Below are 119,276 nucleotides of genomic sequence, written 5' to 3'. Positions count from 1 at the left end.
CTAAGAGGAATACATATTAATAGATTATTTTAGGGTAAGATATACAATTTTTTGCCTTGTCCAAATCATAAATCTTTGTTCGTAATGTGTTCTTTCTAAAGTTTTGAATTTTCTTTTTGCTACATTGCTAATTAGAGATATTCTGGCCAATATTTTGCATAAAGAGCACATAAGCCTCTACTCTGATAATTGTTTACGTTTTCAAAACCCAGAGGGAAAACCCAAAAATCAGGGTGTTTCTGACTTTTGTTAATTTCCCTAATGGGTACAAGGAACGTGTTGCAAACTAAGCTTAATGAACTTGATTCCAAAGCGCTGCTGGTGTTCATGAATGACCTACATTTCATGTTTACTCTAAAAGTCAGGTTTGGTTTACATGGTCCTTTGATAAATTTTGTGATGATTTTTATTTGGTAAAAAAGAATATAATCTCTTAAACTTCTTACAGAAGTTTGTTTTTGATGATTTGCTAACATAGTTTTATGAGTTAGTCACATACTTGAATCTGAAAGTGGAGCAGAGAGGCACTTGGGTGGCTTGGTTGCTTGAGCATCTGACTTTTGATTTCAGGTCAGGCCATGATCCTGTGGGATTCAGCTTCCCCGCCTCTGGCTCTGCCCGGCTGGCAGGCATGGAGCCGGCTTAAGACTCCTTTTCTCTCTGCCCCTCCCCTATTTGTTTTCTCTCTCTCTCTCTCTCAAAAATAAACAAACAAAAGTGGAGGAAGTAATATAAGTGTATTAGAATGGTGACCTATTAAACATAATTCTTTAAATAGTTATTTAACATTTACTTGGAAGGAGACCAAGCAGTGCAAAAAGGAGGGCCAGAGTAAGACACTGGGGTCAGTACTCTCTCAATATGTTGCCCTTAGAAACTCCTCCTTTGCCCTAAACTTGCATATGCCACTCAACCACAATAAAAGCTTGCCCTTTCCTGGACACGTTATTTTGAAGGCTTTTCAGCATGCCTTAGATGGCTAAGCGAAGCATTTGTCCTTTTTGTCTTCATTGAGCGGCAGAATTTAAGCAACAGGGTAATTTTATTTTATTTTTTTTTAATTCTTTTCAACGTTTATTTATTTTTGAGACAGAGAGACACAGAGCATGAACAGGGGAGGGTCAGAGAGAGGGAGACACAGAATCTGAAACAGGCTCCAGGCTCCGAGCTGTCAGCACAGAGCCTGACGTGGGGCTCGAACTCACTGACCGCGAGGTCATGACCTGAGCTGAAGTTGGCCGCTTAACCGACTGAGCCACCCAGGTGCCCCAGCAACAGGGTAATTTTAAAAAGCTTGTAACACTGCCTGGCACACAGGAAGTGGACCTGAGATGTGTGCTGATAAATTCAGTTGTCTGCATTTTCAGTGATACTTGGAATCCTAGAGAAATGGTACTATTTGTAGATCGGCGTTCCAGGAGCCTGCCCAGGTGATCTCTTGTCTAGTCCTCCTCTGCTTGGATGTTATCACAAAGAAGCAAAAGATAATATGTGTTATAGATGCAAGGGGCACTAGTGTATATTGATAAATTGGAAGTCATGATGAAAATCTTTTAAGTAATGTTACCTAATTTTAGAAGAGGTAAGCATTTTTTTGTCCTTATTTTAAACTGATAAATGTTGAACAAATTGTCCAAATTTCTACATAGCTGTTGGTTAGTATAGAAATTGGATTAGGATCCAAATATGTCTGAAACCACAGCCCACACTCTTAAATCAGTAGAATATAGTGATCCCAACTGGCTGTAAGAAATAGCAGATATTGTCACCTAAATCTTGCCAGGAAAGAAAGTCCTCAGATAAATTATTCTGGACAATTGCCATTTCTCAAAATAGAGAACTGGTTTAGAGCTCAAAACCATATACAGCAACCTATCATATTCAGTTAACTAAATATGTACTCCCCCCCCCCCACTCAACTTATGCTTAGAAGTTTGCCAACATTACCTTGTTTAATGTTGGATGTTGTATGAGTGTGTTCTTTTTTACGTGGCTATAGTGAATATTTGCTGAAACCTCATTTGAAATTATTTAGACATAAAGCATTTCCACTCTAATCTATTACCTAGACTTACCCATTCAAATATGAGAGAATATAGGCCCTAAATTATTTACTGAGGAAAATCTTGAATCTAACTATAAGTGTTCTTACATGATTATGATTTGCTATTTATTGGAATATTTATTAAGTGCCTATGTGTCTGGGACCGTGCTAGATCCTGAGTATATGTTGGCAAAAGAAATAATGTTACTCTCTGCAGAAAGCTTATAAAGGGGAGGAGGAGGAAATAATACATAAGTAATGCTTAAATATAAAGTATGATTTTGATAAGCAATATAAAGAAAATAATGACATATCCATAACTTAGAATAACCAAGAAGTGCAACCAACTTATAAAGGAGCTCAGGTAACAGAGCCCTGAGAAAGATACATTTAGGCCATGGAAAGATGAGAGAAAGCCACCTATATCAACAACTTCCTATAGGAAGAGTATTCCAGGTAGAAATAACTGGCTTTGGAATACTTGGGAGTTGGGAAAGCTTTTCTAGCAAATGAAAGAAGCTTGTTGTGACTGGGGTAGAGTGGACAAAGGAAAAAGAGACCTACAGCAAGGTTAGCTAGTGTCCAGAACTGTGGGGGCTTATGCTTACATAAAGGATATACTTACTCTCCTGATAGCTTTAGAACATCCACTGAGAGCCAGATGTTCTTAGAAGTGAGGTCTAATAGGCATGAGCCAACTCACGTGAGCTTGAGCTAATGGAAAGATAAATACCAATTAAGTAATCATATAGTCAGTATAGAATGGTAATGTTAGAATTTGTCTAAAAGATTGATGATTGATGCTGTGAGAGTTAATGGAAAGATCTGACCTGGTGAGAGAGACCAAGAAGCCTTCTTAGTTAGAAGAATTGGAGCTTGAGTTGAGAGCTTGGTGATGAGCAACCAGAAGAAAAGAGGGATGGTGTGAATCACAGGTGTACATTCACATGGCATGGGGAATAATCTGTGGGGGAAACTAGTCCCTTTAATGTATGTGGACAGTCAGGACAGGAGGGGCAAGAAGAGAAGTAAGTGATACATTATAGAACTCTTGCTATAGTCGAGGTAAAAAACAAACAAACAAACAAAAAACAGCAGTGTCTATAACCAGGATGCTGGCAATGAAGTATAGAGAACTGGGCAATTTTGACATGTGTTGAGGACGTAAAAAGTCTGACTGACTGATTCATGTAGGATGCAAACAAGAGACGGAAAGCATGGATACTCTTGGGTTCCTGATTAAACGACACAGCGAAGGATGCTGCCATTTACTGGACTTGAGTAGGATTTGAAGAGATAGCTGAGAAGAACAATCAGGAGTTAGTTTGTGGACAGGTTAACTTTGATGTTGACTTTTCAAGATGAGACTTCAAAGAAGGAATGCCAAGCATACTGTTGGTTATGTAAATAAAAAGTGCACTGACACCTTATCTTGTAGTCATTAGCATTTAGATGTTAGGGATGCGGAGGTCCTGTGGTCTTGTATTGAGACACACGTGCTCGATGGGCTTTGACACTTGCATAAAATACTGCCATCGGAATTATCAGGACTCTATAGTAGTCTTTACTGGCAGCATCAAATATCCATATTGCCAGTATTTAAGGTGTGTAATCCCGAACAATGTGTTATTCAACAATTTCCAGAATATTGGTTGTGAAAAATGTTTGTGAAAATAAAAAATCGAAAAATCTTCCAACTTTTGAAAGCTTGCAAAACGAATCTGTTTCTTGCATCTAACCAAGATTTCATAGCTGCCAAGCGAATTTATGTATGTGTCATGCTTGTAGAAACCTTTATTTTGGTATGAAGGTGTTTTTATTGCGAGAGATACCTTTCTACTTTATCAGATGCATATATTATGTTAATGATGTGAGACAACCAGGAAGCACAGCTGGATTTTGCAGACTTGATGTGTTTGGTTTCCTTGTGTTTTGTTTTACAACATTGGCCAATGTAGTAAGTGGTATTGAAATAAATTTCTGGCCCCGAGATGGAGCTGTTCCTGCCTGGGATGCCCTGTCAGAAAACTGAAACTCAGATAACCTCCATGTCCCTGCACTGCTCCAGCTGACCGGAAACACAGGATAAGTGGTCAGCCTTTCCCCAAACACCAAGCCAGCTCTGGGCCTCCTGACTCCAAACAAAGTGACTGTGGGACCCCAGCCTATCAGTTATTTTTCTCTTTGTCTCTTCCTTGTTCTTTATTCTTTGTCCTATAAAAACTTGCCTTCCATCCCATTAAAATTTTTAATATTTATTTAATTTTGAGAGAGAGACAGAGTGAGAATGAGGTAGGGGCAGAGAGAGAGGGAGACACAGAATCTGAAGCAGGCTCCGGGCTCCCAGCTGTCAGCACAGAGCCTGACGACGGGGGTCTCGAACCCATAAACCGCGAGATCATGACCTGAGCCAAAGTTGACCATTTAACCGACTGAGCCACCCAGGCACCCCTACCCCATTTTGCAGTTCTCTGACAAAGAAGAACAAAAATCTCTAAGCTTCATGAAGTGTTAAAGTTTGATTGTATCATTTAAATTGTCTTCTTTAATCATTTTTTAACAGTTTTTGGCAACAAGGGATGAGATTTGAAGCTGAATGTTAATGGCCTGTAGGGCAAGATGCTCAGACAAGGCACCTGCTGAACCCTTCGAGTTCACTGCTCTTCTTGTCCCCAAGAGCTGTGGGTAAGTCACTTTTGGATTTGAGTTTTTGTCATGTGTGCAGCCCTTCAATCCAAACCAATTTTATGTAAATAGATAGGTATGGTCCCCGGAAAGGTTTTGGGACCCTGGAAAGGTTCTGGAGTTTATTAAATTCCCGGAAACTTTTCAGGAACTGGGAGTCTGCAGTGGGTGGCGGCCATTAGGGCATTTGGAAACAGGGATTCCAGTGTCTAGAACCATTGATGGTTGTAAGGAGAGTCACAGTACCTCAAGGTAAATCCACAGCATAAATCACTTGAGGGACTTGGAGAAATAAATTAACACAGGAAATTGAGATTGTCTTGACCATCAAAATCAAAATCTAAGTGGGCCCAAGACAGACTATGAAAAGCTGTCAAGGTGTCGGCCACTATAAAGAAATCTTGTGAAAGGAATAACAAATCTTTTGCTAATGGGAATTTTAGAAGCCAGAGCCATCATACTGGTGGGTGAAGCTCATAAAAGCTGTTAGAGCCATCACCACCTAGGTCTGAGACCCCTGTGCTAGCATCAGTTGGTCACGGGATGTTGGATTGACACCAGGTCACCTGGCAACCTCAGGCAAGTTGTTGTGAGACAGGGTGCACTGTCAAACCCCATAAAATCCTTAGCCCAGCAGCGCATGCTTCTTAGGTATTAATTCAACTCTGAGAAGTCCAAGTCTCGGCTAGTGAAATGAGATCCTCAAGTTTCAAAGAACTGAGCGTGCCATGCCACTTTCCAGCATAATGGCTTACTTGAGATCTAAAAACCATGGTTCTGGAAACTGCCAATATTTACAAAAACAGCAAAATATTACCAAGGTGACCTAGAATTACAGTGGCCATTATGCAAAACATTCCAACTAGACAAGGTCTTTATTTGAAAAATACCCTTGAAAGCAGGGGATCCCAAATCAACAAAAAGAATGGGTTATTTTAACAGGCATGCAGAAACTTTCCAAGAGCTTCAAAATTCCAAAATAATTTCATTGAAGGATTTGTTTGAAAAGGCTAAGGAAAAGTGAAAGACACAAGAGGTACCTAAGACAAAAGACTGTAAGACTGATGGGACTCCCTGTTGCCCCCCTCTCCACCTTTACCTGAGTACTCAGAGTCTACTAATCCTCTGTCTCCATTGCCTTTCCACTCTAAGTAGACTACAGTACAGTAAACAAAAGCCCAAAGTTAGTCGTCTTATAGATGCCACTATCTATAAGCCCTTTAAGGGCCCCTCCGAGACTTGATGAGATGGTTGATGGGAATCCTAGAGATTCTCCGATAAATGGTGACCAGTCATTTAAAAGGCCAAGGGGAAACTAAAAATAAAATTAATGGAGACCTAGCAAATTCTGGTAGATACCCAAGCTATATTCTGTCTTAAACTCCACTTGCTCAAAGCAGATGGGATTCTGGGAGAACTGGTAGAAACCAGTGGAGAATGAGAATTCTTGCCAGAGGGAGCTGTCCAGTGCCTGGTCGAGAGAGGATAATAAAGTTTCACATTGTCCCTTCATTTCCAAGTTTAGACCCATTATTTGTTGATCCCATCACCTCCTTGCCTGTCTCGAGAACTTGGCTTGGCAACTGTCAGGTTGGGGGCCTCCAAAATATGGGGAGGAAGGAAAAAAGACAGAAAATGCTCAATGGTCAGCATTGGCAGGTCAATGTGACCAGACAGAAGTAATGATTCTGCTCCATTTGTATGCAGCTCAGGTCCTACCTACAGATGCCTGCTCTCAGGGGAATTATTTTGTCTTTGTCTCTTTTAACATTGGGAGTGGCTCTGGATCTTGGGATGGTAGGGTCTTTTGCACCTTCTTTGGGGATGCCTCTTAGTCCAGAGTTGTTCAGTACTGCCATGAATAGTTACTGTTTTCCATGGCTGAAACCTGACACGATATTTTGAAGGATTTGTTTGTTTGTTTGTTTGTTTGTTTTTTAGTAGCTCTATAGTTAGAAGTTGACCAAATTGGAAGGTAGGGTTCAGAGCCTGTTCAGATGTTCAGAACTTTTATTTTCTAAGCCTTCTTTCCTGAACTAAATAAAACTGTATACCCAGAGGGAAGGAAAAATATTCCAAAGACAAACTGCTGTAAATCTAGAAAATAGGGATCTTTTGATTTCTTAGTTGAAGATCTTCTCCCTGATACAAAGAAGCAAATTGAAGATAATAGAGTTACATTGCTGAGTAAACACCTTGATATCTTTCAGGTTGCAACCCAATTCTTTGAGGAATGAAAAGCAACTGTCCTAAAATTAAGAACAACTCTTTAGAAGGAAAAAAAGAAAAACCTGGGGGACAGGCTATTTGGAAACTAGGCAAAATTGTTTGTCTCTCATGAATTGTTTTCTTTTAATCATTCTTTGCCAGTGCTGAATGTAAATCCGGGCAGAAAGTAGTTAACAGACATCTCAAATGGCAAAACTGGGAGTGAAATGAATGAAATGTTTTAATGACCAATTGAAGTCAGAAATCCACACACTTGCCCAGAGTGGCCTAGAGTGGCCCTAGAGTGGCTCAACTTCCATCACTCACTGTCTCTTCCTATTTCCGGGCACTATCTTTGCCTTCTGGAACCCACTTTCCAGACAAGTCTCTGAAAACTGAAATCTTGGAAGAGCCTTGTCTGCACTCTGAAGGAGTATGGACCGCTTAATTTTCCCTCCACTTTTTGATTACTTGGCTAGACCCCTGGTTGGCAGCAATAAATAGTTACCTAGTCAGACCTTGGAGTTAGCCTCACTTTTTTCTGTTTGTTCCATAATAACTTGTGGATTTACAAATTAATCCTATAGCATAGTTAGCGCAGGTATTTAAATAAAAGCTTGGACAGATATATGGACTGAATGATCCCTGGTATATGTATTCCTCCATATACCCTCAGGATCATTCTTGAGTTGAGCTAATTCATCTGATAGGGTACAGTCTCAGCCACACTAATAGAGCCTTCAACTCTCATTACCAATTAACTTTGCTTTGCTGTGATTGGACATCAATGAAGAACATAGTACGTCTATGGAATTTCTTACTCTAAAATACATTCATTCTTAGTAGAGAGTGAGGGTTTTATCACTTTCCAGTTCCACTCTCAAGAACAAATTTTGGAGGCTTCGGTTTCTTCCCATCACTGACTTGCGGGTGTTAAAAAGACACCACCGCCACCACCCCCAACAAAGTACAAGAAAACACCACACTGTATTCCCAGTTCAACCCCCTCTCTTCAACTCCGAGAATGCATCCCCAAGGAATGCAAAGGTGAGCTGTGAGGGCTCTTAGTAGAGGCTCATCACCCATTAATAACAAATATAGCTGAAATAGCTCTTTTGCATAGTGAAATTCTTATAAAAAAGTTCTCCTTATCTACAGAGGATGCCAGAAAGTGCAGAAACCAACCCTGTATATACACTTTTTGCTGTATGTACACACCTATGACAAAGCTTAATTTGTAAATTAGGCACAGTAGAAGACTAACAATAAGAATTAATAATATGATGAAATAATCTTAACAATATACAGTAATAAAAGTCCGAATGTGGTCTCTCTCTCAAAATATCTCACTGTACTCGGCCTTCTTGTGATGCTGTGAAATGATAAAATGCCATTGTGTTTAGATGAAACGAGGTGGATGATGTAGGCATTGTGACGTAGTGTTAGGACACTGTCAACCTTTTGATCATTTCTCAGAAGGAAGATCATCTATCCACTCCTGGTCTGAAGCTGACAGTGGGTAACTGAAATTGTGGAAATTGAACCTGCAGATGGGGGTGTTGTGTGGAGACTACTATAGTCTTTGGTATTGACTTTTCCTCAGGCATTAATATTATGCTGACCCCAGTGGTACTTGATAGCCTCCAGTGAGGTCTCCTTTGCATCCCAAGCGGCTCTAACAGGCTTCTCTTTCCCTCCCTGCCAAGCCCACTACTCTTCCACCTCCTGCAATTTCAAGGGTGATCTCCACCTACTCCCTTCCCTCTGTAGCCTCAGTGGTTATGGGACAAAGGATCACTTCCTCCTATCCTTTTTTGCCTCTGTAGTTGGGCAGTATTTTATTATAATCTACTGTGTAGGGCTTTTGTTTTGGTTTTACAAAGTCAGCTTGGAAGGCCTATAAACAAAAAGGAACACCAGTTTTTCTTGTCCCTATGCTTCCTCCAAAACTAACCTACTTCTCCTCAGTGCAATGAGATGTATCCAATTGGGTAGGAAAAATCTAGATACTAATGAGTCATAGAGATGGATAAAATAGGTGGAGAGGATTAAGAGTATGCCTCTCTTGATGAGAACTGAGTAAATATATGGAACTGTTGAATCACTGTATCGTACCCCTGAAACGAATCTAACGCTGTTCTGATAACTACAATGGAATTAAAAAAACAAAACAAAACAAAAACAGCAAAAGTGGCCATTTAGTGTTGCTGTATTGCTCCACAAATGTTATTGACTACCAATTAAACTAGGTTTCATTATGCAGATTCACGGGTCAAGTACTTATTGGACCTAAGACCCAGTATTAGACACGTCATGCTACTTTTGAGATTTTATTCCACTGAATCAACACCATTTGGCTGCTAAAACCTCAGGGCAAAATGTATGACCTGTCAGTAATAGTAAAGGTAGAGATGACATTCAGAATAGGAATGTTTAATGTAGACTATGAAATGAGAACCTTGAAGGGGTGCCTGGATCTCTTAATCCGGGGCTGTCTTTAGAATGTGGAGTTACTTTATGTTACTTGGTTGTAGCTGTTAGTCTCCATCCTCAGAGAAAGTAAAAAAAAATCTCCATCTATATTTGAATATAGTATCTAAATATCTGTTATGTTGATAACTGGTGAATGATGATTTATTCTGCAAATATACCAAGAATTAACAACTCTTCTGCTTTTGGACCATCATCTTATTTTCTACATTTCATTGTATCCTATGTACATGACCCTTTGCTTCATAAATTCCTTGTTCAAAAGGTTATCAACAGTTTGTAGTTCTTGAATTTTATTATTTAAATAATTTCTAAAACGTTTGACATCCATTTGTGGTTTTACTGATCAGCAAGAAGTTGGCTTTTATTTTTTTTTGATATGACACTGTTAAAGGTTATCATTATTTTTAATTCTTATGTAGTAGGTGTAAAAGATACATTCTTTTAAAGTATTGCATTTTCTTTTTAATTAGGCAAGTCAAACATTCCGCATATCTAACCACATCCTACATGTAACCTTTAAAAAAATCAAGACCAAATAAAATATAAACTTTTATATCTACATAGATTTGGCTCTGGACAAAGGCAAAAGAACAGTTTTACATGTTTAATTTTAGATACAAAGATTTTCTGTCTTCCCCTAATGTAAAAAGCAGCTAAATATATTATTGTCAAGGTTTTCATGTAGAAATTTTTAAATGAATCCTAAATCCCTTAGGATATTTTAAGACTGTTTACCATGGAATAAGAATGGCTCTTTTTCTTAATTTTTTCTAAAGAGGTTTGGTCCTATTGAGATCTGTTGAAAAATTTAGAAAAGTAACTGATCCCATTGAATAAATAAAAGTTAGTGACAGTGATTAGCAGGAGATTAGGTTAGAATTTAGTGAATAGATCCCCGTATTTCTATGGTATTTCATTTAGAAAAGGTAAGAGAACAAACCCTTGAGAAACAGAGATATATTTGACGATGTTGCAGTGGGAGTCTTTTACTGAGAATAGAGCCAATGGCAAAGATGATGCCTTCAGAAAACAAGGAGAAAGAGATACTTTTGTTCTATCTTTGGGTAGGCCAATTAGCCATCTTGAATGCCTTACCTTTTTTGTCCTGTGGCCTCAGTCACTGTGTGGGTTCAAGTCTTAGTTTCTCTCTTTCTTATAATGGCCTTATTTCATTTGGATCATATCCCAGGTGATGTATGCAGGAATCATTGGTTAATGATCATGACAAAGAACGTCCTTAGGATTGTCTGAGTAGAGTCATCCAAAGACTTCTGTGTGTACATAAAAGCTTGATGGTATATGAGAGGCAAAAAGCTCAGACAACGAGTAGATCAAGGTTAAGAAATCCTGCTAGAGGGAAAGAAGATTTGACACAGTGACAATGCATATGTCTCTATTTATTAAGTGTGATCTGTGTAATTTGTCCAGCTTCATCAGAAAAAGTGAAGCGACCAAATGAAAAATTGAAGGTGCAAATCCTCATAAATTTAGAAACCAGCAGTTTATGCAGGTTTCTGAAATAATTGTTGTAATCATGGCTTCCATTTCCATTCATAACATAATTTTGAATATTAAAATTACTTTTGAAAATAAGTTCCATATTTAGTGACAGTTTATTAATTCTTAATTACATAGACATCTTGTAATGTTCTGAAACAATTTTATATTCAGGGTAATCTATATTATATTATAATACAATGACATGTTCTAACATAAATTCATATTCATTTGTATTCATATAAAGGTCTTAAAGTAAGAAAATTTTAAAACTAAATCTTTGTTAAAATGGAATGAGCGATATTTTTATGTAAAGGTAGAATTAATTTGGAATTTAAATGAGGGCTTAGTACACTCAAAAGGATTTTTGGTTGCTATCATCTAATTAGAGGTTTTAATCTTTGATTCTCTCATTGAACTTCTAGAAAATAAAATTACTTTTGAATATGTTTTCCAGTATCAAAGACTTCAAGAAAATAACAGCCTGATAAAGATCTACCAGTGGATCAAAAGAACCTGATCATGACTAAAATATCTTTTTAAGTTACCTGTGGGAGAGACTAAACCACATTTATGATTATAGTATAGAACCATTCAAAGATAATGAAAATGAAAAAAAAATCTTAAAAAAAGATGATTATACTAATTTACTAAGAAGAACTGGAATGATTTCATATGGCTGAAATAATTAAATGTTCTTATTACATAACATTTTATAAACCATAGAAGTAAATGATCAACAGAAGAGTATGAGAATATAATTGCACTAAACATAATAAGCTGAAGTAATAAATTAAAAAGTTAGAGTAATTTCCTTATGTGTACAGTATTAATAGTTAACACTTATTGTCTGTGATATCTTGATTATTCCATAATTTATTCTATTTTGACTGGGATATGTTGTGGAATCTCAAGGGAACAAAAACCAGTGTCTGAGATAGTTTCAGAGTTCTGAAGAGAAAGCTCTTCTATTTGGCTTCAAAGTTGAACCTAAGAATCTAACAGAGGCCTAGAGAGAAGCAAAGGAGTCAGAGCCCTGAGGAGTCAGGAAGCAATATGAAACACAAGTAGACTGGTTTGGGTGAACTGATTCTGCACCTGTAATTTACCCAAAAAATGTAACGATAATATGAAATAATTTGTCCCTGAGTACTGGTTGTCTTTTATTTTTTTTAATTGTTTTTGCTTATTACTTATTTTTACACTATTTATATTAAGTTTATTAAATGTCTTTTATTTTAATCCCAATATAATTAATATCCAAATTTATATTAGTTTCAGGTGTACAATATAGCGATTCAACAATTCTATAAACATTGCTGAGTGCTTATCACGATAAGGGTACTCTTAATCCTTTTCACTTATTTCACACATTGGCCCACCCACCTCCCTTCTGGTGAACATCAGTTCTCTACAGTTAAGGGTCTTTTTTTTTCTTTTTTTGTCTCTTTTTTCTTTGCTTTGTTTGTTAAATTCCACATTGAGTGAAATCATACAGTGTTTGTCTTTCTCTGTGTTATTTCACTTAGGATTATACCCTCTAGATCCATCCATGTTGTAGTAAATGGCAAGATTTCATTTTTTATGGCTGAATAATATTCCTGCGTGATGTATGTGTGTGTGTGTGTGTGTGTGTGTGTGTGTGTGTGTGTGTATGTGTAATTTCTTCCTTATCCATTCATCTATCGATGGCTCTTAGGTTGCTCCCATATTTGGCTATTGTACATAATGCTGCAATAATCATAGAGGTGCGTATATCTGCTCAAATTAGAGTCTTTGTATTATTTGGGTAAAAACCCAGTAGTAGAATTACTGGATCATATTGTATTTCTAGTTTTAATTTTTTGAGGAACCCCGTACTGTTTTCCAGAGTGGCTGCACCAATTTACATTCACACCAACAGTGTGGAAGGGTTCCATTTTCTTCACATCCTCACCAACACTTGTTTCTTGTGTTTTTAATTTTAGCCATTTGGAAAGGTGTGAGGTGATTATCTCCTTGTGGTTTTGGTTTGCGTTTCCCTGAAGATGAGTGATGTTGAGCATCTTTTCATGTGTCTGTTACTAATCTGTTTTCTTCTTTGGAGAAACGTCTATCCATGTCTTCTGACCAATTTTAATGGATTATTAGCGGTGTTGAAATTTATGTATTCGGAAACTAACCATTTATCCATTCTGTAATATGCAAATATCTTCTCCCATGTGCTAGGTTGTCTTTTAATTTTGTTGATTGTTTCCATCACTGTGAAGTTTTTAATTTTGATGTAGTCCCAATAGTATATTTTTTGATTTTGTTTCCCTTGCCTCAGGATACCAACCTAGAAAAATGTTGCTATGGCTGATGTTAGAGAGATTATTGCCTGTGCTCCCTCATGATTTCATGTCTCACATTTAGGACCTTATGATTCATATCTCACATTTAGGACTTTAATCCGTTTTGAGTTTATTTTTCTGTGTGGTGTGAAAATTTTATCCAGTTTCATTTTTTTCATTCTAGCTCTCTAGTTTTCCCAATACCATTTTTTGGAGAGACTGTCTTTTCACCAATGGATATTCTTTCCTGATTTGTCAAAGGTTAATTGACCATAAAGTTGTGGGTTCATTGATCTATATGTCTATTTTTGTGCCGTACTGTTTGCAGCACTATACTTTGTAACATAACTTGAAGTCCACAATTGTTACGCCTCCAGCTTTGCTTTGCTTTGCTTTGCTTTGCTTTGCTTTGCTTTTTCAAGATTGCTTTGGCTATTTAGGGTCTTTTGTGGTTCCATACAAAATTTAAGATTATTTGTTCTAGTTCTGTGAAAAACACTCTTGTTATTTTGATAGGGAGTGCATTATATCCGTAGAGGGCTTTGGGTAGGATGGGCATTTTAACAATATTTGTTCTTCTAGCCCATAAGCATGAAATATCTTTCCATTTGTTTATATATCCCTTCGATGTCTTTCATCATTGTTTTATAGTTTCAGAATAAGGTCTTTCACCTTCTTGGTTAGGTTTATTCCTAGGTACTTGATTATTTTTGGTTCAATTGTAAATGGGATTGTTTTTTTTTTAATTTTTCTTTCTGCTACTTATTAGTGTATAGAAGTGCAATGGATTTCTGTCTATTGATTTTGTATCCTGTGACCTTACTGAATTCATTTATCAGTTCTAGAAGTTTTTGGTGATGTCGTGGGTTTTCTATATATAGTATCTTTTGCCAATAGTGAGAATTTTACTTGTTCCTTAAAACTTTGGATGCCTTTTATTTCTTTTTACTTGTCTGATCACTGTGGCTAGGACTTTCAGTAGTATGTTGAATAAAAGCCATCAGAGTGGACATCCTTGTCTTGCACCTGACCGTGGAGGGAAAACTCTCAGTTTTTCACCCTTGAGTATGTTATTAGCTTTGGGTTCTACATATATGGCCATTACTATGTTGAGGTTTGTTCCCTCTGAACTTACTTTCCTGAGGGTTTTATGAATGGATATTATACTTTTCACATACTATTTCTGCACCAATTTAAATGGTCATATGGTTTTCATTCATTCTCATATTGATGTGATATATTAAATTAATTGTTTTGTGAATATTATCCACCATTGCATCCCAGGAATGAATACCACTTAATGGTGATGAATGATTTTTTTTAATTCATTGTTGTATGCAGTTTGCTAGTATTTTGTTGAGTATTTTTGCATAAGTGTTCATCAGAGATATTGGCCTATAGTTCTCTTTTTTTGTGGTGTCTTTATCTGGTTTTGGTATCAGGGTAATGCTGTCCTCATAGAATACATTTGGAAGGTTTTCTCCCACCTCTATTTTTTGGAATAGTTTGAGAAGAATAGGTATTAACTTTTTTTAAAATGTTAGATGGAATTCACCTGTGATGTGGTCACAGATAGATTGACCTGTCATCTGGACCTGACTTTTGTTTGTTGGAAAGTTTTTATTACTAATTCAATGTTCTTACTGTCTACTCAAATTTTCTGTTTCTTTCTGATTCAGTTTTGGGAGGTTATATGTTTTTAGGAATTTATCCACTTTCTAAGTTTTCCAATTCTTTGGCATTTAATTTTTCATAATTTCTCTAATAATCTTTTGTATTTCTGTGCTTTCAGTTTTTATTTCTCCTATTTAATTTGTGATTTTGTTTCTTTGAGTTGTCTCTCTCTTTATTTGATTTCGGGTAAGTTTTATCAATTTTTTTTTTCAAAGAACCAGCTCCTGGTTTCAGTGTTCTCTTCTATTTTTTTTTTTGTTTTATTTCATTCATTTCTTCTCTAACCTTTATTTTTTCCTTCCTTCGTGTTTGGGATTTTATTAATTGTTCTTTTTCTAGCTCCTGTGGGTACAAGGTTAGGTTGTTGATTTGAGATTTCTCTTGCTTTTTGAGGTAAACGTGTATTGGTATGTACTTCCCTCTGACAACAGTTTTTACTGTATCCCAAAGATTTTGGACCATTGTATTTTCATTTTCATTTGTCTCCACGTGTGTGGTTTTTTTTCTTTTTAATTTTCCAGTTGACCCATTCATTGTTTCATAGCATGTAATTTAACCTCCATGTATTTGTGTTCTTTCAGGTTTTTTTTTTCTTGTGGTTGATTTCCAGTTTCACATAACATGGTCATTAGAAAAGAAGAATGGTATGACTTTAGGTTTTTTGTTTGTTTGTTTAATTTGTTCAGATTTGCTTTGTGTCCTAAAATATGATCTATCCTGAAGAATGTTCCATGTGTACTTGAAAATTTTGTTTTTTGCGGTTGTAGGATGGAATATTCTGGATGTATCTGTTAGAACCATCTGGGTCAATGTGCCATTCAAAGCCAGTGTTTTCATGTTGATTTCTGTTTGGATGATCTATCCATTGATGAAGGGGGCTTTTATAGTCTTCTACCATTATTGTATTGCTATCAATTACTTCCTTTATGTTTGTTATTAACCGCTTTATGTATTTGGGTGCTTTCATGTTGGGTGCATAAATATTTATAATTGTTATATTCTTGGATTTTTCTCTTTATGATTACACAGTGTTCTTATTTAACTCTTTTTAAAATGTGTTTTAAAGTTTATTGTCTGATATAAGTATTGCTACCCTGGCCTTCTTTTCACTTCCATTTGCATGACAAATAATTTTCCATCCCTTCACTTTGATTCTGCCTGTGTCCTTAGGTCTGAGATGAGTTTCTTGCAGGCAGCAGATAGATGAGTCTTGTTATTTCATCCATTCTGTGACATCACACTATGTCTTTTGATTGGAGCATTTAGTCCATTTACATTCAAAGTAATTATTGATAGCTAGGTACTTATTGCCATTTTGTTGCTAGTTGTTTTGTAGTTCTTCTCTGTTCCTTTCTTCTCTTGATCTTTTCGTTCATAGTATGCTGGCTTTCTTTAGTGATAAACATGGTTTCATCTCTATTTTTTATATATCTATTACCTGCTTTTGATTTGTGGTTACCATTAAGTTTATATAACATATTATGCATATAGCAGTCTAGTCTATAGTAACTTGATGGTCTGGTGTGTTTGGTGATCTTCCCCTCTCTCTGGGTCAAGACTCACTTTGGAGTAGTGCTGGTCCCCGTTGGGGCTGTTTGCACACTGCCACATTTCTGATGCTGCTTTGGAGGAACTCCTGCCCAGGGTGGTTTGCAAAGGAATTGAGATGTATGGTGTTAGCAAGACTTACACTGTCTTCTCTGAGAGGGGACCTGGAGCCACTTTGGAAAACTTACGCCTCAGGGCTTGAGTGGTGAGTCCACAGACGAATGTGGGGGCAGGACATATGGTGCCAGCAAGGTCCTACTTGTCCACTGAGGGAGGGGAGCTGCTACCACCTGGGAAAACTCCTGCTAGGCAGGCATAGTTGGAGGGGGTGTATCTGCAAACGTGCTCAGGGGCAGCTGGCAATGTTAGTAAGCTAGGTGGACAGTGTTCGAATTGAGCTGGTTCCTATCAGTGTTCCTGTGTCTAGTCTGGGTGGATGAGAGCAGGAAATGGTGCCCACCAGCTCTTTTATTGTTGGAGATGCCTCCCAAAGATCCTTGCCATCCAGCACATGCTCTGAGATTAGTAAACAAACCTCCCTCCTATAACTCAGTTTTTTTTTTTCATTTTCTTTTTGTTGTTGTTGTTGTTGTTATTTTTCCCCCAAATTGCTGCTTCTGTGCTGTATCTCAGTGGGACTGTTTGCTGTGCTGTCTCTTTAAGGGTGGGGACTCCATTTCCTTTTGCTCTCTGGCTCTCTCAGAGCCCAGCCACCTGATTTTTAAAACTTCAGGCATTATGCCCTGCTGATTTTAAGAACTAGCAGAATTAGGCCCTTCTGGTTTTCAAAGCCAAATATTATAGGGGTTCCCTTTCTCATTTCAGGTCCCCAGTGCTTGGAGTGGAGTCTAGTCCTCTCCCCTCACGTTGCCCCCAGTGTCCCTCCCTCCCAGGGACAGTTCTGTGGGTCACTTTGGCTCCCAACTGGGTCTCTGCTCTTCCTACCTTCTTTGATATGCCTTCTTCTCTTCATTTAGCTATGGAGAGTGTTATAAGTGTCAACACTTAACAAGTGTTAAAATACTTTAAGTCTTTTCCTTGGTTATGTACAATGATGGGGGTGTTAGCTAGTTGTTTCTGTGGACGAGGTGAGACTTAAGGGTCTACTCTTCCACCGTCTTTCCCAAGAGTTCTGTGACCTATTTCTACTAGTTGTCTTTTAAATACTACATTTCCTGTTGCTGTCAGCACAGCAAGAGAGGTGAGTTCCTAGTACACATTGCATGACATGGATGACAGGTGTTAGACTGCGAGGTTGGTGTTGAAAGAGAAAAATTCCTTGATCTATTTGATCCTCATGTTCATGGAGTCCCCATTTGGGAATTTTCTTTTTCTCTAAAATTTATTTGTATCCTCAAAAGTATTTTTGGCACTTTCATGGCATTTTGAGTAACTACAGAGCAACAAAATATTTGTCATCGAGTGTGTACCTTTCCAGCTGAGACTGAACCAGGTAAAGCTGTGTATTCCTGTCTCAACTTTCATACTGTAAACAAGTGTCCTTTTCATGGTCTATTTAGTGCTCTATTTTTCATATTTATTTCCTTTTTGTTGATGATTTCACTGTGAAATGCCCGAAGCATAGTGCTGAAGTGCTGTCCAGTGTTCCTAAGTGCAAGATGGCCGTGACATGCCTTATGGAGATAATAAAGATCTTAGATAAGCTTCATTTAGGCATGAGCTATAGTGCTGTTGGCCATGACTTTCATGTTAGAGAATCAACAATAATATTACAATGGGTGTCTTTAAACAGAAACCTACATAAAACAATGCTATATATTGATTAGCTGAGAAAACTATAATAACCAGAGACTTTCAGGAAACTTACCCCATAACTCCCCTAAAACTAATGGTCTGGTATTTTCTAGTTCAGTGTTTACAGCAACTTTATAGAGTATAATTTCGGTAGATAACAAGAATCAACTGTACCCGGGTGCACTGGTTGGCTAGAGCTACAATAATAAAATGCTACAGGCTGGGTGGCTTAAACAACAGAAATTTATTTTCTCACGATTCAGAAAGTCAAAGTTCAAATTCAAGATGTCAGCACGTTTGGTTTCTTCTTTTTTTTTCTATTTATTTTTTTAATTTTATTTTTGTTAATTTGCATCCAAATTAGTTAGAAAATAGTGCAACAATGATTTCAGGAGTAGATTCCTTAATGCCCCTTACCCATTTAGCCCTTCCCCCCTCCCACAACCCCTCCAGTAACCCTCTGTTTGTTCTCCATATTTAAGAATCTCTTATGTTTTGTCCCCCTCCCTGTTTTTATATTATTTTTTCTTCCCTTCCCTTAGGTTCATCTATTCTGTGCTCTAAAGTCCTCATATGAGTGAAGTCATAAGATACTTCACTTAGCATAATACCCTCTGTGTGTGTGTGTGTGTGTGTGTGTGTGTGTGTGTGTGTATATGTGTATATATATATGTATACATACACGTATATATATATACACACACACACATACATATATACCACATCTTCTTTATCCATTCAGCTATCGATGGACATTTGGGCTCTTTCCATACTTTGGCTATTGTCAATAGTGCTGTTATAAACATTGGGGTGCATGTGCCCCTTTGAAACAGTGTACCTGTATCCCTTGGATAAATACCTAGTAGTGCAATTGTTGGGTCATAGGGTAGTTCTATTTTTTTAATTTTTTGGGAAACCTCCATACTGTTTTCTAGAGTGGCTGCACCAGTTTGCATTCCCACCAGCACTGTAAAAGAGATTTCCTCTTTCTCTACATCCTGGCCAATATCTGTTGTTTCCTGAGTTGTTAATTTTAGCCATTCTGACAGGTGTGAGCTGGCATCTCATTGTGGTTTTGATTTGTATTTCCCTGATGATGAGTCATGTTGAGCATGTTTTCATGTGTCTGTTAGCCATCTGGATGTCTTCTTTGGAGAAGTGTCTATTCATGTCTTTTTCCCATTTCTTCACTGGATTATTTGTTTTTTGGGTGTTGAGTTTGATAAGTTCTCTATAGATTTTGGATACTAACCCTTTATCTGATAATGTCATTTGGAAATATCTTTTTTCATTCTGTCGGTTGCCTTTTAGTTTTGCTGATGGTTTCCTTCACTCTGAAGAAGGTTTTTATTTTGATGGGGTCCCAATAGTTCATTTTTCCTTTTGTTTCCCTTGCCTCTGGAAATGTGTTGAGTAAGAAGTTGCTGCGGCCAAGATCAGGGAGGTTTTTGCCTGATTTCTCCTCGAGGATTTTGATGTCTTCCTGTCTTAACATTTAGGTCTTTCATCCATTTTGAGTTTATTTTTGTGTATGGTGTAAGAAAGTTTTCCAGGTTCATTCTTCTGCATGCTGCTTTCCAGTTTTCCCAGCACCACTTGCTGAAGAGACCATCTTTATTCCATTGGATATTCTTTGCTGCTTTGTTGAAGATTAGTTGGCCATACATTTGTGGGTCCATTTCTGGGTTCTCTATTGTGTTGCATTGATCTGAGTGTCTATTTTTGTGCCAATACCATACCATCTTGATGACTGCAGCTTTGTAATGCAGCTTGAAATCCAGGATTGTGATGCCTCCAGCTTTGGTTTTCTTTTTCAAGATTGCTTTGGCTATTCTGGGTCTTTTCTGGTTCCATACAAATTTTAGGATTATTTGTTCTAGCTCTGTGAAGAATGCTGGTGTTATTTTGACCTGTCTGCTTGGTTTGCAGTTGGCCACTGGCTTCCTGTTGTGTCTTCACATGGTCTTTCCTCTGTGTGCATGCATTTCTGGCGTCCCTTTGTGTGTCCAAATTTCCTCTTCTTATAAGTATGACACCAGTCATACTAGAATAGGGTCCACTATAAGGGTCTAATATTAACCTAATTACTTCTTTAAAGGCCCTTTTTCCAAATATTGTCACATTCTGAGGCACTGGGTTCAACATATGAATATTGGAGGGCACACAATTTAGTCCATAACAGTGAGTATCCAGCAACAAATAATTATTCCCAGCAGTTTTGTTGTCATACTTTTCTTCTCCTTTTCTTTTTCTGTTTTAGAAAGTTCTTGTATTTTATTATCAGTTGATTATTACTTCAAATTAATTATTATTATTTTTAGAAATACTAATTCCTGACTGCATATATATGAGTTTATGAATTTCCACATCCCAAGAATAGAACTCCAGATAATAATTCCCATATTTATTTGTTTTTATGGAAAACATGAAATTTGAGTATTTAAGCGATATTTTATTTCTAATTAAGTCTTTTGCATAATTTATTCTTGGGTAACTTTGATATATTCAAGACCTGGGTATGAGTAATAAAGACAATGTTAAAAAATAATGATATTCTTTGATCCTTAAATTCTTGCATCAGATTTCTGGGCTCTCACCTGACCTACCCATTTTAATAAAATTTCTCACAGATTTCAAAGCAGCTTATACGTTCTGTTGCTGGCATTTTGGTTTTCCATGTATATTACAAGTTCCTACCCAACCTCCTGAGTTTAACTTCAGTTCAAAGTGGCACTCAGTTGTTGAATTTGATATCATTTCCTTTTAACTGTTACTGCCAACTGCTATTATGATTTTAAAATTAATATTTGGAATCTTGAACAGAGTGAATTCTCTTCTATTTCCCCCCAGAATCCCTAGGGTTACAATTATATTTGACTTACAGACTTTTTTTATAGTGCTTTATCTTAAGAAATTCAAGTTCATATTTCTCAAATTTTTAGAAGTGCACAAGGTGTATCATAGAATATTGAGCCCTACAGTTTATTTCTCTAAAAAGCTTATTCCCTGGATGATGCTCAGACCTTTAGAATTTTTCCTGTTAAGAACCAAGTTCATATTCCCTTAGCATATGCCCAAAGGATTTCCTTGTTTAATCTTTGCATCAAATTTCAATATACGTCAACTCAGTTCTTTATTTTATCTCCTTGGGAAATTCTTAGGATTTAACAAACAAATAGGACAAGCAACTGTTATATATTAGAAATTCATTTCAAAGGAGCTCCTGGCCCATTCTGATGTGCAGACGCTCAGTGTCCTCATGTAGGAACATTAAAACCCCCCACCAGGACATTTACTGTTATTTGTACTCACGGTGAAAAGAAACTGTGCCATCTATTCTTTTTCTTGTATTAAAGAAATCATTTCAATGTCTTTGGATAATTAAGACATTCTCTAGTAAACATTTAATATGAATTTAAAGCTTAATGCTTTATAATTATCTTTTAAAATTAATGCTTTGTGGATCATCTTATAGTGACTTAGCTCTAGATTGCATTTGTTTCCTCATGTCAGATAATTTCACTTACTCTATTAGCCTTGGTTAAGTTAGGTGTTACCAGATTTTCTGTTAAAGTTTATAATCAAGGAAATAAACTGTGTACTTAATATAATAAAGTGGTTTGGAAATGTGAAATGATCCCCAATTCCCTTCTAAACCTTTTTAAAATATATTAAATGCCAACAAATGAAAAATCCACAACTCTTTGTAAATTTTAAATCACAAACATTAGTCTTTGTAACATTGTTCCGAACCCACAATTTTATATAAAAGATCATAAAAATGTTGATTGCATAGTCAGTAGAGTAAATATTAAATGATGTTCGAAAAGGCCTCTGTAGTCATTCTTTGGCTTTATGACCAGTCTTCCATCTTCTCCATTTTTTTTTTTAGTGTTTATTTATTTTGAAAGAGAGAGTGTGCACATGTGCATGTGAGCAGGGGAGAGGGAGAAAGAATCCCAAGCAGGCTCCACACTGTCAGCACAGAGCCTGACGCGGGGCTGCATCTCACAGACCATGAGATCATGACCTGAGCTGAAATCAAGAGTCAGATGCTTAACCACCTGAGCCATCAAACCACCACTTTTCATTTTGTTTTTTAACATGTATAACTACTTAACCCTTTGAGGTTGAAAAAAATATTTTTAAACTACTTAGTAATATTATAACTACATATACTAATGTGTAGTATGCAGATGTTTGCATGTATTGTATCAGTTAATTCACTCTCCAAATCCAGTAAAATCCATTTAATCATAAAGTGGCTGAGAAAATTTAATCTTCACTGGAAGCCACATATTTGATTGTGTGACATTGGGATTTCTTGTGGGGTTTGGTAGCATAAGAAGGACCTCTGTGAAAAATCGTGATCTTTCTAGATTTTTCAGAGTGACAGGAGACACAGATATCACCAGTCTTATTTATTGCTTGGATTTTATTCCCACTTGACCCAGGATGACCAATTGAGCAGGATATGAGTCTATTTTTCTTCTGATTCATAACCTCCCAAGCAGCATTTTAGTGCTTGCATACCCAACATTTTCTCACTAATATGACCCATTGTTTCCAGAGTTGCTACTCTTATCAAATCAGCACCTAGAAAAGCACACTATTAATCTACTTTCAATTCTAGCAACTACAGACATTCTGTCAGTAGTTAGGAAGATGGTCTCTTCAGGGATCTGGGCAAAAGCATTAATGCTGCTTCCTATGGTCCTTGCAAACACCTTGGTTCTCGGTGTTAAATATAGACAGTATCGGCAGTGGTTAAAGGATTTTTTTCCTTTTGATGTTTTTGTTATCAGTTCAGTTATCTTTTTTTTACGTTTTCATCAATTTTGCTTGTCTTTCTCTTTTTAAGAATTAGTTCTATTATTTTGATGGTAAAAGTCAGTATTTCCTTCTATGTATTTCTTTTTAACCTCATCAACTATAACCGAATATGGTAACCTAACTTCAAATCTTGTACAAAAATTTATATTATGTGAATTAACTAATGAATTGGGATAGATTTCCCCTGTTCTGATAGTGATATATAAAAACACTATGATAGTCAAGGTGATTCTGTAAATTTTATAACTGTTTACCCAAATCTTGTTAAATCTTGTTAAATCTTGTTAAATCTTGTTACAGCTAGAATGTTCACTAGTTAACAGCAAACGTAGGAAAAAATGAATCAAAATAAAGAATTCACAATTATGTTAGATATGGCATTTGTCTTAATGGTAATATCAGTCTTATAAAGATATGAGTTAATGTATAAAAGATTATAAATAAACTGTCCTAAATAATCAGTGGTTAAGTGATAACCTGCTTTAAATTTATACAACTTATGTTGCAGGAATTTTATGTAATTTCCTTTACATTGTTGTAAAAATAGTTTGCCTGACATCATACTTGGCATATTTAGTATTTAATTCTGTCAAAGAATTTATTTTTAAATGACATAATAAAGTGGAGCAAATATTTTAGGATGAATATAAAAAATGGCATTAGTTCCTCTCTACCCCCTGCCAGTGATTCAGATACCCATGAATCTAATTATTTCAGCTGCCCTGAGGAAAAGGAAGCCTTTGAATAACTTAGAGTGATTTCTTTGCTTCAGAAAACACTCCTTTTATTCTTCTAAATACTTAAATCATTCTATCCCTTTAACCTTTAAAACCTTATAAAGCAGAATTATCTCAAGTTCTAAGATTCTTTGATTTTAAATGTTCACAGGAAAGATGTGCCAATGCCCAGTACTACAGAAAATTTTGGCATTGATTTAGAAGGCTAAATATCTTTTCCTCTGAGAACTTAGAGGTACAATGTTTTAACGTTTATGGTCTTTGCAAAATAAGTGCGAAGCGAAGTGACTACTAATGATTCCATGACATCCTGGGTAAAGGGAATCAGAGCACACTTCTCATTTTCGTTATAGTTGACCTTTGTTTGCTTAAATGCCATTCAAGCATTTTTGCCATTTAAACAGATGTTTTTTGCTCAAGATCCAAAGATCAACTCGGTCAACATTTTATTAATTCTACTGCAGATAAAATAAATCTAGTGTTTATGGAGAATTGGTACAGTTTCCTTCCTTTAAATGAGGATAAGAATAGTAGTTAACTCATGGTGTTGTGACACATGGATTACTAAAATGAAAACCACTTAGGACAGTACAGGCTCACAGTAAGTACCGTGCAGGGTTAACTACTACCAGTGTTGTCATTAGTAGGTCTCTCTTCCATTATGTAACTAGTCACACAGAATGAGAATAAAGAATGCTCATCTGATGCTTGTTATGGTGCCTGTCCCTGCCTCCTCCCCACCCACCCCTGCCTTCTCTTATCTGTCCCATTTGTCATTGTCTAATGGGGTTAAAAAGTAGGAAACAATGTTTTAGATGAACTATGAGGTTCCCATTTATTTGTGTTTATTATGTTTATCTTTTCTCTCTGAACTACCATTTGCATTTCAGTTATTTCTGGAAGGCATCTAATATGTCTCTATTTTAAGAGGATGATCCAATCCATCACAGTCTCTGAGATGGGCTCTCTCATGTCTGTCCTTCACCGATACATTTGGAGACTAATTTTGATGAGATCACTACTTCTTCTCTTTTGATAATCACAAATTTTAGAAAAATCTGAAGATGCATGGGAGTAAATATATACTGAATTGTCAATCATACCAACGTGTCTATCAAATTTTTAGTGGCATTTATTTTAAGACTTACCAATGAGATTTTCTTTCTTATTCTTGGTAAGCTTCCTCTTTTGATACCCTCAGTTGATGTTCTAAATTATGCTAGGTAGTCTTAATCATTCACTTGGTTGTTTATTTACTCATTCATTTATTCATGTATTCATTCATTAAATATTAGTTAAGCCCAGGCACTGAGGAGAGGCTGATACACAGGATAATGTGTGTTATTTGATCTCATGGTTTACCTTATGTGGAAAAAAAAACAAGGACAGAAATAAGCATAAAATTAGGAAATGAGTATTATTAAAAATATAACATCTTATGAGATAATACAATGGGAAAATCTAATTTGAAAGGGAGGCCAGAAAATACTTCTCAGAGGTGATACTTAAACTGGAACCATAGGGACACCTGGGTGGCTCAACTGGTTAAGCATCTGACTTCACTCAGGTCATAATCTCCCACTCCATGAGTTTGAGGCCTGCATCGGGCTCTGTGCTGACCAGTCAGAGCCTGGAGCCTGCTTCAGATTCTGTGTCTTCCTCTCTCTCTGCCCCTCCCCTATTCATGTGTGCACACTCTCTCTCTCTCTCAAAAATAAACATTATAAAATTTAACAGACAAAAGCTAGTGTGTGATATAAATGAGCAAGAAAGGGGGGATGTTGGTTGATGAACGTGGAGAAGTAGGCTGTGATCAAACCCAACGCTGATCACACGTGACCTTGTTGCTTCTTTCATGGGCCAAAAGAATCTGTGAGACATGGGATCCCTCAACTTCCTATCACACCTATACATCCACACACATCATTGTTTTACTTCTGACCTCAAAGGATAAAGGCACCTCTCTCCTCTGATTGGAACAAAGTCATTCCCTGTCTGTAGTTCTTTCAACAGTTTTGATTTCTTCAACGTTGCCTATTTAACATGCTTCTTTCTCTAAACCTTCCTGTCTTTAAATAAATGAGCAAAAAAAGTTTCTGGAAGACCACTGATCATGTTCTCTTACATATTAGTAAAATAAAGCTTATTTCCATTCTCATATTTCAGTCTCCCTATTATGAGATGTATCTAGTTGTACCCTGCTACATGTTTTATGATATAACCTCTAGTTCAGTGTTCTGTGTGATACACATTGTTATAACAACATTATATACGTATGAAGTTATATATAATGTAAAGTGACCTATACTTAAGGTTGTTGCAGAAAATGTATGGGTATAAAAAACTGAGAAATATGGCCTTGGTTTTTGCCCCCATCTACCTACCAGGCTAATATTCCCCTCCTTTCTGTGTTAAACTGCTTACAACTTCATCTGTTGTTTATGGTCTTTGCAAAATAAGTGCGAAGTAGTGATTTTATATGATCACTATATACTTACCAACTATTTACTTCTGAATGCACCATAATTAGGCTTTTTCCTGCCTGTAGAATTTGCATTAACTCTTAACTTTAAGACTGTATGTTTTATTTATTATTTATTTATTTATTTTATTTTATTTTATTTTATTTAATGTTTATTATTTTTGAGAGAGAGAGAGACAGAGACCAGGCAGGGAGGGGCAGAGGGAGAGGAAGACAGAGAATCCAAAGCAGGCTCCAGGATCTGAGCTGTCAGCACAGAACCTGATGCAGGGCTCAAACTGACAAATTGCGAGATCATGACCTGAGCCCACGTGGACGTTCAACAGACTGAGCCACCCACGTAGCCCTGTTTATTTATATTTGATAGAAACAGAACATGAGTTGGGAGGGTAGGCAGAGAGGGAGGGAGACACAGAATCCAAAGTAGGTTCCAGGCTCTGAGCTGTCAGCACAGAGCCTGATGTGGGGCTTGAGCCCACGGACTGTGAGATCATGACCTGAGCCAAAGTCGGATGCTTAACTGACTGAACCACCTGAACTTTTGTTTTCAAAATGTCACTCTGTTATCATTGGCTCCTATTCTTTCAGGTGATATATTTAAGTATTCCCACTGCTGACCCGTGGAGATGTTGAAGCTATTAATCTACCTTATTATAATGATCTATAGCTTTGGTTTCCCTTAATAATATTTTTGCCTCAGGGTCTCATGTTCTTGGCACGGCATGTCAAAACATACACATACATGCTCAATACATAAAAAAAAAAAAAAAAACACATCAATTATATTTCCAGCATGCCTCTAGTGGCCAGTGTCCACCAATCTTTTCCATTCTTCTTTAAATACACAGGAAGCTTATGCTTCCCAGCAACTCACCCCACTACATTTATATGAGATCATAAGATTGAATTCTGGCCAACTGAATATAGATAGAAGTGATGATACCTCTTCCACGGGTGACTTGTACAATGTCTCAAGCTTTATCCTCAGTACAGGGTAGAAGAGAAATTCTGTTGAGTTAATATAGTTCCCAGATGGAAACTTGCTAGGATATTTAGTTATAATGTATACATACAAGACCCCTAAGATCTCAATCTGAACAAGATGAGTTAGAAATAAAACTTTACTGAGACACTGACATTTCGGTATTCTTTATTATAGCAGATAATGTTTACCCTAATATAGAAGTTGGTCCTTTAAGAATGTACTTAACTTACTTTAGAATAGTAAAGATAACAAATCTAAGTTATATGATGTTGGCTTAGCTGTTTGGTGGTTGGCAAGAAGGTACTCATACCAAAGACTGAAAAGGTTGTAATGGGAATATCTAGGGCAGAGGTAGGAAAACAGACCTTAAAAGTTTGTTTTTTGTTTGGTTGTTATTGGCTGTATTTGACTAGAAAGAGATGAGCTCCAGGAAGAATTGGCCAGTATGAAGCAGAATGAAAGGATCCAGAAGTTCAGAGACTTGCAAGGTTGGAAAGGTGACAGGTGATAAATCCTAAAAGTTGTGATAAATCCTAGGAGTTGTGATTTAAAAGGGATTTTCATGACTAAGGTCCAGGAAAACATTTCAGTAAAAAGAAAGGAATGAAGGAAAGAAAGCAAAGAAAGAGAGAAAGGAAGGAAAAAGAAAGAAAGAAAGAAAGAAAGAAAGAAAGAAAGAAAGAAAAGAAAGAAAGGAAGGAGAAAGAAAGAAAGAAAGAAAAGGAAAGAAAGAAAGAAAGAAAGAAAGAAAGAAAGAAAGAAAGAAAGAAAGAAAAGAAAAGAAAAGAAAGAAAAAGAAATAATGAACAACTCAGGCCAAAGGTCAGGTTCAGAATAAGGTCTTTCTCCCTATTCTTCCATATAGTCTCAGAATGGTCTCCATTAACTTGAGAGAGAACTATAGAGTGAGGAAACACAATAAAGCATGTTTAAGAACAATGTAGCCACATAGAACTGACTGAAATGGAATAAATCAGATGCCTACTCCCTTTCTGAAGAAATCATATTGACAAATGAACCATAGTCCCGAACTAAAAAAAAAATTTGACTATTCAAGGCTAAAAATAATCCTTATTACCTACCCTTCTGCTTGTCCAAGCAGGGCCTGGGTTCTGAAAGCTATAAAGCCCCTACAGAGGACATACTCTCCAATATTCATGTCAGGTGTGCCCATGAAAGATAACAAAAATGAAATAAAATTACAGAAGGTAGAGAAAAAGGCTACTAAGAAAATGACCAAAGGAGTTTGCTCCTAATGTGGGCATTCAGGACAAATTCAGAGACTCCTCTTGGATACACTAGAGGAAGGAATTTTCATAGGAGACCCATGTAGAAAATTTGCCTAGGACGTTCAGACCTTGGTTGTATTAGCCACAGATGTTTGTGGTGTGTGTGTGTGTGTGTGTGTGTGTGTGTGTGCACGCATGTGTGTATATGCATATGCCCATGGTTTATAGCATAAATGATGATTATCCAGATCCCTTCTTGTGGACCCTCTTACGTCACTTGTTCCCCATCTTGTAGGAGTATTTGCTGCTGACACCTATATCTCCTTCTATGAATTAACTCCTACCCAATGAAGCTGCCTTACCTGAAGGCTAAGCACCCCCCCCACACACACACACACAGGATAGCCTTATTAAATGACTGGTCAATCAAGTGTACCAATGTCAGTTCCGTTGTCTCCATTTGGACAACTCCAAATAGTTCTCCAGCTCCAGAGCACCCATGACATTGGCTATGACTTCTGCAGCAAGTGCATCAAACCTCCTCCCTCTGCACCGTGCTGCTTTCTTTACTCCCTTACAGTGTTGTTCCTAAGGGCACCTCCCCAAAACTGCCTGAATACAAATCTTTTATATCAGAGTCTCCTTCGAGTCTCCTGACCTGAGATAATACCTCATAATTCTTCCTCTAACTAACCTTTAGTTTCTTGCTTGTTGAATATATACCTCAGATTTACTGACTGCTTGCCAAGATGGCTAACACCCCCTGAATCCAAGTTACCATCCTCTTGTTGAGTACTGCATGGACTTTTTACTTGCATTCTTTTTTTTTCTTTTCCCCCCACTCTTACCCCTTTTCAAATATTTCTTCACTCAAAAGAAAAGTGATAATTTGATGTAAGTTATATCATGTGATTTCTTCCACGTAAACCCATAAAAATTTTATATTTCACTGGAAATAAAAAAAAACTCTTTTTCATGGACTTAGAAATTTGGTGTGGGATGCCTGGGTGGCTCAGTTCGCTAAGCATCTGACCTCAGCTCAAGTCATGATCTCACAGTTTGTGGGATTCGAACCCCATGTCGGGCTCTGTGCTGACAGCTCAGATCCTGGAGCCTACTTCAGATTTTGTGTCTCCCTCTCTCTCTGCCCTTCCCCTGCTCGTGCTATCTCTCTCTCCCTCTCTCAAAAACAAATACATTTTAAAAAGAAAAAAGAAAAGAAAATAAATTTGGTGTGATATAGTCCAAGCCCGTCTCTTCAACCTTACCTTGTCTGCTCTCAGTCTCCTTCATATGCTCTAATAACCTTGGAATTTAGGTTCTCAAACATAGCTTGCCTTTCTTATCATAAGGAATTTTTATCTGCCACTTGTTCAGCTAAAGGATCTCTTCCTTCCCACCATATTTCACATATTATTTCCATTTATTTAGATCTCATTAGAGAGACCTTCTACGAGAACCCAACCTAAATGGTATGCACTTCTTGGATTTTCTTAGTTCCTTATTTAATCTTATTAAATAAGATTATTTAATCTGTTTATTTGTGTTTTACTTTATTGTTTTATTTATTCATGTTCCCTTTAATTCTTTTGTGAATGTATCTGTTTTCTCTCTTTAATACACATTTTTTTATGAGGCCAGGCTGCTATTGCATGAAAAATATTCCAGTGAAATTGTTTTGACAAAACTCATGGTTCACCCCCAGTTAACAAATCTAATGTTCACATTACAATATTCTTCATGTATAAGTTTCCTGGATATTTCTTTTATGAACCTGCTTTTTTCTTTTTACTTATTTGACATCACTATATTATGATTGTATATTTTTGATGTCTCCCTTTCATTTTACTTTGTGTACTCCTTATTCATTGCCCAAGATATTATTTTAACACCTCTGGTCTTTTACTCATCTTCCAATCACAAAAATTTGTTTATTAATATGTTTAATCCTACCTACCCCTGCGTTTCTAGACATCACCTGTGTGGTAGAGACTAATGGTTTATCACTTAGAAGGAAGTTCAAATTTTGGAGTCTGGAAAGCTTAAATGCTCAATATCCCAGTTTCTCGTTGCTGGAGAAGGGGAATTTGGCATGATTTTGGTCAATGAGGTATAGATAGAAATCCCTGGGGAAGGAATCCCTGTCTCTGTGTCTGTCTGTCTCTCTCCCTCTCCCACCTATGCACAAACACCAAGGAAAAGGTGCTTAGCCTTGTGTCCTTCATCCTACTCCCTTTTTTCCTGGAACAAATACACTTCCTGAATTTACAGCAACTGTATTATGATAGGAGTGTAAATAATATCTTCTTCATACCAGTGCAACATGTAGGTTGAAGAAGCCTGAGTCCTCAGTATCAGTATCAGTGCTGAATACCATGTCCATTTTGGATTGCCATTCTCACGACTTTGCATAACCTGATGACCTCTACTTGTTTACATCACCCAAGCGATGGCTTTTTGTTATTCATAGCTGCATGGGATCCTAACAGTCTCTCTTTTGAGGTACACACAAGTATATTCATCATGTATGGGGCATTTCACATGTACCTGAGGCCCAAGGTATTTAATACTGACCCTTCTATCTCCTAATAGTCTATTTCCCTTCTTGACCTGAGTATCTTCATTGATGGTACTGGTTCCTTGAGTATACTTATAAATGTAGCACCTTTCTAGACTTGGAAAGTTCCTTTATGCCCTATATTCAATAGATAATTGGTCCTCTTGATATATCTGTAATTACGCCTCTCTTTCTGCCCACACTGGCATTGGCCTTGTTCAATATCTCAGCATCTCTCACATTAACAATGCATGTGCCTCTTATTTACTTCATACCTTCATGTATGCTTCATTCTAATCCATGACCCATACAGAAAAAGTGGATTTTTATAAAACACAAATTTTGCTTATATTTTACACATTGTCTGTCATTATAACTTCAACCTTATCAGAATAACTTCACTTGACATTTAATGACTTTAATGATCTATGTTTAACTGTTCCTACATTCATCATCTCTCACTCTATTCCTTCCATATAGTCATACGTATTAGTCAACTCTTTTTTTTTCCTGAAATCTAACATACCTCCATTTTTTTATGTGCTTTTCCTCCCTGCATTTGGTTCTCCTGACTTTGCTTTCATATTAGGCCATTATTCATTATAAGCTTTTCCAAGAACCAGTGTAATTTGTAATTTCTCTGTAACACTTATTGAGCCCCGTATCTCGCCTTGCAGACGTAACTGTCTCCTCCTCTGCATTATCAATTTGCCTCCACTTGTCAATATTCATTTACTTGCCTCTGCGATGTTCTATATGTCAGTGTTCAACCAGAGAAACAGAACCACTGGGAGATATGTATCAAGGGACTTATCCAAAAGAATTGGCTTATATGATTATTGGAACTTGCTAGACAAACTGAAATCCCTAAACACAAGTCTGTATTCCTAGGTATAACTCAGTATAAGGAGGAAAAAAATACAGGCCATCAATCCAGACTCCATCCCAAGATGTAGGAATCAGAAGGATCTTTTCATTTTGGACAGAGTTAGGTGACCAGTAATAAAACACATCATGGTCCAGTCACCCTCCCTGATTAGATGTGCATATCCAAGGAGATAATGGCTTTTGAAATGAAAGAGATATAACATATGGAATCCATTGGGCCACGCACTCTCATAGTTTAACACAGAAAGAGATATTGTGTCTTGCTTCCCTCAGCAGTCATTCTTACTAATGTTGTTAAACAGTCCACTGTAGTAGAGATAGTCTACTGAAAAATCTTTCCAGAGTATAAGCACAGGGTGTTAGGTGACTGTGCATCCTGGAGATTTAAAATTGTCAGATATACAAACAATATTCTAAGTGACACTTTAGTTGAGGTGGGAAGGAAGGAGAGATAATTGAGAATGATTGTTTTATGCAAATGTTTCAGAGGTCCTCAGTCATGGAATTGAAAACAGATATAGAAATGACTAAGACATGGAAAAGGTTGAGTGTGAATAGATACTAAGAACAGAAGAGGATGGAAGGAGGCTTTAAGTAGATGAACAAAGACAAATCCTGCCAAATCCTGTTCAAAACATTGGATGTAATTTCTAAAGCCACTGGAAAACTTCTATATGACTTTCGGCAAAAGTATAAAATAATCAGATTGTGTTTTAAGTAGAACATTCTTGTTACGTTGTAGAAAATTGTATAAAGAAGGATACTGGAAACTACTGAAATATTCAGACAGTTCTTAAATGATGGCTAAGACTAGGCAGAAAGAAGGTGTGGGTAATATTTAAGAGGTAGTATCAGTGAGGCTGTGGGAATGGGAATAAAAAAAATCCCATGTTTTGGGCTGGACCATTTTTTAGGACAATGGTACAGTTTAATGATAATCTATTTAAGGAGTAGAAAAGATACTAGTTTTGAAAATGCTGCTGTATTTGAAGTATTGCATCCTTGGGGCACCTGGGTGGCTCAGTCGGTTAAGCGTCCAACTTTGGCTCAGGTCATGATCTCACTGTTATGGAGATTGAGCCTTGCATTGGGCTCTGTGCCGATAGCTCAGAGCCTAGATCCTGTTTGAGATTCTGTGCCTACCTCTCTCTTTCTGCCCCTCCCCTGCTTTCACTCTTTCTCTGTCTCTCTCTGAAATTAAAAAAAAAAAAAAAAAATTTGAAGTGTTTGTATGCGATTGCAGATGTCCTTAATAGCTGGAGATACTAGTCTCCAGTTTAGCAGAGAGATAGAACCTCGAAATAATGATTTGAATTGTGTCCAGATCATCATAAAGTCCATAGGAGAAAAGTGGATTGATACCCTTGTTGAAAAAATGGGGGAAAAAGGGAAGAGAGGACAAAATGAGATGGAAATGAGACCTAAGATGAAGACATGGGAACTCATCATTAAAGATGGGAAAACTACGGAAGAAAAGAAAACTACGAAAAATGAGCATGAAAATTTGGGGAAAACATGGACCATGGGATATCATGGAAGAAAATAGTATCTTAAAATAGAAAAAGCGGAGTGAACAATTGGTCAAGTGCTGGAGTGTATAAAGAGTGAAGTATCTGGATTTAGTGATAGGGAAGGCAGTGTCTTTAGTAAGAATACAATTAATAAGAAGTGGAGATAAAGGTCAAATGGGAGTGACACGTAAGAGTTACAGATAAGTAAGCCAAAGCATTCACTATGGAAAATATGTTAAATAAATGCCAGTTTGAGAAGGACATCAGGTGGAGTTGTGCATGTTTGCATCTATCTGTGTGTGAGATGGAAGGAAAAACTTTTGCAGGAATGTTGGCCCTCATTCAGTTAATTATAATTAATTTTGTATTTTGTCACTCATTATCACATCCCTTGGGAACAGAAACACTTGATCCTGTCCCTCCCAACAGGATAAACCAGAAAAATCATGCTCCCTACGTTGCTCTGAGTATGGTAGGAAGAGATCCAGTGACACTGGTGAGTTGAAATTTGGTGGTGCTGTCAGGCCTGGGACTTCAGTAAGGATACGACTAATTTCTTAGTATAAGCACATATGGAACTTTTTAATTAAGTATTTGCATTGGGGGTAGTCATATAATAATGGACCTCTTACAACTAAAAACACGGGGATTCAGAATACGAGGATTTCATTAGTAATACAATTAAATCGCACCAGTAATAAAGTCTAGATTCTCAGACACATAGTGGATGCTCAATAAAGGATTGATGAAAGATTTATTAATTGATAGGTTCCAGGGAAAATACTCTATATTTTCCATATTTTACCTAGAGAGTAAAACAATTAAACTGAGGGGAAAAAAGTGATCAGAATTAATTTTAAAAAATTTCTGGAGAAGTCAAAAATTTCAGATCCCTAAGCGTCCAACTTCAGCTCAGGTCATGATCTCACGGTTTGTGGGTTCGAGCCCCGCATCAGGCTCTGGGCTGACAGCTCAGAACCTGGATCCTGCTTCTGATTCTGTGCATCCCTCTCTCTTTCTGTCCCTCCCCCACCCATGCTCGCTCTCATGCTCTCTCTCTCTCAAAAATAAACACTAAAAACAATTTTAAAAAAATAAAATAAAAAATAAAAAAAAATTTTCAGATCCAGACAACCACAGTCTTGTTTGGAGTCATATGACAACACTGGCTCTTCATTGTCAGAAAGGCTGATTCAGAGACACCCAGAAATGTTCTGTTTCCTTATCAAATTGGAAACGAAGCTGATACCAGAATTTGTTAGCCAGGGAATGTCATCTTCCAGTCCAATTATTTTTTGTTTTGGACATTGCTGGCTTTTGTGTTCTATATACTTGATTTATCCATTCAGGTAAATAAGAGTTAATATTAAGAGTGTCAGTTTGGCCCCAAATGATAATTAGTATAATCTGTTGTGTATGAAAGCTGCGTTGGCAGGACTTGGGAGTTTAATAATGCCCATGGTATGAAATCAACAATTTGTCATTGTGGCTGAAAAATGCACAGATGGACACTCAGTCCTCATTTTGGAATTTATTTGTTTTTCCAGAAGATCCACTGAGGTTATGCTTCTTTTGTTTGCACTGTCATATTAAAAATAAAAGCCAGTGGCGGAAATGTTGCATGTCAACATGGTATGCCGTTTTCTTATTTATCGTTATTAAACTCTTAGCTAGTGTGCTATTTTTATATTTCCTTTCATTAACCTTACATTTGTGGATGAGTACAGAAACATGAGGGAAGGCTAAAATTGTAAGAAATAATAAGATCATTTAAAAATATGTATTACTTGGGGCGCCTGGGTGGCGCAGTCGGTTAAGCGTCCGACTTCAGCCAGGTCACGATCTCGCGGTCCGTGAGTTCGAGCCCCGCGTCAGGCTCTGGGCTGATGGCTCGGAGCCTGGAGCCTGTTTCCGATTCTGTGTCTCCCTCTCTCTCTGCCCCTCCCCCGTTCATGCTCTGTCTCTCTCTGTCCCAAAAATAAATAAAAAACGTTGAAAAAAAAATATGTATTACTTATATACATATATAGTTTTATTCTGATATTATTTGAAGCATAATAGTGTATTTTGTACAGTTTATCATGTATTATAGGTATGTTTATATAACTGACACATTTTATAGCAGTGTAAATATGCAACTTTATAGATATGGTATAGGGGCGCCTGGGTGGCTCAGTCAGTTAAGCGTCCGACTTCGGCTCAGGTCACGATCTCACGGTTCGTGAGTTCGAGCCCCGCGTCGGGCTCTGTGCTGACAGCTTAGAGCCTGGAGCCTGTTTCAGATTCTGTGTCTCCCTCTCTCTGACCCTCCCCCGTTCATACTCTGTCCTCTCTCTGTCTCAAAAATAAATAAACGTTTAAAAAAAATTTATAGATATGGTATATACAAAAATTGTCTTTACAAATATGGTAGTGGAGCTGTTTATGTTGCAAGGCTCCATATTACCTTTTAAAAGAAAGGAACTATGTAATAAATTGTTTCTTTAATATATGCCATCTTTAATGTGTAGCCAACCAAGGGATTATTGGGTTTGTGAATGAAATTGAAATGTTTATAAATTGAAATGTTTTATAAAGCTTGTCTCGGGGGCAAGCTAAAAGGAGATGCTTGGAAAGGAAGGCTGTATTTCCAGGAAATGTATGTGACTATATAATAGTAGGCCGTAGCTCATATAATTCATGAATTTGGTGCTAACAATCTCTGAATATGATCTATTTCCTTTAGCACATGTCATAGAACATATATGCAATATATATTTTTACACTCACAGCTAAGAATAACGTAAATTAAGTGCTCTGTCTTTCTCTGCCTTTGTATGCATTTATACTCAGGTGGGCATTTGTATATGAACTTGTCTAAGTAAGTTTTGTGAAATAGACATAGCTTCACTGCATAAGACCTCTTAGATTTTCCTTTTTTTTTTTTAATTTTTTATGACGTTTATTTATTTTTGAGAGAGACAGAGCATGAATGGGGGAGGAGCAGAGAGAGAAGGAGACACAGAATCCAAAGCAGGCTCCAGGCTCCGAGCTGTCAGCACAGAGCCAGACTTGGAGCTCAAACTCACAAGCTGTGAGATCATGACCAGAGCCGAAGTCGGACACCCAACCGACTGAGCCACCCAGGTGCCCCAGATTTTCCTTCTTTCTAATAGACATCATAATTTTATAATGTGTCCTGGCATCAAAGAAATCAAAAAATATATGTCATTTAGGACACTTCTCCTTCTCTAGACATGAAGAAGAATTGTTTATTTTTTTAGAGAGAAAGAGACAATCTTAAGCAGGCTCCATGCTCAATGCAGAGCCCAATGTGGGGCTCGATCCCACAACCCTGAGATTATGACCTGAGCTGAAATCAAGAATCAGACACTCAATCAACTGAGCTATCCAGGCACCCCAGAAGAAAGAATTCTTAAAAAAACTATGAAAAGGTGGTCCATACTTACAAGAGTTCTTTGGGCTAGAGAAATAAATAAGACAGATTGACTTCAGGGTAAGCTAGTTTTCTTACAAAGCTCTAAGTCAGAGATGGAAGGAAGAAGCAGGAGAGAGAGAGAGAGAGAGAGAGAGAGAGAGAGAGAGAGAGGAGGGCTTGAAGTAGGAGGAGGGAGAGAAAATGGAAAGAAATAGAGAAGAGAAGTAAGTGGAATGATAGAGGGAGGAAGAAAGGGAAGAGGGAAAGCAGGGGGTGAGAGAGAAGGAAGATTGACAGAATTAGACATAGGTTCTCCATCCAGTTCCAATCCTCCCCTTCATGGTACTGCCTGGAGCTAACGTGTCAGAAATGCTGCTCAAGCTGCTGAGGGTGTTACCTAACACATTATCATGAATACCTTTTGGGTTCTGGAGTGCTGTAGCCATATTTTTTGTGTAGTATGAACCGTCTCCCTGAAAATTGTGGTCTGTCTCCAAATGACACCTCAGAAAATGTTGAGATAACAAACCATATGTTGAGAACTAGTGAAAATCTTCTGTTATGTTGGGGGACCCAGGAAACTCAAAAGATAGGTATGAGACTCTGTATCTAAAATAAATGGGGAGCGTAAGGACACTTTCCTGTACAAATATCTGACAGCTGGAAACACTATCGAACTTTTTCATGTATTTTATATGACACATTTATACCAAGTGGAGAGGTAAAAGCCTGAAGTAAACGTCCTAGTTACAACTATCTTCCAGAACAATCTCTAAGAATTCCACGAGGTGCAATTCTACTTTTCTGAATACAGTGAGCCCAGGAAAAACAGTTGGTTTTATCCTAAAATTATTAGATATCACCATGCTTTATTCCAGCTAAATAAGCATGAGTCAAAACGAAGATTAGGTCTTTTTGGTTCTTGAACCCATGTCCATTTGTTCTCTAGGAAAATGTGGTGCCTAAGAAAATAGAACTAGGAAGTCTTTTAAAATAAGCCTCTGCCTTTTAGTTCTAAGAATCAAATACGCATTGTGAATCAGTAAGTTCTGGTAAGCTATATCTTTAAATCACATACTGAAGCCAAGAGAGAGAGGGGTGTACCCTCTCCATAGTTCACCTTTTTTTTCCTGCATGTTTTCACCTCTCCTGTCAGATCTGCAGAGAAGCAATTCCAAGTTGCTGTGGGTGTCTGTTGTAGAGGAGACCTCTGGAGAAGGCAGCGAGTGAGATGCTGTGATTCTCTCAACTCCAGACTTGGACTTGAGGCTGTAAATGGTACCCATCATCTCCATGTTGCACTACCCATTCTAAATCCGCCCTACCTTCAGCTCTCAGCTAATCCTGGTTGCTTAACTCTAATGTGACCAAAACTCATTCCACAAGGGTCTGAGCTCTGGGCTATCATGCCCTCCTAATGCTAGGTTGTTCCACACATCCATTCAGTTATATTTGGACAAAAGAGTAAGAAGGGGCACTCAAGTGAACAACATGGGTTCCAAACATATGTCTGTCCCCTCTTAATTGGTAAAAGCCTTCCTACTTCCTCCTGATCAGAATCGTTTATCCTGCCAACGTGATGCTTCTTCTTTTCACCTGCTAATTTGTAGGCAGAAAGGCTTCAAAATTCTCAGTGAGATGCACGTGCTATAAAGTAGGTTCCATAGGCATGTTTGGAGATTTTCCCATTGTCTTTCAGTGATGGGTTTCCAATTTGATTCCATTGTGTTTGTAGAACACACTATATGATTTAAATTATTTTAAGCCTTAACAAGTTGAGGCTTGTTTTATGGCGCAGGGATATGGTTAGTTCTCAGGGATGCTGGAAGTACTGACTCTCCCTGGAACCTCTTCTGCCATTCCTACAACAGGGATGGGTGGGGATGCTCGCAGGTTAGGGGTGAACATCTAGACTCCACATGTGGTTTTTATGGACACAGTTGGAAGGGGGTGAGGGTGAATATTATAATTAGTAAGTGGGAGTAAAGTCCTAGCTCCCTACTGGACCTTCTCTGATACCACTCTGGAGGACGTTTGTTGTCTTGGTACAGTCCTAGGAACACCAAAGGCCATGCTCCCCACTCAGCCTCTGCTGGCATGGGTAGACATTAGGCTACGGTTTTGAATGTGATGTTTGGCTAGAGTAGAGCAGCTATTATCTATAAGTTTTCTGTATGTGTAGCTAGTCCCTTTCCCTGTTCTTTGATTAGAGAATGAACTTCTCTTGTGGATATTTTTGTCTGCTTTCATGGGAATTTCTGGGTTGCTAGCTTCTACAGCTCTAAGTCAGGGATATTATAGAGCAAAAAGAAAATCCAGAGAACTCCAGTTAGGTTCTGAAGTTCCTAGTGGATCTGCCTTCCCCCCACCCCCCACCCCCAACCGCTCAGAGTCTTCTTATGTTTAATATGTGATGTCTAGGGCTTTTAGTTTTCTTTAGCAGGATACTGACAAAGAGTACATCTCTACCTATTTCTCAGATTCAAAAGTCCTTCCTATGAAATTTTAAATCGTTTTGACTGTAGGTAAAAGGAAACGGGCAAAATTAATTTCAATAGCAGATCTTATTCAATGCGATATACCCAAAATATTTTAATTTTAACATGGAATATTACAAAGATCATTGAGATAATTACTTTTTATTACTAAATATTCAAAATTTGGGATTTATTTTATACTTACAACGGATCTCAATTCCTGGTAGTCACACTTCGAGACCTCAGTAACCAAATAAGATCAGCAGCGACCATATTGGCCAATAGAGTTCTATACAAACACGTTTGGAAATGTATGTGAAATACTTATTTTGTTAAGAAACATATAGTTCAGTTTGGCCTGCGGTGAACTGCAAAGTTCAGTGGTCCTTTCTTATCTGTTTCAGGTTTGATTAGGAGAAATGGTCAGAAAGTTGGGGTGATAGGACTCCCCAGTAATAGAGGTCATGCGGTGGCCCTTATGTGCCAGCAGTCATGGGGACAAGCCTGCAGAAAGTTGTAGAGAGATTTAATTGATCATAACACCTACAGGGGCAAGGGCAGCAGCAGCATTGTGATTCCCTGGTAGGACCAGCTTCCTGAGTGTTTTGCCTATGCAGGCAGATGGGGCCCACCCCGAAAGGGCCCCCACACCTGGAGGTGACTTGTACACCATAGGCTTGGCAACACACATGTGCTCCAAGGACGGCAGAGAAACCTGGGGAAGATTCAGGATATGACACCAGTAAAGTTGTCTAATTTCATGGTCAGGATTATGCCAGCACATACCCTCCAGAGTAAAAGTCAAATTGCTGCCTCCTACATCTACCAGTAAAGAAGGAAGAACAGTATTTGGCTGATTTTTGTGTTTTGTTTTTTGTTTTTGTTTTTGTTTTTGCTTTTTGTTTTGTGTGCATGTGTGTGTGTTTGATTCTGAAGGCACTAAAGGAGAAAGAGAGAGACATTTATAGAACCATTCTTAATCTAATTTTCTGTGATTATGTCAAAATATACCATAGACCATTTAATAAAAAAACAAAATTAGCAAGAAATCAATATGCACATGCCCATACATCAGGTACCTTGTGCAAAATAAACAAAAGGGGAGCATACTTAAGCAGTAAGGATGTACTAGTATCAAATTATTTAATTAAGAATGCATCTTGTTTGCAGGGACAGAAACATAAATTATCAAGTTCTCTTTTTTCTAGTATCCAATACTGTCTGCTACTACAGTGTATCCATTTTTTTTCTTCATTCTCCATTTCCAACTGTGCTGATATGTCTGTTTCATTGATTTACTGCCCATCACATCTGAATCTTATCTGACTCATTGGCAAACTATCATTCACAATAGACTTTCATTAATTAAATGGTGTGTAAACTGCACTGTAGAACCATTCTGCCCTGACACCTGCAAATTAATAGGATTGTTTTCTGTGTCTTGAACCTTCTTTGTTTTCATTGCCCATGGCAACATCAGGTGTCCAAAGAAGGGCCGGTTTCCCACTGCATTGGGATATTAATAGCACCAGGAACAGCAGAAAACAGAGGTAGTCATGATGGAACTTGTTTATTTTACCCCTGTAAGTAGCTTGAACTTCAGCCTGTATTCTCTGAAGATATTACCTTTGTCATTAAATTTAAAACTTTTGCAAAGATATCTTTCATAATTGATCATTCCTGCTCAAGTTTAATTTGTTCTTTGTCTGAGATGACTTCGTCTTTAATTTTTTTTCCTGCCTTTGATCAACTTCTGTTGCACTTTTTATATTGTATATTTACTCAATATTATTACCCTAGCTACAAAATCTACCTGCTCTAAGTTATATTACGGTTTAGATAAGTAAACAAACATTTGTCAACTTCTTTCCCTACTCAATGGATATTTATTGAGGATCCCTATGACACAGGAGCTGTGTTAAGGCTGAATATCCAAACTCAGTTGAAATCAGACACCTGGCTACACCTCATGTGTCTCACAGACTAGTGGAGAAGAGAGCCTCCTATCCAGAATATCACAAGGAGTTATTTTTATCAACTGTGGTAATGCTTTCCTGAGAGGATGCAACAGTGAATATTTCTTGAGGACCAAATATTTGAGCTGATAACTAATATCTGTGGGCAATGAAGGTGATGTTGACTGATGAGCATTGTAGGTAATGGCCGCCGTAAAAACTCCCCAAAACTGTGGGCTTTGGGAACTAAAAGAAAAACCTATAGAGCAAAATGAAGAAAACATGGAGGAACATATTGGTAAATAAGAGAGGGACTTAGGGCTTAGATCACACAAAGTCTTTTTTTTTTTTTTTTCACAAAAATCTTTTTGTTGGTGGTGTTCACGTTAAAGAGTTTGGGGTTCATAAAAGAAATGGAAAGCTGCTTAAAGTTTTAAGCAACAAAGTGGTTTAATATTTTGATTTTAAAAAGAATATTCTTACTACAAAATACTTTCTCAACTACCAATATCTCATGGATTTGGACACAAGATGCAAACATGGGCCAAGTGTGAATACTAACATCATTTAGAAATATCGAATATGGGGGTTCCTGGGTGGGTCAGTTGGTTGAGTATCCAACTCGTGATTTTGGCTCAGGTCATGATCCCAGGGTTGTGGGGTTCAGCCCTGCATTGGGCTCCACTCTGAGCATGGAGGCTACTTAAGATGCTTTTTCTCTCTCCCTCTGCCTCTCCCCCATGTGCTCTCCCTTTGTTCCCCATGTGTCTCCCTCCAAAAGAAAATTTTAAAAATTAGAAATAGCAAATATGAATAAAATAAATAAATGAGTAACATCTAGAAAACCAGTTGGTAATGTGGCTGTGAAAAGGCTCCATAGCAGAGGTCATGGAGAAGGATGGCTTGTACTTAATGCAGTGGCTGAAGAGATGAGAAAAGTGAACAAGTAAACACTCTTTAGGAAGTAAATATAACACATTTCAGTAGATTAGATACTGGGGATAAAAATAGGAGTCTTGTTGAGTTTAAGGTGATAAAGTCATAGCTATGGGGGGAGTACCTAGACTAGAATGAAAAAAAAAAAAAAAAAAAAACTCCATGGAAGGATTTGACAAGGAACCTAATATTTAATGCCCTAAAAAGACTCAGGGAGGAATAAGTCTGATGGATGGTAGAAGTAATAGTGAAACTTGAGCCTTGAAACTTAGAGAAGAATATTTCCAGGAAAAAAAGTTTAATCGTAAAAAAATACATTAGGATCAATTGTAGAAATTTGAATATGGACTAAGAATAACACCATTTTAAGGGGTTAATTACTATCTATGAAGAATGTTGAAATATTGTCTTGGTTGTATATGGATTTGTGTGTGACTGTGTCTGAAGAATCTTGCTGAAATATTTAGGTTTAGAGTATCTTGGTATGAGAACTTTAGATTATTTCAGGACATTATTAACTGGGCTCATTTAAAGGCATGCTCACTTGCACTAGATGCAAGTTAGGTAGGTGTTGGTTGAAAGTCTGAGTTAGGTACGTGTTGGTTGAAAAGTGTCTTCTGCATTTAATGGCAGAGAATAAAGATCTTTGGTGGTATGGTAAGAGAGAAGAGTCAGATAATGCAGTAAGGTGACAAAAGAGAATAAAAGTAACTGAAATCAGCAAGTAGTCAAACTCCCAATAAAACTTTTAGATAACACAAGAGAGCAAAAAATGTTTTGTTCATTTTTTTCATATTTTGTTAAAAGAATCAAGCATCTTTCAAAGCTGATGGAAAAGATTCAACTGGAAAGAGAATGATAATAACGCAGCCAGTTTGTTGCCTAAGGCGTTGGGGTGTAAACATAAGTTTATTTTGCCCAGATACTACCTTTGGAATCTAGATTTCCCACTGGGTTGGAGGTGGCTCAATGACAGCTTCCTCAGATTCCATAAAATTCCTGCCACTTTCAATTATTAGTAAGTCTCAGTTTTACTCATTTTCAAAAATTCAATCACAGACTCAACAGATTTTGGCCCTTGCCTAATTCCCAGCGACTTCATCTGTGGGCTGAATATTTCATGGAGGCGATATGGGAGCAGGATCACTCAGTGAGGTGCCTCTTTCCCCTTCTCCTTGTAGTTTTGCTGTTGTTAGGAGCAGAAATGTAGGGGAGGAGGAGGAGACAAATGTCCCCTTATGCTGGTAGGGAGGCATTCTTTACTTCATTCCGTCCATCCACCCTTCCATTTGATGTGCGTGGACTGTGCTAATGTGGTGGCCTCCATTAGGTTCTGTCCATGGTCATCTTGGAGGGGTACTCAGCTTAACTCTTCCCCCTTACTTTTGAGGGTCCCTTTTAGAGAAGCTGCTCAGACCCCCTTTACTTGCCTGTTCACAAATTGTGCCTCCATCAGTATAGTTACAGAACATTTCCATTCTATCTTAAAGAAACCCTCTTTTCCTTAGTAATCACTGCCAGTCTCCCCACACCCCCTAGAACTAGGTAACCACAAACCTACTTTTTGTCTCTATAGATTTGCCTATTCAGGACATTTACTTTTTTTTTTTTTTAAATTTTTAATGTTTATTCATTTTTGAGAGAGAGAGCAAGCATGGGAGGGGCAGAGAGAGAAGGAGACACAGAACCTGAAGCAGGCTCCAGGCTCCACACCGTCAGCACAGAGCCCGATGTGGGGCTTGAACCCATGAACCGTGAGATCATGACTTGAGCCGAAGTGGGACACTCAACTGACTGAGCCACCCAGATGCCCCCAGGACATTTCATTTAAGTGAAATCATGCCAGGAGGCCCTTTGCAACTGGCTTCTTTCACGTGTCATGTTTTAAAAGTTCATCCATGTTGTAGAATGTGTCAGTAGTTCACTCCTTTTTAATGGCTGAATAATATTCCATTGTATGGATATTCCACGTTTATTTATCCATATCCATTTTATCCATATTTTAGCTGATAGACATTTGTTTTTTTTTTCCCCAGTTTTGGCTATTGAGTAATATGCTATGAATATTTGTGTACATTTTTTGTGTGCACGTGTTCTAATTTCTTTTGTGTCTATACCTAAGAGTGTCATTTCTAGATCATATGGTAACTCCATGTTTAGCTGTTTGAGAAACTGCCAGAATGTTTTCCAAAACAGCTGCACTATTTTACATTCCTGTCAGCAGTGCATGAGGGTTCCTATTTATGTTCTTGCTGACACGTTGTTACCTGTCTTTTTGATAATAACATCCCTAGAGTCATAAAGTTATATTTCATTATGGTTTTGATTTGCATTTCCTGGGTTTCTGAGTGTGTGTATAATTTTATATGAATGCATAAATGTGTTCATATTATATATGCCTTACTTTTAATGCCACCTTTATTTGACTTTTGCTTTTCCACACATCTCCACATTTCCTTGTCTTTGCCCCAAAACCCACACCTGCACATCCTGCCTAGTATTCATTCATATGTTTAGATACAAATACATATGCTTCATCATATCTCACACATTTATCTGTGCTTTCTTCGCTAAATGATTCCTAATATGAATATCTCCAAGTCATTTGAGGTAGAATAAACTCATGATTTTTAGTCTCCTTGTGATATTCCATAATTTGAATTTACCATAATTTTCCCAGTCATTGCCTTATCCGTGGATATTAGAAAGATTTGTAGTTATTTTTCCTTTGAACAATGGTATAATAATCATCCTTGTACATATGCCTCATATACCAAGGTCTTTATTTCTCTGGAGTGAATTCTAGGGTCATGTAGCTGAATCCCAGGGTCTGTGTGTTTGTAATTATACTAGATAACGTCTGTTCTCTTTCCAAGCTTATAGCACTGCATATTCCCATAGTAAGATATGAAAGCATCATTTCCTCATATTCTAGCAGCAGAATAAGGCACAGGAACTTTTCCCTTCCTATTCTCTATTCATACATTTCCTTGCCACTTAGTTATTAATTTTTCCATATACATTTTAATTTATCCAATTAAAAAAACAATTGGGATCCTAATTGAACTTGGAGTACATCTTTATATTAATTTTGGGAGACCTGACAATTTTATTATTTTCTTTCCATCAAAGAGCACATAATACTTTTCTGTTTGTTCAGATATTTTTGACCTTCAATATGTTTTATACTGTTATTCACACAGTTTCTGGGCTTTCTTAAATGTATGCTCAAGTATTTTATATTTAAGTATTTTATTGTGATATTTTTTTCACATTTCTAATCAGTAAGGAATTATATGTAATTTATAAGAGCAAATAGACATCCTAGAAACAGTCTGTGCTTTAAGATAAGATACTTCATGACTGGCATTGCAAGGACTGAGAACAGGCTAAGGTAAGTGTTAGTAGAATGACTTAGACGAATATTTTTCTTCTTCATCCCCGTGCCTGTAGACTAAGTTGATTTCTTTACATCAATTATTTGTACCTCTGATATAATGCCCCTATATTTGGGTGGTTGTCTGCTGTGGCATTATCAAGCATTAAATGCTAACAAGCTGAGAAAAATTTAAGTTAGCAAAGAAAACATTGATAGGCCTGAAGTAGAAAATAATGAGTATTTTTAAATTGCATAAAAGTCTCCACAAATCCTAACTTCATATTAAATTTTGGTGAAGAGAAATGGACTGGCTCATATTACTGTGTGGGAAAGAGCTACTCACTTGCTCATTCATCCATTCAGTCATTTACCTATTTACCAAGAAATTACTTAGCACCTACTATGTGTAAGAAGGAAACCTTAGCTTTCTTGAAGCACTCATTCTAATCTAGGGTTGTGAGGGGGAAAAAAACATAAACCAGGTGAAACAAAGCTTGATAATGATAAATACTGATGAGAAAAACAGAATAAGGTAGAGGAATGGAGTGTGGAGGAAAGTGGGGAAGGGAGATTCAGTCTCTGGTGGGGAGTCTAGAAAAGGTCTCATGGAAGAAGTCTTTGAGTGAAGACCCAGTTGAGGTGAGGGAGTGAACCAAACAGATTTCATGGAGTTGGGGGCAGTTTTCCAGCAGAGGAAACCACCCAGGGAAACAGGGTATTTTGTGTGAATAGGCGTTCAAGCTATTTAGTACTTCCATTTGGTTTTCCGTAAGGCATGTTCATCTTTTAAAGGCATGCCTACAGTGATTGCTTCTACATGCTTTGATTCTAGCTTCCCTTGAAAGCCTTCAGTTTTTCCTCAGAGATTACATTAGAAAATTTGCTGTCGATACTTGTTTATTCTAACTGTATTGGAATTGGGTGCCTGGTGAATACTGTGTCTTAATCTTTTTGGAGCTGGACTACGTGTATTTAAAAGTTGCCACAGTTTATGTCTCTAGAGGTAGAGAGAAATTCAATGTACCTTTGGCAGATTTCCTTTTGTTTGGGGAAAATCTCTAATTAGGTTCCCTTAGTTACACAAATATAAAGTAGTAGCTTCATTGTTCTTAGAGGAAATTGTAATGTCATCATTGACCAGAATTGAATATCTCAAATAAGGTTTATTAACAGAACTACATCTCCAAAATGTTGGGAATTTATTTTCCTTTCTTAAGTGGGGATGTAGGGTATGAAGTGCTTAAAATACTATGTCTGTTATTGGGGAAAGTACATGCTTTTTGTTGAAGCTTCGGTCCATAACTGTGAGAGGCCAGACCAAAGCAGTCAGATGTATTGGTCCGAGTGTCCTGAAGGTCTCTCCTCATAGTGGGGGATAAAATGAGTCAAGGAATTGACTGAACTTGGAGCAGGGCTGCCTCTACAAGAGTGACCGTTTCTTGATTCGTTGTGAATGTCATACTGGTTTCAGTAAAGAGATCTTGTAGAAGGATGAATGTAGCTGTAGCATGGATATATTGGATATGTACACTTTTGACAGCTGCTGAATGAAAGAACGCCAGTTGAGTCATAAGATTATTTAGATCACTCCTTGCCGTGAGCCTCACCTTACCTCAGCTCCGTTAAGGGCCCAACAACCATTCTCCTGCGGTCACACATTGGGTGCTTGCACCTCAGCGGTGTGTAGAGGTCCAATCAGAGCATGGCTGACATTCTGCAGCACAGCGAGGGGCTGTCTCTGAGAATAAGGTGTACCCCTGGTCAAGACTAAAGGAGGTGAGGCACAGTGGGAAGGATATTCACAAAGAGCCCTGAGTGAGAAAAGAGTGAGGTAACAACACTAAGATCTTAAATAAATGTGTGTGTTTATAAATGTGACCTAGTTCACTGTTGATATATAAATGTATTCCCTTTTGTTGACTTTGTAGGTGACCTGAAACTTACCAATGGATTAATACTGATCAAATTTACAATATTTTAAAATTCAAAATACATGTTTTTTTTTTATGATATAACATTATATATAAAACTATCCCTTTTTAAAAAAATAAAAATCAAATGCCATAGAATTAAACTAAAGAAGTGAAGGACTGGGGCGCCTGGGTGGCTCGGTCGGTTGGGTGTCCGACTTCAGCTCAGGTCATGATCTCACAGTTGAGGAGTTTGAGCCCTGCATTGGGCTCTGTGCTGACGGCTCGGAACCTGGAGCCTGCTTCGGATTGTGTGTCTCCCTCTCTCTCTGCTCTCCCCTGCTCACACTCTGACTCTCTCTCAGATATAAACAAACATTAAAAAAAAAAGAAAAGAAGTGAGGGATCAAAAGCCCAACTGGGAGTCTTTTTACAGATAACCTCGATGGTTCTGGAACAGAGATTGGCAGACTATGACCCATGAACCAAACCTGCCAATCCACGTGTTTTTGAAAATAAAGTTTCATTTTCTTTCATTCATTTCTGTGTTGTTTATAACTGTTTCACACGTATATAGGCAATATATTCACAATATATAGGCAAAATTGCATAATTGCTGAAGAGATCTGTATACAATATCTGGCTACGTAGAGGAAGAATTTGCTGACTGTTGTTCTAGGATATCTCCTATTTGCTTCCCAGGGTAAAAATTCTGCCTGCTTATTTATTAAAACAAAAAGGGGTGTTGATGGCAGCAACTGCTTATTGACATATAGAAATTGTAGGTTATAGAAACTGTTTTCATTTTTTCCCTATTTGCTCACCCTGAGAATTGTATTTTCTGTGTCATAACATGTTGTTTTTCATACTCTCTGTTCTTATGGTTTTATCTAGGATTTTTCATTTATGTACCTCAAATCTTGTTTTCTAAGTCTCTTTTCAGATAGTAAAGTTTCCTGGCAACCCATTTTTCCCGGATAGAGGGAGAAATTCTTGTATATCACCTATCACTCTGCTATCATAAATTGTGAATCCAAAATACACATGCTGTTCCCCGGTGCTGTCTTCCTAGCCAATGATCTTCATAATGCCTTTTTCTCTGTAATTTGAATACAATTCGAGGAAGAGTTAAAATCTACCCCTTCTCTTCTACCCAGACTTCAAACCCACTAGACATTCCAGTATTTATCTGATGTTAAGATTCATCCCCGAGTGAAACAACATTGAAATCTTTCTAATTCTTCCAAGAACAAATCGTTTTCTGTGGAGATTTGTCCTGAAATAAGCCATCTTGTATTATCTGAAAGTTGATATTTACATTGAGAATTATAGAAATGTGAGACTAAAAACTAGAAATGCAATTTCATTTTCCCCAGTTTTGATTCTTTAATGGAAATTATTTTCTGCTGTTGAAGACTGTCTCTACAATTAATATGGCAACAGAGAGCCAGTGCTCTTTTTTGCTTCTGTCGTAAATTCCCCTTTCATGTTTCCCTCTCCTCTTTCCATTTATATTCCCTTGCACTTGGGAAAATATGCTTTACAAAGGGCTTCTTTGCATATCTGTCTTCTTTGAATATCTTAGAATGTAAGCTCCTTGGAGGGAGGACCTGTATCTTTTACATGTTAAAGACCTGACACAAAATGAGCCCTAAATAAATGTTAAAACATCATTAGACCAAACACTTCAATCATTCCCTGTTTAGAACAAGAGGACAGGAAAGTAGTGACAGCTGGGGTCTACTTGAGAAGTCGATACCTTCGGGTGCCTTTGTCAGGCTACAGCCTGAGGCCCCTTCTGTTGGAGAGATAATAGAAAATATTAAACGTACTGACAGGTGTCTTAAGCAAGAAAGGAAGAGAAATGAAGGAAAGTGCCTCTGGGGCAGAACATTTGAAAATAGTTTGTTAGGAAGGGAAGAGAAATCATATATTGGAAAATCATTTTTTCCCAATTGTGAAAGTAAACAAAATAGTTATGATTAAATGTGAAGAGAAATTGCACATTACTTTGAACAAAGAATGGCGCTACTGGCAAAATGATGCTTCACAGAATGCAAACTGCTGCCTTTGACGTGAAATCATCAAGACTGCTGGTTATTGGGACAAAAGAAGTCCTTAAATATTAAGAGCATGAGTTCTGTGAGATGTCTGCGATGTATAAGAATTGCATGTATACGTGAAGTAGAGATGTGACCAATACGATGAAATTCATAGTTACAAAAATAAAATTAAGAGAGGAAAATTATCAGGGTCCCTGACTGTAATTGGTTTGTTAATTAAAGGGCTAATCTAGAAGAGTTTGAGGGGTGGAAGGAATCAGAAATGGGACAGAGTTGGTATTTGTATGCGGGAGGAGGGAACTTAACATTGGTGCTGGTCTGTGTGTGCTTCTTTGTTTACCTTCTCTCTTGCTTATTTGTCCACCATTTTGCAAACTAAATATACTATGTTTTCTTATAAAAATCCAGTATATAATCAAGATAGGAGACTTGAAAACCAGTCCATCTAAAGATCGGACTAATCTTTAGTCCAATAGATTTTAAATTGAGCTCTATACATTAACTGACAAATGGATCTGAACATGTCTAAAACACGGTCAAGTTTCATCCTACATCCTGAGATGGCTCTATCCATCCCCAAAATAATGGATCTTCATTGCTTTGTTCTTGCAAAAGCAAACAACTTTCTTCATTGTCAATTAAGAGTAAGGCTCAGAACCACTAGCTGCCCACGATTGAGTATCTATCAATCAATCACTCCTTCTCTCTTTCAAAATCGTAATATTGGCTAGTAACATTCAAAACTTAATTTTAAGAAAATATTAGAAGAATGCTTTGTTATTTGGAATTTGGCATTTCTTACTACTTACAGTAAGAGATTTCTAATCGATTAAGGCCCTGCTAACAGGTGAAAAGGGATATGTCTTGGTAATGTGTTGAGTGAGAATTTTTAAATTTACATGCGTTCTTCTAGCTGCAGGAAAATCATGTCTCCTCGCAATCTGTAAATTTTCATATTCTGGATCAGTTTTGGAACAAAATAAGTGCTAGGTAATTGTGAAAATGCAGTTTTTAGGTATGTATTCCCTGTGGAATCACAACCAATCTGGCATCAACAGGAAAAGGTAATGAGAAGTGTAATTACCTAACATAAATGAACTCAGTAGTGGCTGTTTTCCATTTGAAAATACCACCTGTTTCTATTAGCATTTCCAGACTTCCCAGTTGTGATGTACTGTCCAGAACTGAGTATTTAGATAACATCTATGTATAAACTTAGGAAATATGCTAGTTTTCAGCAAGTCAAAATACAATAAGGATAATATTAATTAAAGCTGATGCTGAAAGTTAATCTTACCTAGTAAGTGGAGAAGGTATCATTTTATTGTGTCAGGGTGTTTTGTTAACTAGAAAGCCAAATTTATAATATAACTTAAAAGTGGAGATAAAACCTGGTACTGTGAAGCCATGTGGTTAATAAGTACAATTGAGAGTTTGACAAATTTCCCTTGTCAAATGAAGCTAGAATGCATATTCTTCAAGTTCCATACATTTTGTGGCATTTTAATTTTCCTCTTTGCACTTGCTAAAAGCAAAACTCTTTCATCATACCTTGCAATATATAAATGGCAGTTTCTGTGAATATTGACTAGATTTTATATTGACAGATGAGTTGAAGTGCCCTTGAAATTTAAAAAAAAAAGACTTCATTGTTACTTACTTTTTAAGACAAATACACTTTACTGTTACCTTTTTTCTATTAATAAATTGAGCAACAGTGTCATTCTGTTCCTTCAGTAGGATAGTAAAATAATTTTATTACAATTTGGGATCTTTAATACATTTTTATAGAAAACAGTTATGAATAAAAAGTCAAATATTTAACTGAACAGAGAATTTGGTGTGAATAAAATAATTAACATTCATGAAACTCGGTATATACATTTGTAATGCAGGGCATTTTCTTGTGGCTATGATTTGATAGCATCCTAACATTAAAATTCAACAAAGTAAATTGAGCACAATAGCAATAGTAAAATTTCACAGTTCAGTTAGGTATCTGTTTATACATTTAGCTCGTCTGCCTTTTTGAAGAAACACTTTAGCAAAGACCGTGTCACATAGGGTTTTATATTTTAAATGGATCTGATTACAAATGAAAAAAATGAGTTAACTTTCGTAGATAGCTTTAGAATAATAAACATTCTGTCTCTGAAAGTTGAATGTGAAAGGGTTATAAACTTTGTTCTGATGACACATTACTTTATGGTCCCAGGGAAGGCCACGGTTTATAGAAGTGTTGTTCCCTATTACCTCCTGGTCCCATTTATCAGACTCATTAAGTAGGCACTTACTAAACACCTGAGAAAATCATTAATTATGTGGTCTCACTTCCACCTGTGCCTTGATTATAACTCTTTCTGTCTTAGTTTGGTCGTCAAAAACCACTTGTGAAATCAATCTTTCACTTCCACATTTAATCCAATTTAATGTTCTCCCTTTGTAAAATTAAACCACACGATATCTCCAACAATAATAAAAGCAGTTTCCCCAGCTCTGCTTCACTGTGCCCTCCGGCTATCACCCCTTCACTCTGCTATTTTTAGCCAGTCTTTTGGATAGAATTGTCTATACTCACTTTGTATGAGTGTGGACCTCTCCCTCACTCTTTACTTATTAACCCATATCAGTATTGTAGACTCTAGAGACTTTCTCCAAAACTAATTGTTGCTGATGCTTCCTGTGACTTTAAAGCCATTACATTCAGTGAACATTTGTCGGTCCTCGTACTTTAACACTAACATCCTTCAAATATGTTGGCCGTTTGATCTTTTTTGAATCACTCTCCATCCACCTGCTCCTCGTTTTCTCCCTACATTTTGCTCCTGGATCCTGTCTTTCTCCCTGCATACTGTCATCTCCCACCTGACCATTAAATTTTGGAAGTACTGAGGTTGTGACTTAGTTATCTCCATAAGGATCCCCATATGTACTTTCCTACTTATTTCCATTATTACATGATGACTCTTAATTTTATATGTGAACTTCTGAATTTTCCTGTGAGTTTCAGATCTACATAAGATTCGATCTGACTTATATATGTATGATAAAAGTTAAGCTAAACCTATGCAAAACTATACCCAAATCTTTTCCTATAAACCGTGACTACACCCAAGATTCCTAAGCAAGAATACTATGACTATGAGTTAAATTGCCCAGGTCAGACACATAAGCTTTTCTGCATGGCACAGCTGTCTCCCTGACTTACAGCTTTAAAGTTCTCAAGGCCTCTCTAAAAACATGTGCTACCACCTTAAATATTATCATCTTTCACAAGGGCAATAGAAATACCATGCTATCATATCTTTTCTGCCATCACTTTTCACCTTTCAATTCCTTGTCCACATGAGTGACACTTTCAAAACACGTATCTGATCATAAAATTCTTCAGTTGCCTCCCATTGTTCGTATAATAAAACCTACAATTCGTATGAATGCAATCCTGAAATGTGCTACTTCTAATTCTCCTGCGTCTATCCCACTTTCCTGTTGAGTCTCTGCTTTTGAGCCACACAAGCCTTCTCTGTGTTTCTTGGGAGTTCTGTGGTTTTTTCATACCATAGTCAGGACCACAGAACATAGGTGTGGGCTCTGTCGAAAAAACATATTTTCAAGGACCCGGTAAACATAAACTGCCTTAAATCTGCACAGGGCTCCTTTAAGACCATCAGCCCCTAGTAATGCCCATTGACCCATTATTTCAGTATAAATGGAACTGACTGAGGGATAACTCTTCCTGGTCCTTCGGACTAGAACTGTCTCCCTTCAGTCTGTTAGCTATTTACTCATCCTGCAAATTTAACCCTGAGGATCATTTTTATAAGGAAGTCCTCCCTGAAACCCCACTCCCTTTTCTTAAATTAGTCTATCAAGATCAATTTCCTTTACAACGCGCTTGCAATCAATAGATCATCTCAGTTTGAAATCACAGGTGCTATTATGATAACTTTATTAATATCAATCTTTTCTAAGCCACAGACATAGTGAGTTCAGAGATCATATGTTTTTATTATTTTATCTCCATGATTTAACCCCAATCCCAACATATAGTAGGTGCTTAATGAAAATTTCTTTAGTGAATTAGTGAATCAATCAATATAATAATCTATTAGTAGGTTTTGGTGTTCAAAGCAGATAATCACTTCTCCCCCCGCCCCCAATTCTGAACCAGTAGAAAAAATAGACACAGGGAGTAAAGTAAGGATCAAACAATTTGTGGAAAACTGGATTGTGAAATGAGACTTTGTCCAAGGGCCAAACTTGTACCTCTTTAACCTCTTCAGTTGAAGTTCCCACAAATCATGGACAGAGCAACTGTCAAATGCAGCCTTCTATCAAGCAGAACCTTCTTCTCTTGGCTAACTTCGTAAAGGGGATCAAATCAAGAGAAAAAGAACACGCACTGTGAGGAAGTCCACTGCAAAAGAAAGAACCAAAGATAAGGCTGCACCTGCCCAAACATACTATCCCCAGTCTCATCGGTGATAAAATCCCTCAGCCTTGCATCGGAAGGGAGAATGACATCATGGAGAATAGGCGTAGCATGCAGGACCTGGCTCAAGCATTGCACAGGGTTCAGTGAACTGCCTTGCTCGCTTTGCCTGCCTCTGCCCTTGATGGCGCTGCAGACCTCCCCACGACCCCATGTCTCCTTCCAGAAAACTGCCTGGATAGACTCTGTACGACTTCAGTCAGGAAGTATGTTGCCCCTATCTGGCACCGTCCCTAGCCCAAATCGCAGCTAATTTGCACTGTCCCTTACTGGCCATATGGGAACATCTGGATCACATTCTGGCCATCTGACAACTCATGTCAGCTCAAGAGAGTAAACACTCAGCTCTTCCCGCTAACCATTCTATACCACTGAAGTTTTGTTTAGGTGACCAGTGTGTTAGTGATGCCCAGAACTTAGACCTCCTCTTGGTAAAAGGAGGAAAGGAAATTGTCATCTAGAATTCATCAGACAATTTCATTTATCTAGAAATAACTGACATTGTGCATTTTGTAGAAAAGGCGCTCAAAAATAAGTTGTGTCATAAATTTTAAAACAACCAAGATTGGGGTTAGAAATAGTGAACTCTGCATTAGAGATGATATTCCCTCTATAAACCAAGATGTTCTTACATGTGGTCAGGACAGAAACTGCCTTGGCTACAACGCGTTCATTTTCTTTATTTACAGAAACAGCCAGTCGGGGACATAAGCTATGCTATTTATGATTTAAATAAGTTCAACTTTTTCCCCCCACTAATTTGTACATGTTCCTTATCATTGTCTTGAATGATACTAGGTTTAAATTGAAGGTCTTATAAGGAAGTATTACTAAATCAAAGACCAAAAGTGTTTCACTTTGGCCAAATTATGATTAAAATTAAGAAACATTTTTTAACATTTTATTGAAATAAACACGGTATCTCTCTCTCCCTCTACACACACACACACACACACACACACACACACACACACATTCATTCAGCATCATACACAATCACTGTGTTTCTCACTGACCTTTTAGGTTAAAGAAAATGATATTCAAAAAAATCAACAGGAAAGGAAAGTGACAACGTCACTAATGTTGATTGCCTCAAATCCAAGAGGGACTTTAAAGAACTCATTAACCGAGGAGTCAGTATGTCTGTGTTCTTAGGTTTACCTAACGTTCTAGTTAGCTAGGTAGTTGACTATAAGGACATTTATGGTAATTCAGAATGGTTTGATTTATAGGCTAAAAATTTAACCAGGGGAAATAGTGCAACCTGGTATTCATTTACCCCCCCTGCCCCAGTTGGTATATAAATCTGTAATTTCATTGTAGTAAACCACAAATATACAGACATACATACAGTACTGGGTATAGCAAGAAGTGGTAATGTTTCTCAAACCAAGATTACTTTATGTCTACAGGAAATGAAAAATTATTCACCCTAAATTTACTGTAAAATAATCTAGATTAAATTTGTATTTTTGAAAATGAATGTTTTTCTATGCAATAAACCAAAAGGGCTTTTCTATTTTTCTTTGAAAAAAAAGATATATATATTTGAAATTATGTCTAGATAAGAGAATAGCTACTTTGAAATCTGAAATTGTAGGCTTATTCCTCATACTTTGTAAAGTTTTCTTAAGTTCACATAATGAAAGAATAATTTTGGAATTTCCGCAATCCTCTGGTAATGCTTTGTCAAGTTTAGGGAATGTAGTGTCCCTGAAATAAAGGCACGTTAGCCTGGTCTGTTTCTTGTTACTTCTCAGATCCGTTTTCAACTGCTTGGATATAACTTGGGAATAATAGTTTATGAAAGTTGCTAAAAGACCTTGAAACCAACCAGGCTTTCCAATTCACCCCTAGGAGGTAACAAAGTTGCAACTAAAGTGCATCTCCAACTATGTGTTTGGGTCCTAGTGATCCCCAGTCCCACACCAGTCTGAATAGTAACTCAATGTACAGATCCTAAAAGGGAATTCACTGACCAAGATAACAAAGCCTGACACTAGTCAAAGGCATAAGGATAGATGTTGTTCAGGAGTAACTATTACAAAAGGGAAGAGGCTCCAGCAAGAACTGAATTCACCTTTACCAAACAATGGGCAGGAGACTGTTTCAAGCCTGGGCTGTGTTAAAGGAAAGGCACTGAGTAGTGTTAAAGAGGTTTGGTTCATGGGACCAGGCCATATGGGTTTCTTAAATGGCTCACACTCAGAGAGCAAACAGACCTGTCCCAGCTTTATGACTGGAGACAGTGGTGCAGGTTGTAGCAAGCGCCATCTGAATTGGCCCTTCTCCAGGAGGGAGCAGGAGTGAGAATGATTCCTTGGAATGTTTGCATCTTGGGTTCTTGAAAAGACAGTTCTGATGGTAGAGGGTTTACATAGCAAAGGGGCAGAGAAAGGATTTATAATGCAAGCTTTCTGCTCATTGGGTTTGTTTCTTGGGTTTTGGCTGGAACAAATAGTACATTCTGGCCACTTTGACCTTTCTTAAGCAAGAACTTGAGGGCACTAGAGTCGTCATCCTGGGGATGTGGCCTTGAGTGGTTAGAATCTCTGTTAGTGTTCGTTCATGTCTGGTAGTGTGTTGTGTAGGTATGGCATAGGCATGGCCGTTTGAAGAAAATCATTTGTGGTTTGAGTCCGTAGTTTTCCCTTGCCAAGGTTGAGGCCTGTGTGAGTAGAGAGTTCAGAAGAGCCTAAATAGAGTTTGGTCAAGGAAAGCATCTTTGTCAGAATTCACAGTCGTTACCTGGTCATTCAGTTCTTGTCCCAGATGTGCCAAAGAATTTGAGACCAGAAACCAGGATGGGGAGATAGAGTTTATTGAGTAGGTAAGTATAATATATTTTCAAGAGTGAAAGTGGGTCACTGCTGAAGCAAGAGTGGCAATGGCCTGAGAAGTTCTAGCTGCATCCTTTTAAACCTGTTTTCTGTGTAGGTAAATTTGACTTTGATTGACATTTTTGATGGACAGCGTGGTTATATAACATTTTGGTTTCTGTGTGTGTACCTACCCATGATGCCTTCTGTTATAATTGTATTTATGTATTGTATATTTATGAGTGTCTAATGAGCTTTTGTTGTGATCTTAAAGGCAAGGCAAATTGCACCATCCATTTCTGCACACGTTCAGCTCTCAGAAGTCCCCTGTGGCTTTGAGCCAGCTCTGTGGCTAGACCTTTCCTGTTCTGTTAGCCCTTAGAGGTGGCTCTGAAGTTGTGGCTGTTAACCTTCAGCAGTGGCTCTGAGGGGTGGCCAGCACTGCTTTATCCCTCTTCCCTCATGCTTCCCTAACTGCCTAACAGCTACACATAAATAGGACAAAGGATTTCCTGTGATACGTGACGTTCAAATATTTGTGTGGTGTGCAGTCAGTTGGAGTGGAATGAATAGTATTAGTAATTTGGAAATTTCTACTGCTAGCTTTCTAAGTTATTGTGTGTATCAGTCAAGGTTAAGTCAAGTTCAAAATAATATTATATGATTATATGTCTCACAGATAGATATTCTTATGTAATTATAGGAGCCAGTTATGCAATCTATGTAAGACTTATTTTTGTGTCTGATGCTGGGACTTAAAAGACAGATAGTTGGGAAGAGAAGTTGGATGCAACAAGCTGGAAACCACACACACACACACACACACACACACACACACACACACACATACACACACTGCAGCCAATGAGAATGGACTGAAGCCCATATCACTTTTTCACTCTGACCTTGGTGGAATGTGTCCTGAGAGGGCAGGGGACCCTTGTCAAGAAGCAAACATCATAGCTGCCCTTGAAAAGGAATGTTCGGAGGAAGGTGGAACAGTTTAAGGTCCAACTGCTGTCTAGGAGGTAAGTCAACAGATCAGACAGAAGAGAGTGAGCAACAAAATGGCAGATGCTTACTTCTATCCTCCAAATCTTCCCAAGAATCTCTCCTGTGGACCACTCTAACCAGAATCTGATAAAGTATATTCGGGAAAATGTAGTTCAGCCTAGCCATGTTGATGCATTACAAAGTCATCACAATCTACCTCTCATCAACTTGGCAAACATACACATCTCTTGAAAACATACTTAATCTTTTGTGTGTGTGATTTTTTTTACATTTAACTTAATTAATTGGTTTATTTATTTATTTACATCCAAGTAAGTTAGCATATGGTGCAACAATGACGTCAGGAGTAGATTCCTTAATGCCCCTTACCCATTTAGCCCACCCCCTCCTACAAACCCTCCAGCAACCTTCTGTTTGTTCTCCCTATTAAAGAGTCTCATGTTTTGTCCCCCTCCCTGTTTTTATATTATTTTTGCTTCCCTTCCCGTATGTTCTTCTGTTATGTATCTTAAAGTCCTCATATGAGTGAAGCTATAGGATATTTGTCTTTCTCTAATTTTGCTTAGTATAATACCCTCTAGTTCCACCAACGTAGTTGCAAATGGTAAGATTTCATTCTTTTTGATTGCCAAGTAATACTCTATTATATACATACCACATTTTCTTTACCATTCATCCATCAGTGGACATTTGGGCTCTTTCCATACTTTGGCTATTGTCGATAGCACTGCTATAAACATTGGGGTGCATGTGCCCCTTTGAAACAGTGTACCTGTATCCCTTGGATAAATACCTAGTAGTGCAATTGCTGGGTCATAGGGTAGTTCTATTTTTAATTTTTTGGGAGAACCTCCAAACTGTTTTCCAGAGTGGCTGCACCAGTTTGCATTCCCACCAGCACTGCAAAAGAGATTTCCTCTTTGTCTGCACCCTGGCCAACATCTGCCGTTTCCTGATTTGTTCATGTTAGCCATTCTGACAGGTGTGAGCTGGCATCTCATTGTGGTTTTGATTTGTATTTCCCTGATGATGAGTCATGTTGAGCATGTTTTCATGTGTCTGTTAGCCATCTGGATGTCTTCTTTGGAGAAGTGTCTATTCATGTCTTTTGCCCATTTCTTCACTGGATTATTTGTTTTTTTGGTGTTGAGTTTGATAAGTTCTCTATAGATTTTTGGATACTAACCCTTTATCTGGTATGTCATTTGCAAATATCTTCTCCCATTCTGTCGGTTGCCTTTTAGTTTTGCTTATTGTTGCCTTCTCTGTGCAGAAGATTTTTATTTTGATGAGGTCCCAATAGTTCATTTTTGCTTTTGTTTCCCTTGCCACTGGAGACGTGTTGAGTAAGAAGTTGCTGCAGCCAAGATCAAGGATGTTTTTCCTGCTTTCTCCTCTAGGATTTTGATGACTTCTTGTTTTACATTTAGGTCTTTCATCCATTTTGAGTTTCTTTTCATGTATGGTGTAAGAAAGTGGTCCAGGTTAATTTTTCTGCATGTCTCTGTCCAGTTTTCCCAGCTCCTCTTGCTGAAGAGACTGTTTTTATTCCACTGGATATTCTTTCCTGCTTTGTCAAAGATTAGTTGGCCATATGTTTTGGTTTATAATCAAGGTAATGCTTCATAAAAAGAGTTCGGAAGTTTTCCTTCCATTTCTATTTTTTGGAATAGCTTTAAGAGAATTGGTGTTAACTCTTCCTTAAATGTTTGGTAGAATTCTCCTGGAAAGCCATCTGGCCCTGGACTCTTGTTTTTTGGGAGATTTTTGATTCCTAATTCGATTTCTTTGAAGGTTATGGGTCTGTTAAAATTTTCTATTTCTTCCTGTTTCAGTTTTGGAAATGTATGTGTTTCTAGGAGTTTGTCCATTTCTTCCAGATTGCCCATTTTATTGGCATATAATTGCTCATAATGTTCTCTTATTATTGTTTGTATTTCTGCTGTGTTGGTTGTGATCTCTCCTCTTTCATTCTTGATTTTATTTATTTGGATCCTTTCCTTTTTCTTTTATATCAAACTGGCTAGAGGTTTATCAATTTTGTTAATTCTTTCAAGGAACCAGCTTCTGCTTTCATTGATCTGTTCTACTGTTTTTTGGTTTCGATAGCATTGATTTCTGCTCTGCTCTTTATTATTTCCTGTCTTCTGATGGTTTGGGGTTTTATTTGTGGTTCTTTTTCCAGCTCTTTAAGGTGTAATGTTAAGTTGTGTATCTGAGACCTTTCTTCCTTTTTTAGGAAGGCATGGATTGCTATTTACTTTCCTCTTATGACCGCCTTTGCTGTGTCCCAGAGGTTTTGGGCTGTGGTGTTATCGTTTTTGTTAGCTTCCATGTACTTTTTAATTTCCTCTTTAACTTCTTGGTTAGCCCATTCATTCTTTAGTAGGATGTTCTTTAGTCCCTAAGTATTTGTTACCTTCCCAAATTTTTTCTTGAGGTTGATTTTGAGTTTTATAGTGTTATAGTCTGAAAATATGCACAGTATGATCTTGATCTTTTTGTACTTGTTGAGGGCTGATTTGTGTCCCAGTGTGTGATCTATTCTTGAGAACATTCTATGTGCACTGGAGAAGAATGTGTATTCAGCTGCTTTAGGATGAAATGTTCCGAGTATATCTGTTAAGTCAATCTGGTCCAGTGTGTCATTCAAAGCCATTCTTTCCTTGTTGGTTTTCTGTTTAGATGATCTGTCCATTGTTGTAAGTGGGGTGTTGAAGTCCCTGCTATTATGGTATTATTATCAATGAGTTTCTTTATGTTTGTGATTAACTCATTTATATATTTGGGTGTCTCCACGTTTGAAGCATAAATGTTTACAATTGTTAAGTCTTCTTGGTGGCTAGACCCATTAATTATGATATAATGCCCTTCTTGATCTCTTGTTACAGTCTTTGTTTTAAAGTCTATATTGTCTGATACACATATAGCTACTCTGGCTTTCTTTTGTCAACCGAAAACATACTTCATCTTTAAAGACAATAGCAAAGTCACATTCTGCCTAACATGAAACAATTATCCTATATACAAATAAAAAATGTTAATGGCACAAAGATGATAGATGACACTAAGTCTCTCTCTCTCTTTTTTTTTTCTGTGTGATGTTCATTCTTCTAGGTAAACATATTACCTTTTGATGTCCATTAACTGAACTAGGCTATAATACTAATTACTATTAACATCTCATTTTAGATGATCAGGAGATGAGAGAAGGAAAAAAGTTAAAGAATTGGTTATAATAAACACAAATATAATTTATCAAAATAAGGAAGAAATATTCATAACTATTTCCTAACTTGTTTCTGCAAGTACTCTTGTGATTTGTATTTGTATTTGTATTCTTGTGAAGGTATTTGTAATTACCTTCTTCAGCTACTCGTCCCATATTCTCTTTGCCCTCAACATATACTCAGCTGGATCCTTGCCTGGTAGTATTATCCAGACCTTAATTTCTGGGGGCTCTTTGCCACTAGCAGTGTAGCTTGCACTGGATCTTGTAGTCTTCCAATTACTTTCATCACAGGGCATGGGAGTACGGAGAAACCTAATAGATTTCTTTCATTATAGACATACCCATTCTTGGCACATATTCTGTAGTAGAAAACCAAAATTCCTTGATTGACAGGATCACTTACCCCAGCCAGTACAGTAATCCCCACCTTTTTTTCTCCTGTGGATTCACTGGCACAAGGAACTCAAAGAGCCAGGTAACAGTCTCAAGTCTAGCAAACATGGCTACTTCAATATCCCTATATTTATTAAAATTAAGGAACTAGTATTATTTGCTAGAAAAGATGTTGCATACAGAAAATTTGTTTAGTTCTGATATTTTTAACTTTATCTCCATCTGAGCCAAAAGGCTTTGGCATGCATGTTCTCTGTGGCAATTATAAGAGTATTTTTAGTAGCTATTTGTTCCGCAAGGAACCCACTGAGATTTAGGTTTGCTCTTTCCAGGACTTTATAAAAATTAATTATAAAAAGATAAAATATTCCAGAATTTAATTTTGTTTTATATGCTCAGAGCATTAGCTATTGAATCATCAAAACTCACCTCTCCACTTCTGATCCCATGTACCAAAAATTATTTGGAAATATTAACTATATCCTCTGGTTAGTAAAAGGGAAGTACAAATTAATTCCAGTAAAGCTGAAATATCAAATCAAAATTGGTTAGAAGAAAATATGTCTCTGGAGGTGACTATTTAAAGGGAGAAAAGGTAGTGATGTAATTCTCCATTTAATTGTGTGCTTTGTTTGTTAGGGTAATTCTTGAATTTGTCTAAAACATACATTTCTGGCTTTGTATTTATAGTTACCCTGTGCAACACAGTTTGAAAAAGAGGGCTGATTATATCTCTGATTCCAGTAGTGATCTGTATAGCCTTTAAGTAGAATTTGATTTTATTTTCCATGTTCTTTATTTCATTGGATTTGGTAATAGCTCTCTCTCCTTATGTCTTCTTCTTTTATTTCTTCCCTCACTTTTTGTCATACTTCTGTTTGAAGCCCCTTTAGGGTTCCCCATTACTTATAGAGTGGTTCTCAATCTTTAGTGATATTAAAATCCCTTGTTGGGACAATCTGCACTTTTAAAGTATGCCCCACAATGAATCTGATGTCACTTTTAAGAAACATTCATGAAATCAGTGAATCTGCTCATGAGGCATGTAGCCCTTTTATTAAGTTGTCACCTGTATGCCTCCTCTTCTGTCGTGACCGCCCCCCCCCCCCCGGTTGCAATCACATCAAACTATTTCTCCTTTCTTATTTGTTCTCTCATACATCCTTATTTTTGCACGTGATGTTCCCTTTCAGATTTAGTTAATAAATTAATTTGATTGTGGGTCATTTCTCAAGCCTATCAGAGTAACTCAGAATAAAATTTATGATACTTGAATACTTGAGGCAATAAGCTTCATGTCCATAAAATAAGTCATTTTATCAACTTGTAACTAGAATAATTAAGAAATTTACTAAAAGGTCATCTTTTATATGCTTTTCCTCTCTCTCCTTAGAACTCAATACTTTTTGATTGGTTGATTTATTTGTGTAATAAACTCTATGACCTTATAACTTGCAATATAATCTTCTTTTTTACCCACATCACTGCACCCAAATACAAAGGTATTCAGGATAATTACCTTGACATTAAAAACACCAAAAGCTTTCTACAAATACATTTTCCAACTAGTTACTCAGTTTACCATTTTTGTTTTGATATGTTTATCTTTTTAAAATTTGGAACTGTTTTAATTCGCAAATTTTTAGGTAAACTTTAAGTCTCCTGGAGTCATTTTCTAAGCTAACATGTTTATAATAGAACCTCCTATTTCCCTTTTATTATCAGCAGAGGTGGGTAGTGTTGAAGAAGAATTGTAAAGTTAGACCTAATTTTAAGGTTTTTGATTAAAATGTAATACATTTTTTTTCTCAAGGAAGTGGCATATCAATTATACTTCAACATATGGTAGAGATTTAGGTCTATGCTCTACTGAGTGCAATATGGTGGTGTATCTCCTTCATGAATTTATCAGGAAGTGTTTTACAAATTATGAATTAAACCTGTGGATACGTGCATATCAGCCTTGTGATCCCTTTTCTCTGTGATTCAAAGGGATCAAAACATGTAAGATGGCATAGAGTGAAACTGGTAGAAAGAGGGTAACAGAAGTAACAGGAAAGGACAGCACATGAGGGACATTTGGAAAGGTTCCAGGACTCAATTCCAAAGTCTAGATCACCACAAAAGAGGGTTGACTGTGTCCCTGGTCCCCTAGCCACATGGGAGTGTTTTAGGGGAAAAGCTGTATGAGGATCAAGTGAAAATGGTATATCTCAAAACTACAGTCATTCAGACCTAGACAGTTCTTTGTGGGAAGCCTTAGTGGAAAATCTCCCTGGGGGAATAGTGTCCTCCCTGGAGTCTGCAGCCAGAGTTAAGAACATGTGGCACAGGCAGAACTATCTCTAATGAACACCTAGGGCTTTAGAATATCTATTGGTGGAAAAACCATCACTTCTCCAATAGTAGTAAAGATTCTCCTCCAGAAGGGGTATAAGGTTATAATCCCTATAAACAGAACCTGATGCAGATTTTTATGAGAGTGACTTGGAGAGAGTGGTTTGGAGAGAAAGGGATGAGAGATGCAAAACGGAAGAAGAAAATCATCACACAGATGTTGTGTCCAGCCTCCTCTCCTGAGGAGCTCTGCATCAGAAACATTGCTTCCACCAAGAACAAGGAGCTCTCTCTGTCTCTCTCTCTTTTTGTACATGTTAATTCATTCATTTTTGAGAGAGTGTTAGCGGGGGAGTGGCAGAGAGAGAGAGAGAGACACAGAATCCCAAGCAGGCTCCAGGCTCCCAGCTGTCAGCACAGAGCCTGATGTGGGGCTTGAACTCACAAACCATGAGATCATGACCGATCATGAAGTCGGATGCTTAAGCGACGGAGCCACCCAGGTGCCCCAAATGCTCTCCTTTTTTATCCTCATGTCAGTAATTCCTTGGCTCTTGACTTTCAAAGAGTGTATCCTGGATGGGTGGTAATTGCCTTTAGGCTCAGGGCAATTCTCTGCAGCAGCTTGGAGATGAGCGTGGGGCCTGGCAAGGGTAACCTGTACAGAGTGCCAAAGCACCCACTACGAGGTAGTATGTGTTCTTGCTTGCGGACAGGAAGATAGCGTGTGAATACTAAGAACAACTTATTCCTAAATAGGTACAAACAAACTTGGAGACTCGATACTATACGCAGAAAATAGATTAGTCTGCCTGAGGTCAGGCCAGTTGAGCGCCACCTTTTAATTCAGTATTTTTTGTAATGACCAGTTTATGAGGTCCTGACTCTCCAGCATATTTTAAACTCCATGAGGGGGGAGTCTGTGTTAGCTTTTTTTTTTATTACTATACTTCCAACTCTATAGAGCAAAGCATAAATTAGATGCACAATAAATATCTGTCAAATAAATCAAATAATAAGCATAGATTATAAAAGATTTCATTAGAGCTTTACAAAAGAATCAGAACTAACACACACACACACACACACACACACACACACACACACACTGGATGCACATATGTGCAGAGAGAGAGATTTATTTTAGGGAATTGGCTCCTGTGATTATGAGAACGAGCAAATACAAAATCTGCAGTGTAAGCTGGTAGTCTGGTGGCAGAATTCCTTCTTCCTCAGGGAACCTCAAGGCTTTTCTCTGAAGGCTGTCAACTGCTTAGATGAGGCTCACCCACATTATGGAGAATAATCTGCTCCAAGTCTTTCAGATCATTCTTTGAGAATAGTTACTCAAAGACCACTGATTTAAACGTTGATCACCTCTAAGAAATACCTTCACAGCAACATCTAGACTGGTGGCTGACCAAACAGCTGGGTACCATAGCCTTGCCAAGTTGACACATTCATCACAGGGACTGTCATCACAGCTATCTTTGCAGTACTTATTATATTTCTCCAAGCAGAAAAGTTTTCATCAAACTCTCATAAATATATAAAAATCCCATAATAATAATTATATAACTACAGTGTCCTTTTTCTGAATCTTAGAGTACTGGAATTTTCAATAATCCAGAAACTACAAATGATTATCAACTGAATAGTAGAACATTGGCTTGCTTTCTTTTTCTGTGCAGGTAAAAATGTTTCCATACACCAGTTAGCTCAGAGTAAATCTTTAAATGCAGCACGAAAGACTGCAATTTTCTATTTCACACATAGAATATTTCATAGCAGAATCTCCAGAGTGTTACCCATGATAATATATTTGGTGGATGTACATTAAAACGGTGCCTTTGAAGATCGTTTAAAAAACAATAGCTGGTATTTCAGACCAATACTATAGTTCTCAACTGCAGGATCCTCTAGTTTTCCTTTCAGAAGCAGTCAGCTCACATCCTGTAATATCTAAGAGAAGGAGCACCCCCCACCTATTTCGCTGAAGTGACAATTGACAATCTACCTTGCCTTTTCTTTTCAAAGATGGTAACGGTGAGAGAGCTTGTGCCTTTGAGCGTAGCTGAGATGTCCAATGTAGAGTCCTTCACCTGTTCCATATTCTTTTGCTGAGATTTGTAACATGGTGCCATGCCTTTTTGCAAGTTTCTGGCAGATCTGTTGTCATTTCCTGTCGAATTCTTCTCCTTAAATATATGTCCATTGTCATATGTATGTCTGCAGGCACTTGCCTCTCTCCTTGTCTCTTCCCTCTGTCAATCTTGGAGAACTTCTTCTTTACTTTTTCTTGTTGGATGCTAACTTCTGCTTTTACTTCTGGCTGTACTTCCCTTATGACACCTTCCTTGTTTTTGTTTTTGTTTTTTAATTTTTTTTTCAACGTTTTTTATTTATTTTTGGGACAGAGAGAGACAGAGCATGAACGGGGGAGGGGCAAAGAGAGAGGGAGACACAGAATCGGAAACAGGCTCCAGGCTCCGAGCCATCAGCCCAGAGCCTGACGCGGGGCTCGAACTCACGGACCGTGAGATCGTGACCTGGCTGAAGTTGGACGCTCAACCGACTGCGCCACCCAGGCGCCCCGACACCTTCCTTGTTTTACTTAAACTAGTTTGGTGTCCCTCCAGAATGCACCCAAATTACCTTGAACCAGTCAGGTCACTTGTCACACAGTTTTTGCTTTCAGAATCAGAAATTTTCTTCAGGAAGTACACAATTGTTCAGCATTATGGCTACGCACTGACCATTGGATTCAACTTAAATATTGATAAGTACTTCCTATGACTCCCAAACTGTGATAAGATTGAGAAATATCCCTTGTTGTATTAATATTTACCTACGAAAATAAAGATGAACGTTGATCATGTTAAATGGTCTATGAGGAAAAAAACTTCATGCTTTGATTTTCTCTAGTATAGGGCTGTTAGAAGGATGGTAACTGTGGCAAGGAATTAGTATTTTTTGAATATATTTGTGACTTCCTTTCTGAGCCATTTCTGCTACATTCTTCATAAATACAATCTTAGAGCAACTTCCTGACAGAGATGAATGATTCTGTGTGTTAGAGTAATCCTAAACTATGAAACACCAAGTAAATGTAAAGCAAAATAAAATATAAGCTATTGATTGATTGATCGATTGATTGACTGACTGACAGTGGGGAAAAGGCAGAGAGAGAGAGAGAGAGAGAGAGAGAGAGAGAGAGAGAGAATCCCAGCTAGGCCCTGTGCTCTCAGCCTAAAGCCCGAGGTGGAGTTCAGACCCACGAACCATGAGATCATGACCTGAACCAAAGTCATATGCTCAACCAACCTAGCCACCCAGGCACCCCAAGCTTCTTTTTAAAAAATTAATTCCAGTATAGTTAACATACAGTGTTATTTTAGTTTCAGGTATACAATATGGTGATTCATTAATTCTGTACTTTGCTCAGTGCTCAGCATGTTGACCTGTCTCATATCGCAACCAACCTTCTGGTAACCATGAGTTTGTTCTCTTTAGTTAAGAGTCTGATTTTTGTTTGTCTCTTTTTTTTTTATTTTTTTTTCTTGAATTTCACCTGTGATTTAAACCAGATGACATTTCTCTTTCTAACTTATTTTAATTAGCATTATACCCTCTAGATCCATTCATGCTGTTGCAATGGCAAGATTTCATTCTTTTCTATGGCTCAGTAATAATCCATTGTAAATATGTGCCACATCTTCTTTATCCATTCATCTATTGATGGACACTTAGGCTACTTTCATAATATGGCTACCGTGAATAAGGGTGCAATAGACATAGGGATGCATGTATGTTCTCAAATAGGGTTTCTGTATTGATAAATACCAAGTAAGGAATTAATGGATCATAAGGTAATTCTATTTTAATTTTTTCTATACTGTTTTTACAGTGGCTGTAGCGCTTGGCATTCCCACCAACAATATATAAGGGCTCTTTTTTCTCCACATCCTCACTAACACTTGAAACTTGTCTTTTTTAATTTATCAGTTCTGACAGGTGTGAGATGGTATTTCATTGTGGTATTGATTTTAATTTCCCTGATGATCAGTGATATTGAGTATCTTCTCACATGTCTGTTGGCCATCATGTGCCTTCCTTGGAAAAATGTCTGTTCATGTCTTCTGTCCATTTCTTAATTGGATTATTTGAGTTTTTTTGGTATTGAGTTTTAGAAGATCTTTATATATTTTGGATATTAACCTTTTATCAGTTGATTCATCTGTAAATATTTTCTCTCATTCAGTAGACTGTCTTCTAGTTTTGTTGGTTTTCTTTGCTGTGCAGAGCTTTTTATTTTGATTTAGTCCCAATATTTTATTTTTATTTTTGTTTTTCTTACCTGAGGAGACCTGTCAAGAAAAATGTTGCTATGGCCAATGTCAAAGAAATTACTGCCTGTGCTCTCTTCTGAGATTTTTATGGTTTCAGGTCTCACATTTATGTCTTTAATCCATTTTGAGTTTATTTTTGTGTATGGTGTGAGAAAGTGGTCCAGTTCATTCTTGTGTGTGTAGCTGTCCAGTTTTCCCAACACCACATGTTGAAGAAGCTGTCCTTTTCCCATTGCTTATTCTTGCCTCCTTTGTCAAAGATTTATTGGCCATATATAATCATGGTTTTTTTTTTTCTGTGATCTCTTTTTGGCTTCAGTGACCTATGTGTCTATTTTTGTGCTAGTACCATACTGTTTTTATCACTACAGCTCTGTATTATATCGTGAAATCAGGGATTATAGTGTCCCCAGGTTTAGTCTTCTTTTTCAGGATTACTTTGGCTCTCTGGGGTCTTTTGTGGTTCCATAGAAAATTTAAGACTCTTTGTTCTAGTTCTGTGAAAAATGCTGTTGTATTTTGATAGGGATTGCATTATATCTGTAGATGCCTTTGGGTAGTAAGGATATTTTAACTATATTTGTTTTCCCAGTCCATGAGCATGGGATATCTTTCCATTTGGTTATGTTATCTTCAGTTTCTTTCATCATTGCTTTATAGTTTTCAGAGTACAGTCTTTCACTTTCTTGGTTATGTTCATTCCTGGGTATTTTATTCTTTTTGGTACAACTGTAAATAGGACTGTTCTCTTAATTTTTCTTTTGGCTACTTCATTATTATTGTATAGAAATGCAACAGATTTGTGTATACTGATTTTGTATCCTGAGACCTTATGGAATTCATTTATAAGTTCTAGTATTTTTTTTTTTTTTTTGGTGGAGTCTTTCAGGCTTTCTATATATAGTAGCATATCATCTGCAAGTTGTGAAAGTTTTACTTCTTAGCAATTTGGATGCTTTTTGTTTCTTTTTCTTTGATTGCTAAGGCTAAGACATCTAGTACTATGTTGCATAAAAGTGGTGACAGTGGACATCCTTGTCTTGTTCCTGATCTTAGGGGTAAAGCTCTTGGTTTTTACCATTGAGTAAAATGTTATCTGAGAATTTTCCATATATGATCTCTATCATGTTGAAGTATGTTTCCTGTAAACCTACTTTGTTGAGAGTTTCTTTTAATCATGAATGTATTTTGTACTTTGTCAATTTTTTTCTGTATCTACTGAAAATATTATATGGTTTCTAACCTTTTTTGTATTTATGCAATGTTATCATATTAATTGATTTTAAATATTGACCGTATTTGTATGCCAGGAATAAATCCCACTTGATCCTGGTGGATGATTGTTTTTAAATGTACTACTGGATTCGTTCTGCTAGTATTTTGTTGAGGATACTTTCATCTATATTCATCTGAGATATTGGCCTATAGCTCTCTTTTTTTGTAGTGTCTTTATCTGGTTTTGATATCATAGTAATGTATGCCTTGTAGAACAAATTTGGAAGTTTTCTTCCTTTCATTTTTTGGAATAGTTTGAGAAGAATAGGTATTAATTTTTCTTTAAATGTTTGGTAGAAGTTACCTGGGAATCTATGTAGCCCTGGACTTTGATTTGTTGGAAGTGTTTCAATTACTGATTTAATTTCACTGCTAGTATTGATACGTTCATATTTTCTGTTTCTTCCTAGTTCAGTTTTGCAAGGTTGTATGTTTTGAGGAGTTATCCATTTCTTCCAGGCTGTTCAATTTGTGGGTGTACAATTTTTCATAATATTACCATAATCTCTTGTATGTCTGTCTTGCTGGTTATTATTTCTCCTCTTTTATTTGTGATTTTTTTAATTTGATTTCTCTCTCTGTTTATAATTATGGGTAAAGGTTTATCAATTTTGTTGATATTTTTAAAGAAACAGTGCCTGGTTTCTCTGAACTGTTCTTTAGTGGGGTTTTTTAAGCTTTTATTTAAATTCTAATTAGTTAGGGGCGCCTGGGTGGCTCAGTCGGTTGAGCGTCCGACTTCAGCTTAGGTCATGAACTCGCGGTTTGTGAGTCCGAGCCCCGCATCAGGCTCTGTGCTGACAGCTCAGAGCCTGGAGCCTGTTTCGGATTCTGTGTCTCCCTCTCTCTCTGCTCCTCCCCTGCTCATGCTCTGTCTCTCTCTGTCTCTCAAAAATAAATAAATGCTAAAAAAATAAATTCTAGTTAGTGGATCCCAACATACAGTGGGATACTCGTTTCAGGTGTACAGTATATTGATTCAACAGTTCCATACAATACCGGGTACTCATCGCAAAAAGTGCACTCCTTAATCTTCAATGCCTGTTTAATCCCCCCATCCCGTTCCCCTCTGGTAAACATTAGTTTGTTCCCAAGAGTCTGTTTCTTTGCTTCTCTCTCTCTTTTTTTTTCCCCTATGTTTGTTTGTGTTGTTTTTTAAATTCCACATATGAGGTAAATCATATGGTATTTGTCTTTCTCTAACTGACTTATTTCACTTAGCATTATACTCTCTGGCTCCTTCCATGTTGTTGCAAATGGCAAGATTTCATTCTTTTTAGTGGCAAGATTTTATTCTTTAAAATGGCTGGGTAATATTTCATTGGGTGTGTGTGAACATGCATGTGTGTGTGTGTGTGTGTGTGTGTGTGTGTAGATTTATGTATTCACCAGTGAATGCACACTTGGACTGTTTCCATAATTTGGTTATTGTAGGTAATGCTATCAGCATCAGGGTGCATGGATCCCTTTGAATTAGTATTTTTGTGTTCTTTGGTTAAATACCCAAATGCTGGATAAATGCAAATGCCGGATCATAGGGTAGTTCTATTTTTAACTTTTTTTTTTTTTTTAATTTTTTTTTTTTTTTTTTTTTGGGACAGAGAGAGACAGAGCATGAACGGGGGAGGGGCAGAGAGAGAGAGGGAGACACAGAATCGGAAACAGGCTCCAGGCTCCGAGCCATCAGCCCAGAGCCTGACGCGGGGCTCGAACTCACGGACCGCGAGATCGTGACCTGGCTGAAGTCGGATGCTTAACCGACTGCGCCACCCAGGCGCCCCTATTTTTAACTTTTTGAGAACCTTTATACTGTTTTCTGAAGTGGCTACACCAGTTTGCATTTCCACCAACGGTGCAAAAGCGTTCCCCTTTCTCTGCATCCTCACCAACCCTTCTTTCTTGTGTTGTTGATTTTAGTCATTCTGACAGGTGTGAGGTGATATCTCATTGTAATTTTGATTTGCATTTCTCTGATAATCAGTGATGTTGTGCATCATTTCATGTGTCTGTTAGCCATCGGCATGTCTTCTTTGGAAAAAATGTCTATTCATACCTTCTGCCTAGTCTTTAATTGAATTATTTGTTTTATGGATGTTGAGAATTGTTAGTTCTTTATATAATTTAGATACTATTCCTTTGTCAGATACGTCATTCACAAATATCTTCTCCCATTCAATAGGTTGCCTTTTAGTTTTAGTTTTGCTATACAGAAGGTTTTTATTTTGATGAAGTCCTAATAGTTTATTTTTGCTTTTGTTTTCCTTGCCTTAGGAGACATAACTACAAAGAAATTGCCATTGCCAGTGTCAAAGAAGTCACTGCCTGTGTTTTTCTCTATGATTTTTATGGTTTCATGTCTTACATTTAAGTATTGAATCCATTTTGAAGTTTTGTGTATATGTGCATGATGTAAGAAAGTGGTCCAGTTTCATTCTTTTTGCATGTTGCTGTCCAGTTTTGATAAACCCAATCACTGTCCCAATACCATTTTTGAAGCAACTATTTTTCCCGTTGGATATTCTTTCCTGCTTGGTGGAAGATTAATTGACCATACTGTTGTGGATTTATATCTGGGTTTTCTCTTCTGTTCTATTGATCTGTGTGTTAGTTTTTGTGCCAGTACCATACTGTTTTGATCACTACAGCTGTAATATAATTTTAAGTCCAGAATTGTGATGTCTCCAGCTTTGCTTTGCCTTTTCAAATTTGTTTTGCCTATTTGGGCTCTTCTGTGGTTCCATACAAATTTTAGGATTGTTCTACCTCTGAAAAACGCTATTTGTGTATCAATGGAGATTGCATTAAATGTGTACATTGTTTTGGGTAGTGTAGACATTTTAACAAAGTATTTTCTTCCAATCCATGAGCATGGAATGTCTTTCCATTTCTTTGTGTCATCTTCAGTTTCTTTCATCGGTGTTTTATAACTTTCAGAGTACAAGTCTTTTACTTCTGTGTTTAGGTTTATTCCTAGGTATCTTATTGTTTTGGGTACAACTATAAATGGGGTTGATTCCTTAATTTCTCTTTCTGTTGCTTCATTATCGGTGAATAGATATATGAATGATTTCTGCACTATGATTTTGTATTCTTTGACTTTAATGATTTGTATATGAGTTCTAACAATTTTTGTTGGGTCTTTTGGGTTTTCTATAAAAAGTATCGTGTCATCTGCAAATAGTGAGGGTTTTACTTCTTCCTTGCTGATTTGCATGCCTTTTATTTCTTTTTGTTGTCTGATTCCTGTGACTATAACTTCCAGTACTATGTTATATAACAGTGGTGAGAGTGGACTTCCCTGTCTTGTGCCTGACTTTAGAAGAAAATCTTTTTTTCCCCATTGAGGATGATATTAGCTGTGGGTTTTTTCATATATGACCTTTATTATGTTGAAGTATATTCCCCCTAAACCTACTCTGTTGAAGATTTTTATCATGAATGGATATTGTCTTTCTTGAATGCTTTTTCTGCATATTTTGAAATGATCATGTTTCTTAGTGTTTTCTTTATTAATGTGGTGTATCACATTGATGGACTTGCAAATATTGAACCCCTCTTGCAACCCAGGAATAAATCCTACTTGATTGTGGTGAATGATTTTTTTAATGTATTGTTGGATTTGGTGTGCTAGCATTTTATTGAGAATTTTTGCATCCATATTTATCAGGGATATTGGGCTGTAGTTGTCTTTTTTAGAGGAGTCTTTCTGATTTGGGTCTCAAGGTAATGCTAGCCTCACAGAATGAATTTGGAAGTTTTCCTTCCTTTTCTTTTTTTTTTTTTTTTTGAATAGTTTGAGAAGAGTAGGTATTAACTCTTGAAATGTTTGCCAGAATTCACCTATGAAACCATCTGGCTCTGGATTTTTGGTCATTGGGAGGTTTTTGATTACTGGTTGTTGCCTTTCTGTTTAAGTTTCCTATTTCTTCCTGTTTCAGTTGGTATTTATATGTTTCTAGGAATTTATCCATTTCTTCTAGGTCTTCCAACATGTTGGAATACATTTTGTCATAATACTCTCTCATATTCATAAGACTGTATTTTTGTGGTGTTGGTTCTTATTTCTCCTCTTTCATTTGTGTTTTTATTTATTTGTGTCTTTTCTCTTTTTGATAAGTCGTGCTAGGGGTTTATCAATTTTCTTGATTTTTTTTTTTTCAGAGAACCAGTTCATGGTTTCTTGGATCTGTTCTATTATGTTTTTTAAGTTTCTGTATCATTTATTTCTGCTCTAATATTTATTATTGTCTTCCTTCTACTGGCGTTGGGCTTTGTTGTTGCTTTTTCAGCTCCTTTGGGTGTAAGGTTAGATTATTTGAGATTTTTCTTGCTTTTTGAAGTAGCCCTGTATTGCTATATACTTGGTTCTTAGTCCTGCTTTTCCTTCATCTCAGAGGTTTTGGACTGTTGTGTTTTAATTTCCACTTGTCTCCCTGTATTTTTTAATTTTCTTTTTGATTTCTTGGTTGAGCTATTCATTGTTCAGTAGCATGTTGTTTAACCTCCATGTATTTGGGTTCTTCCCAGATTTTTTTCTTAAAGCTGATTTCTAGTTGCATAGCATTGTGGTCAGAAAATATGCATGTTATACGACTTCAATCTTTTTGAATTTGTTGAGACTTGTTTTTGGCCCTACTATGTGATCTAATATGGAGAATGTTCCATGTGCACTTGAAAAGAGTGTGTATTCTGCTGGTTTAGGTAGGAATGCTCTGAATATATTTGTTAGATCAATCTGTTCCAGTGTGTCATTCAAAGCCAATGTTTCCTTGTTGATTTTGTTGGGATGAACTATCCAGTGATTTTAGTGGGCTATTGTAGTCCACTACTATTATTGTATTACTATTGATTACTTCCTTTATATTTGTTATTAGCTGCTTTATGTATTTGGGTGCCTTTGTGTTGGGTGCATAAATATTTACAATTGGTATATTATCTTGTTGGATTGTTCCCCTTATGATTACATACTGTTCTTCTTTGTGTCCTGTTACAGTCTTGTTTTAAAGTCAGTTTTGTCAATATAAGTGTTGCTACCCTGGCTTTCTTTTACTTTCTATTTCTATTTTACTATCCCTTAACTTTCAATCTACCTTTGTCTTTAACTCTGAAACGAGTCTCTTGGAGGCAGCATATAGATGGGTCTTGCTTATTTATCCATTCTGTCACCCTGTGTCTTTTGATGGAACATTTAGTCCATTTACATTCAAAGTAATTATTGACAGGTATTACTTACTGCCATTTTGTTAACTGTTTCATGGTTGTTTTTGTAGTTCTTCCCTGTTCCTTTCTTGCCTTGCTTTTTCTTTGATGGTTTGCTGATTTCCTTTAGTGATAAAGATTCCTTTCTCTTTGTTTTTGCCGGCTTTTGATTTGTGGTTACCATTAGGTTTATATATAACATGCATATAGCATAATGAGCATGGTAGCTCTCAAAACTATCCCAGAAATTTTACTTCTAAATGTATGTATGAAACCCCAAGTATTTGGAAATTAAATAACATTCTAAGTAATCTATTGTCAAAGTAGAAATCACACACACAAAGCATCCGACTCTTGATTTGGGCTCAGGTCGTGATCTGCGGTTCGTGAGCTCGAGCCCTGCATAGGGCTCTGCTCTGACAACATAGAGCCTGCTTGGGATTCTCCCTCTCCCCCTCCCCTGCTTGACTCTAATTATTTCTCTATCAAAATAAAAAATGAAAATAAAAAAAGGGCTCCCGCTTTCAAGAGGCTTAAATTCTAGTCCCACGGCAGTCCCAGCAATGTGTTGGGGCAGACATCTAGTCAGACTGCAGGGCCCGCCCAACAACACAAGCTTCTCAGAAAGCACCTCAGGTAAAGTACCCTGCAGTTCAGTGCTACTGCATCTCTGGCAAACACCTGGTCTGACAACTCAAGCCCAGTGTGGTCCCACAGTGGCCCACAACAAGGGGATCAAACTCGGCCCTCAAAAAGCAGAGAGCCATTTAAGACTAATGGTCTAAAAGCAGAAGTGGCTCAGCCACAAGTTTAGCGTGCACACAACACACAGAGGAGACATTCCTGAGGTGCCAGGTTTGTGTGATTAGGGTACACTGCACTGCAGGCCAGCACAGGGCTTCCTCTTCATAAGGCCACTGCTTCCAAGAGAAGGACACTTAGCTAACTTTCCTAACACATAAAAATAGACACAGGGTTAGTCAAAATGAGGGGAGAGAACAATATGTCCCAAATGAAAGAACAGGACAAAATCACAGCAAGAGAGCTAAACAAAATGGAGATAAGGAATATGCCTGATAGAGAATTTAAAGAAATGGTCATAAAGATAGTCACTGGAATTGAGAAAAGAGTGGAATACCTCAATGCGACCCTCAACAAAGAGAAAACAAAACAAAGTAACCAATCCGAGATGAAGAACTCCATAATGGCAATTAAAAATGTAGGGAATACATAGTAGAATAAAGGGAGCAGAAGAACACATCAGTCACTTGGAGGACAGAGTAAGGCAAAGAAATCAAACTGAAGAGAAAAAATAAAAACTCAAAAAATAAAAATCGAGTAAGAGAACTCGGGGACACCATCTAGTGTAATAACATTTGCATTGTAGGGATACCAGAAGGAGAAAAGAGAGAAAATGGGGCAGAAAATTTATATAAAGAAATAATAGCCAAAAACTTCCAGAATCTTGGAAAATAAACAGAATTCCAGATCTAGGAGGCAGAGAGATCCCCTGACAAAATCAACCAAAGTAGGTCCATACCAGGACACATAGTGATAAGGAGAATTTGAAACACATCACGAAGAAAGAGCTACATTCAAGGGAAACCCCATAGAGCTATCAACTGATTCAGTCAAAAGTTTGAAGGCCAGAAGAGATCTGTATGATAAACTCAAACCGCTTAAAGAAAAACAAAAACAAAAAACAAACAAACAAAAAACCTGGGAACCCAGAATACTTTATCCAGCAAGGCTATCATTCAAAATAGGAGAAAGAGTTTTCCAGACAAACAAAATTAAAGAAATTCATCAGCACTAAACCAGCCCTCGAAGACAGTGCAGAGCCCAGTGCAAGGTTGAATCTCATGGACTGTGAGATCATGGCCTGAGTTGAAATAAAGAGTTGGATGCTTAACTGACTGAGCCACCCAGACACCCACAGACACCCATGGACAATGTGTAACCAATGTATAATACAACACTTAATACACAGTAGGTATTTAACAAACATTTGTCAAATGAATTAATGAGCATTGTATCAATATAAGAACTTTTGTCCATCAAAAAAATTTAATAAAACTTCTCTCGATTTGTCAATTGTGTCTCTGTTGTAATATTGCCCCAGTATTTATCTATTCGTATACTTACATAATATGCATGTACACATAGATGAGTCACACATATATTTTAAGTATTAGAGAACTTTAATTTTCTTTGTTGAAATACATAATGAGATTATTTTAATAATATGTAATATTGCTTGAATATCAGTATTATTGATTTATTGGGTTTGTGTGTATTTTTGTTTTTTACCATTATAGTCTTCCAGTATTTGAATCAATATAGCCTATAAAAGTGAAGGATGAAAGTAACCAAAGGGTCAGCAAACCACTGTTTAAGCACTTCAAAGTTCATCTTTTAAAAACCACATTTCAAAGAATCTATGTGAAAGCAATACGCATACTTTTTCTATTCTTTCAGTCTTATAATTAAGCATTCTTCAGTGGTCCTTTTGATGAGTTATAGAATAGGTTATTCCTGCCTTCAATAAACTCAGCAGTTTGTGAAAACAAAATTTTATCTGATGTTTTATCTTATATAAATTAATATTTATATTGTAGCTTTGTGACTTTATTTTCACCTCTTCCTCTTCCATAATCTTCATATAAAATCTGTGTAATATAATAGTTATGAAATGTGATATTGCTGCAGTTGTCATTTTTGGTGGCAACTTGTCCTAACTAGTTGGACACCATGATTGATGTTTGCAAATATTCCAGTGAATAAGAGAAAACCAGCGTAGTGTAGAAGCTGTGTCTCATCTTTATTTGTATCCCTTGTAGTGATTACTACATTCTTACACTGAATGGAAATTTAATGAAAACATAATGGATGGTTATAACTGTTCCCTATTACTGAAATACTCTGACTTGTCACTTGCCAAAACATTCTCTTTCCTCAAGATATTTTTCCTGGGTTTATTAATTTTAATTTACCATGGTTTTTAAAAGTACATATTTCAGATGAAATATATGATACTAAATTTTACTAACTTTATTCATCGTATATATTGGTTCTTCTTCTATTCCGTCTGTGAATGCTAATATGAGTAGCTCTGAAAGTGAATTTCCAAGTTGTGTAATTATGCTGGAAATAATATCAGGATTATGTGATCTGTAAAATATCAAAATATTTCAAGCATATTCAATGCTTCAATAGTGAAGCACAATTCATGAGAAGTCTTTACTGTGTAAGAATCTACTCCTATATGAACAAAAATGTGCTTACAAGTATATTTATAAAATTTGTTCTTTGACAAATCTTATTCAATCAATACATTTTGATATTAAAAAAAAACGCATCTCACTCTTACATTTCCCAAAATCCCTATCAAACTGCTTCTGTCCTAGAGATGTTTCCCTGCATACTTACTGTTCCTTTATACAGATTGAGAAAGGAAATGGATGTTGAGAACCAATCAGTAAATTGTGAAATGTAATTGAATCTCTTTTTAAAGTTTTGGTAAGAAATGGACAGTTTATGTTTGTGTTTCTTGCATTTTTGTTTTCTACAGTGACATAATTGAAAGTTGAATGTCCTTGCTTAAGGTATAGCTAGAAAGCATGTTTTGTAATTTTCCACAAATAAATGTTAGCTGTAGGCATTTTGTGCATGCCCTAAATCAGGCTGAGGAAATTCTCTTCTATACCTAATTTGCTAATAAATTCTACCATGAATAGATTTTGAATTTAGCAAATGCTTTTTTGTACCTGTTGAAATGATTATGTCTTTGTTTTGTTTTTATGTTTTTGTTTTTGTTTTCATACTGGTAATATGGCAAATTAAAAGATTGGATTTTTAAAGTATTTTTAAAAAAATATTTATTTTTGAGACAGAGATGAGAAGGCAAGCAGGGAAGAGGCAGACAGAAGTAAGACAGAGCAGGTTCTGTGCCATCAGCCCGGAGCCCAACATGAGGCTCGAACTCACAAACTGTGAGATCATGACCTGAGCTGAAATCAAGAGTCAGACGTTTAATCGACTCAGCCACCCAGGTGCCCCCTAGATGTGATTTTTTAATGTTGTAGCAACCTTGCATTCCTACAGTAAACCTACACTGGTTATGGATGCTTATCCTTTTTTTATATTTTTGAATTATATTTGGTCATCTTCTGTTAGGGAGTTTTGTTTCTGTGTCCATGAGATATACTACTCTGTATAATATCCACTTTGTTAATATCCACTTCTATTTTCGCAGTCACTATGATACTGGCCTCAGAATATTAATTGAAAAAAATTTCAATCTCCTTTATTTCTTCAAAGAGTTTGAGTAGAATTGATACTTGTCCTTCTTTAAAAGTTTGATAAAATTTACCAGTGAAATCATCTGGAGCTAGAGAATTCTTTGTGAAAATATTTTTAATTACAAATTACTTTTTAATGTTCTGTGTTGTCAAGTTTATTCAAATAGGTTTTTTTTCACAACTTCATTTTTATTATTTTAATGTCGGTAACATTGTGATGTCTCTAGTTTGTTCTGAAGTGAGCAATTCTGTCTCTCCTCTTTACTTGATCATCTTTCCTAGTTATTTATCAATCTATTCATCTTTTCCAAACAACTTTAAGTTTTATGTATTTTCTTTAATATTTCTCTATTTTTATTTGTTTTCTGTTCTTAAATTATTTCCTTCCTTATTCTGAGTTTAATTTGCTCTTGTATCTCTGCATTGGGAAAAATAGATATTTATATTTATGTATTTTTATTTCCTTTTAAATATAATCTTTCAAAGTTACAAATTTTCCTGTAAGTACTATATGTATTCTGAAAGTTTTTATGTTGTCTACTTATCATCATTCAGTTAAACATACTAGATTTTTGTGTTTGTGATCTCTACTTTGACAGTAGATTACTTAGAATGTGTGATTTAATTTCCAAATACTTGGGGTTTCCCACATACTGTTAGAAGTAAAACTTCTGGGATAATTTTGAGAGCATTTTTACCCATATTATAATCTTATGATAAAAGGGATTCAGTGCTCCATGGTGTGTTATTGGTTACATTTTGTTGTTGCAAGCCCACTCTCCCTTAAGCCAAATTGTAAATGAAATCAACACAGTAGTTGTCCAACAACCGAACTTTTGGAGTGATCTCTTTTTCTTCTTCTGTTCACTTCTAAATTTCTCTTGTTGTCTCGCTTAGCTTAATTTCTCCAAACACAATCTTAGGAATGCATCCGGAAATAAGCCTACTAGTTGACTAGGTATTTACATTGACCTGCTCCTGCCTGCTAAAAGGAAGTAACTTTCCCCTGTTCCAGTTTGAAAAGTACCCAAATTCTGATTGGGTCATTCTAACTGCCTTTGTATGGGGTATGTGTATACAAAACTGTAGCTTTAATTTGAGTAACAGAGCTGCTGGGACAAATTTGGCTGGTGATCCTCTGCTTGTTGTAGACCTTTCCTGGGAAGTAGGGGTCGATTTTGTACTGGACAACTACCACATTATCCATCCATCGCTGTAGATAGAATGTTAGTGTGTTTTAAAAATTTAAGTTCAATTACAGAGACTCAAAAACTATCCATGAATCAAAGTTCATGTCATAATTATTTTAATTAAGCAAAAGAAAGATGCACATATTTTATTCACTGACATTTTAGACAACATTTTACAGCTTTGTCCTCTAGCAAATCTCCTTACTTTGTGTGACAACCTGACCTAGATTTTTGCCTTTCTCTGAGTTCAACTCAATATTTCCACCCATTATTCTCCATCAGTAATGTGTCATTAATCTCCATCATGACGAGTTTGAATAAGTATTTCTTTATCCCAGAATTGTATGTATAGTGTTTCTGAGTCTATTTTCTTGGCAAGATTTTGCATTCCGCATTTGTTCATTTCTTTGAATTCCTAGTAACCTCCTTTATTTACCCTTTACTGTGGATCATTTAAAAAATAGTCATAAACACCATTCACATTCCTGATTTGTTTCCTTACAGGAGTTAGAGAGTGTTGATGAGCTTACTTTTATTCCTCTTTCAGTAATTTATCTCTGTCTTCATATGTGCTTCACAAATTATATCGATTTCAATTCCTGTGCCATTTGTTTTCATTACCTATGCTGATTCTAAAAGTTCTCCATCAACAAGACGACATCTGGTGTATAAAACGCTCTTTATTCTTACTGTTTTAAAATTATACTGTTTTCATTGGTCAGTTATCTATTTTAGTTGGTAACACCATATTATATGTATTTAGAATATACATTTTTATTTAGTGAATGTGGATACTAATCAGATTTCTCTTTTACAATAGGTTATGATAGAGTTCTCTTCCTGTTCTTACACATTTTAGCATTTTGAAACTGCCTATCATTTCTTCCCCTATGGCTGACACGCAAAAGATGTCTCACACTATGTCATTGGATATAGTTTTTACCAAGTTTGTAGGTTTATATTATAACCAAGCTTTAAGTCTGTTGTTTTCTTTGAGTTTAATTACATGTTAAAAGGAATCACTAATCAGAAGAGAACCATGTATATTGAAACACCAGTGACAAGAGAATAATAATATACTACCAAAATCAAAACGTAAAGAATATTATATTAGCAGAGTACCTCAAAAGCACATGGCTGGAAGACTTGATCAAAATAATAAATATATCCTGCAGGGAACCTCATTTCAGCTTTAAAATCAAAATGCTTCTCTCAGGTCTTCCTGTTTGATAAATTGGTTTTGTTGTGGAATTTTTGCTCTAAGTAGAATTTCTTGAGTTAAAGAAAGTCTGTCCTTTTGCTCTTTTATCTGGTGCTGTCATTTTGCTCTTTTAGAAAGCATCGTTTTTAGACTTATGGTCCACACACATATCAACAGCCTTTTTTTCTCTGGATTGTGGGTCATATTCATGCTAACTGCAGATTGATGAGCGTTTCTTTAAGCTAAGTATTTAATTTGGACTTGAGGTTCTGACTCTAATCTAAAACATCTTCCATGGTCAGTCACCTGAATATGCTTATGATTTGGTTTCCTTCTGGGACTCTAATGACTCTTCCTTACATATAGATCATCTTTACACTTGATGAAACATTAACTGACATTTGGGAGGACAGTTTTCTTTCTCAGATTGCTTCATGTGAGCATTATGTTTTGCAATCTAAAGAGTTAGATATGTGTATATTTGTAGAGTATATGACTTCAGTGAAAATATTCAGAAATGTATATTTTGTTCTTACCTACTTAACCACTGTGCTTGCTATCTTTCTGTATTGTTATGGGCAAATATGTGGATACGACTGTGATAATTATAATTTCTAAATCTGAAATTAATGAGAGAGTTTATTAGAAGTTTCTATTAACATGAATTTTGAATTACAGTAGAGCTTGCTTAAATGTAATTACGATCTGTTAATGACTTCCAATTGATTTTTGTTATGGCTACTACAAGCAGAGAGCACCTAATTAATTTTCCTAAATAAGTAAAATCGAGCATTACCAGTGTCAGAATACCACAGTGTTCTGAGCCAGTGAATTGAGAAATATTTGTAGGAGCAAAAGCAAAGAATCCGTATATTTCAGAAATACAGGAGACTTTAGAGCTCATCCAACAGAACCCTTTTATTTCACGAATAGATTGAAATGTTGCGAGTTTACATGATTTGTCTGTAGACATAATCATGAAATCTACATGAAATCATGTAGAGCAATAAAATCCAGCCCTTCAAATCCTTTCCGCTGCAGTCTGCTCTTCATGACCATATATCTGGAAGTACTGTTTGAGTCAAGGAGCTTGTCTAAAAAGTTAGTAACTGACTTACCACTTTCTCTTTCTTTTCCATACCGTGCATCGTGGTGAACAGATGAGTGGACTATCTATTGTGTCATCACTAACAAATCCAGGTGAGACTAGAGTTGTGTTTCAGGCTTTGTACCTCATGCTTTATTAACAATGCATTCCACACTAAGTACAGAATTGATTCTAGGTGTGATATTTTCTAAGCAATTCAAATCTCCTCCATACCTTAGCTTGAAAAGTAGTTAGTGGTGTGAGGTAATCTAAAATGTTTTTTAAATACCATATCAGCATTTAACTGAATAACTTTTTATTTGTGTAATCTGGGAATCCACAGGTCACAATATCTTGTCTTGAATGATATTTCAAAATAATATGATGATCACAAATATTGACTGCCATATACATTCTTCACAAGGATGAACCTTCCAGTGGTGCTAGAAATGCTAATTATCTGGCTCCAACATACAGCTACTAATAAGCAATCTGTGTTTTAACAAGGCCTCTTGGTGATTCCTGTGCACCCTAAAGTTTGAGAACCACTGTTTGAAATTATGAAAATATGGTAAATGACTTCTAATGGAAAATTGTTCACAGGTGATGAAAATTTTCATTCTGCTAATAAATGAAAACAGATGAGAAATATTCTCTAGTAGATATTTGGAATTTGAGTTTCAACATGTTTTAAACTGTATGATCTGCACCACACTGTATCTCAGATTAGGAAAAAAAAAATCACAAGATGGCATATGCAGAATTGGTAATGCAGTTTTGAGTGTCCAAATGGTTATATTATTAGATAAGATTGTTTTAAATATCTCTAGCCCAGGAAAACCTGATGTACCTCTCGAATCCAGTACCAATGGAAACCCTGAGGTGTCTACCTTACCCCAAACCAAATCCTCACTAAACAGAACAGATCTATACTGTATCCAGTACCCACTATCATGTAGCATATTTAAGATAAGCAATAAAATTACCTAAATGTTTCAATAAACCCATTCCTTGCTTGGGTTTCATATGATAAACTGGACATACTCTATTACCCTTGAAGAGTCACAGTGTATATTTCACATGTAAAGTCTCTAAAATTGGCATAGTACAGAAGCCAGATTAATTTTAAGCCCAAAAGTATCTAATTACTTTATTATGGATAGCTTTCCTCAAGTCATACATTTAAACATTTCATGAAACTAGTATTTTTTAAAAGTGTTGATCTAAACATTAAAAGCTGTGTAATCATAAAGTTACAGTGTCGTCTTTGTAGGACCTAGTGGTATATGTAAAAGATGTTTAACCAAGAACAAAAATTTTCCACTGAGGGGTGCCTGGGTGGCTCTGTCAGTTAAGCGTCCCACTTTGTCTCAGGTCATGATCTCACGGTCCGTGAGTTTGAGCCGTACATCAGGCTCTGTGCTCACAGCTCAGAGCCTGGAGCCTGCTTCGGATTCTGTGTCTCCCTCCGTCTTTGCCTCTGTGTCTCTCAAAAATAAAGAATAGGGGCGCCTGGGTGGCGCAGTCGGTTAAGCCTCCGACTTCAGCCAGGTCACGATCTCGCGGTCCGTGAGTTCGAGCCCCGCGTCAGGCTCTGGGCCGATGGCTCGGAGCCTGGAGCCTGTTTCCGATTCTGTGTCTCCCTCTCTCTCTGCCCCTCCCCCGTTCATGCTCTGTCTCTCTCTGTCCCAAAAATAAATTTAAAAAAACGTTGAAAAAAAAAAATTTTAATAAAAAAAAAAAATAAAGAATAAAAAAAATCTTTCAAAAAATTTTCCACTGAAAATATTCCTTTGGTAAAAGAATAAGTATAGTTTCATTTCACAAGAAGTAGTATTGCATAATGGCCTGGATTACTCTCTCAGTTCCCGCCCTCATCACCTAGGTAACCTTGTGCATAATAATCACTATCTCTGTGCTTCAGCCACTTAAACTATGAAATGGGAATAATATTAATACCTTACTCATAAGGTTGTTGTGAATCTTCAAAGTTTCTAGCACTGAGTAACACAACTCCTAACACACACTAGGAATAAGTGCATATGTACTATTATCATGATTGGCTTAACTAAATATATTTACAGATCTTCAGGCCCTCATATTGTAGGAAAATTTCTTTTGGTAAACTGGTAGCTATATATTTAAAATCTTAATATTTAGCACTTCGTTGAGAAGAAGAGAGAAAAATATGATAAAATCTTTTATTTTGGTTTACATATATGGAAATAAAGATGTATTCTATTCTTATTGAAGTTCTTTTTCTAAAATTTTTTTAACATTTATTTACTTTTTGAGACAGAGACAGAGCATGAATGGGGGAGGGTCAGAGAGAGAGGGAGACGCAGAATCTGAAACAGGCTCCAGGCTCTGAGCTGTCAGCACAGAGCCCGACACGGGGCTCGAACTCACGGACCGTGAGATCGTGACCTGAGCCGAAGTCGGACGCTTAACCGACTGAGCCACCCAGGCGCCCCTCCTTATTGAAGTTCTAATAAAGCAATGCATTTTATTACTTGCTAATGCAGACTATTATAATACTAACATTAAGAAAAAAATTAAATAAAAAATCCCCAGATGTAAATTACTGAGAATATAGTAACCTGATGCTAGGCACTGAATATTAGTAAAAGAATAAATTACCATATACTCACTGTGGTATTAAGAACTAAAATGAATAAACTCTATATGTCTACTATATTACTAATTAAAAGACCTCTCTTATAGGGAGATGCAGAACTCCAAAATGCAACTTGAATATCACTACATCCTGTATAACAAATAAAAACACAATTTTGGCATTTCAGGAGCTTCCTACCACTCAATTAGATTTAGAAGAGTCTCTGCTATAGATAGAAAGATCGATTTTTCTTTTTCCTGGACATTAAAATACATTGAAAGAAAGATAGTTTCTTTAAGTTAAATAAAATATGTACAGACATATTCTACTTGGATAATATTTGATTTCATGAAACTATTTTTAAATGTAAGATATATAATGTATATCATGCATATGAATGTATGGAGTAACATGCACCAGGTGTCATTCATACCCATTTCTGTGAATGATGGAATTTTAGATGTCATATTTTTGGTTTTTGCTTATGTTTTTTTATTGTACTGAAATGTGTTCTTTTGTAAAACAATATAAAACACTGTTTACAATTTAAAAAACTACCTAGGCACAAAGTCAATTATCATCTCATCTCTCAAGACTTTCCTGATCTTCCTCAAACAACACAGTTGATTTGAACTTTGAAACCATGGAGCACTTTATGTTATTTTCTTAGGACCAATCAAATGTTTGAATACAATACATTACCGCTACTCACGTGATTCATAATAAAGCTTCTTGAGAAAAAAAGTTGTACTTTCCCAGCCTTGAATGACAGTTGATACCCTGTTTCAAATATAATTGGTATTCAATAAATATTTGATGAATTATTTGAAAAAGCTTATTGACTCAATAACCTAGTTGTAAGCCTAGATAGTACTTTTGTAGTTATCACAAAACAAACTGCCGACATTTTGTAGGGACTTTTTGTTGGCTTAAATCAAAGGCTTCAAGTCAGTGATTTGAATAAAAGATTCAACAAGGTTAATTGCCTTAGTAATGTTTGGGGTATGTGAAGAACTAACTATAAAGGGCTGGAAATTGTCCCAGAAATGTGCGCTCTCTCTAGCAATGGCCCTGCTGAGCAGACACATGACGTTTCCAATATGGCCTTAGCCAAATAATAGCAAGCTCAGCCCTTCTAGAAGGATTCGGATATCTTACGGTAAAATCCAATATAGTAATTTTAAATTATATAGTAGAATGCAAGTGGAATGTGTTTAACTATGGCTCTGTATTAACGCTATAAGTCACTTGACCTCCCCCTTCTTTTTGCAGACAGTATGGGAGTCTGATGAACTGATTTTGGTTCCTTCCAGCTTTAAGTGTCTATGCTTTTTCTTTTCATGATTTGAATATCTACTACAACTGATAAATGAATTCAGTAAGGTTGCAGGATACAAAATCAATATAGAGAAATCCGTTGCATTTCTATACACTAATAATGAAGTAGCAGAATGAGAAGGAAAATAATCCCATTACAGTTGTGCCAAAAATAATAAAATACCTAGGAATAAACTTATCCTGAGACCTGTAGTCGAAAAACTATAAAACAGTGATGATAGAAATTGAAGATGACACAAACAAATGGAAAGATATTCCATGCTCATGGCCTGAGAGAACAAATATTGTTAAAATGTCTCTACTGCCCAAAGCAATCTACAGATTTAATGCAATCCTTATCAAAATACCAACAGAATTTTTCACAGAACAAGTAATCTCAAAATTTGTGTAGAACCACAAAAGACCCTGAATATACAAAACAGTCTTAAAAATAGGACTGAACCTGGAGGTATCATAATGTCAGGTATCAAGGTAATACAAAGCTTTAGTTATCAAAACAGTATGGTACTGGCTCAGAAAGAAACACATAGATCAATAGAGCAGAAAAGAGAGCCCAGAAAAAACCCCACAATTACATGGTCAATCTCTGATGAGGGAGGCAAAAATAAGCAATGGGAAAAAGACATTCTTTTCAACAAATAATATTGGGAAAACTAGACAGCTATATGCAAAAGAATGAAAGTGTACAAAATTCTCATACCATACACAAGAATAAACTCAAAAATGGACTAAAGACCTAAATGTGAGACATGAAACCGTAAAAATCTGAGAAGAGAGCAGAGGCAGTCCTGTCTCTGATATCGGCAGTCACTTTTTAAATATGTGTCCTGAGGCAAGGGAAACAAAAGCAAAAATAAACTATTGGGGCTACATCAAAATAGAAAGTTTCTGCACAGCAAAGGAAACAGCCTATAAAACTAAAACACAGCCTACAGAATGGGAGAAGATATTTGCAAATGACATATCTGATAAATGGTTAGTATGCAAAATACTTACAGAGGTTATACAACTCAACACCAAAACACCCAAATATCCAGTTTAAGAAACGGCCAGAGGACGTGAACAGACATTTCTTCAAAGAAGACATACACATGGTCAACTGACACGTGAAAAGGTGCTCAACATCACTCGTCATCAGGGAAATGCCAATCTACTCCACAACAGATATCATCTCACACATGTCAGAATGGCTAAAATGAAAAACACAAGAGACAAGTGTTGACAAGGATGTGGAAAAAAAGGAACCATTGTGCACTGTTGGTGGTAGTGAAAACAGGTGTGGCCACTGTAGAAAACAGTATGGGGGTTTCTCAAAAAATTAAACATAGAGTTCTGTATGCTCTGGGAATTATACTACTGGGTATTTACCCAAAGAATATGAAAACTCTAATTTGAAAAGACACGCACTCCTGTGTTTACTGCAGCATCGTTTACAACAGCCAAACGGTGGAAGCAACCCAAGTGTCCTTTCATAGATTAATGGATAAACAATGTGTGGTGTATGGGGGCGCCTGAGTGGCTCAGTTGGTTCAGTGTCTTACTACAGCTCAGGTCATGATCTCATGGTTTGTGAGTTCGAGCCCTGCATCGGGCTCTGTGCTGACAGCTGAGAGCCTGGAGCCTCCTTCAGATTCTGTGTCTCCCTTTCTCTCTGCCCCTCCCCTGCTCACAGTCTGTCTCTCTCAAAAATAAACATTTAAAAAATTAAAAAAAGAAAACAAGAATATGTGGTGTATGTATACAATGAAATATTAGCCATAAAAAAGAATGAAATCTTACCAGCAATAACATGGATGGATCTAGAGGGTATAATCCTAAGTGAAAAAAGACAAAATCACCATATGATTTCACTAATATGTAATATTGAAGAAACAAATGAACAGAGAAAAAGAGATAAACCAAGAAACATGCTCTTAACTACAGAGAACCAACTAATGGTCACCAGAGAGGAGTGGATCGGGGAAGGAATGGAATAGGTGAAGGGGATAAGAGTATATTTAAGGTGATGAAGGCTGAGTAATGTATAGAATTGTTGAGTCACTACATTGTACACCTGAAAGTAACATAACACTGTATGTTAACTATACTAGAAAAAAAAAAAGAATGGTTAGTATTTCTGTATTTTGCAAAGCATTAGTCACCATTCCACATACTTGACTGGTAGGGTTTGGGTGTATACTCAGTTTTCCTTCTGAAGCTAGCGTCAAGGCTGTGAATTACGGGTCAGATTAATTTATGCATGTGTAGCCTTCCCTGAGTTTTTGCTTGGGATAATATGACATTAAAGCCAAGAATTATCCTATTCATTGGAAAGATACTTGTAAGCTGGAATGCCACTACAAAAAAATTTCAGAAGTTTGAGGACATTAAGAAGTTATGGGGAGTAATCATTTTTCTGTTTTTCTGTTTCTTTCATGTTAAGTATATATCCTGAGTAGAGGATTTCCTTAATCATGATCTCTAGATGTTGAATAAGAACATTGAATTCTATGCAACAAAACTCTTGCTTCAATGCAAGAATATTTTGTGGTAACTAATCAGAATATTAGTAATGACTAAGTACTGGCCTGGGGTGCCTGGGTGGTTCAGTCAGTTAAGCGTCTGAATTTGGCTCAGGTCATGATCTTGCAGTTTGTGAGTTCAAGCCCAGCGTTGGGCACTGTGCTGACAGCCCAGCCTGGAGCCTGCTTCAGATTCTGTGTCTGTCTGTTTCTGTCTCTGTCTCTCTGTCAAGAATAAATAAACCTTAAAAAAGTAAAATGAAACAATAGTGAAGTATTGGCTTAGATATTTAATAAGAGCATGTAGCCCTGGGATGCACAGTAAAGAACTGACTGTTAAATGACTTTCATCCAGAGATGACATTCTGATTTTCTCTTACATTGAGAACTATTCCCTTCACATTTACCTGTGTCTAAATGAGAAAACTAATAGGCACGTGTTTTAGTTTAACATGTAAGCAAGCAATTACGATGCCCTTATGTATACCTGGAGCAGTGTTGTGTGTATGTGTCATGTATAAAAAACCAAGAATATTGACATTGTATAATGAAGAATGAAGTTGAAGCCATACTTGCTATGTTTTAAATTAGGAGTAAGCAAGGAAAAGAATGAAGAAAACAAAAGCTTCAATAAAGAGTCCCTAAGTTATTCATACAAATCCTGTTATTTCTATTGATTTAGTAACTAGTAAACCTCATTTTCCACTCTGTGAAGTGATAATGCTCCTGGCCATGAGCTCCTTTATTTCAAGACTCTAATTTGAAATACTTCAATCACCTCTGAAAGTTGCAGAATAATCCACATGGTGATGTCCCAGAAGGAATATCATATTGCAAATGTGCTATACTTTGCAAGTACAAACAGAATGTTAAAAGATCAGGTTACCTTTCTTCTTGGAAATCTACACTACACCTAAGATGTGAAATACAGCTTTTATTTTGCTGGAGGCCCTCAGAGGTACAGCTGCTGGTTGGCAACACCATTAAGTAGGTTCAAGTTGGGAATGGAAGGTTAACAACAGTCTGTGTAATAGAAATGTAGACAAAAGATAATCCAGGTTTCCAGCTTTCAAGGGATTCACTGGCAGTAGCTGACTGTGAGCTCTCAGTATTAAATCTAATAAAGTCCTCAGGCAGAGCAATGGCGGGGTTGTTACCTTTGAGAAATGGCACTGTGGTTTTCCGCATTTGGATCAGAAATAGGCACGCTGGCAGCTTTTCTATTTTAGGGGAACCTGAGCTGAAATCAAGATTTGTAATAGTTCTATATCTCTAGTTTTTACAAATGAATTAACATTTCCAGTATGAAAAACCTGAATGGAAACACTGCTAGGATACTGCTTCCTTCCAGTCATTTTCCAAGTAATAAAGCGATACGGACACTGACTTCTAATTCTGCAACTGTGTTTTATCAAACTAAACTTTTTCCTAACTTAATTTTCTCTCAAAGCTAACCGTGTCATCACGGGAAGAGTTTCTAATGTAAGGGTTACTAATCACCTTCGACTTAATTTGAACAGAAAGCAGAATTCCAGCTAGAGACGAATACTATAATTTGCAAAGGTTTGAAAAGTTGCAGTTACAATTCCCTTTTTCAAGATGCCCTTCATGTATTTCCTCTGAGTCATTTCTCCTTTACTCCAGAATAACAGAGTTCACTGAAGACTCAATACAGTCACTTTATCTAGGAAGAGCTAAATAGAAATGATACATTCCTTGACAAGGGCTTAACATGCTCACTACACTTCGGCATCGGAAATCTTTACTTTTCGTAAAGAATTTGCCCGTGACCTTTTATCTAATTATTTTTTAAAGAAAAAATCTGACACCAATGAGAAAGACACCACTGTATCAGTCTGATCTTCTTTGAATTAAAATATACCTGTATGTCTAATATAGATATGTAAATATATAAACTGAAAATGCAGAAAACCACGAGTAGTGAAAACACAACTTACACCAAACCGTAATACCACTGAACCACTAAACAAAATGGAAACTGCCAGTGGAACCACCATCCATGGGTAAATCAAGTGGATGCTACCTTTATTTCAATTCCAAAACTTCTTGTACTTAAAAATCCTTATGAGATACATTAGATGGCTTAGTGCACCTTTAACAACTGCTAGATTCAGAGTGGGGATTTCATTCAGTCCAAGGCTGGAGGAAAGTGAATTTAATGTAGCCTTTCTAAAATGAGAGAGGGTGAAAATTGGATTTTCCATTAAATAGGACATAATCAATAGGAAAAATCAAGGAAAAAGTAAACTGCACAAGAAAATGGAAGTGCTAAACAGGATGCACTGAGTAATGTCTGGGTCAGCCCTTTGTTCACCTTTGTTTTCTCTTAGATTACATTTTATGATCTGAATACACATACCACCTGCTTTAACACCAATGCGCATACACAGTCCTCTCCAGCCACTTTTCTTTCCCTTGACAATAAATCCATCAAGTGTGAATGTTCTAGGACATCTTCAACTTTGCTTAGATATTGTATTAGAGGGAAAAAAAACGCAGTAGGATATATAAACATATGTGAAGATATTTCTCACAGGAATTGGCTCACAGGGCTAGAGGCCGAGAAGTCCACAGTCTGTTGTCAGCAAGCTGAGGAACCAGAAAACTCATGGTATATTTCAGTCTGGGTCCAACGGCCTGTCATCCAGGATCACTGATGCCTGAGGGCAGGAAAAGATAGATGCTCTAGTTCAAGAAGAGAGAGGGAATCGGTCCTTCTTTCATCTTTTGTTCTGTTGGGGCCATCAGCAGACTGAGTGAAGAGAGTTTCCCTCACCACTATGAGTGGCCATCTCCCAGTCTACTGAAGCAAATACTAATCCCTTTCAGAAATTCCCTCACAGACAGATCCAGACATAATGTCTGACTAGCCATCTGGACATCTCTTAACCCAGTTGACACATAAAATTAACCATTTCAGATACAAATTGGGTATTTTGCAACAGGAAAGATATTTGGATTCTCTAATAAGGGATATGCATTGTAGAGAGAAGTTGTTTACGTTACATTAACACAATAAATCATTTAAAAGGAGACCTGTACTTACTTTGTGATGCATACTTCTAATTTCTCACACAAAATACACTGGGGCAGAGCACCTTAGGGATGGTAGGGCACAATGAAGCAAGCCTAATGTAAGATCATTCAGATTATTGCACAGCCTACATCCTTCCACCAAACATTGAGTGAAGCAGGTGTGTGTTCTTCCTTCGTGTGGATGGTGGTATTAGGCCATAAATGCTGTAACTGTGAATCGGAAAATTGCTGGTTCATAGCTCTGGTTTCACAGCTGGCAAGTAGATTGCACAGACATTCCCCAGAGATAGCATATGGTCTTTGAAGACCTAGATACTGTTGAAATTAGTTGAATTTATATGACATCTGGATCAAAAGAAAAGTCATGATGGCACTAAATGGCCCTATTACGGTGGCTGCATATGAAGTTAGCATGAAAAGATAAACACCAAGTACACTTCAGATACTTAATCAGTAGCACTGCCCACATTAGCTCTTTAACTATGCCATGTTTTCAGTGCCTTTTTCAACTTCTCATAATCTGACACATTTTCTTTTGGACACTGTTGTAACAAAGTCAAGCCATCTTCTTATGGAAGTCCGGAGAAATGTTTATGGCTCTACACCATAGTGTAATTTAGACTTCTCAGCCAAAATTCCTATCAGAATTAATTTGTAATCACCCCTTCCCTGAAATAGAAAATGCCCCAACAGAACATAAATGAAGAACCAAAGAAACAAACCCCAGTGAAACAAAAGAACTACCGATGCAATTACATTTTTAAGGTGAAAAAGAGAAGTGATTAGGTGCTTCTATTTTTTACCATTTCCTTTATGCAAATTTAAACTGTTTTAAATAAAATACCCCCCCTATAAAGAGCTGATCTTTAGTAAGTAAAGAAGTTCCATTTCAGCTTCTATTTAAGGATGGAGGTAAGGGAAATAGGAATATATGGATATAAGTGTTTATAAGAATCTTAGAAGATTTTGATAAATTATATCTTGTTGAAATTGTAAAGCCGACAGACTGAATTTTGCTTATTAAACTCTTGAAAACTATCACCTATTGCAATACTAATAGTTGATCTTGGTTTAAACTAACAATTTATAAAAAGGATCTTAGCAAATAATTTATTTGGAAAAAATTAATCACTCATTTGTCTATGCGGATGATTAGTTTGATACTAATGTGGAAAATGCTAGACTAAGAAACAAGGCTTTTCTGTCCTAATGCCTGACAAAAGGGTTAGTAGTGGGAAAAACTGAAAAATTAACGTCTACCAAGTTGCATTTAATGGCAAAAAGTAAATTTTTAATCCTTTTAAATGCTCTGTGCTACACAATGAGGTTCTCAAATTTCGGAATTTAAGATGTATGAACTCGTAAGGGTTTAAAAATGAAGCAGGGTCTAGAAAACACTAGATATAAATTTCTTTTCCAAAGCTAAACAGATTTAAAGTCTCAGCAGGTTTAATAAACTAATTTCTGATATCCTATTTTTACATTTAATATATAATAACATTAATAAAAATTGATCACTCTCCTTGAACCCACTTGAAGGAAAAACAGAACCGCTAAAATCCAGAAAGCTCTGTCACGTTTTATGCTTTTTTGCATGGAATTTAAGGATGAACAGTTCAGAGGCTACTTAACAGAGCTCACTTGTTAGGTTTTTCTGAGGCACAGATAGTCGTGATGAAACAATATGATAAGTGCTTACATCATCATATATCAGAGTGTCCCTCAAGCTGAGGGGGGTAAGGAATGACTAATTTCCAGATACCACAGGGAGGGAGGCATTACGAAGCTCCATTAAGCACCACAATGCTGTCTTCTGACTGTGGCAGTGACACCAAGGAGGAATGACGGCTCCAATAGAAGACATTTTAGAATCAGTATTCAAATTTTCATTAATATTTTGCTTTGACTAGAATACACGTATAAGCCAGAATCAAAGCATTAACTTAGATAAATTCAAGAATGGGAGTCACAGACAATGAAATGGTTTATCCCAAAACATTTTCTGAAGTAACAGTAAAACTTCTAAATAAGACCCTCCTTCACAAACTAAACCAAAGAAATGACTGAAGTAAACAGAGAGTTACTTCCAACAACACCCTTGCTTCTTCCGGTTACCTCCATAGTTGCCTGGCAGTGGAGTCCTTTCCTGCTTCTTACGTTCCTAGGCATGCTCAGGGTTCTGAAATGATTTTTTACTAAAGGTAAGCCAGTTAGTCAAACAAAAGCTACTGTCTTTGCAGTAATGAGTAAATATGGGACACATGTGGATACTCTAGAATGATAAAATTCCCATTTACCAGATGTTCTGTCTTCTAGAATTCTGCAGGATCAGCACATTCAAGAACAGTTGAACCTTGTCCTGCCTTCTTATGAAAAGTCTTAATTCACTGGTTTGAAGCGCGGCTCTCTGTTCTCTTCCTCAATGGATTCACAACCCCAATGCACACCCGGAGATGTGAATCACCTCAGGCATCAGGGCAGGCTTTGTTGGAAGATTTCTGCCATGTCTAATGATACTCTAGTTATTATAGTTTTTCTTTCTGTCCCAAATTACCAGTAGTGTCTTCATTTTCCTTTCTTGGCTTTTTTTGTTTTTTGTTTTTTGCCTCTATTTTCTACCATGTTTATTAGCTTTTGTGTGAAAATTCTGTCCTTTATAGACTTCATAAACTCATAAGAGACTTCTTTTTTTTTCCTCCAAGTTATAACAGCAAAATACAATACACTAGGTGTACTCTTTGAAATTTGGATTCCTTCTTTTTCTGTCTTTTCGTCCTGTCCTCCCTCCCTCTTTTCCTCCTTTTCCCTTTACTTCCCTTTTTCCCTCCCTCCCTCTTTCCTCCCCCTCTTTCTGGCTCTCTCTTTTGCTTTTTGCTGTATATCCTTGGGCTGATCTATTGACAGCAGAGCAATTGGAAGTGTTTAAGGTGTGTGTGTGTGTGTGTGTGTGTGTGTTTGTCAATATATAACCATGTTTTTTGAGATGTGGACAACCGATCTCCTTAAGGTTTTACTGGTAGCAAATCTATGGTGTTTATTATATTAAAACGTGGTAAGTACTGAAAATATAAATAGGTTCATAAAAGCTTAAATTCATGGATAAAGGATTATATTGCCACTATATATGACAACCGTTTGTTTTCATATTTACATTCAATTTCTTTGCCAAAGACTCTCCTAAGTATATAATAGGTTTGACATAGGATTTAGTCTTGTATTCTTCACACCTGCCCTAGTCATCACCAGCATTATGCCTTCCAGAAATTTTTTAAGTTATTGGCCCCCATGTAAATAACTCAAGAATACAAGCAAATATGCAATTCACAGGTTTTATTAAATATAACAAAGGGTAGTTAACTTTTGATTCTTTGGAAATAATTTATTCCATTCACATACTTTTTTTTTTTTTTTGCTTTTAGTGTGATAGACACGTACTGATGTTAAGACACATTTAATCTATTTGATCTATGAATATATTGGGAATGGTATTAACCTATAATGACAGTTTTAATTGTTAATGCTCATTTTTTTAAATTTTTTTAATATGCAAACTTGATTCCCAGAAACAAGGACTTAATTACAAACTAAACTTCCTTGGAAAAAATCGTAGCTCTGAAATGGTTTTTAAATCAACATATATTGCACTTAAATTGCAGATAAGCTCTGAGGTGAGAACCACCCCTAGATGATCAGGCAAAGCCTGACAAGAAGCCAAGAATCAGCTCTTGATGGGGGCTCCGTGAATACATGCACCACTCTTAACCAAGGCATTTTCACTCGCTGTAATTTGCACCGTGTATTTCCTGTCTACCCTGCCTGAAAATATTTCCTTTTGGACTTAGCTACAAAGGTATTTTGATGTCTTTTGTCTGTCTGTTGTTGTTGAACCCTAAAACAACATCCCAAAAGAGTGACAGTTATATTTTATTGTCTTCTCTCTACATAAGAATGAGGAAATGTTGTATGAAAGATAGGCATGTGCATTTGATAGACTTTTTAAAGGAGGAAAACATTTCTAAGAGAAGCTTCAAGTATTCAAAAAATGCAAAATGAAGATGACTTTATTGCTGTAAAATACATCATGTAAACTTAGACCTAATATTTGTGGGAGAGGAATTAATGTCTATGTTATAATTTTAACTCAAGAGCACAGTTTGAAGGATCAGTCAATAAAGTATACTTCATAGATAAAAGATACTTAAAATATTTTCCCCTGATCATTACTACCTTAAAACTATTTTCAAATCTAGGGGCCCCTGGGTGGCTCAGTCAGTTAAGCGACAGACTCTTGTTTTTAGCTCAGGTCATGGTTGTGAGCCCCACGTCAGGCTCCGCACTGCCAGTGTCCAGCCTGGTTGGGATTCTCTGTCTCCTTCTCTCTTTGTGCCCCTCTCCCATTCAAGCTCTCTTTCTCTCTCCCTCAAAATAAATAAAAACTTTTTAAAAAATTAAAAAAAAAAACAAACCTACATTCAAGTTTTAGGATTACTAGAATGGAGCCTAGATTTCTACAGTGAAGTGTTTAAGAGTATCACGTTAATATTCTATGAAGAAATTTCACAAATGTTTAATAATTACACTTTCAATCCTTAGTGGAATAAAGTGCCTAAAACCAGTCAAGCTGTAATTTCTGGGTCTGCATCATGTCTCCGCCAGAAGTGCTCTGATATTTATATGACGCTTTTCTTCTACCCTTAACATCTTGTTGACGGTTTACTATATTTGAGACTTACACTGTAGCCTGCCTGCTTTATGGAGCAAACATCAATTCCAGTTTGAAATACACGCGAGTAGCATTTCCTGACTCTGCTTGGCTTACGAGGTTAGTCATTCTTCAGTCCTGATTTTCTGCAAGAGCCAAACAGGTGCTTTTTAATGTGCTTCAAGCATGCCAGGCTGAGAACAACAGGCTTGTTAAATAAACGTTTTTCAGAGACTTAATCTGAGGGTCATTAAAGGTAGGAACAGACAGAACTGCGACTTGCAGTCTTGTGTCCTGGAGGCATATGCGTGGATGCAATGAACCCACGTGGATGTTTCCAGGAGCGCCTGTCTTGTGCCAAACTGTGAGCTTAGTGTTTTCGGGTATATACGCGCTCAGTCGGTCGCAAAAACACAGTGAAGTGAAGTTGTTAGGTAGGAATTGAGGCTCAGAGAAGTGAAGTAACTTGCATAAAGTCGTGCGCTGGTTAAGAAATAATCGAGGTAGGGGCGCCTGGGTGGCGCAGTCGGTTAAGCGTCCGACTTCAGCCGGGTCACGATCTCGCGGTCCGTGAGTTCGAGCCCCGCGTCGGTCTCTGGGCTGACGGCTCGGAGCCCGGAGCCTGTTTCCGATTCTGTGTCTCCCTCTCTCTCTGCCCCTCCCCCGTTCATGCTCTGTCTCTCTCTGTCCCAAAAATAAATAAAAAACGTTGAAAAAAAAAAAAAAAAAAGAAATAATCGAGGTAGATGCTGGATTTGAATCCAGATGTCCAGACTGTCTATTGTGCACCGCGTCGGAAGCCTACGGGACGTTAAGAGGCCCATCTGCAACTACAATTCTGCCTTCGGTGAAAGATTTCCTGTCCTTTTACAAAAGAGTCGCTTAAGTCCTGTTCTGGGAACATTGTTCCCACTTCAGGACTTGTTTGCCCTGTGCAAAGTTATTTAATCTGAGAATCTTAGGTTTCTCTCTCTAAAAATAGCGAAAATGATACTTCAGACTGTCGCCCAAGGGTGTCATGAAAATTAATGTAATAATCATGGTCATCAGTCACTTTAAGCTACTAAAGAAAATTTCTGACTGGTAGATAAATCCACAAATTCTATTTTTATCCTCCTCCAGAGCCCCCACCGTGTGCCCACTCCCCCACTTACTCCCATTTTCCAAGAACACAATGAAGAAAGGACAGAAGACACTGCAGTTACAAGCGCCATGGCCCCAAGGAAAACACTAATAATGACATGAATCTTACTTTCAATTCTGATGAACAGTCTTCTTTGCCCAAAGCCTGGTTCCTTTTTTAATACATAGTGAATATGAGACTGACTCTTAAATAATTTCTTTGATAAAACCATAATTGTAAGCCTGCCTAGATATAAATGTCTATATCAGCATATACATTATATGGCCTTCATTAATATTTTGTTAATGAAAGTTGAATGGTACCAAAACGACCATCCTTTCTCCAGTAGATGTTATGCAAGACTGCCTTCAAGTTAAAGGAATCATAAAGGAATTTATGATGATAAAATTTATCTAAGACTAGAAGAAAGATTTAATAACAAAGGAAATAGCACAAAGCAAAAATTCTTGGAAGAAGACTGTAGTAAAATAATCATGTTTAGCATGCTAACACATGCCATTAAACAGATCTGTCTCCTCATTCCCGCATTAATCAAGAACTAAATCTTTGTGACCTTTAATTTCCCTAGTTGTTAAAATGGACTAAATAATAGCTTATGTGGGGCAGGGAAGGGGAATGAGAAGTAAATAGGATAAAACTTGTAATATTCAAAGGTAAGTTACTGATCAATTCAAGTTTACCAGTTAAATTTTAATATTTAACTTTTTGTTTGGTCACTAGTAATCAGTAGTAATTTCTGTTAGTAAAGTAGGCATTCATATTATAATGATGGTTTTATAGAAAGTGGAAGCACCAAATTATTTTATGTCATTTTTTCTCAGTTTCTTCAAATTCAAGGAATTACATGGACACAGTTCCAAATATTGAGTTGACATAATAGTTAAATTTTCAGCTATTTGGTGAATATATCATCTTATCGGGTTTATCTATTTCCATAAAATATGCTGTATTGGGTTGAATAGTGCATTCTCAAATTATGAAAAGTGGATTCCTACATAGAAATGCAGGAAATTGGACATAGAGACACAGAAGGAAAACAAAACATGATGATATAAACAGAGATTGGGATGATGCATCTACAAGGCAAGGAACACCAAGAATTTCTGACAGCTTCCAGAAGCTAGGAAAAGAAGCATTGAGCAGATTCTACCTCACAGTCTTCAGATGGAACCAACCCTGCTGATACCTTGATTTTGGATTTTGAGCCGCTCAACTGTAATAGAATACGTTTCTGTTGTTTTAAACCCCCTGGTTTGTTGCACTTTGTTATAAAAGCCCATGGAAACATACAGGTATTGGTACCAGCCAGTTGGGTAGAACTGCAACAAATACAGAAAATGTGAAAGTGGCTTTGGAATTGGTAATAGGTAGAAGCTGGAAGAATTTTGATGCTTAGGATAGAGATACCGAGATAGCCTTAAAGAGATTGTTTTTAGAAATAATGTTGGGACACGTGGGTGGCTCAATTGGTTAAGTGTTGGACTTTGGCCCAGGTCATGACCTCACAGTTCATGAGTACGAGCCCAGTGCTGGTCTTTGTGCTGACAGCTCAAAGCCTGGAGCCTGCTTTGAATTCTGTGTCTCCCTCTCTCTCTGCTTCTCCCCCACTCATGCTCGCTCGCTCTCTCTCTCTCTCTCTCTCAAAAATGAATAATTGTTAAAAATTAAAAAAAAATTGATGTTAATGGCAATTCTGATGAGGTCTCAAAAAGAAGTTAAAAGAGATGTAGAGAAAATGTCTGTTATCTGGGGAGAATGTGTATTATCACTACCCGAATGCTGCCAGAAATATGTTCAAGTGCTTCTGGTAAGGTCTCAGACACAAATGAGAAACATGGTATTGGACACTGGAATAAGGTGATCCTTTGCTTTAAAGTAGCAGAGGATGTGACTGAACTAACTTCTGTTGGGTGGAAAGTAGATCATGTAAGTAACAAACTTGGATATTTAGCTGAGGAACTATCCAAGCAGTGTGGAGAAGATGAAGCCTGATTTCTCTTTGCTGCTTAGGGTGAAATGTGAGAGGAAAGAGAGAAACTGAAAAGCACGAAGTTATCAGCACTTGACGACTTGAAAATTTCCCAGTATATCAGGACAGTAGGCCTGGGAAACAAACCCAAGGGTGTATCTGGGCAATCTTCACTAAAGAGATGAGGAATGTGACTTATGGATCCAATAAACCTCTCTGCAGAAGCCAGGAATAGAGATGGGATTATCCAGGAGGGATCTGTGGAGAATCCTCATATTTGATGGTATGGATCCCCTTGACAGCCCAGAAAAACAATAATAAGGCTTCTGAGAATTTTATAGCTACACTACTGGCCTAGACTAAAAAGGAGGGAGATGGGACAAAACGAAGAATGATGCTGAGACCAGAGACAAGGATGCTGAGGCCAGAAAAGACAAGTCTGGTGCCTTGGATGGCCAGGACTGTGAGCTGTCCCAGGGCTGAGAGGGCAGAGCATCAAGCCATGTGAGATGACTCTCAGGCCTAGAGACCTATTGGAATTTGCTCTTATGAGATACACGTTTGCTTTTGACCAAATATGTATGTGTATGTATATATATATATATATATATATATATATATATATACATATTTTGTTTGTTTCAGTTTCTCCCTTTTGGGATGGGAATCTATATTCCATCCCTGTCCCATAACTGTATCTTGGAAGCAGATAACCGGTTTTCTCGTTTTGCTCATCACTGAACAAAAAGGAATTTTGTCCTCAGATGGGCAATATGCAGAGGCTCACTTATATCTGATTTTATAAGATTTGGAATATTTTTGAGTTGATATTAAATGAGATTTTAAATTCAGAGTTAATGCTTGAATGGGTTAAGACTTTTAGGGATGTTGAGATTGAGTAAATGTATTTTGCACATGAGAAGGACTTGGATTGGTGGGGGGACAGAAGGTGGAGAGGACTGGGTTGAACAGTGCCCTCTCCCCAAATTCACATCTACCCATAACCTCAATATGTAACCTTATCTGGAAATAGGGTTTTACAGGTGTAGTCAAGTCAAACTGCATTGGCTTGGGCTCTAAACCAGTATGAAGGATGCTCTTTTAAGAAATGGGAAATTTGAATATGAAAACATGGAGGCAGAGATTGGATGGATACATCTATAAGGCAAGGGACACCAAAAACTTCTGTCAACCGCCAGAAACTAGGACAGAGGCATGGAACAGATCTTCCCTCGGAGTCTTCAAATGACACCAACACCAACCCTGATTTTGGAATTGTCAAAGAATAAATTTGTGGTGTTTTCAAAGCTCCAGCTTGTGCTGCTTTGTTATAGCAGCCCTAGGAAACTAATACATACTCTTGCCATTATTGTAAATGGTGATAGTAAAACTAATAATAGATTTTCTACCCTAGTAACTCCCTTAATATATAAATTTACATTGCAACTAAAACATACGACCATATATTCAAAACTGTGTGGTTAACCTTATAAAGAGTAACTGATTTAAATGGAGACAAAATAGGAAAAGGATATGAATACACATTATTCATATACATTATGTGCTATATTCAGAGAAAAAGCAGTAACACTGCTTATAGGAATTTTTCCCTCTAATAACAAATTAAGATAAAAATATATTCAGTCATTCAACTAAGTCGGTTTCCAATTGTTCTAAACAGGTAACACAAAATTGTATTTAGCGAACCTACTTTCAGCCAGAAATATTGTTTGATACACTAACATGAACTTTGTAAATTTTTGGTTTTTGTTTGGTTGGAATTTGAGTGAAAAAGATTATAAAAGCAGACAATGGGGGGGAAATGCCTACATCAAAGTAGACTTCAGGTTGTACTGTGAATATGGTCACCCACATGTGCAAATGATAAGACACTAAATTTAAAGCTAGATTTTTTTAAAGGACTACAAGTAAGAAAATATTGTTTTATACTATTTTGTTGTTGGCTCAGCCACGTCATTTATGACATTTTGTTATTTTTGGTATGTTGACAATAGATCTCCATAGAATAGTTTGAATCCTATTCAGTTTTGCTATAACTGACAGAGATAAGAGAGCAAACACAAGGGGCACCTGGGTTGCTCAGTCAGTTAAGTGTCTGACTTCTGCTCAGGTCATGATCTCACGGTGCATGGGTTCAAGTTGTGCATCAGGCTCTGTGCCGAAGGCTCAGAGCCTGGACCCTGCTTTGGATTCTGTCTCCCCCTCTCTCTCTCTGCCCCGCCCCTCCCCTGCTCATGCTGTTTCTCAAAAATAAACATTAAAAAAATTTAAAAAATAAAGATAGCAAACATAAATACTGAGACTTTTAACCTGCCATTCGGAGAGTGTTACTATTTTACTATACTTCATACTACTTAAATGATATAAAACAGATATTTAGGATGGGTTTTACAGTGTTTAAAGTATCTTCTTATCTCTCTTAATGAAGAACATGAAAGTATTAAATACTTTGGAAATACTAGTGAAAAGATGAGTTCTCTTCTTTCATACTTTGTTGATATTTTGTTGCTGGGGGTTGGAAGTTCTCTGTGTAGCATTATATATAAAAAGTAAATGTGGATTGGGGTTTTTTTTTTGTTGTTATTTACTAATATCCCAAATCTGAGGATAAAATATAGTATGATAAAATGCAGAAATGCTTTCTAAACATTATTAATAAAAATAAAAATTCAAGATACTTTGAAAGATAAGGAAGTGAAATAGTGAATTTATTCTGATTGCCTGTGAGCTTTTTGGACGATGAGAAGAACATGTATTATCATAGGACATTTTTAAGATTTTTGAGATCTAGAAAGAAAAGTGAGAGACTATGAATAAATTAGGTGTTAGCTGAAGGTCACTTTAACTGCACTAATTTAGAAATATACAGAAAAAAAGAATTTCCAATTTCTTACTGAGACACAATATATGCACAGGAGATATGATTAGATATGGCTTGAGATCCTGTTTGGACACCTTCTTAATTATCTTTAATAAAAATGAAATTTTAGAAATGAGATTAATTCAACAAATCAATTGATAATGACTAATTAATTAATGTCAGTTATCATTTATAAAGCAGTTTGAGGCTAGAACATGCCATGCTTGGTAAGTAGTAGTATTAAAATTATAGTGATGAGGAATGTGGATAAAAAAGTCTGGCATGGGTAACATTTTAAAGACCCATTTATATTATGAATGTTATGAAAAATGACACAGTATTTAGGAAAAGATGTGCAGCTCTGTGTCTTAGATTTCTTTTTAAATCTTTTTTCTTATACAATTAAAGGTGTCTTTTGAATTCACTATTAGGCTTCATTTCTAAGGTCAATCAGGAAGTATGGGAGCCCCTAACCTATAACAGCTACTAATCTTAGCATTAGGAATTTCATGATGAACCAATAAGCAGAATCCCTGCTTTCAAGGAACTTCCATTCTGGTGGAAGAAGCAAATCTAAAGACATAAACATAAACACAGAAAGAAGAATTTAGGAGACCAATATTTGGTATGAAGAAAATTAGGATAAAGTGAGGGAGCGATTTAGCTAGGCTATGTAGGAAGCTCTTTTGAGTTTTGATATTACGCTTGAATAATGAGAAGACACCAACCAATGAGCCAAGATAACAACAGATACGAGCATAGCCCAAGTCAGGAATAATGTTTGCTAGTTCAAGAAATATGAATCGAAAGCAGCCAAGTGCACTGAGACTGTAGTGGAATACAAAATGGAAACCTGACAAGGAGTGACTGATGGAACTTTTATTCTGGCAGTTGAGTAGAGAATATATTCTATAGGTACAGGTTTAGGAGAAAAGGAACAGATTAAGGATTTACTTATTTTCCAATAGCTTTGTTGAGGTATATTTTATATATCACCAAGTTTATTCATCTCAAGTGTACAAATCATTGACTTTTAGTAACTACCCAACAGTTTAACCATCATCATGAATTGGTTGTAGAATACCCTCCCCCTCACTTCCCACCAAAGATCCATTATGTCCACCTACAGTTAAGCTCCATTCCCATCCCAAACCTCAGGCAACCACTACTCTGCCTTTGGTCTCTATAAATTTGGTTTTTTGTGGACACCTCATATACATGGGTTCATACTATATGCGGCCTGATTACTGATAGCAGTTAATGCCAGAATAATAGAAAGGATGAGATGTGGCCTACCTTGGGATTGATTTTGGAGGTAGAGCTGGAAGGACATTCTCTTAAATTGGATGGAGAATCTAAAGGGAATACAAGAATTAAACATAAAAAGATTCTCAGACTTTTGTTTGTTTTCGATTGTGTGATTATGTGTATGGTGATCCTCATGATGATGATGACAAATCTCCAAGGAAAATATTTCGGAATTTTACTAGATATGAGAATCAAGATCCCAAGTAGGCAGTGCATCTGGGAGAAGTCAGCAGAGGACAGATGGTTAGACAGTCGTATGGATGAGGGTGAGAACAAAACAGGAAGGGAGAGAGGAAGCAGGAAGGAGAGAGCCTCTGAGCACCCTAACGGTCTGTCCTACACAAGTTGCAGTACTCAAAAATGTGGGCCCCTTGTTAAAAAAATTGAGAACTTGAATTATTTCTGGTGTCCAGTCCAGCATTTACAAAGCGTGGAAGTCTTCACTCCATCATAATGACAAGTAAGAAACCTGAACAAACTAAAAAATCAACCTCTTCATAGATCTTTCAGAGAAGTCAGATTCCCAGGGCAAACTCTTGCCTCCAAAATCAGAGAGAGTGAGAGACAAGCAGATACAGAGAATCACAACTATGGTACCAGAAAGCCACGTGCAGAAACCTGCACAGGAACCAGTACTGGGGCTGGAAAACCACAACTGTAATTGGCAAATTGCTGGAGTCTCCGTGTAGACAAGTGTGAGAGAGGAAAAACTCCAGGGGGACCCAATTTTACCTCTCGGAGCTGCACCAGGCCTCACAGTGAATCCTGTAGAAAAATCCCCTCAGGGTTCTGGTGAACAGAGGGGAAAATGAGTCGTTCCGAAATACACCAAAGTTTACTGTTCTTCTTAACAAAACTTGCTCTGAGGAGACACTTTCACTGGAGTCTGACACTTGCAAGCAAGGAGCTCCCCGACTTCAGCCCCCTCTAGCCGTTTTTTTGGGGGGTGGGGAGGAGGGGAAACACTGCTTCAGTGAACTTCAGCCATTGCATCTCACCTATTCGAGCAAAGAAGAGCAGCACTGGTGAAGTTCACAATTCAGGTACACAGCCCCACCAAAAGCCTGACACCTAATCATGGGATTACGGAATATATCCCGTTCCCCCACACTTTACTGCATTAGCAAACGAAGATTTATAGCAGTTTCTTTCACGCAGATCATACACACCTTTCAACAAAAATCCCAGGGCACACTCAGAGGAAAAATGCAGAGTCTGAAGAAAATGAACAACCATCAGAACCAGAGACAGATATAGCAAGAAATTGGGAATTAAACAGATATGAGATTTTCTTAAAACTATGATTAATATGCTAGGACTTTAAAGGACAACATAGACAACACGCAAGAACATATGGATAATGTGAACAGAAATTCTGGGAATGAATAAAAAAATGCTAGACATTAAACACAGTGTAGTAAAAAAAATGTCTTTGCTGGACACAGGAAAATATTGGGCATGACTGAGCTCAAGGATTAGACAAGAGAAACTTCAAAAACTGCAAAGAGAAAAGTATTTGGAAAAAAAAAAGAATATCCAAGAATTGTGGGGCAACTACATAAGGCACGAAATGCATAAATTGGAATGCCAGAGAAAGAGAAAAGAACAGGAGAAATAATTGAAGCAATAAATGACTGAAAATGTCCTCAGATTAATGTCAGACACCTGACTGCAGATCTAGGAAGATCTGCAGAGATCTTAAGGACAACACCAAGAAGGATAAATGTAAAAAGAAAAAAAAGCTATACTGAGGCAAATCATACTTGAACTTCAGAAAATCAAAGATAATGAAAAAATCTTGAACAAAGTTAGAAGGGGAAAAAAACTTAAGGAACAAAGAGAATTATGTACAATTTCTCCTAGAAACCATGCAAGCAAGAAGAGAGTGGAGTCAAATATTAAAAGTCTTATGGAAAAAAAAACAAACTACTAAAACCTGGAAGCAACCAAGAGTAGGAAAATGGGTAAATAAACTTGGTATATTCAGACAATGGAGTATGATCCACTGATAAGAAATGAGCTATCAAGCCATGAAAAAGCATGGAGGAAATATATAATACATATTATCAAGTGAAAGAAGCCAATCTGAGAAGGCTGTATACTGTATGATTCCAACTACATGATACTCTGGAAAAACAAAACTGCGGAGACAGTGAAAAGATCAGTGACCATCAAGGGGTTGGGGGAAAGGAGGGATGGATAGGCAGCACAAAAATTTTTTAGGGCTGTATAACTATCCTGCACGATAGGAGAATAGTGGGTACATGTCATTATATAATTTGTCAAAATCCATAGAATATACAAAAGCAAAAGAAAACCCTTACATAAAGTATGGACTGTGAGTGATAATGATGTGTCAGTGTAGTTTAGTCAATTGTAATAGATTCATCCTCTAGTGGGGGATAGTGATAAGTGGAGGAAACAGTGTGTGGGCAGGGATGAGGGTGTTTGGGAAATCTCTGCACCTTCCACCTAATTTTCCTGGGAACCAAAACCTGCTGTATAAAACAAAATTCATTAATAAAAATTACTAATAACTTCAGGACGACAACAGCAAAGAATATAAACAATCATGGGATTCTTTCTAGTAGGATACTCTGTGCACCCACACACATTTTGCACACCCACAAAGTCAGTATCATGGTTTGGTAAAAGAATAAGAGACATCAAAAGAGATTGTGTCTTATAGAAGTTTAAATCAATAAAGATGTCATGGACTGAATTATGTCCCCCCAAAATTTATATGTTGGGGCTCTATCCCCCAGTGTGGCTGTATTTGGAGACAGGACCTTTCAGGAGATAGGTCAGGTTAAGTGACAATAATTGTGAGGCCCAAATTTGGTTTGTCTAGTATCTGTATAAGAAAAGACAGACACCAAAGATCTCCTTTCCCCATTTGCCTAGAAGAAAGGACACGTAAGTGCACAATGAGAAGGCAAACATCTAGAAGTCGGAAAGAGAATCTCACCAGAAACTAACTCTGTTGATTTATAGCACATTGGTCTTGGACTTCTAACCTCCAGAACTGTGATTAAAAATATTTCTGTTATTTAATCTACCCAATCTGTGATATTGTATTATGGGAGCCCTAGAAGACTAATACAAAATATTTCAAAGAGGGAGCCATCACTATATCCAGTGCTTTCAAGCGTATGGCCTACATGCATAACCTTCTTACAACTACAGAAAGGTGGAAGAGATAGTATTTATTCTCTGATAGTAAATTTTCCATACCTATTTGTTCTTAAAATATCATGTCTGTGCAATATATGTGAAGGATAATTTTATGTGTCAGTGTGACTGGATCACAGGGTGCTGAGAAGTTGGCTTAACATTTTTGGGTATGTCTGTTATTGGTGTTTCTGGGAGAGTGTAGCATTTGAATTGGTAGACTGAGTAAAGTCTCTCTCCAGTGTGAGTGGACAGGATCCAAACCACTGAAGGCCTGATAGAATGAAAAGTTGGAGGCAAGCAGAATTTGTGTTTCAGCTAACAGTGAATCTGGATCACCATTCTCGTCTGCCTCTGGGGCTGACTGACACCTGTGGGTCCCCTGGTTCTCAGGCCTTTGGACACAGAGTGTATGGACGATAGACTACGGGCTTTGCTAGTCTTCAGCTTACAGATGGAATATCATGAGACTTCTCATCCTCCATAATTGTGTGAGCAAGTTCCTCATAATCAATCAATCAATCAACCAATCTCTCTCTCTCTCTCTCTCTCTCTCTCTCTCTCTCTCTCTCCAGTTGGTTCTACTTCATGAGAACACTGACGAGTACAATGTATCTCATTCATTACTCAATTTCTTGGTTAAAAAGTAATCCATGACTGTTAAAAAAACTATTCCAAAAAATTTGAAGAGTATATAGACAAAATAAAACATAAAATAAATATCACCTGTAATTTCAACCTATCCGAAAAATCATTTTTATACCATTCCATATAGCATCATGCTGTACACAGATGTAGTCTTTCCTCTTAATATCCCTATCATTGCATCTCTATATGGTTAGATACTATGTAGCCATTACTGTGTCAGGTGAATGAACCACCATATTTTCACGTTTTACCACTTTAAAAATATCTACAGTGTGATGGGTATTTCATGAACTATTTTATATTCATACCTCATTTTACTCTTGAAGCAATCCATTGATGTGTTTGTTCATAGTCCCATTGTATAGTTGAGGCCCTGAGGATTAAAGAATTCAAGCAATGTGCCCAAAGTTAAAGATTTAGAAGCTGGGGTTCTAAGTTTTTTACCCATGCCACTCCAATTCCAAAGTTCTGAATTACCTTAATCTTAATTATTTCAGGTGTGTATCTCATGTATTTTTCAAGTGCTGTTGTATGTATCTGGAGAACATGTTCTGTACCCTGTGCTTCCTTTGTGTGCCCTTCAATATTTAATAGACTACTAGGCACATGTTTGTTTCTAATTAAATTCTTAATTAATTTAATTGAATTTACCATATGGTCTTTGCTACTTCATCATTAATTTATTTCTGTTATTGATTTGGACTCAGTAAAAATATACATGATCTCCATTGATAAAAACATTAAGAGTTATGATTTATGTGGCTTAATCAAGATATTGTTTTACTAAAATACTTCGGGTTAATCAAGAGAAAGTTTCTATAATTAGTTTCTTTTTCCAAATGCTATGTGTCTAAAATGTCAAGAAAGGTAAAACACTGATGCGTGTTTTAACTGGACTATTTATCAAATGATGACAAAAATGTGAAGTACAGCTCCAGTAATTCAGAGGAACCAAGTGTGTGTATTTTCTTTCCAGGGAACTTAGTGGTTAATAAGTTGAAGAGAACAATGCAGAATAATTGCTATGTCCTGACCTCCCACCCCAACCCTCTCAGTTTTTTCTCTCTGTGAGCTTTCAGGCCACAGCCTCATTTAATATATGCTCCTGCAATGACACTTAAAAACTTCTTTTGCTATAATATTGTCACCAGCTACACCCCGAGACATGACCTTTACTGCTCACCTGCTTGTACCCACCGATCTTTGTCGCATAATTTTCTGTAACCTCTTCTTTCCAGTTCATCTTGTCACTGTGGCGAAAGACCATACAGGCAAAGCATCCCCTGTGGGAAATCAAAACTACCCCGGAAGCAATAACCACCCCCTGGAGGAGGAACTCAAGCGACCCAGACCACCCAGGCCAGTTTGAACTTAATGCCAACTCAGGCCTGCACAGACAGACCACGAAGTGACTCCTGGGGTTCCCAACAGTTACCTTTAGCTCACTATAGTACTAAGATCTCTGCCCAAGGCACAAGCCTCATTTACATGACATCCAATGCATTGATTTGCTTCTTTCCTTAAGTCACAGGAGCAATGCTACGCCTGCCTCTACAAATGATGAACAAGGCCTCCCTTTGTAAGTATTTATCCCTAACCCTAAATAAAAGGAACCCATTTACCTTCGTTTGGTAAATCACAGTTGTGGCGGTTATTTTCCATGATCTCCTCGTTTGCTGCAAATAGTTTGCTTTGTGCAACAACTCTACCTGCTATGGTTTCTATCTGTGATTCACCAAGGAGCAAACTCAAGTTAGTTCTGTTACAATATTTCTTCACTCTACACTTTTTCTGACTTTTTTTATTTTTGATGTGTCACAAACTAATCAATGTGCCGGTAGGTATCAAGACAAAATGACCAGAAGAAATGATTTAAAAGCAAAATAATCAGTGAAAGACAATAGAGTGATGCATCTTTAAAAACAGGGAGTGTAGAATTTGTGTGTCTATATATATATATATATCTATATATAGATATACACACACACGAATTATGAACATGAATTTTTGATAGTTGGTATAAGTATTGGCTGAACAAATCTTGAATCAAATGTGTAATAGTCAAATATTGTTTGATATGAGATATGTATTAATTTGAAATGTTTATTAATATTAATATATTTGCATAGGGATATTTAATTAAAAGATTTTAAGCACCATGACCAAGTGATATGCAAGTAGCATAATTCTAACCCAAGTGCAAGTGAGCATTGTTAGTTCTGTGTTTTCACGATAACTAACTACTCATTTAAGTGTGATACCTAGTAGATACTTTGAGTTTCCAAAAGTCATCGAAAGCAATGAGACTAAATTATTTTATAAACTGTGATTCGGTGTTTACTTACATACATGATCCTTCTCCCTTCGTGTCTGGCTCAGTTGGTCTGCACTGGTAGGTGATAGGTAAAGTGATACACAACTGTGACAATTACCTGAAATCTAGAAGAGCAGAGTAAAACTCATTCAAAGAATATAAATATACAGCAAAGAAAGGAAGCAAAATTTAGATAGCAAAGATAGCTTTAGAAATATCAGATGGCTCTCTCTGTCCCAAAAATAAATTAAAAAAAAAAAAAAAAAAAACGTTGAAATATCAGATGGGACAAATGAAAAACTATACAGTGCTATTTTTGTTAATATAATTGAGAATAGGGAAGCTGAAGGGACTCCATAGAAATCTGCTTTTTGCTCCTTTTCCTGCTTCTATTCTTGATAAGACCTGCACCCCTACCTTACACGGGCTTCATACTGTATGTTCTCCTTGTAAAGGACAAGTAGTTAATGATTCTTTAGAGCTTCCAGCATAATAGATAACATCCAAGGATGGATCAGGCAAGAATGACTGGATGAAGCCATCGTGTGCATATTCCAGACCACCAGTGCTAGAAGTCTTGATACCAAGACCCCCTGGTTCTAAGGAATAAGAGATTTATGGAGGAAACCTGGACTATTGTCCTTGTTCTTACCAGTACCTGGGTGCCTAGAAGGACACATACACCAGAGCACAATCCTCAATAAAACCCCCACACGCAAAGCAAAGATGAGACTCTCCTTTCCTTTCTGAATCTCCCAGACTCTCCACCTGCATCTGAGCTCCCTCTGTATATCTTCAGTAAACTCTGATTCACTTCCTGCTGGCTTACGTTTGATTTCTATCCTGTACATAGCCAAGGATCCTCTTGGTGGGTCCTGTGGAACCCCCCTCTGGATCCTTGGAGCCGGCCTGCCTACATCGTAATAATACTTAAAATATATTTGTAAAACAGTGTGGTATAAAGATATTGGTATGATTCAAAATGAGACCTAATGCATTGGCAAATTTTGAACAAAGGTAAGTAAAGTAATTTGAAAAACCATTGTGCATTGATTATCTTATTGTGTTAATAATCAAATATTGCTTAATTTGAAATATTTACAGATTCTCATACTCTCTCATTCAGGTTTCCTTATAAACAAAGGACAATGATCAAGAATTATTCTTTTTGTTCAGATGCCCAAATATATTCTGTAGAATTTTAAAAATTCAAAATTCATCTTATTCTTCCTGGCCAACAGAAAAGCAATAATCTCAATAGGAGAGTGAAGGGGACTATGATAATGTTGGTAACAAGGATCAATTTAAAATCAACTAATACAGCATGTTCTACCATAGCATATATAATAGCTGAAACCCATTTTAGAGTGAAATAAAAATAATGACATTAATAGAGATAATAGGTGTGATATTTACAAGGAAAAATTATATAGAACCACCAAAAATACTGGTTTGAAAATCTACATCAAGCCTAAGCAGTTACAGACCAACAAAATGTTTCTGTTAGTATCCAGCAATCATTTCCCCCTCATTCTAATTTTTCTTCATTAGGATAGCACTGACATTATGATACAGGCTTTATGATTTTTGTTTTTGATTTTTCATTTGTTGTGTTGTTTTCCCATTCTGCTACTAAGTAGTTGACATTTTATTGTCTATGGGGGAGGAGTAGACGTTTAGATGTGAATCTAAGAATATAGGCGTATATGACCAATAGATCCTCATTCACAGATTCTATATTTGTCAACTTGCCTATGCATTAAAGTTTTTGTACCCCCCCCCCCAATCAATACTTGCAGCTCATTCACGGTCATGCTTGGATTTGTATGGAGTGGCTAAAAATTGAAGTCATTCTATGTGTATGTTTCCAGGGAAGTTGAAAGAGTACAGTGCTCTGCCTTCTTATTTCAGCTCTCATACTACAAATGCACCTTTTTCATAGTCTATTTAGTGTGACATATTTCAAATTTTTTAGCTTTTAGTGATTTTACTATTTAAAATGACCCCAGATGTAGTGCTGAAGTACAAGAAGGCTGTGATGTGCCTCATGGAGAAAGGAAATGAGTACATGTGTTAGATAAGCTCCCTTCAGATATGAGTTACAATGCTATTGACCATGAGTTCACTGTACATTATTCAGTGATATATATTAAGTAAGGTGCTGTTGGAAGGAAACTTCTATAAGACAAAGCTATGTACTGATCAAGGCTAAGCTGATGAAAATGTTGTAACCAGAGTTTGCAGGAACCAGCTCTGTAGTTCCCCTAGGAACACTTGTTCAGTATTAGCTAATGCAATCTTTGTAGAGACTATACAGAGCACAACTATATGAATAAGAAGAATTGACTGTATAATCAGTTTTTTCTATATGTGATTTGGACCTATAATTTACTGTAAGTTATTAAGGAAAAGTATACATACTTTGCTGCACTATAAGTCTGTCAAAAGCTAGGTTTTGATTATTTTGGAGAGAAGACATTCGTTTCTCACACAACCTTAAGGTGCTATGGAAATCAAAATATGATTAACAGTTATGCAAACTTGCTATTAGTTCATAGCCTCTTCAAAAGATGAAGCAATCCCACTAACATCACATATTTGTAAGGACTTGTTAACTTTTAGAAAGGTGTGTAAACCATGGCAATATTCAGACAATATGAATTGTAAATTTGATTTCATACTTTTTGAATATGCATATTCTTAGTTTTGACGGCAGGACCCAAGATGCTATGTAAAAATTTCAAAAAATTATCATTTCAACTTAACATTCAGTAGCAAAGTATAATGTTTAATGTGTCTTTGGGAAATTTTGCCCTCTGGGAAATTTATTCCCTCCTTGCACTCTGGATTCTTCTATCAAACTTTTCGACCACATGGTTCTTTGGATGCTTGATAGGCATCTAATGGGCATCTCAAATTAATATGTTTTTCCTAAGACCTTATTGTTTCTTCTGTTTTTTCCTTCAGAGTTAAAAGCAGTTTCGTCTTTGAAATGTTCATATCAACCACCTCAGTCTTCCTTAACTCTTTTCTCCACTTTATATGTTCATGCCATTAGGAAATCCTGTTGGGGGAATTAAATCCTTCAAATATATGCCAAGAACTCAGCCACCTTGTTACTATCCCTGCTGCTACCACCTTGATCATTTCTTGCTGTTTTCCCAGTTCCTCTCTTGGCCTCTCCAGTCCATTATCAAATGAGTGACTAAAGTGAAAGTTTTTAAACAGAATCTTACCATATTTTTCATCAGTGAAAATTATCTAATGGCTTCTTACCTTGCTTGGAATCAAAATCAGTGTCTTTCTCTGGGCCACAAGACCCTTCATAATTTGACTCCATCAACCATCACTCTTTTGGCTATATTAAATCAAGTTCCCATTTTTGAACTGAAAAACAATAAAATAAACTGTCAGGCAGATAATCCAATTATAAATGTGATGACAGAAAGAATATAGTTAGCACTTGATATGAATGGATACAAGAAAAAAAATTGGCACAGTATTGATTAATATATTGAAGGAAACTATTTTTGTAGAAAGTATTATAGAAATTTATACCAGCAAACTTAAACATAAAACTTACACGTTTCTTTTTACATTTTGAACAGCACTTATTTTTCTCAAGAAGTAAATAGATTCATAAACTCTGTTTCTGTTCAACTACTTAAATTATTACCCAACTTTAGTGAACAGAAGTAGAATATTGGAAAGGCTGCTTTAAAAAAAAACTATTTGCAGTGATTCCAGATAATATATAATTTTTAATTTGCTCACTTCATTTTCTTTTTTAACCCATTAATAATATATTTAATGTTGAGGTGCTATTCATATCAATGTGAAACCCATCTCAGTATAGTCCTATATAAGAAAATAAAATCCTGAAGACCTTGAACAAAATGGTATATGCATATGTTATAGACATATGTATATTCATCATACTGCTTCATGTAAACTTACTACTGACTAGTACGAAGGGATTATAATATCTCATATGGTTATTAGGAAGAGCAAAATATAAATATTAGCATATTTGATTATTCACATTGACTGTCTTCCTGGTCTTGAACAGTGTCGACCGTTGAACATATACTTTCCACAAATTATAATGGAGTGAAGAATTAATCAAAGGGTATCATACCTCTACTATTTTAATTTAAAATGGAACATTTAGGAAAAGGCAGAGCAAAAACATTAATGATTACGAAGAAGAGAGCAGAATAGTGAAACAGTCTTTCATAGAGAATTGCTTTTAGAGCAAAGATGGAAAGAAAAAAGTGAGAGAGAAAAAGAAGGCTCAAAGATAGAAAGAAGAGAGATACCTAAGCCCCTGGGATTTCTCTTGGGAGAGGCTATTATTTGTATTGATTTTAGTTTCCAAGTTTTCTTCTTCTCTTTCTCTGCTGGCCCACCATGTAATCCATAAATAATAAATAGACGAATAGTGAGTCATTCTTTCAATCACAAGCATAGCAACCATCACAACACATTAATCCACCAGCTGAGCACCACATCATGCCCGTCATAAAATGCACTTCATCGTGGCATCAAGACCCGAGAACTTAAACTTGCTATTGGCCTCTGGACTCTAACAAATGGAGTAGCACAAAATGAAAGGATCCTTACATGCCAAGTATGTCAGCTCTTACTGTTACTTGTGCTTTCATTCACATGCTTGCTTCTTTTCCCATAAACCTTGACTTGAATATTGAGTTTCTAAGGCAAGAATGGTTGTTGTTACATTTAACAAAGTGTTATACATGACCTGTTTCTGGGCGCTTGTGATGGGACTCATACAGTTTTCTCTAAGTAATATAACTCTGTTATTTGTCACATAAATCTGTGAGAAATGGAAAGCTTCAGACTGTGAGCATGTAACTGAATGGCTACTTTATAAGCTCAAAGAAGAGACGCATAGAAGTGACAAATGTTAATTAAAGGACTCTTTAGAAAGTAACATCAATAAAGATAATCGGGAATTAATAATATTTCGGTGAGCAATATGACTGGATAGGAATATCATATCCTACCTGTATGAAGATCTTTCTTATTCTATTGAAGAACCATCTTATTTTTATGATTTTTTAAGTCTTTCTAGTAGTATAACAAACAACCAGAAAACTGTACCAATCATTAGTGTGTACCTTAATGAATTTTAAAATGTCAGCACACTTGTCATCCCAGCACCAATAAGAGCCAGAAGATTAACAGACATCTCCAAACCCACGTCTTGTCTGTCCAGATACTTTCTTCCACAAAGGTTGACTTTTGTTCACGGAGGCTGATTTCTAAGTATTTGCTCTCTGTCTGACTTCTTGCGTACATAATAGTTTGACATTTCTCATTTCTGTACAGTAGGAAACTGCTTAAGTATACTACCATTTCTTTTTCCATTCCATGGCTGATGGGCAGCAGTTATTTTGAATCTCAGGCTATTACGTATAGTGCTGTTATGAACACTTTTGTACATATTTTTGGTAAACATACATGTCGGGTGATACACTATGCACATATTCATTTTAGTAGATATTGGCAAACATTTTGGACAAGTTTTTATACCAGTTTGCACTCTCACTATCAATTTGTGAGCATTCCAGTTGTTCTACAATCTTGCTGGAGCTTAGTATTATGTATATTTTTAATTTTTATTTTGTTCATCTTAGCTTTTCTGGTAGTTGTAGTGTTATCACATATCACATTTTGGATTTAACTGGCATTTCCTAATGACTAATGAAGTTGAATATATTTTCATAAAATTATTGGCCATCTGGGTAGCTGTCTTGTTTTATGAAATATAAAATCTTTTGCTTATTTTTCTATTGTGTTCTCAGCCTTTTGTCATCATTTGTAGGAGTTGTTTTTATATATTAAATGAAAGTCACTTTATATTTTTGATTTTAATTGTGACTTTTGATGAATATAAATTCTTATTTGAACGTAGTACAATTTTTCATTTTTTAATGTTATGATTAATGGGTTTTATAATGTTTCTGTGTAAGAGAAATTTGCCGTTTCCAAAGCCATAAATATGTCCCTTGATATTTTCTTCCAAAGACTGTATAACGTAACTTTTACATTTAGATCTATAATCCACGTGGGATATAGATTTGGAGAGGTGGTACAATTTAATTACGATAACTAGCACAAAAATCTTTATTTTATACTTCAGTATCATAAAGTGTCATAAATTTGATTGTAGAATGTCATTTGGTCAATGTGTCAGTGTGGATCCAATCAGGAGAGAGCAACCATGCAGGATTTGAACAGAGAATATCAATATAAAGAAAAATGAAGTATAACAAGAGTTTAAAATAATGAGAGATGGGCTAATAAGACAACTCTAAAGAGTATAAAAATGTCAGATATAAAGAGTAGTCACCAATCCTAGTATTGATATGAACACCCAACAAAAAGCTCCCTATATATCCCCATCCTGCTGAGATACAGACCTTGTTGAAGAGTATACCACCATGACTCACATGTTGCCAGAAAGTTGCCTATGGTGGATGATGGTGGAACTTGCTGGAAGCAAAGCCCTTTCTTCCCACGGTGTCTCTCTAACATTCTCTACTGTGAAAGCTTCAGGACCACCTGAAAAAATAACCATATTTTAAAGGCCCATATCCATTTACACAGAGTAGAACAATGGGGTTACTTTGGAGCTGATAGACAAGGAATTGATAATATCAAGGACAAATTCAGGTTTAAATTATAAAGACTAGGCAATTGGATACCCAGGACGTCTTGATTTAACTCTATGAAATATGAGTATCAATGAAATATGGCCATTCCTGTGACATGGTTTGGAAGGCAGATCGATTCCCACAACCGGTGTGCCTGTGGCAGATGAAGACCACACCATACTAATCTGAGAATGAACTGCTCAGCACGTTCTGAATATGAAGTCCTCTGGAACCAGAGGAATCAGCCTCTGTTCAAGTCAGGCACCATGGACCGTGTGGACTCTTTACAAGACAGAATCTGGGCACAAGTTATTAAAATGTATCATGACATTAAAAATACTGTTTCCAAGTTATCTCTCATAAAATTTACCCACATTAATAAATTCACTCGTTTATGGTAGTAATATCACTTACGAGTTAAAACAGACTGGCAAGTATCACTCCCTGAAGTATCTTAATTCTATCTACATATAAGCATCTTGGTTATATGTTTTTTTGAGTGTGTACTCCCAATTAAAAACTTTGTTTGCTTTCATAACACTGCATTCTTCTAGTTTTCTTTTTTTTATGTTTACTATTTTTTTAGAGAGAGACTGGAAGAGGGACAGAGATAGATGTAGAGAGAGAAAATCCAATGCAGGCTCTGTGCTATGAGCATAGAGTATGACATGGGGCTTGATCCCACGAACCACAACCTGAGTTGAAATCAAGAGTTGGATGCTTAACCAACTGAGCCACCCAAGTGCCCCTTTTCTCCTAGTTTTCTTTCTGTCTGTTGTAATTTCTTTCCTAATTCTTTTCCAAATGTCAGCATTCATCACTATCTCACCTTTTTCACTCACTTTTTATTCTTTTTCTTTAAAATTTCATCATCTATTTCTGTGACTTCAACCCTCATCTGTCTGTGAAATATATAGGTCTGTATCTCCAACCCTTAACTCATTGTCAAGATTCTAGAGTCATAAATTTCTAAATACTTTTAAAACTATTATACCTTATTGCATTGCCAGCAACTCAGATTCAAAATAACCACAATTTGTCCCACTAAATGTGTTTCCATCCAGAATTCAAAATCCTTATTAATGTCAGGATTAGTCATCTAGTTGTCATTGTTCGATATCTTATCTCCACCTTCCATACTTCCTAGTCCATTATATTCATTACATTTTTAAGTTTTCTGGATTCACTGTGTTTCTTTTTTGTCCTATATTCTCATTCCCAGTATATATGCACTAAAATTTTAAGAGTACAAAGAAAAGTGACATATGGTATTTAGAATAAATTGTGTTTTGAGGGTATAGGCTAAGGAAGCCGAGATTCTACAATCTATTATTAATAAATCCAAAATATATAAATATCCTGGGTCTTGGAGTACATTAACAGGCCATGAGGTCAGCATTTAGGTTTTGATTTCAAAAGATATCATCCTAAGTGTAAGAAACAGGTTGAGCTTAAAAACAAAACAAGAGAAGGAGAGACTAAAGACCTCTTTTGGATTCTCGCTTGAATGAAGCAAAGCAGATAGAGGACAAAGAAAAGTAAAGTTGGAAGACACTAGAAGAATACCTTAAGATCAAAAAGGAAGACTTAATCTTGATGGAGAGCCTACACAGGAACTCTCATGATGATGAGAAAGGTAGCTCTAAAACAAAGGGTAGTAAGACATTTCTGAGATGTTAAGGTCAAAGGTAAAGATTAAATGTTGGATTATAAACATAAGAATAAGTTAGTGTACATCTTAGATAAATATTGAACCTGAAATGGTGTTTTAAAAATAGGATATGAAAATGATTTAGAGTCCAGATTTTCCTCTTGTCTAATTCCTTATAGCAAAATTCTTGGTACTGTTGGAAGGTGCACAGAAGCACACTGAAAAAAACATTCACCTACAAGAAATTTGATTCCCAGGAGGATGAATGAGCTCTTGAGGTCAAGCATAGCTCTAGAATTTTATGAATTTGTGGGATTTTTTTATTTACTGCTCTGTGAATTGCCTCCTAAACTAAGGTAAGAATTATTTACCTTTCTTTTTCAGAAGTGAGAATTGAAAGAAGGTTAAGTGACTTTACCAAAATGTGAGAGCTGTTCAAAAGTAGAATTCTAAGAGGAGTTCTAGAAACCCTAGTAAATTGCTAAAGTTGTTTAAAATTACATGTGGTAATTTAGAAAATTCCAAATGAGTGGTCCTACTCAACTACTCATACCTTATTTGATCACATAATATTAAAATTATTTCTTACATTTTTATTTTCTAAGTGAACAAAATATCTTCAGCAGTTTAAAAATAGTGCTTAGTAGTATATATTTTAAAACATTTAAGAAAATAATTTTTATTAAACAACAGTCTATTTGACCTCAATTTATTAGTCAATACATATTTACTGAGTTCACATTATTTGTACAATACTGTGTGTGATCCTGTGAGGCTATACAAATACATTATAGTATAATGTCTAAAAGCATGGGTTTGAGTCTAATTGC

The 119,276-nt window shown here is 36.7% G+C and overlaps 1 long non-coding RNA gene across 1 annotated transcript; it reads left to right on the top strand.

Moving 5' to 3' along the window:
• Window positions 1–4,612: 4,612 nt before the first annotated feature.
• On the top strand, window positions 4,613–109,444 carry LOC109251050 (uncharacterized). Its single transcript, XR_002073328.2, has 3 exons — window positions 4,613–4,729; window positions 82,539–82,578; window positions 109,040–109,444. It is a non-coding gene; the product is annotated as an uncharacterized LOC109251050 (long non-coding RNA).
• The last annotated feature ends 9,832 nt before the right edge of the window (window positions 109,445–119,276 follow it).

Source organism: Panthera pardus, unplaced genomic scaffold, assembly GCF_024362965.1.
Source record: "Panthera pardus isolate Hobbes unplaced genomic scaffold, ASM2436296v1 HiC_scaffold_13, whole genome shotgun sequence".
NCBI lineage: Eukaryota > Metazoa > Chordata > Mammalia > Carnivora > Felidae > Panthera > Panthera pardus.
This window is presented reverse-complemented; position numbering and strand designations above follow the sequence as displayed.